This window comes from Oncorhynchus kisutch, linkage group LG14, assembly GCF_002021735.2.
Source record: "Oncorhynchus kisutch isolate 150728-3 linkage group LG14, Okis_V2, whole genome shotgun sequence".
Taxonomy (NCBI): domain Eukaryota; kingdom Metazoa; phylum Chordata; class Actinopteri; order Salmoniformes; family Salmonidae; genus Oncorhynchus; species Oncorhynchus kisutch.
In genome coordinates, this window is record NC_034187.2 from 23,960,802 (window position 1) to 24,100,166 (window position 139,365).

General features: G+C 41.2%; 5 protein-coding genes across 9 annotated transcripts; 4 read left to right on the forward strand and 1 right to left on the reverse strand.

Moving 5' to 3' along the window:
- The first annotated feature begins 17,354 nt into the window (after positions 1–17,354).
- On the forward strand, positions 17,355–24,310 carry LOC109903203 (uncharacterized protein FAM241A-like). The gene is made up of 2 exons (XM_020499849.2): positions 17,355–17,607; positions 19,980–24,310. Exons 1-2 carry the CDS (start codon positions 17,482–17,484, stop codon positions 20,409–20,411), a joined length of 558 nt encoding a protein of 185 aa, XP_020355438.1. The 5' UTR covers positions 17,355–17,481; the 3' UTR covers positions 20,412–24,310.
- Positions 24,311–39,383: 15,073 nt separating this feature from the next.
- metap1 (methionyl aminopeptidase 1) lies at positions 39,384–58,122 on the reverse strand. 3 transcript variants are annotated; one of them, XM_031788043.1, is made up of 12 exons: positions 58,037–58,122; positions 56,449–56,635; positions 55,073–55,124; positions 54,462–54,568; positions 54,137–54,197; positions 45,141–45,232; positions 44,947–45,030; positions 44,678–44,816; positions 43,028–43,159; positions 40,983–41,126; positions 40,754–40,819; positions 39,384–40,615 (listed from the first exon to the last, which is right to left on the reverse strand). In XM_031788043.1, the coding sequence occupies exons 2-12, from the start codon at positions 56,560–56,562 to the stop codon at positions 40,449–40,451; spliced, it is 1,158 nt and encodes a 385-aa protein (XP_031643903.1). In that variant the 5' UTR covers positions 56,563–56,635; positions 58,037–58,122; the 3' UTR covers positions 39,384–40,448. The 3 variants fall into 3 exon arrangements, with proteins under 3 accessions (XP_031643903.1, XP_031643904.1, XP_020356914.1); XM_031788044.1 differs by lacking the exon at positions 58,037–58,122 and adding an exon at positions 57,033–57,137 and having other exon boundaries at positions 39,387–40,615; XM_020501325.2 differs by lacking the exon at positions 58,037–58,122 and adding an exon at positions 56,844–57,008 and having other exon boundaries at positions 39,387–40,615.
- On the forward strand, positions 56,993–75,998 carry LOC109904148 (eukaryotic translation initiation factor 4E-like). Its single transcript, XM_020501326.2, has 7 exons — positions 56,993–57,164; positions 72,833–72,936; positions 73,517–73,612; positions 73,793–73,856; positions 74,027–74,140; positions 74,292–74,431; positions 74,636–75,998. The coding sequence occupies exons 1-7, from the start codon at positions 57,090–57,092 to the stop codon at positions 74,748–74,750; spliced, it is 708 nt and encodes a 235-aa protein (XP_020356915.1). The 5' UTR covers positions 56,993–57,089; the 3' UTR covers positions 74,751–75,998.
- Positions 75,999–81,373: 5,375 nt separating this feature from the next.
- On the forward strand, positions 81,374–110,603 carry LOC109904145 (leucine-rich repeat and immunoglobulin-like domain-containing nogo receptor-interacting protein 2). Its single transcript, XM_020501324.2, has 2 exons — positions 81,374–81,831; positions 107,301–110,603. Exon 2 carries the CDS (start codon positions 107,372–107,374, stop codon positions 109,205–109,207), a length of 1,836 nt encoding a protein of 611 aa, XP_020356913.1. The 5' UTR covers positions 81,374–81,831; positions 107,301–107,371; the 3' UTR covers positions 109,208–110,603.
- Positions 110,604–119,451: 8,848 nt separating this feature from the next.
- On the forward strand, positions 119,452–137,618 carry c9orf72 (C9orf72-SMCR8 complex subunit). 3 transcript variants are annotated; one of them, XM_031788046.1, is made up of 11 exons: positions 119,869–120,218; positions 120,340–120,472; positions 128,803–129,259; positions 129,422–129,517; positions 133,334–133,398; positions 134,142–134,214; positions 134,509–134,625; positions 134,949–135,184; positions 135,379–135,436; positions 135,559–135,668; positions 135,784–137,618. In XM_031788046.1, the coding sequence occupies exons 2-11, from the start codon at positions 120,429–120,431 to the stop codon at positions 135,968–135,970; spliced, it is 1,443 nt and encodes a 480-aa protein (XP_031643906.1). In that variant the 5' UTR covers positions 119,869–120,218; positions 120,340–120,428; the 3' UTR covers positions 135,971–137,618. The 3 variants fall into 3 exon arrangements, with proteins under 3 accessions (XP_020356911.1, XP_031643906.1, XP_031643907.1); XM_020501322.2 differs by lacking the exons at positions 119,869–120,218; positions 120,340–120,472 and adding an exon at positions 119,452–119,827; XM_031788047.1 differs by lacking the exon at positions 120,340–120,472.
- Positions 137,619–139,365: the final 1,747 nt, after the last annotated feature.

Consider the following 139,365-nt stretch of genomic DNA (forward strand, 5'->3'; position numbering starts at 1 on the left):
ATACCGGGCCGCATTCTCAACGCACGCGCAGACTAGCTGGCAAGTGTCTCCACGGACATTTTCAATCTCTCCTTGACACAGTCTGTAATCCCAACATGTTTTAAGCTGCCCACCATTGTTCCTGTTCCCAAGAACTCCAAGGTAACCTGACTAAATGATTCTCCCTGCGATCACTCACATCTGTAATGATGTGCTTTAAAAAAGGCTGGTCATAACACACATCAACACCATCATCCCAGACACCCTGGACCCACTCCAATTCGCATACTGTGCGAGCAGATCCACAGATGATGCAATCTCAATTGCTTTTCAAACTGCCCTCTCCCACCTGGAAAAGAGGGGAAATAACTGTGAGAATGCTGTGCATACACTACAGCTCAGCGTTCAACACCATAGTCCCCTGCAAACTCATCACCAACCTGGGACTGAACACCTCCCTCCGGTACTGGATCCTGGATTTCCTGACGGGAAATCTAAAGCTAACCCTCAACACGGGGGCCCCTCAAGGGTGTGTGCTTAGTACCATCCTGTACTCCCTGTTCACCCACGACTGCGTGGCCACACACACACGACTCCAACACCATCAAGTTTGCTGGCGAAACTATGGCGGTGAGACAACATACAGGGAGGTCAGAAACTTGGCAGTGTGGTGCCATGACAATGACCTCTCCCTCAACGTCAGTAAGACCAAGGAGCTGGACTACAGAGAAAAGAGGGAAGAGCACACCCCCATCCACATAGATGGAGCTGTAGTGGAGCAGGTTGAGGGCTTTAGGTTCCTTGGCGTCCACATCACTAAGGAGTTAACATGGTCCACATACACACCTGCACAGTCGTGAAGGCACGACGGCACCTCTTGCCCCTCAAGAGGCTTGAAAGATTTGGCATGGGCCCTCATATCCTCAAAAGGTCTACAGCTGCACCATCGCGAGCATCTTGACTGACTGCACCACCTCTTGGTATGGCAAATACACCACCCTCGACCGTAAAGCGATACAGAGGGTGGTGCGGACAGCCTAGTGCATCATTGGGGCTGAGCTCCCTGCCATCCAGGACTTCTAAATCAGGCAGTGTCAGAGGAAGGGCCAAACAAATTGCCACAGCCTCCAGCCATAGAGCGTTCACTCTGCTACTTTCCAGCAAACGGTACCAAAGTTTCGGCTCTCAGACCAACAGTCTTTGAGACAGCTTCTGACTCCTAAATAGTTAGTTTGGGTAACCATCAATTATCTGCACTGATCCTAACTTGCACTGACTCTATGCACATTCACAAGAAAACACACAAACACTCTGACGCATTCAACCACTAAATCATTATCTATCCCGATGCCTAGTACCTTAACCCTGCCTTCATGTACATACGGTGCATTCAGAAAGTATTCAGACCCCTTGAATTTTTACACATTTTGTTACGTTACAGCCTTATTCAAAAATAGATTCATGAAATAGTTTCTTTCCCCCTCAATCTACACACAATACCCCATAATGACAAAGCAAACAAAGGTTTAGATTTTTTTTCTAAATGTATTAAAAAAATGAAATAATACATTTAGATAAGCATTCGGACCCTTTACGCAGTACTTTGTTGAAGCACCTTTAGCAGCGATTACAGACTTGAGTCTTCTTGGGTATATGACGATACAAGTTTGGCACACCTGTACTTGGGGAGTTTCTCCCATTCTTCTCTACAGATCATATCAAGCGCTGTCAGGTTGGATGGGGAGCATCACTGCACAAATATTTTCAAATCTCTCCACAGATGTTCAATTAGGTTCAAGTCTGGGGTTTGGCTTGGCCACTCAAGAACAGAGACTTATCCCGAAGCCACTCCTGTGTTGTCTTGGCTGTGTGCTTAGGGTCATTGTCCTGTTGGAAGGTGAACCGTCGCCCCAGTCTGAGGTCCTGAGTGCTCTGGAGCAGGTTTTCATCAAGGATCTCTCTGTACATTGCTCCGTTCATCTTTCCCTCAATCCTGACTAGTATCCCAGTTCCTGCCACTGAAAAACCTCCCCACAGCATGCTGCTGCCACCTCCATGATTCACTGCAGGGATGGTGCCAGGGTTCGTTCAGACGTGACGCTTGGCATTCAGGCCAAAGAGTTCAATCTTGGTTTCATCAGACCAGAGAATCTTGCTTCTCATGGTCTGAGAGTCTTTTAGGTGCCTTTTGGCAAACTCCAAGCGGGCTGACATGTGCCTTTTACTGGGGAGTGGCTTCCGTCTGGCCACGCTACCATAAAGGCCTGATTGGTGGAGTGCTGCAGAGATGGTCGTCTTTCTGGAAGGTTCTCTCATCTCCACAGAGGAACTTTAGAACTCTGACAGAGTGAATATCGTGTTCTTTGTCACCTCCCTGACCAAAGCTCTTCTCCCCCGATTTTCTCTCAGCTCTTCGGACAATTCCTTCAACCTCACGGCTTGTTTATTTCTCTGACATGCACTGTCAACTGTGCGACCTTATAGACAGATGTGCCTTTCCAAATCATGTCCAATCAATTTAATTTACCACAGGTGGAGTCCAATCAAGTTGTAGAAACATCTAAGCTCAATTTCGAGTCTCATGCAAAGGGTCTGAATATTTATGTAAATGTGATATTTCAGTTTGTTTATTTTTAATACATTTGCTAAATATTCTAAAAACCCGTTTTTGCTGTGTCGTGTGGAGATGGAAAAAAAAAGGTAATCAATTTTCGAATAAGGCTGTAACGTAACAAAATGTGGAAAATTTAACAGGTCTGAATACTTTTTGAATGTACTGCATCTCAAATAACTGAAAATTGATCTGGTACTGATACTCCCTGTATATAGCTCCATTGTTGTGTATTTTATTCCTCGTCTTAAAATTATAATAAAAAAAGGTAAAATAGTAACTCTGCATCATTGGGAAGGGCTCGTAAGCAAGCATTTCACAGTTAAGTCTATACCCGTTGTATTTTTGACGAATGTGACAAATAAAATGTGATTCTCTGGCATTTTGTATGAACAGGTTTAAATCTAATCAAACAGCTCACTCCAGCAAACAAACAAAACACATAACAGCTAGGCCTAACTCCAGCAGAAAAACACCAACTGTAGACTAGAGAAATACATGTTCAAGTAGTTTATTTACAGGTATTAAAAGAAATGCAAAAGAAGTTATTCTCATATTTGCTCTCTCACACAGTACATAGATCCATAAATAGAACAATAACAAAATGGCAAGCCACAGCCCCTAATGGAATACTTCAACTTTAGGAACAGTTGGGTAAACATGACCAAAGCTACCCAGCAAACTTGTGAAACTATAACTGTTTGTGTGTAGTAAAACAAAGGTCTTACTGTCTCAAATGGCCACAATTCAATCGGACTGGATAAACAGTGCCGGGACCTCTGAGTTGCCATGAACCCCAGAGGATCCTATGGTCTACTGAGACACACTGGACAATCACAGACCATTCTGAGCTAAGATGTATTAATGGTTTCCTTTGGCTTTAGCTGGAACAAATAGATGTTGGCATGAATTTATACAGTGCCTTCAGAAAGTATTCATACCCCTTGACTTGTTCCACATTTTCTTGTGTTACAGCCTCAATTAAAATGGATTAAGTTGTTCCCACACCCATCTACACACAATATCCCATAATAACAAAGTGAAAACATGGTTAATTTCTTGAAAATGACACACAAAATATTACATTTGCGTAGTGGCATACAGCAGTAGAGTAGAGACACAATAGTAGAGACACACGTGGGGAACGTTTTTTGTTGCCTAGGGTCGGGGGGAAAACGTGTCCTTTTAAAAATGCATTTCATGAAATTCTATGTCATTTTACATGACTGGAGACTGACAGAATCTTTTTTAATAGAGCACAAATTTTTGAAATGGCAGGCTACTTTGACTTACCGAGATCAATTTAAAAAATGACCTTGTCTTAAATCCATCAATAGCCTAGGCTTAGGTGTGTGGAGACACATATTGCAATTATAGTCCTAAAAAGGCTTTCCAGTTTCATTGACTCACCCAATGATGCGCAGCTCCCTCACTGTTGATGGCCGAGGTGCTTGTGCCAAAAGCCTCTCTTTTGCAAAACAATATTTGGAAGTTGATCAAATATTTTGGTAGCCTACTGCATAGTCTTCACTTTTCAACAGTAGCCATTTGCTTTCAAACCTGTGTTTACCCTAGATTTGTATTTGAAATATTGCGAAAGGCCTGTTTCCTCGGCATGCTGTTTTTTCACTGACAGATTTGCCATGTGTAAGCTATTCCCAGTGGTGTAAAGTACTTAAGTAAAAATACTTTAAAATACTACTTAACCTCTCTAGGGTATGTGGGACGATAGCGTCCCACCTGGCCAACATCCAGTGAGATTGCAGAGCGCCAAATTCAAATACAGAAATACTCATTATAAAAATTCAGAAAAGATACAACGATTTTACATAGGTTTAAAGATTAACTTCTTGTGAATCCAACCACGGTGTCAGATTTTTAAAATGCTTTACGGCGAAAGCATACCTTATGATTATTTGAGAACATCGCCCAGCAGACAGACAAATCATTACAAACAGTAACCAGCCAATTAGAAGAGTTACACAAGTCAGAAATAGTGATAAAATGAATCACTTACCTTTGATGATCTTCAAATGGTTGCACTCAGAAGACATCCATTTATTCAATAAATGTTCCTTTTGTTCGATAGTCTCGCTTTATATCTAAAAACCTTTTGTTCACGCGTTTTCTTCAGTAATCCACAGGCTCAAACTCTGTCACAACAGGCAGACAAAAAAATCCAAATTGTATCCGTAAAGTTCATAGAAACATGTCAAACGATGTTCATATTCAATCCTCAGGTTGTTTTTAGCCTAAATAATCGATAATATTTCAACCGGACAATAATGTCGTCAATATAAAAGGTAAACGGCCAGGTCGCAATTGTGAATGAGAACTTCTCAACTTGCCTACCTGGTTAAATAAAGGTGAAATAAACAAGAAAGGCACTCTCGGTCGCTCGCATGAAAAAGCTCTCCGACACTGCAGGGTCCACTCATTCAGACTGCTCTTACTCCCTCATTTTTCAGAATACAAGCCTGAAACCATTTCTAAAGACTGTTGACATTAGTGGAAGGCACAGGAACTGCAAATTGAGTCCTAAGTCAATGGATACTGTAATGGCATCCTACTTCCTGAATGGATTTTTCTCAGGTTTTTGCCTGCCAAATCAGTTCTGTTATACTCAGACACTATTTTAACAGTTTTGGAAACATTAGAGTGTTTTCGATCCAAATCTACCAATTATATGCATATCCTATCTTCTGGGCCTGAGTAGAAGGCAGTTTAATTTGGGCACGCTTTTCATCCAAAATTCCAAATGCTACCCCCTACCATAGAGAAGTTAAGTGGTTTGGAGAGTTTCTGTACTTTACTATATATTTTTTTGAACTTTTACTTCACTACATTCCTAAAGAAAATTATGCTTTTTACTCCATACATTTTACCTGACACCCAAAAGTAGTTACATTTTGAATGCTAAGCAGGACAGGAATATGGTGTAATTCACTCACTTCAAGACAACATCCCGGTCATCCCTACTGCCTCTGATCTGGCAGACTCACTAAACACACGCTTAATATTTGTAAATTATGTCTGTGTCTGAGTGTTGAGGCGTGCCCCTGGCTATACAGAAATTAAACAAAATAAGAAAATGGTGCCGTCTGGTTTGCTTAACAAGGAATTTGAAATGGTTTATACTTTTAATCCTTGTGTATTTTAGCAATTACATTTACTTGTAATACTTAAGTATATTTCAAACCAAATACTTTTACTCAAGAAGGATTTTACTGGGTGACTTTCACTTGAGTCATTTTCTCAACATATTTTTACTTTTACTCAAGTATGACAATTTGGGGACTTTTCCTATTCCTTGTTATTGGGCTACAATCCACAGCTAGGCTATTTTCTAAAAGAAGCTATTGATCCACTGTAGCTAAATTATAGGCCTTCTCAGAGTGTAGTAGGCTATTCTGAATCATTTAAAGGTTTCAAGTTCAAATCCCTGAGCTGACAAGGTACAAAATCTGTCGTTCTGCCCTTGAACAGGCAGTTAACCCACTGTTCCTAGGCCGTCATTGAAAATAAGAATTTGTTCTTAACTGACTTGCCTAGTAAAATAAAAGGTAAAATAAATTTTAAAAAATAATAATAATTTCTGAACAGACAATTTTTCAGGGGTGCTGTAGTTCCTTCAGAACCCTTCACGCGTCTATGCTTCTATAAGAAAATGAATTATGAAGTGCAACGCCATAGAGATGAGTTGCAAGCTCATGTCTATCCGAGCAGAGAGGACGAGAGATCATAGAAAGTAAATCTCATTCTAGTTATGTGAGATACTGGCGCGCATCTCACACAGCCACGGCCAAGCGTTGGTCTCAAACATAGCTTACAATGTTGCACAAAACATAAACCAGGGTAGGTCCAACCCAAATCAACTGTTAGAATATTAGGCCTGGGCTGAGAATCTACTTTTTCACAAAGTTTTTTTGTGGGGGCAGGAGAATTAACCATGAGGCAACTCAAATTAACTTTGATCGCTTTAATTATTTTGCAAAAAGTGACAATTATTTCTCATGCCATGAGAGGTACTGGATCCAGCCAAATACATTTCGGAGAGGTCCCGGCTCAAATTAAGCACTGGTCAATACATGTTAGAGTCATCTTTGGCAGTGATACAAGCTGTGAATCTATCTGGGCAAGTCTAAGAGCTTTGCACACCTGGATTATACAATCTTTGAACATTATTCTTTTAAATTCTTAAAGCTCTGACAAGTTGGTTGTTGATCATTGCTAGACAGACATTTAAGACGATTTAAGTTTAAACTGTAACTCGGCCACTCAGGAACATTCAATGTCGTCTTGGTAAGTGTCTGTTGGAAAGCAGACTGAACCCGATTGTGCTATAGGAGTTTGCCTGTGCTTAGCTCTATTTGGTTTCTTTTTATCCCCCAAAAACTCCCTAGTCCTTGCCGATGACAAGAATACCCATAACATGATGTAGCCACCACCATGCTTGAAAATATGAAGAAGTTCTTATAATCACAGCCAATAAACTCTGTTTGAAAGACACCATTGGCCTCGTGGTGAATCCCTGAGCAGTTTCCTTCCTCTCCGGCAACGAAGTTAGGAAGGATGCCTGTATATTTGTAGTGACTATTGATACACCATCCAAAGTATAATTAATAATGCTCAAAGGGTTATTCAATGTCTGCTTTTTCTTTTTTTTACCCATCTACCAATAGGTGCCCTTTGCGAGGCATTGGATAACCTCCCTGGTCTTTGTGGTTGAACCCGTGTTTGCAATTGACTACGCAACTGAAGGACCTTACAGATAACTGTATCTGTGGGGTACAGAGATTAGGTAGTCAGTCAAAAAAGAATGTTAAACACTTGTGCTCAGAGTGAGTGCATGCAATTTATTATGCAACTGATTTAGCAAATGTTTACTCCTGACCTTGACTACTTATTGATTCAAGACATTTCAGCTTTTCATTTTAATTAATTTTTATTTATTTTTATTTTTAAGTTAAGCATAAATCCACTTTGACATTGAGGTATTGTGTGTAGGCCAGTGACACAATCTCAATGTAATCAATTTAAATTCAGGCTGTAACAACTAAATATGGAAAAAGTCAAAGCAAGGCATTGTACATGAAGTGTTATGAGATTCAAAACGTTCACCTTGTTGGAACATCTGTCCTTCTAATCAGAGCTTTCACAGATAAGTGGGTGATACACATTCACTCACCTTCAATCTCTCTAAAGACGTAAAAAAAAACAGATCTGGAGAAAAAAAAAGAGAAAACATGAAAGAATACATCACACCCCCCATTGTAATCGTTGTCACTCAAAGAGCATTACAGTATCTTACACTACATGTCTCTGGGGCACCTTCTGCTGGCCTATGATCATCTTCTTTTAAAGGGTTGATTGTTGGTGAAGACGATGGAGTGGTAGAGTGGTTTTTGCGTTTGGGTATGTACTTCTGTGGTGAGGAACAATTACTTCTTTTTTTTCAGGGGGGCGGGGACCGAGGACATTTTGACACTCTGGGTCTTGTTTGTTGAAGTGAGGGGTTGTAAACATACTTGAGGTTCAGAAGAGTCATCTTTGGGCTGGAGATTGAAGTAATATTCTGTGGCCGTTTCAGCTTTTGTGGGAGAGGTTTTCTTTTGGATGAGGACCTAGAAATAGATTTGCGGGACTTGTTCTTTACGGAAGGGGGCACAGCCTTCACCCTCACCACCCTAAGTCTAATGGGGACCTCTGCTATTCCCGCCATGTTCCGTGCCTGGCACCGATATTCTCCTGCATCCTTGTACGAAAGTCCATTTAGGCTGATGATGGACCATTGGATTCCAACACGTGGAGATTCCTGCATAATGGCTGGAACGGAATGGTATCAAACACGTGGTTTTTATGTGTTTGATACCACTCCATTCAAGCCATTATGAGCTGTCCTCCCCTCATTTGCTCATTGGCTCCACATTGGCCCCAAGGCAGGTGTTCCCAAGGGCAGCGCTCATGTCGCCTAAATTAAGCCCCCCCTTTTGGGGATCGGCTGCCTGCTACATTGTATCAGAACACCAAAGTTTTTACTATCACTAGCTAGGTTTCCATCCAATTGGCGATAGATTTTCATGTAAATATTCTAAAATCCACAAAGAAAATTAGCATTTCTCCACCAGTGATGTGTTTCCACCAAACTGACTAGTTGTAGTTAAAATTTGTGTGTGATGTAGGGCACACAAAACGTAGTTTTTATATACCTAATAAAATTCTAAAGTTCAATGTGTTGCCAACACATTTTCAACTCTAACACTAAATAGCAAATGTTCCTACTCTGGTCTTGGCACGTGGGCTTAAGCCAACAGCTTGCAGATACAGTACAGGTAGGCTGGTCTACATGAGATTATTATGGATAATATAATATTTGTCAAACGACAATCAACCATCGATCCTCATGTCACCAGATCCTGTGAAGACCATAACTTATTTAATCTATAGCCTAATAAACTGCATGCTTTCCTAAGTCGTAGTGGGAGGACCACACACCATATCATTGCGTGACTCCAAGTTTACTTTGATATGATGGTTATATTAATATTCGGGCATAAAGGCATTTCCACTGCCAATTTATAAAATTGTACCGTCATTTCCTGTTTCCATCAGCCCAGTTGTGACTTTTTTCATGAGTCAGGTAGAAATGGTTAGAAGGAAACCTGGTTATATACATATTATTATGTAACTTAAAATTTGATCTTATGTCACACAGCCTTATCTAATCTAAGTAATTTTACAGACTTCATCATTGGCAAGATAGATTTGTTGATATCACACAACAGGACACTTGAATTACACTAACAATTGCACAAAAATAACTTTAACTTAAAACTAAGGTTCTATCTGAAAAAAGATGATTCCAAGATAACTGGCTTTAAAGTTCTGAATCCTCATTGTTTTGAATGGTGCTACATTTTTTTACATCTTGCATTCTTTTTAGCTTAAGAACATGGGGGCATTTTCAAACCACGCCTCCAAATATTCACATGAGCCACCGCCTCTACATTATAACGTAGCTGAGCTTGGTGTGGGCTGGCCCGTGTTGGGCTCGGTGTGGGCTTGTTGTAGGCTAGACTGTTTTGGGTGTGTTGTGGGCTTGCCCATGTTAGGCTAATACCCACATGGGGCCAGTAGGGTCATGTTTGCTGGGTATTTACCTGTGTTGTATATAGAGGTTCCAGCTGCTTTAGTCCAGGTGGGAAGCGGAGGTGAGAAGAGCATCACGTTGCTGCCCAGTGGGAGGTGACCGGGGTGGCTGAGGGCTGAATAGAGGGCCTCTGGTACGGCAACAGGTCAGCCTCTATGAGGGAAGCCCCCAGCTGGGAGGCAGACCCTCCGCTATGGCTACAGGTCAGGAGCTGGTCCATCAGAACCACAGGGATCCCCTGGGATTTGGAGTGGGCCAACAGCATGGAGATCTGGAAGTCGCACTGCCACACATTGTCATGGAGACAGAGAAAAGCGAGGCCGTTTGGCCTAGTTTTGAAAAGAAGTGAAATGGGGAACATGTCCTATAACACATGCAAGTTTTACTTGAAAGTTTGAGATCTGAGCATTTATCAATTTCGGATGTACAGAACACTAACATTACTATTAGTGAACCATACCCAACACTTTTCTCTGAGTGTGGCCAGCCAGCTTGCCGTGGGGGAGGCAGCCAGAGGTCCAGCAGCTCTGAGGGCAGAGTGGTCAGTTGTTGTTGGACAGGTCAAGGTAGGTGGCGTTGGGAAGAAAGAGGGCAGTGTGGGCATGGAGGCTGACGAGACGGTTATTGTGCAGTCCCAGAGTGCGCAGATGCGGCATGTCCCTAAGCCCCTTACAGGCGAGAAGATTCCCATTCAATCGTAATTCACACAGCGCCATCAGGGAGAGGTGAGCGAAAGATGGTATGAAAACACATTTTTACACTAAGTTATTCTAAGGCTAGTGTTGCAGATAGGGCTGTTACGGTGACCATATTATTGCCACACCGGCGGTCATGAGTCATGACGGCCGTCAAATTCCATGATGACCGTTTAGTCACGGTAATTAGGCTTCTCCCAGCTCTGATGCTGCTGATGGTTATCAGTAGTCTACCAAACTTGCTAACTGCCTGATACTCAGCACTCTATTGTCCCTCTAATCACTCCGACATCAATGCAAGGCTAATCACACACTTCATGAGAGCACATGAGTTTATGTTGCACAACATTTCTATAGGCTATAGGCTATAGGCGTGAGAAAACAGTGACGGCCTTTATTAAAACGAGGATCAATCAGATTTCTATAGCCTAGGCCTACTATATTTATTTATCAACATTCCTAATATTAAGCACATTGCTTATATTGTAGTCATAGCAGATAATATTCAAATTTTTGGTGACTTTAATATTCACATGGAAAAGTCCACAGGCCCACTCCAAAAGGCTTTCGGAGCAATCATCGACTCAAGTGGGTTTTGTCCAACATGTCTCTGGACCTACTCACTGTCAGTCAGTGACAGTAGACTACTAACTCTTCTAAACCTTCTGGACCTAGTTTTGCCCCATGGAATAAATGTTGTGGATCTTAATGTTTTTCCTCATAATCCTGGACTATTGGACCACCATTTTATTACGTTTGCAATTGCAACAAATAATCTGCTCAGACCCCAACCAAGGAGCATCAAAAGTCGTGCTATAAATTCACAGACAACACAAAGATTCCTTGATGCCCTTCCAGGCTCCCTCTGCCTACCCAAGGACGTCAGAGGACAAAAATCAGTTAACCACCTAACTGAGGAACTCAATTTAACCTTGCACAATACCCTAGATGCAGTTGCACCCCTAAAAATTTAAAACATTTCTCATAAGAAATTAGCTCCCCGGTATACAGAAAATACCCGAGCTCTGAAGCAAGTTTCCAGAAAATTGGAACGGAAATGGCGCCACACCAAACTGGAAGTCTTCCGACTAGCTTGGAAAGACAGTACCGTGCAGTATCGAAGAGCCCTTACTGCTGCTCGATCATCCTATTTTTCCAACTTAATTGAGGAAAATTAGAGCAATCCAAAACTTATTTTTAATACTGTCGCAAAGCTAACTAAAAATCAGCATTCCCCAAGTGAGGATGGCTTTCACTTCAGCAGTAATAAATTCATGAACTTCTTTGAGGAAAAGATCATGATTATTAGAAAGCAAATTAAGGACTCCTCTTTAAATCTGCGTATTCCTTCAAAGCTCTGTTGTCCTGAGTCTGCACATCTCTAGCAGGAACAAGAATCAAGAGAGACACAAGTGTTTTAGTACTATATCTCTTGACACAATGATGAAAATAATCATGGCCTCTAAACAATCTGCATACTGGACCCTATTCCAACTAAACTACTGAAAGAGCTGCTTCCTGTGCTTGGGCCTCCTATTTTGAACATAATAAATGGCTCTCTATCCACCGGATGTTTACCAAAATCACTAAAAGTGGCAGTAACAAAGCCTCTTGAAAAAGCCAAACCTTGACCCAGAAAATATAAAAAACTATCGGCCTATATCGAATCTTCCATTCCTCTCAAATATTTTAGAAAAGGCTGTTGCGCAGTAACTCACTGCCTTCCTGAAGAAAAACAATGTATACGAAATGCTTCAGTCTGGTTTTAGACCCCATCATAGCACTGAGACTGCACTTGTGAAGGTGGTAAATTACCTTTTAATGGCATCAGACCGAGGCTCTGCATCTGTCCTCATGCTCCTAGACCTTAGTGCTGCTTTTGATGCCATCGATCCCCACATTCTTTTGGAGAGATTGGAAACCCAAATTGGTCTACACAGACAAGTTCTAACCTGGTTTAGATCTTATCTGTCGGAAAAATATCAGTGTGTCTCTTTGTCCTCTGACAAATCAACTGTACATTTCGGTGTTCCTCAAGGTTCCGTTTTAGGACCACTATTGTTTTCACTATATATTTTACCTCTTGGGGATGTCATTCGAAAACATAATAGTAACTTTCACTGCTATGCGGATGACACACAGCTGTACATTTCAATGAAACATAGTGAAGCCCCAAAATTGCCCTCGCTAGAAATCTGTGTTTCAGACAAAAGGAAGTGGTTGGCTGCAAACGTTCTACTTTTAAACTCGGACAAAACAGAGCTGCTTGTTCTAGGTCCCAAGATCTTCTGTTGAATCTGACAATTAATCTTAATGGTTGTACAGTCGTCTCAAATAAAACTGAAGGACCTCGGCATTACTCTGGACCCTGATCTCTCTTTTGACGAACATATCAAGACCGTTTCAAGGACAGCTTTTTTCCATCTACATAACATTGCAAAAATCAGAAACCTTCTGTCCAAAAATGATGCAGAAAAATGTATCCATGCTTTTGTTACTTCAAGGTTAGACTACTGCAATGCTCTACTTTCTGGCTACCCAGATAAAGCACTAAATAAACTTCAGGTAGTGCTAAATACGGATGCTAGAATCCTGACTAGAACCAAAAAAATTGATCATATTACTCCAGTGCTAGCCTCCCTACACCGGCTTCCTGTTAAGGAAAGGGCTGATTTCAAGGTTTTACTGCTAACCTACAAAGCATTACATGGGCTTGCTCCTACCTATCTCTCTGATTTGGTCCTGCCGTACATACCTTCACATACGCTATGGTCACAAGACGCAGGCCTCCTAATTGTCCCTACAATTTCTAAGCAAACAGCTGGAGGCAGGGCTTTCTTCTATAGAGCTCCATTTCTATTGAATGGTCTGCCTACCCATGTGAGAGACGCAAACTCGGTCTCAACCTTTAAGTCTTTACTGAAGACTCATCTCTTCAGTGGGTCATATGATTGAGTGTAGTCTGGCCCAGGAGTGTGAAGGTGAACGGAAAGGCTCTGGAGCAACGAACCGCCCTTGCTGTCTCTGCCTGGCCGGTTCCCCTTTCCACTGGGGTTCTCTGCCTCTAACCCTATTACAGGGGCTGAGTCACTGGCACCCTTTCATGCCGTCCCTAGGAGGGGTACGTCACTTGAGTGGGTTGAGTCACTTACGTGATCTTCCTGTCTGGGTTGGCGCCCCCCCTTGGGTTGTGCCGTGGCGGAGATCTTTGTGGGCTATACTCTGCCTTGTCTCAGGATGGTAAGTTGGTGGTTGAAGATATCCCTCTAGGGGTGTGGGGGCTGTGCTTTGGCAAAGTGGGTGGGGTTATATCCTTCCTGTTTGGCCCTGTCCGGGGGTCTCATCGGATAGCCTATATGTTTTGATAAGGATTGTATCACAACAAAGTGGCTAAATAACTTAAAATGAAGCACATTAATCTGCTTTACAACAGGTGTAGAGCCTAACTGACATACATACGCAGTGCTTGACGTTTGGGGAAGATAATTTCACCATAAAAATGCACCTTTATAATAGCAATACATGCATAATCCCATTTGTGGTCACTTTTGATAGTGGTGTTTAGCTGTAATTATTATATTACAGCCCAAGGGCACAACGGCCACAAGGGCATGGCTTTTTTTTAGGTGGCATTACGGCCACACAAAGGGGATGCAGCCGGGAAATTAGAGGCAATCACTCTCCTTCTTGGACAAATAGCCCCTGCGCAGCCGGGAGGTGTGTTGGGTCATTGTCCTGTTGAAAAACAAATTAAAATCCCACTAAGCGAAAACCAGATGGAATAGCATATCGCTCCAGAATGCTGTGGTAGCCATGCCGGTTAAGTGTGCCTTGAATTCTAAATAAATCACTGACAGTGCGTTGCTTGTGACACTATCACACCTCCTCCATGATTCACGGTGGGAACCACACATGCGGAGATCATCCATTCACCTACTCTGCGTCTAAAAGACACGGCGGTTGGAACCAAAAATCTCACATTTGGACTCATCAGACCAAAGGACAGATTTCCACCGTGTTACAGATTTCCAACGTGTTACTTGGCCCAAGCAAGTCTCTTCTTCTTATTGTTGGTGTCCTTTAGTAGTGATTGCTTTGCAGCAATTTACCATGAAGGCCTGATTCACGCGGTCTCCTCTGAACAGTTGATATTGAGATGTGTCTGTTACTTGAAATGCGAAGCATTTATTTGGGCTGCAATTTCTGAGGTGCAGTTAACTCTAATGAACTTATCCTCTGCAGCAGAGGTAACTCTGGGTATTCCTTTCCTGTGGCGTTCCTCATGAGAGCCAGTTTCATCATAGTGCTTGATGGTTTTTGCAACTGCACTTGAAGAAACTTTCAATGTTCTGGCTTGACATTCATGGTTTAAAAAGGAATGATGGACTGGTGTTTCTCTTTGCTTATTTGAGCTGATCTTACCATAATATGGACTTGGTCTTTCACCAAATAGGGCTATCTTCTGTTTGCCACCCCTACCTTGTCACAACACAACTGATTGGCTCAAACGGCATTAAGGAAAGAAATTCCACAATTTAACAAGGCACACCTGTTAATTGAAATGCATTCCAGGTGACTACCTCATGAAGCTGGTTGAGAGAATGCCAATAGTGTGCAAAGCTGCCATCAATGCAAAGGGTGGCTACTTTGAAGAATCAAATAATATACTATAATTTGTTTAACACTTCTGTTACTACATGATTCCATGTGTTATTTCCTAGTTTTGATGTCTTCACTTTTATTCTACAATGTAGACAATAGTAAAAATAAGTAGGTGTGTCAACTTTTGATTGGTACTGTATGTTTTGTGATATATATTTGATACACAACTGTGTCATGTTTTTTTCTGTCCTGCAAATGTGTGTTTGTTTTCATAGTCCAGTATTTATTTGGTTACTAACTTTCTTTCATTCAAGCATCTTTATTCCCACACATTTAACACTTGAAATGTGGACACTCTGTCAAATGAGTGGATTCAGCCATTTCAGCCACACCAGTTGCTGATAGATGTATAAAATCGAGCACACTGTCATGCAATCTCCATAGACAAACATTGGCAGTAGAATGGCCTGTACTGAAAAGCTCAGTGACTTTCAACGTGGCACAGTCATAGGATGCAACCTTTCCAACAAGTAAGTTTGTCTGCTCTGGTCAACTGTAAGTGCTTTTATTGTGAGGTGGAAACAGTCTAGGAGCAACAATGGCTCAGCCGCGAAGTGATAGGCCACACAAGATCACAGAACGGCTGCAACACTCACTACGGAGTTCCAAACTACCTCTAGAAGCAAAGTCAGCACAATAACTATTCGCCAGGAGCTTCATGAAATGGGTTTCCATGGTCGAGCAGCCGCACACAAGCCTAAGATTACCATACCCAATGCCAAACGTCGGCTGGAGTGGTGTAACGCTCGCCACCATTGAACTCTGGAGCCGTGGAAATGCGTTCTCTGGAGTGAGGAATCACGCATCACCATCTAGCAGTCCGATGGACAAATCTGGATTTGTCCGATGCCAGGAGAACGCTACCTGCTCGAATGCTTAGTGCCAACTGTAAAATTTGGAGGAAGAATAATGGTCAGGGGCTGTTTATTATGGTTCTGGCTAGGCCCCTCATTGCCAGTGAAGGGAAATCTTAATGCTACAGCATACAATGACATTCCAGATGATTCTGTGCTTCCAACTTTGTGACAACAAAATGCCCTTTCCGGTTACAGCACGACAATGCCCTTTCCGGTTACAGCACGACAATGCCCCAGTGCACAAAGCAAGGTGCATACAGAAATGGTTTGTTGAGATCGGTGTAGAAGAACTTGACTGGCCTGCACAGATCTCTGACCTCAACCCAATTGAACACCTTTGGGATGAATTGGAATGCAAACTGCGGGCCTAATCGCCCAACATCAGTACCCAACCTCACTAATGCTGGCGGCTGAATGGAAGCAAGTCCCAGCAGCTATGTTCCAACATCCGGTGAAAAGCCTTCCCAGAAGAGTAGAGGCTGTTATATCAGCAAAAAGGGTACAAACTCATTAATGCCCATAATTTTGGATGTGTCTACATACTTTTGTCCTTGTAGTGTCTACTGCTTGATACTAATTGAAATGTAAATTGTCGAGCTACTGTAAAAATACATTTCTAAAGAAGCACTACATGCACACAAAATAATACGATTATTGAGGATAGTCAGATTAATATAATAGATATTATTTGCAAAACATGTAAACTAAGGATTACTCTCAACCGGTTTACATGGACATATCTGAAATCAGGCAACAACAAAAAAACAAAAAAAGTTGTACCACAGACCATGCTATTTTTGCGAAGACATAAAATGTGTATGCAGCCTCAGCATGTGAAAACTATTTCTAAAACTCATACTTTCAGTTTTTCCGAACTCACTTCACTCGTGCAAAAGAGGGAGGCTTGTGTGTCATGGGTAGAAGGGATCCAGCTTTTGTCAAATAACGTCAGAGTTGACTTTTCAAAGCAGGTTTGGAGAATTTACGCAGCAGGTTAAGATTATTAACGTAGCAGTTTAGGAAACTCAGGTTTAGGTTAGGAAAATAGTTAGGGTTAGCTAAAACGCAAAAAATATATACAAATCTACTTTTTACGTTAATTTGTCAAACTGGATTCCTTCTAGCAATGACGCTACCGGTGCCAGCACATGCGCAGATCAAATACACCCCTGGAACGCATTCAACTGTTTAGCTTGCTACATGTCCTAATAATTCGAAAGATACCTGCTTTTCTGAGCTGTTTTAATCGGCGTATGCTTACTCCGATTAAGATAAACAGAGTAATATGTTGACAATCGGCTTCTGCTATCAGTTTAATATCGAATAATTGCATGTAAATGTTGTTTGATATATAGACATTTCAGCTATTTGACACTGACAGCTGAAGTTGACACGCCCCTTACCGTGACGTTGATTCTCACACGTGACAACGGGGGGGGGCGGCGGAAGTGTCATTGACAGTCTTGATTGTTTTGTTCTCATTCCTAAACCTCATCGGATAAACATAATCATAACGGCGTGAATAACATGACCACCATATCACCATTTGTGAATGATCAGCCGGTACTGCATCGGCGGGAGTTTGAGGAGCTAGATAGTCGAAGAAGGTGTCAATCTCATCATCCATCCAACACACCAAGGCAAACATTCCAGGTAGCCAGCTAACCTCGTTAGATAGCTAATGCTATCCAGCAGGTGCAGTTAACTAGCTATTGTTGCTAGCAGTGCAATATTTAAATCAAGTGGAACTGTAACTAGTTATATAAAAAAACATCGAACTGGCACGAAGCGAATACATTTCAGGGTTAGCTAATTGGTGACTGACGATTCATATCATGCTTACTAAATTGCTTGGATAATCAGCTAGCAGGCTAAATCCCTTGACGTCATACTGACAAGTAGCTTTGGGACAACATCGGGAGTCTGTATAGTTGTGCATCGTGCTGGCGGGTGGCGACGGAAAATAATCCTACCACAATATAGCCGGCTAAATCCCAACAATTGTTTTTCTCAATAAGAGGATATGTATAATATAAGAACTCTACTTTACCAGACGTAAAGTGAAATGAGTCCATCGCTTTCAAATAAGCGTCTGAATCTAACTTGTCGTCACCATATTCCCTCCGAGTTAAACTGGGGCTGCGATTAGACCACGCACTTCACGTGAAACTTCCTAACACTAAATCTACCACTGTTTACACAAAAGTTGGATTCAGAAGTTTATTTCCCGATGTATTCCAAAACTAGATTACATAAGGCAGCTATTGCCGTTTCAAGACAGCTGGGAACTCGGGAAAAAATAAATAGCTCCAACTGGGAAAAATCGGTTTGAAAGGTCATCCAAATCGGAAACTAGGACATCGTTTAAGTTTGAGCTCCTACTTTGACTTGAAAAAAATCACTGACTCATGATTTGACCCCATTTTTGGCACCTGTATTTTGGGAATTTCTCCCATTCTTCTCTGCAGATCCGCTTACGCTCTGTCAGGTTGGTTTTCTGAGCAATTTTCATGTCTCTCCAGAGATGTTCGTTTGGGTTCATGTCCGGGCTCTGGCTGGGCCATTTAAGGACATTCAGAGACTTGTCCTGAAGCCACTCCTGCGTTGTCTTGGTGGTGTATTTAGGGTTGTTGTCCTGTTGGAGGGTGTACCTTCACCTCCATCTAAGGGTCCTGAACAGGTTTTCATCAAGGATCTCTGTACTTTGCTCCGTTCATCTTTTGCTCGATCCTGACTATTCTCACAGTCCCTGCCACTGAAAAACCTCCCCACAGCATGATGCTGCCACCACCACGCTTCACCGTAGGGAGGGCGCCAGGTTTCCTCCAGACGTGACGCATGGCATTCAGGCCAAATAGTTTAATTTGGTTTCATCAGACCAGAGAATCTTGTTTCTCATGGTGCGAGAGTCCATTAAATGCCTTTTGGCAAACTTCAGGCAGGAAGTCATGTGCCTTTTACTGAGGAGTGGCTTCCATCTGGCTACTTTACCATAAAGGCCTGATTGGTAGAGTGCAGCATAGATGCTTGTCCTTCTGGAAGCTTCTCCCATCTCCATAGAGGAACTCAGAATGACCATCGGGTTCTTGGTCACCTCCCTGACCAAGGCCCTTCTCCCCCTATTGCTCAGTTTGGCCAGGTGGCCAGCTCTTGGAAGAGTCTTGGAGGTTCTAAACTTCTTCCATTTGAAGAATAAGGGAGGCCACTGTGTTCTTTGGGACCATCAATGCTGCAGATATGTTTTGTTACCCGTACCTAGATCTGTGCCTTGACACAATCATGTTTCAGAGATCTACAGACAATTCCTTCAACCTCATGGTCATGCTCTGTCAACTGTGGGATGTTATATAGACAGGTGTGCCTTTCCAAATCATGTCCAATCAATTGAATTTACCACGGGTGGACTTCAATCAAGTTGTAGAAACATCTCACGGATGACCAATGGATGCAATGGATGCACCAGAGCTCAATTTCGTGTCTCATAGCAAAGGGTCTGAGTACTTATGTAAATAAGGTATTTCTGTTTTTTATTTTGAATCCATTTGCAAATATTTCTAAAAACCTGTGTGTAGATTGATGAGGATTGATTTTATTTTATTTAATACATTTTAGAATAAGTCTAACATAACAATGTGGAAAAAGTCAAGGGGTCGGAATACTTTCTGAATGAACTGTAGCTGGCTACTTTTAGTGCATTTATTATGCTTTGGCCAATGTTTCTGTCACCTAGCAACTTGAACAACCAACAGTTACATTTCAAGGCTGGCGGGCAGTCTTATGATTCCAGCATGTATCAGTATAATGCTGATAAGAAGTTATGTGTTGTTGGAATGAGAGACCCATTCATACAGCCTAATGGCATGTCACACAGCCTTATGACACAACCACATGCCTATCCTAGGTATGGTACGTTCCATGTAGTGTACCTCTTTTGACCAGATCCATATGCAACACTGGATAATTGTAGTGCAGCACAATGTATGGGGAATAGGGGTGTCATTTAAAAGCCATACTTGTCTTTTCAGGATGACCCTAGAGTCAGACCACCTGGACCTAGATGGCAAGGCCCTCCCGGTGACCCTGGGACTTGGTGGTCACGCCCCTCTGGTGACCCTGGAACCAGGCCCCGCCCCACCGCTGACCCCAGAGCCAGGCTACGCCCCTCCGGTGACCCAAGGCCCAGACCACGCCCAGCCGGTGACCCCATGGCCAGGTGGCCCCTCATTGACGATCCCACGACAAGACCTCAGGTGGATGACTGCGAGCGGATGGGGACCCTTTTCGGGCAGCTAAACAAGTGCCTGCGCAGCGCGGGCTTCACCCAGATGTACTTTGGGGAGAAGGTTGTGGATCCTGTGATCATCATCTTTTTCTGGGTCCTACTGTGGTTCCTGGGCATCCAAGCTCTTGGGCTGGTGGGGACTCTGTGCATTGTCATCATCTTCATCCAGAAGTAACTCGATCTCCAGCCTGTTTGATTGGCAGTTGGGAGCTCCTGTGTCTACAAATAAAAAGGACTTGAACTCTAAATGAAAGGACTTGAACTCCCTCGCTGTCTGTTCTGTTTGCATTAAAAGGGCAATCAGCAGTTACTTCTTACTTTTTTGGACTTGTATATTAATGATATGTACCCATTGATTCTTGAAGAATATTATGCCTCATGAGCTTAGTTTAACTGTGGTACCCCATCAGAACTCAAAATATAAGCTTGTTTTACCCTAATGTTTGTAAACAAACACTGTATAGCATAGAAAAACCTGGTTAAAACTATAATTTGAATATCATGGATGGCCAGTCCTTGCATCCCTAGCTCTGTCTTTGAATTTGAGAATGGTTAAATTTCTCCAGCCCCATATCGCCACTTTATGCTGAAACAGAGGTGGGGAGCATGCTTTATTTTTCAGCTGCTGATTGACACTTTAAAGCTTCCTAGACTCAGTGAGCATTTGTCAATACTCATCTTCTTAGTGGCCAACTACACTTTATCTGGAGTGAACATTTAGAGTTCTGGCAGGTGAAATGGAGGCCTCTTACTACAGATCTCCTGGTTTCCAGCTTTTAAAACTCAAAATCAGACCACTTTGCTCACTAGCTGCGCCCCAATACTCAAAAGCAATGTCTCATTATCTCCTTACATGTGTGAGTATTGAATTGAAAGAACTGGATCAGTGAAAGCAATATGTCTAATAGCTTAACTAGTTTTGTATCGCATAGTTTAACTGGTAAATGTCATTTTCAAGTGTTATGAAGTTTTTGATCATGAGGGAAAGCAATCAGAACTATTTGGATGCAGCCATTGCTTCAAGTAAACTGAGCAGTTAAATATGCAATCTGTAAGCCTCCCGTGTGGCGCAGCGCCAGCTGTGCCTTCAGAGACTCTGGATTCGCGCCCAGGCTCTGTCGTAACCGGCCGCAACCGGGAGGTCCGTGGGGCGACGCACAATTGGCCTAGCGTCGTCCGGGTTAGGGAGGGCTTGGCCGGTAGGGATGTCCTTGTCTCATCGCGCACCAACGACTCCTGTTGTGGGCCGGGCGCAGTGCGCACTAACCAAGGATGCCAGGTGCACGGTGTCCTCCGACACATTGGTGCGGCTGGCTTCCGGGTTGGATGCGCGCTGTGTTAAGAAGCAGTGCGGCTTGGTTGGGTTGTGTATCGGAGGACGCATGACTTTCAACCGTTGTCTCTCCCGAGCCCGTACGGGAGTTGTAGCGATGAGACAAGATAGTAGCTACTAAAAACAATTGGATACCACGAAATTGGGGAGAAAAAGGGGTAAAAAAAATAAAAATTAATATGCAATCTGTAAAATGATATCTATTGTGTACATGGAATTATATTAGAACCTGTAGCCTAAATCAAGGAGCGGCCCGTCATATTCCAAGGTGCATTCCATGAGATTTGCACATACAAGTAGCACTGTATTTCTATGATACAATTTGTAGTGGTCAAGGAATGACATTCCATGAGAGCAACATTACTTTGCTTCACATTTTACATTATATGCGATTTTGTTAAACAATAGGATTAAGTAAAATATCCTTCATTTTGGGGTTATCAAGAGGTCTGTTTCTGCTGCATTAGTTTTAATGACCATCAGGCCATATGACAGATTGCTTTTTTTAAGGCAAGTTGGGAGCAACATTCTAACACCTGCATGCCTACAAGGACCTGGAATGCATATCACTGACTGGTTTATTAGGTTCTATAGTAACGTGAGTTGTCCCCCTACTTTGAAAATGCATTCAAACATATACCTTTGATATGCATGTACTTCAAAGTAATGTGTGGTTGCTGTGAAGGAGAAAAGTGTGCTCATGACTAGCATGGATGTTTAACTTTTGCACATTTGTAAATGGGAATGGTAGAGAGAGTTATATTATATCAAGCCTATCCTTTTGAATGAAAATGGTACATAAATTGTCAGGAATCCTACTATTTTTAAAGTTGCATGCAATATGTTAAAGTTGCATGCAATATGTAACTTGAAAGCAAGTCTAAGAAGCGGTAGATCTGTTCTGTGCTCTATTTCTATGCTTCCCGTTACTTTCGGTTTTGTTCACCAGCTGAAAATACAATATTTTTTAGATGGACAAATTATTTTCTACACTATACATTGCTTGTTTTGTCACAAACTGAAATTGGGCGAACTATTAGAATTTTTGTAATCAGGAAATGATGACGTGATTTATGCATGTTGCACCTTCAGTGGACGTGTCAAAATACCCATAAAACCTACCGGTCAAACAGGGAAATGTTCCAATCGTGTTTCTTCCATTCATTTTTCCCATAGGGGATTTTATGAAACACTTCAAATAAGGGCTGTGTTTCGTGTAGGCCATTTTGATAACCATGTAAATCTCTCTCGTACAAGGTGACTTTTATCAATATATATATTCGGCTCTGTTTCCTCTCATATTTTTTGAAAATGCTAATTAGCATCAAAGGAGACATCATGCAAAACTACAAATCCCTTCAAGCTCCTGAATCTTCTCTAGCTGACAACTTTGCTAACAGGTATTGTGTCAATTTAAAACGCGCACTAGACGGTTCAAAGAATTGTCCATTTAAAGAAATGTAGCCAATTTATTCATTACTACATTTAGCTAAAATTAGATAGTTAATCCAGAGATTCTTACCTTTGCCTTGATTTGGAATTCTCGTCCAGATAATCATGACATTTGTAGTTCTTTATGAAAGCCACATTAGCAGCTAATTAGTGTTTCATTTTGGGGGTAAATGCAGGCTAATAGATTGATAAAAGTCACCTTGTCCTAGAGAGATTTACACAGTTATCAAAACGTCACACCATGGTAAGTCTACACAAACATTATTTGAAGTGTTTCTAAAATCCCCTATGGGAAAAATAAATGGTTGAAAAACAATTGAAACCATTTCCCTGTTTGACCGCTAGGTTTCATGGGTATTATGACTCGTACTGTGGTACTCTATTGAGAGTATGTCATTCTGAAAATTACTCCAAATGTAATCGGAAGGTAGTGCTGTAAGGCGAACAAGCACTTATCCTTGTGGTTCTTTGTTGTCAATTAATGTAGGAAAGGCTATATCAAATTGCAATGTTGAGATTGACTAGGCCTAAATATATCACTGCTTTTGTGAGAGATACTGCTACTATCATACTGTTTGAAGATTATGATGATGATGACTTTCCGTCATGGGTGTCCAAATATTCAATATTACAGACATCAGAATGTATGATAGACCACCTACTTATACTACTGTAAGCCAGAGGACTGCAAAGCATGCCCAGTGTTCACTGCTTGAGAATAGTTGTTTAACTTGTGGAGTACTACATACACATCACATACACTCCGAGGAAAATATTCAGCAGCACTATTGGTTGAGTGCAAGAGCCAGGGATGTAGCCTAGTAAACACTGATAAATTAACATTGTCCATAAGTGCTGATCTAAAGTAGTTTTTGCTACATAAGGTTTTAGGTTAGGTTAGGATTGGATTAATCGACTTCAGAAAAAAACTGTCATATTATAAGCTTGTGTGGCCAACTAAAATACCCGTAGTCTTTGTGGAATGCTTTTTGGTGTTTGGCATGTTCCAAGTTGATATGCAAGATTTTTTAAAAGTGGAATGTCTATTAATATCTACAAAGTAGGCTTTTAAGAGTGATCGAGCACAAAGCAAAACATATGTGGATCTGCAGAGTGAATTGAAAGGGAATTTGTTGGATTGAATTGATATATCATATTCACTATAGGTATGTCTGTGATCAGTTTGGTAAACATAGATCCCGCATTCCTTTAACAATGAGAATATACAGTAATTTGTGTGTTATAAGAATGTTGAAATTTGGGTAAATTACTTGATGATTTAAAAGCTGGACGATGTGTGAGAAATTTGTAACAAATGTTAATATGGTTTACTCCTTTTTGGCATTAATTGTACACTAATTGAGTGTAAATGCTTTGCTACTGTATGAGTATAAGATGTTGTATGTCAAGTTAAGAGTGAAGCCAAGCGGCCGGTAGCCTAGCGGTTAAGAACGTTGGACCAGTAACTGAAAGATTGCTGGTACAAATCCCTGAGCCGACTAGGTGAAAAATCTGTCTGTGCCCTTGAGCAAGGCACTTAACCCTAATTGTTCCTGTAAGTTGCTCTGGATAAGAGTGTCTACTAAATCAGGGGTACTTTTCACTCAGGCCCCCCTTCCAGCATTGGCAAAAAACCTAGCAAAATATCGTTAGCTGACATGGGTCAGTTGATCTAGACATTTCTGACAAGTTGTAAATAGCTCTCTAAAGTATGTCATGACTGACATGACAAGAGGAAAACTGATGATGCACTCCCCAATTTCGATTTTGCACCTTGTGCATTCTACTATTACACTTTTCAAGAGTAAATTGAAAGCCAGACTGAGTTCCCCCTGCCGACCCCTCGCCCCACAGTTTGGGACCCACTGTGCTACATGACTAAGAATGTAAAATGTAAGTCTTCCACAGAGGAATCTTTCAGGACAGAAAAGGATGGCATAGCATGGATCACTGATTGTGCCGTACTCATACCAATGAATTAATATAATCGTGCTTCATTTTTATTATTGATTTTTAGTTATATTGATTTATTTTAAGATTAAGATTTCTGAGTGATATTCAGATCTTACAATGTTATACATACTTGCAAAATGATTGAACTTGAATTAAAAAAATGTAGATAAAAGTTATGTTTTTAAAAAGTATTCCTTTGTGTCATTTTCTCAACACATGAACATGTGGTTCTGAGAAATACCAACCGCACGACAAGCGGTACGATGCACCAAGTCTGGACAGCTTATACCCCCAAGCCATAAGACTGCTAATGTAAGGACCGACGCTGGAGTAGAGAAGCAGGTACGGGGAGTAGAACATTTAATGGGAACAGACATGGAACAGCGTCAGAACCGGGTAGTACACAGACATAAGACAATTCATGCAGAAGCGGGGAACGGCTCTGGAAAACAGACAGATTTAGGGGAGGTAATAAAACAGGTGATTGAGTCCAGGTGAGTCCAATGAATCACTGACGAGGGGAGGCAGGTGTGCGTAATGATGGTGGCAGGAGTGCGTAATGCAGTGCAGCCTGGCGCCTTCGAGCGCCAGGAACGGAAAGCGGGAGCAGGCATGACAGCTAAATAGTTAGTTAAATAGTTAACCAAATACTCTACAGCAGCTACCTCGACTATCTGCATTGACCCCTTTTTGCACTAACTTTTTTTACTCATCACATACGCTGCTGCTACTGTTTATTATCTGTCACTTTATTGCTAGTTACTGTATATGTACATATCTACCTCAATTACCTTGTACCCCTGCACATCAAATCCAAATCAAATCACATTTTATTTGTCACATACACATGGTTAGCAGATGTTAATGCGAGTGTAGCGAAATGCTTGTGCTTCTAGTTCCGACAATGCAGTAATAACCAACAAGTAATCTAGCTAACAATTCCAAAACTACTACCTTATAGACACAAGTGTAAGGGGATAAAGAACATGTACATAAAGATATATGAGTGAGTGATGGTACAGAGTGGCATAGTCAAGATACAGTAGATGGTATTGAGTGCAGTATATACATATGAGATGAGTATGTAAACAAAGTGGCATAGTTAAAGTGGCTAGTGATACATGTATTACATAAAGATGCAGTAGATGATATAGAGTACAGTATATACATATACATATGAGATGAATAATGTAGGGTATGTAAACATTATATTAGGTAGCATTGTTTAAAGTGGCTAGTGATATATTTTACATCATTTCCCATCAATTCCCATTATTAAAGTGGCTGGAGTTGAGTCAGTGTGTTGGCAGCAGCCACTCAATGTTAGTGGTGGCTGTTTAACAGTCTGATGGCCTTGAGATAGAAGCTGTTTTTCAGTCTCTCGGTCCCAGCTTTGATGCACCTGTACTGACCTCGCCTTCTGGATGATAGCGGGGTGAACAGGCAGTGGCTCGGGTGGTTGTTGTCCTTGATGATCTTTATGGCCTTCCTGTGACATCGGGTGGTGTAGGTGTCCTGGAGGGCAGGTAGTTTGCCCCCGGTGATGCGTTGTGCAGACCTCACTACCCTCTGGAGAGCCTTACGGTTGTGGGCGGAGCAGTTGCCGTACCAGGCGGTGATACAGCCCGACAGGATGCTCTCGATTGTGCATCTGTAGAAGTTTGTGAGTGCTTTTGGTGACAAGCCGAATTTCTTCAGCCTCCTGAGGTTGAAGAGGCGCTGCTGCGCCTTCTTCACGATGCTGTCTGTGTGAGTGGACCAATTCAGTTTGTCTGTGATGTGTACGCCGAGGAACTTAAAACTTACTACCCTCTCCACTACTGTTCCATCACCCCCCTATGTGGATAGGGGGATGTTCCCTCTGCTGTTTCCTGAAGTCCACAATCATCTCCTTAGTTTTGTTGACGTTGAGTGTGAGGTTATTTTCCTGACACCACACTCCGAGGGCCCTCACCTCCTCCCTGTAGGCCGTCTCGTCGTTGTTGGTAATCAAGCCTACCACTGTTGTGTCGTCCGCAAACTTGATGATTGAGTTGGAGGCATGCGTGGCCACGCAGTCGTGGGTGAACAGGGAGTACAGGAGAGGGCTCAGAACGCACCCTTGTGGGGCCCCAGTGTTGAGGATCAGCGGGGTGGAAATGTTGTTGCCTACCCTCACCACCTGGGGGCGGCCCGTCAGGAAGTCCAGTACTCAGTTGCATGGGGCGGGGTCGAGACCCAGGGTCTCGAGCTTGATGACGAGCTTGGAGGGCACTATGGCGTTAAATGCCGAGCTGTAGTCGATGAACAGCATTCTCACATAGGTATTCCTCTTGTCCAGATGGGTTAGGGCAGTGTGCAGTGTGGTTGAGATTGCATCGTCTGTGGACCTATTTGGGCGGTAAGCAAATTGGAGTGGGTCTAGGGTGTCAGGTAGGGTGGAGGTGATATGGTCCTTGACTAGTCTCTCAAAGCACTTCATGATGACGGAAGTGAGTGCTACGGGGCGGTAGTCGTTTAGCTCAGTTACCTTAGCTTTCTTGGGAACAGGAACAATGGTGGCCCTCTTGAAGCATGTGGGAACAACAGACTGGGATAGGGATTGATTGAATATGTCCGTAAACACACCAGCCAGCTGGTCTGCGCATGCTCTGAGGGCGCGGCTGGGGATGCCGTCTGGGCCTGCAGCTTTGCGAGGGTTGACACGTTTAAATGTTTTCCTCACGTCGGCTGCAGTGTTTTCCTCACGTTGGCTGCATTAACTCGGTTAGCCAAGGTATTGTTACTCATTGTGTATTTATTATTACTTTTATTATTGCGTGTTTTACTGTTCTATTATTTATTTTCTTTCTCTGCATTGTTGGGAAGGGCCTGTAAGTAAGAATTACACTGTTAGTCTTCATCTGTTGTTTACGAAGCATGTGACAAAGAAACATTTGATTTAATTTTGATTTGACCAAACTATACTAAACAAAAATATTAACACAAAATGCAACAATTTCAAAGATTTTACTGAGTTACAGTTCATATATGGAAATCACTCAATTGAAATAAATTCATTAGGGCCTAACCTATGGATTTCGCATGACTGGGCATACAGATATGCATCTGTTCATCACAAATACCTTAACAAAGAAGGTAGAGGCATGGATCAGAAACAATTCAGTTTCTGGTGTGACCACCATTTGCCTCTTGCAGTGGAACACATCTTCTTCGCATAGAGATGATCAGGCTGTTGATTGTGGACTGTGGAATGTTGTCTCACTCCTTTTCAAGTATGAAGTTGCTGGATACTGGCGGGAACTGGAATACGCTGTCGTACACATTGATCTAGAGCATCCCAAACTTGATCAATGGGTGACATGTCTGTTGAGTATGCAAGCCATGGAAGAACAGGGACATTTTCAGCTTTCAGGAATTATGTATAGATCCTTGTGACATGCTGAAACATGAGGTTATAGCGGTGGATGAATGGCACAATAATGAGCCTTAGGACCTCATCACGGTATCTCTGTGCATTCAAATTCCCATAGATAAAATTCAATTGTTTTTGTTGTCTATAGCTTATGCCTGCCCATACCATAACCCCACCTCCACCATAGGGCACTCTGTTCACAACATTGACATCAACTGCTTGCCTACACGATACACGCTTTCTGCCATCTGCCCGATACAGTTGAGACCAGGATTCATCAGTGAAGAGCATGGTTCTCCAGCGTGCCAGTAGCTATCAAAGGTGAGCATTTGCCCACTGAAGTTGGTTATGAAGCCGAACTGCAGTCAGGTCAAGACCCTGGTGAGGACAACGAGCACACAGATGAGCTTCCCTGAGACGGTTCTGACAATTTGTGCAGACATTTTTCGGTTGTGCAAACCCACAGTTTCATCAGCTGTCCTGGTAACTGGTCTAAGACGATCTAGCAGGTGAAGTAGCCGGATTTGGAGGTCCTGGGCTAGCATGGTTACACGAGGTCTGCGGTTGTGAGGCCAGTTGGACGTACTGCCAAATTCTCTAAAACAACATTGGAGGCGGCTTATGGTAAAGAAATTAACATTCAATTATCTGACAAAAGCTCTGGTGAACATTCCTGCAGTCAACATGCCAATTGCACACTCCTTCAAAACTTGAGACATCTGTGGCATTGTGTTGTGTGACAAATCTGCACATTTTAGAGTGGCCTTTTATTGTCCCCAGCACAAGGTGCACCTGTGTAATGATCATGCTGTTTAATCAGCTTCTTGATATGCCACACCTGTAAGGTGGGTGGATTATCTTGGCAAAGGGGAAATGCTCACTAACAGGGATGTAACAAATCTGTGCACAACTTTTGAGAGAGTTATGTTTTCTGTGTGTATTGAACATTTTGCGGATCTTTTATTTCAGCTCATGAAACATGGGACCAATACTTTATATGTTGTGTTTATATTTTTTTCAGTGTAAAACATTGTCTAATTCTTCTCTATTGGAAGTGATTGATTTCCATACTAATTTCCACTGTCTCTACAACTCAATAGTTAAAATAATTGTGGTAACATTTGTTGTAGTTTCATTACTTGTTCTGTTAGCCTTAGCCTACAAGTTTCAAATCTACCTGTCATACTGTTGAATTGGGAAGGTGGAAGAAGATGAGAATGAGAGGAAGCCTCCAAACGCCTTAAACCAGAGTCAGGAAATGCACCCACATCCACAACTGCTCTACTAGGCCCAAGGGAACCCAGAACTAGAAGCAGAGATGAGAGCTCAGGCTGAGCACTCCTACCTGGAGACGATGCTGTGGAGGTGGCAGAGGATGCTGGGGGGCCAGAGGGACGAGATGAGGAGGCTGAAGACTGACATGAAGAGGGAGACAGAGAGCTTGCAGACTCTGCTCGCTGGCCTCTTGAAGATCTGGGGGTGGAGGCAGAGAGAAATGAAAATTAAATGCAGGTTAGTTCAAGTGAGTCTTAACTGTCATGCTTCACTCACTTTTACAATTCGTTTTTTAAATGTTTATAATAAAGGGCCTCCGTTTTAGCCTTGTGCTACAAACCCAGTCTATTGTTCTGTTTCAGTTGTCTGAAAATGTAACCCCAGTTTGAGGTGGCGCCGAACCGCTCTGCCAAGTTCCTGAAGGAGAACAACAAGCTGAGCTGCCTGCTTCGCATGGTGGAGTCCTTGGTGGCCGACCTGCAGCCCCTGCTCACCTACCACCAGGTCCTTGTGGAGGACACCATGAAGGACAACTCCATATAACACAAGATGTAAAAATAACTCTGAAGGACTGATAAATAAAAGTTTCTGATTGTGGATCCTATTGTGTTCGCTTACTGTTTCTTTTGGGCTCAAACATTTTATAATGTATGATCTAAATGATCTAACTATTAGTCTTTCCCTGCGCTTTATATGGCCCTAAGTCAATATAACTTTATTGCCCTTTATCTTTACAATAAGAGCTACAATTATCTACTAGACTATACTGAGAACCTATGCTATCTGGGATTCAAAGTTCTCTTTATTTTAGAGGGCGTAACCGCACATAATGCAGACAGTTGCCGATCCAACTTACAAATGTTGCACTTCTCTGATGACCCTTTTATCAGAACAGTAGGGCATAACCTCACAACAGTGACCTGAGAAGCATTAGAAATGGCTTGCATAACCAATAAAATAACAATGACATTTCCATTTGCAATAAACTTTTAAACAAGCTCAAATTAATTTAGTTTATATGTTTTTTTGTATGATGCAAACTGGTATAATACCTGAAAGTAGTTATGTGACAATATGTAGCTGCACTGTGAATACACAATTACTGCCTATGTAACTTCCAATGTAATTACATAGGTATTGGGTATTACATTTATTGTAAAAGGGGTCAAGTACTGCTGGTAAAATGGATATTTGACCTAATCATCTATCCACTAACCATGAGGTAAAGGAGAAGAGCAAACGGGGTCTAATCAGAAAAGTACTGTGACACAGTTCATCAGCACAGACAGCTGACAAATAATTATTTACAGAATATAGCAATTTTTTATCATTTTGTATGTTGTCTGTAACGAGTCCTGAAATCACGTGTATAATTAAGCAATAAGGCACGAGGGGGTGTAGTATATGGCCAATATACCATCGCTAAGGAATGTTCCTATGCACAACACAACGCGGAGTGCCTGGATACCAACGTAATTTGATTTATTTCTAATTAAGTATTTTTTGGGGGTCATACTGTCATACAGGGGTGTCAACATATGGCCCACAGGTGGTTTGAGAATACATTTCTACACAGTGTGACATGCGTCACCTAACTGGTGACGTACGGAGACATACTGTGCCCAGGTATGTCTCGTTATCTGAGGGTGTGGTTTTTCCTATAGAATGACAGTGTTTCCCTGTGCCCAACAGATTGCCATTATTTGCAAAGGTTGGAGTACCTTGGGAGGACAACAGCGGTGAATGTGCCTTAGTCCAAATTCCAGTGTGGCAGCCTGGTAGGCTAATCGTAAGTATGTTGTTGGCAAATGTGTTCCCTTCAGCCATGATCCTCTCTCCTCCTCCCTGTGGCACACTTCCCTCAACAATGGACGGAAATGCTTGTTTCAGTAAGAGGGTCAACCATCCAACTGCACATATTTTTTTGCTGGTCAGCAGAATAAACAGCAAAACTGTCAAATATGGTTTGATAAACCAATCATTCACTATATCACAATAGTTATTAGTAGGGGTGAATACTCAATAGTATGCAGCATACTGTAGGCTTAATGATAGTAACCGTTGTAACAACAATGATAATCGTAAAGTTTTTATTTTGTTTGGTATCCAGGCCTTTTTAATACCCTTTATCAGTGTAATGTCTGTGCTCAAACACATTTTCACACAGAAACATGTTTCAACAACACTGCTTCTCACCAATTCTTTTCCAGGTTATTCTATTGTCATTTAAGTGATTGTGTTTGTCAAGGAGTGACAGAAAGTGACCCAGTTGTTTCTTTCGTTGTTACCGAATCAGACAGTGTAGTCTAGTTAATTAATAATTAATTAATAATTTTAAGTCAGTTATCAGCTTGTTCCTACATTTGATGATATTCTGTAGTCCTATTTATAATTCTCTATGTGACTTGAAACGGGGTACGATTGATTCCGGCATTAAACATTTGTTTAACACATTTCTGCTATCAGACCTGAATAAAAACCACAGAGTGATAAATCAAACTCATACACTGAAGTGACACAAATGACCTGAATCAAACTCACACAGATGAAAAGTTACAGAAGCATCTTGGATCATACACACAGAGATCACAGTGATTACACAGACCGCATGTGATCACAAGCATACTGCAGAGTAACACAGCCAAGATGAAATTGCACACACTAACCCCGTTTCCATCCACATTTATGTGAGGAAAGTCATACCGTATATTAAAAGAAAGCTGTGATGGAAACAGGCAGTTTAGTTACAATTTTATAAATGCCCATTTTTTTTCACTTTTTGGAGTCTTATTTAGCTAAAGGGGTTGTCCCTCCATTTCAGGTAAGTGTTCCTTTTGAGGTACCTATGGAACCCAACAACTTTCTTGGTCCTCTCCTTCTCTAAGTCTTCCAGTATGATGTTGGGGTTGCCCTCAAGTAGAAACCAGGACTGAGCTACATGCAACTCAAAGCAACACCACATACTGTCAACAAAGTTTCTCGACACTATCACAATGATCTTGTGGCTTTTCATAATCCCCAGATTGATAATATTGGACGCAATGGATTCACCTATTTCAAAGTCCCACACATGAAGCCACAGCTGAATGGGAGGGACTCTTTCTCAAGGTTCTCCACCAGTTCCTCCATAACCCAGGACTTGTCCTTGTTGGAGTTGATCACAAAGGCACCGCAACTGTATTCTTGGCATTGAGAGACCTTGTAGTTTCTCAGCTCATCCACCCCAGCTTATCTTGAGGCGCAGTATGGCGCTGACCTTCTGCACCTTCTCCCTCATGCGCTCCTCCATGCCTCCCATGGAGCATCTTGCTGCTGCTTCTGTTTCAACTCCTCTGCCTTCTGCCTCTTCAGAGGCATCGGCAACCATCTAAAAGAGAGAGGGTTACGGTCAATTAACAATAAACAGATACATCAGTATTACCTCATCTTGTTTGCCCTTATCTTGACAAAGGAAAAATGCTCACTGACAGGGATGTAAATGAATTTGTTCACATTTGAGAGATATAAGCTTTTTGTGTGTATGGAACTTTTTGGGGATCTTTTATTTCAGTTATTGAAACATGGGACCAACACTTTACATGTTGCATTTATGTTTGTGTTCAGTATACATTCACTTAAGGGTCTGAGTGTGTGTGTCCCAATAGCCTTACATGGTTTCCTTCCCTTGTATCCTTAACTTTGTAATAAACTATTAGATATGTGAGAGCAATAAGCCCTGGTTAGCATAGGTATCCATCCACTGTATTGTTTTCACCCATTCAGAACTGTTATATCAGTAACCTAAAAGAAAGGAGTTGAGGAGAGGCACTCAGGCACCAGCACCACTGTAGAGAATTGGGACATGGTGAGCATATGACTGCTTGGTTGCTGCATTTTGATTGGTCCCACTGTGGCTGATAAGACCTCTACTTTGCCCTAACATTTTTACCTCTGAATGGGAGGGAAAATGGCAACTGCAGGAAAGGTTAGTGTGTATATTATATTCTCATGTAAATTGCCTTCAGAAAGTATTCACACCTGTAGACTTTTTCAACATTTTGTGGTGTTACAAAGTGGGATTAAAATGGATTTAATTGTCATATTTCTGTCAACGATCTACACAAAATAATTTCAAAGTGGAAGAAAAATTCTTAACATTTGTAAAAAAAAATATATATAATAATATGAAAAATGAAATATATCTTGATTAGGTAAGTATTCAACTGCCTGAGTCAATACATGCTTGAATCACCTTTGGCAGTGATTACAGCTGTGTGTGTTTCTGGGTAAATCTCTAAGAGCATTCCATACCTGAATTGTGCAACATTTGTCCATTATTATTTTATAAATTCTTTAAGCTCTGTCTAATTGGTTGTTGATCATAGCTATACAACCATTTTCAGGTCTTCCCATTGATTTTCAAGTAGATTTAAGTCAAACTGTAACTTGGCCACTCAGGAACAGTCACTGTCTTCTTGGTAAGTTACTCCAGTGAATATTTGGCCTTGTGTTTTAGGTAATTGTCCTGCTGAAAGGTGAATTCATCTCCCAGTGTCTGGTGTAAAGCAGACAACCAGGTTTTCCACTAAGATTTTGCCTGTGCTTAGCTCCATTCCGTATTTTTTAAAATCCTGAACCTCCCCCCCAGTCCCAAGTATACCCATAACATGATGCAGCCACCGCTATGCTTGAAAATGTGAAGGTACTCACTAATGTGTTGTATTGGATTTTCCTCAAACATAAGACTTTGCATTGAGGACAAACAGTTAATTGCTTTGCCACATTTTTTGCAAAATTTCTATAGTGTCTTGTTGCAAACAGGATGCATGTTTTGGAATATTTTTATTCTGTACAGGCATCCTTCTTTTCACTCTGTCGATTAGGATAGGATTGTGGAGTAACTACAATGTTATTGATCCATCCTGAATATTCTCCTATCACAGCCATTACATTCTGGAACTGTTTTAAAGTTACCATTGGCATCATGGTGAAATCTCTGAGCAGTTTCCTTCCTCTCTGGCAACTGAGTTAGGAAGTATGCCTGTAACTTTGTAGTGACTGGGTGTATTGATACACCATCCAAAGTGTAATTAATCCCATGCTCAAAGGGATATTCAATGTCTTCTTATTTATTATTTTACCCATCTACTAATAGGTGCCCTTCTTTGCGAGGCATTGGAAAACCTTCTTGGTCTTTGTTGTTGAATCTGTGTTAACTGCTCAACCTAGGGACATTACAGATAATTGTACTGTATGTGTGGGGCAGGCACAGAGATGAGGTAGTCATTCAAAAATAATGTTAAACCCTATTATTGCACACAGAGTCCATGCACCTTATTATGTGACTTGTTAAGGAAATTGGGGCTAAATAGTTGACTCAAGACATTTTAGCTTTAAATGTTTTATTAACTTGTAAAACATTTCGAAAAACATTATTCTACTTTGACATTATGTGGTATTGTGTGCAGGCCAGCGACAAAATAAAATCTATATTTAACACAACAAAATGTGGAAAAAGTCAAGGGGTGTGAATACTTTCTGAAGGCATTTTAATTGTTCCATATTCTTCTAAAGGTGATATGTCAACAAAACTATCTGTGTCATCCAGCGGTGGCAGCTGAGGGGAGAACGGCTCATAATAATGGCTTTAATGGAGTGGATGGAATGGTATCAAATGCATGGTTTTCATTTCATTCCAGCCATTATTATGAGCTGTCCTCCCCACAGCAGCAGTTCACTGTCACATGGCCAGACAAGATGCAACTCCTTACTCATTTCAATCTACACATTTGATAGAAAGAAACACACATTTGACAAATCAAACCTTGTTCACTTTGTTTAAACTTGGCCACCAATTTCATGCCAAGGAATCATGTTTGGCTTAGCACTCAAAGCGCATACAGCATATTCAATATATTTACAGTAGTTTTTCCTTTGCCACAGATAGTGCAGTCAGACACAAGCAGGGAGACAGATCTTTAGGCTCTCCAGCTCAGCCAGTGTTTATAAGAGGGTGTGCCATTTTGTGTGCTGTATTCTCACTCAGCAGCCATGTCTTCAACCAAAAAACTGTACTATGAGGCCATGTGTTATATTCCAATGTATCAAAGGTCATGTAGAATATTGCTAAACTATAAAGAGTATGATTATTGTTTTTCAAATGAAAATAAAGGCAGAAATCCAGGGCTTGAGCAATCTGTAGTTTTGGGAGAGGAGACAGTCCACTGTTGCAATTATTTCCACACAATCCGTGGCAATGGAAAAACTACTGTTTATAAATTGGATATACTGTATGTGTCTGGGGGGAAATACATCTTTGAGTGCTAAGCCAAACATGATTCCTTGGCATGAAATTAGTGGCCAAGTTTAAACAAAGTAAACAAGGTTTGATTTGTCAAATATGTGTTTCTTTCTATCAAATGTGGAGATTGAAATGAGATGCATCTTGTCTGGCCATGTGACAGTGAACTGCTGTGATCCGATGCCGGGCCGCAGTTGCATGCTAGGCTGGGAAGCCCCTCTCCGTGGAGGAAGTGCGCATCAAGATAAAGGTCACAAGGTCATGTACTATAGCATGGAACCACTGGTGTACCTTATACCTTGGTCACAATAGCACACTTAGTATCATTAACTGCTTTCTTTCAATTACTTTCGATTCAATTGATTTAGCTTGCCATGTTGCAGTGCTAATTACAGTAAGAGATTACCGTGAAGATGGGACAAGTTCTGGGAGGGGGAGAGTTGAGTGGGTGACCAGAAATCATAGGGCAAGTTACCCTTAAATTACTAACATCATTGACATTTATGGGGGGTGGTTTCATGATTGCCCTTGAAAACACTGGTTATTGTAATTACCTAAGTGGACAATGGTAAAATTGAATTATCTCCTAAATTGGCCGAATTAAAATACCCTGAATGTGTTGCAAATTGTTGCCTCTGGGATCTGCCATACAGATTCCTGAACCCTGAGTGACTCAAACCCAGAGTGGGGGTTCCCTGTCGTGAAGGTGCTGGGACGATGGAGAGCGTTGAAGATGGTATCAGAAAATTCAAACCATGTAGTCATACCAGAGAGGTAGCGGCGAAGCGAGAGATTTCACTCTCACCAAAATAAACCCAATAATTTTCTATAGGTTTATTTTGGATCTAAGCTTGTCGCCAGCCTTCCCATTGTTAGGGCGGAGATGTGAGCATCTCATCATTATATACAGATATCTGATCATACTGAGTGAGTCAGAGAAAAATTTAACAAAAGGTTATTGTTACCTCCTATTGCTTACATTCCAAGAGCTTTCAATAATTTTATTTAAATATCTTGATATAATACATACAGGGCTTTCACAAGTTATTTATTGTGTGTGTTTTTAGGGGATACTGTGATTCTCCTGTACCTCCCTGTGTGGAGAGTGCAAGTTCTGTAAAAATCACAAGACTAACCTGGTCAAAAGATCAGGTGAGTGTTCCGGGCACAGCCAACAAAATCAGAGACAACCTCTAGCCACTACATCTGGTTGTCACTAGTTGCCACAGCCACAAAGTCAAAACAGCTACATCATAATAATTCATGAAAACAAAGATGTGGTTTTGGTCTTAATTTAAGGTTAGGCATAAGGTTAGCAGTATGGTTAAGGTTAGGGTTACGGTTAAAATCCGATTTTAAGACAATAAATTGTAGAAATGGGCTGGGTTCATTCAGTCAATTCTCCCGTTAAGGGATAAGTCTGGCCCACTTTCTTTCTCTGAGTACATGGTGGCAGACATCTCGCTGGCCAAGGTGGACGAGAAGGCAGGGATGTGGGATTTCCACAGGCTACAGGGCAGCAATTAACATAGCTAAGGTGTCACTGAATTTCCTGATGGTATTCTCTCCTTCAGGAAAAAACATTTAGAAGTTTTGAAAACAGCATGCCATTTTTAAAAGCAGAATATTTTCTTACGAACACAACTGATTCAACTGATTGTTTATAGCAGGACAAAACTCTCACCTAGTCTCTTTTGGTGATTTGCATGCCTAATGATGTCCTTACAGGTGGAGACGGGCTCAACCTGTGCAGTGTTTGGCCTTGGCGCGTTGGGCCTGGCTGCCGTCAAGGGATGCAAAGCAGCTGAGGCGACCAGGATCATTGGGATTGACATCAACCCAGTTTAAAGTGGCCAAGGAGTTTGGATTATTCCTTCATATGTGTGTGCAACATGGGGATCATGGTGAGGAAGTGGATTCTACCTTTACAGACCACCCTTGAGTGTTTGGGGAATTAATGACCATTTTACTGACAATGTGTAGAAAGAGTGCACAGTGCTTTTCTCAATTTTATGATTAAAAAACAACAATGTCAACAAATGCTCAACTAAGCAGTGATGTAAAGTAATCAAGTAAAAATACTTGAAAGTACTACTTAAGTAGTTTTGGGGGGGTATCTGTACTTTACTACATTCCTAAAGAAAAGTATATCCTTTTTACCATGACACCCAAAAGTACTCGTTACATTTTGAATGCTTAGCAGGACAGGGAAATTATCAAATTCACATACTTATCAAGAGAACATTCCTGGTCATCCCTACTGATCTGACGGACTCACTAAACACATGCTGCATTGTCGGAACTAGAAGCACAAGCATTTCGCTACACTCGCATTAACATCTGCTAACCATGTGTATGTGACAAATAAAATGTGAATTTTATTTTTTGATTTGATTTTAAATTATGTCAGTGTTGGGGCTGGCCCCTGGCTATCCATAAATTAAAATAAACAAGAAAATGATGCTGACTGGTTTGCTTAATATAAGGAATTTGAAATGATTTATACTTTTACTTTAGATACTTAAGTATATTTCAAACCAAATACTTTTAGACTTGTACTCAAGTAGTATTTTACTGGGTGACTTTCACTTCAGTCATTTTCTATTAAGGTACCTTTACTTTTGAAAATTGGGTAAATTTTCCACCACTGCAGCTAAGTGTTGTAATCTCAATTGTAGCATATGTTAATCTATGTTACACCTAATGGCCATAGTGGCACGATAGCAAGGTTACAGCTGTGTAAGTGACTGTTCCAGAGTGCGGCCCTGAAAGCTTGTCAGCAGGCGGGCAAAAGATCTCCATTCACCCATTCCAACTGGTGACAGGATGAACTTGGACAGGAACTGGCGTGGGTCTAGTGTGTTAGACAACTACACAGAGCTTTTGGCTCTCACTATCATTTGATTGAACTGAGGTCATGCTTTGCATTTGCTTTCCATAGGAAATACAAGTGTGGAGGGTGTTCCTAAACTGGTCAGTGAGTACATGAACAATAAGCTGAAGGTGGATGATTGTGACCTACACACCACCCTTCCAACGGATCAGAGGGCTTCAGTATATTGCATGCTGGGAAATTAAGGCATTGCACAAAAATCACAACAAAGCCTGCTTTCCATTTTGTGTTTACTAAATGTAAATCTTTCTCGTTTCCTCGGTCCTGCAGTATTCGTGTTGTCCTGAAATTTTAGATTTCAAGAGGCGGCTCTGAAAACCATAACATCACTCCTTATTTCTCCATTTCAATTGAATACATTAAATCAAAGGATACTCAAAGGATTGTCTTACTGGTCAAATGAATTTGAACCCCGTTGCCAGGATAATTGAGCATAGCATTGGGAGAAAGCATCTAGTGAACGAGTATCATGTCATTTGCAGTGAGATTCTCTTAATGTGCACATCATAGAAGTACAAAACAAGAAACGCTTAACTTTGAGCTAATGCAAAACAATCAATACTTCAATGATTATGTTATTACTATTTTAATAATACAGTACTCTGAAAAAGGGTATTAATTCACAGGTCTGTAGTAAACCCAGACTTCTGCTGCAATAGAGCCTTTGGCATTTATACAGTCCTCACCACACTCAAACACAAAAGCATATACGCACACACACCTACAGAACAGCTGTTTATTACTCCCATCATAGAAGAAATAAAAAGCTGGCAGAGAAACTGGAAAGATTGGATTAAAATGGAGACTCAAGAGTGTTGCTCAACAGTATATCAAGGTAAATATTGATCGACTGGATTGAGGAATAACAGACATGCTGCCTAGACATTATCTGGCATGGTTATTCTTAATTCACACAGATTAAGGCTCAACGCGCTACACCAGGGCAATTCCAATCCAGGCCTTGGGGTACACCGCACTGCAGGCTTTCCTCCCGATTCAAACCAGACCTGGCAAGGAGATTCTGGTCAATCAATGAACCTAAATCAACTAGTTCACTACAAGAGAGAAAAGAAAACTAGCAGTGCTGCAGACCTCAGGACCCAGGTTTGAATAGACCTGCACTACACACTTTAGCAGAACACTGAGCTCAACAGCTCCCCTCTCTGGCCAGTCAATAGGACCCAGCTGCCTTGCTGTCAATTAGGCAACACAGTAACGTGGCACATGTCTAGAGGTCAAGGAGTCAAACTGAAGCATGACCCTTTCCACACCTCTGCAGTAAAATATGTCAACAGAATCAAAGCTCACAATCAAGGTAAAAATTAAACCTGCTACTGCGCATAAATACACTTCTTTATTTTTACTTTTCATCTCCTGGTGAGACATTTATTTTTTAAAACAGCCTCATTAAAACAATCCACACAGTTGATATCAGATGTATTCAAGTACTTCCCGTAAATCTTGGAGAACAACACTAAATTCGTGGAACGGTGAGAGCCAGGCCGCGGCAGGGACAGCCTCCGGGGGGGGGGGCAGGCCTCAGGTTAGAGGCGTGTATGTGTGATATGACATTGGGGATCAAAGTGAGCTGCCCACGAGACAGTCATTTCGTTGCTGTATCCCTCCCTCCATTTAGATTTGGTTGAGGAAGTGGGGACGTCCGTTGTCGTCGAGCCGGCGTGTCAGAATGTCACAGCCCGTCTCCGTCACAAGCAAGGTGTGCTCAAACTGGGCGGAACGCTTCCCATCCCGAGTCACAGCTGTCCAGCCATCAGGCCACGTCTCGTCCTGCCAACCACCTACACAGAACACACAGGTAGCCAGTGTTAAGCACACAAGTACAGTATGAAAACACAAGTATACAATTACCAAACATTACATTAAGCACACAAACAAAATTATACCCCAAATCTGCTGTCATGTCTGAGAACCCTTACCTTCACAGATCATGGGCTCGATGGTGAATACATGGCCAGGTTTCATCACTCCGACCGCTTTGTTTTCTGCAAAGAAAGGAAACCCACCAATTCATACATCTTCCCCCAAAATCCTTTGAGGACTAACGTGTACGTGACCTATAAAATTTGAAGTAGGCTACTGTGTTATCTGAGAAAAGGACGTCAATTTCACAAGCGTATTGGTGGAAGGAGATGGAGGGGTACTCACTGGCATAGTGGGGCACGTTAGGAGCAGTGTGGAACAGTTTGTGGATGCCATGGCCACAGTAGCTCCGCACCACAGAGAAGCCGTTAGCCTGGGCATGTTTCTGGATGATGTTACCAAGCTCCCTGTAGCGGATACCAGGCTTTACTAGAGAAGGAAGAGGGGGACATTGTGATAGTGACCTAATTGAGACTCGTTCCAGGAAACTAGGCATATGTCACGTGTCACTACTTCACAGGAGCGCCATTTGAATGCAAACTTTATTTATTTATCAAAATGCATTTATTTGGTCAGAAATGCCTTCTGAAACATGTGAACTTTCATGTGCCTTAAACTTGTATGCCATCTGTAAATACAAATAAAATTGTTAAATTACGAGCCTAGTTGGTTTAGCCATGGAAAAAAGCCGCAACCTTCCAGCTAGCCATGGTTGGCTGAGACAATGAGCGGGCTGAACAATCCAAGAGATGAGTTTGGATTGGCCTGCCATGTAGCATGCTTCTGTCTATAATATGACCTGGCCAGTATGTGTAGGTAATCCTTTCGAAACGGGGCTTTTGAAAGATATTAGGTAGAACTGCATAACTGTTGCTCCCCACTTTCTGGAGGACCGAGTTTTGCAATCAGTGGAATTAGAGTATGATAGCTAAGGAAATTCTGGCGTTTTGATTGCAAATATGCAGACTGAGTCGAAAAGAGAACACACAGAAGGCTGTTGTATAAAAACACCTGTGTCCGGATTACATCTTCAAACTAAGGGTAACCATGTCATCCGTGACAGAGGGAGAAGCATCCATCCATGTATACAGGTAAGAGAGTCTAGCTAGCTCCATTTTCAGATTTGACAAGTTTCTAATTTTGTCAGAAAGGCATTTTCATGTCAAGTTAAAGTGTACTGTTAGCTAGCTACCTAACGTTACGTGTATGATCTGTGTCGTAATATTATTTGTATCTCAGAGCCATTTGCATTGCTAGTTATAGCCTAATGTTAGCTAGCTAGCTGACATTGAACATAGTTGGTTAGTTACCTGCAGAATCATGCAGGGTATTAACGTTAGGAGTTGGGATTATGGTTAATTGTTTAGCTAGCTAGATGTCTTAACAAGACTCCACTATGCAAGAAACTATTTCAATAGAATGTTTATGATGTCACTGTGACAACTGTCAATAGACGTAGCTGGTAAATTTACTCTCGCTATCTACTCCGATTTCTGAGCACTCTCCCGAGTGTGCCAGAGTGCAGAATAACTGACAAATTTACAAACGCTCAACACCCAACGAATATGTTCGGTGTCAGTAAACTTGGGCAAAAAGTGTAATTAAATAGTTGCCAGCGTCAGTTGCAGTCACCAACACTCTGGATAACCAGCTCTGCTAGGGCGAGTAAAATGGTCAGGGTGAGCTGTTCTCTCATTTGTATCTGAAAGTAGTTAGCCAACGTTAGCCAGTTACCTTGGGTGCTTGACTGCTGTTAGGTCAGAAAGCTCAGATCAACCCAAAGTTTCATCCAGTGTCCAATGTGTGCTCTAAACGCACCGAGAGAGAAATGCTCTCAATTTAGAAACGGTCAATCTGACAACACTGGGTTTCCGAACACCCAGAGCACACTGGCACTCCAGATTAAATTTACCAACACTCCCGTAGCTTCAGCCTTTAGTCTTGAAATCTTTGGTTGTTTAGTACATGGCCTCACATGTGAATCATTAAAGCTTAAAATGTTGTGAACGATTCTGAATGGGTGTAGACAAAGAAGAGCTCTCCAGTAGATGTACCAAAACATTCAAGGGACATTTTCTCAAAAGTGAGGTTACAAGTTTATCAACTTTAAAAAGTACAATTACTTTCCCATTGTTTATCAACTGCAGTATATGACATACCATTTTCTAGTCTCTACTTTTACTCAATGTAAAAAACACAATTTATAATTTTGCTACATAAGACCTATTCGAGCCGGTCATTCATTCATTTATTTTAATATATATATTTATTTATATATATATATATATATATATATACACACAATTATATATTAAAAAAAGAGATCCTACCTGAGTCGATGGCTTGCATAAGGCATTCGAAGGTGGTCTGGACAAGCTTTTTTGCCCCTTCATCTGCCTCTCCGACAAAGAAGGTCTCGTTGAGATCTCCGTGGAATCCATTGTGGTACACAGTAATATCCACTGCACGGGGGGGAATGCTGAACATTAGCAGAAATATATACAGTGCCTATAATAAAATAAATTAATGCTTTATCTTGATTAGATATATATAAAAACACCTTTGGCTGACATTACAGCTGTTGACTCTTTTCTGATAAGTATTTAAAAACTTTGCACACCTGGATTGCGCAATATTTTCCCATTATTCTTTACAAAATTCTTCAAGTTCTGTCAAGTTGGATGCAGGATAACTGCTAAATGGTCATTTTCAAGACTTGCCATAGATTTTCAAGCAAGTTTAAGTCAAAACTAACTAGGCTACATGGAAACATGATGTCTCTTTGGTAAGCAACTCAGTATATATTAGGCCTCCTGTTTTGGGTTATTGTCCTGCTGAAAGGTGAAGTCTCTCCCAGTGTCTGGTGTACTGTGTAGCAGAGCACGAGGAAATGGCTCCGTTTCAAAATGGTAGTGATTCATTTAGTGATACCCGAGCCCTGCCCATACCCTAGTTATTGATGAAAAAAAAACAGGCCCTATGTATAATGTCGGGTCATGCAAGGCTTGGGTTGGGTTAGGAAGGACAACCATCTTTGTAGTGTCTGGGTCGTTTCATTCAACATCCACAGATTAAGTGCTAACTTGAGCCTACTTAAAGGGATATTCAGTGTCTGCTTTTTATGTTTTACCCACCTACCAATCTATGAGGCGAGGCACTGGAAAAGCTCCCTAGTTTTATAGATTAAATCTGTGCTGGAAATTCAAAACACAACTTAGGGACCTTACAGATGCTTTATAAATGGGGTACAGGGGAAGTCATTAAAAAAACATGTTTACCCTTATTATTTCACACAGAGTGAGTCCAACTTGTTACTTCTTAACTAATTTAGGGTTGCCATAACAAAGGGGGTGAATACTTGTACAACCAAGATATTGAAGTTGTTCATTTTTATTAATTTGTTAGCATTCATTTAATTTAATTTTCACTTTGACACTGACATTTTCACTTTGAAATATTTGTGTAGTCAAGAGAAAAAAATTAAAAATCAATTAAATCAATTTCAGTCACACTTTGTAACAGAGGGATAAATACTTGGGCACTATCATGCTCACGAGACCACTTGTCTTGTCAAACCATGCTGTAAGTCAGTTTTTTTGGCAGTGTCTCATGGGATCTTTCTCTTGAGAATAGTCCCATTAGCAGACATATATAGGACACAGGCTACATTTTGGCTGAAGTCCTATAGACTCTTGCTGAATACTAATAAAAACCATTTCTCTTGTCAAACCATGATGTCAGCAAGAGCTCTTTGGCAGTCTGTCTAATGGGAACTAGCCCGTTCTCTATGTGCATCTCAATTGTCTAAAGTCTCACTCACCTATTTAAACCACATCATACTCAATGATCTGAAAACACATTAGGTGAAAGAATATGGAGGATGCCAACTGGGGATTTACATTTCACCTGTCCAGTCAATTCAAGTAAGTAATGGTAAAGGGAGAGATGGGGAAGCCACTTTTTGCCCTTGGGAAACCTACCGTTGAGGATATCCCCATCCACCAGACGTCTCCTGTCTGGGATGCCGTGGCAGATGACCTCATTGACTGACGTGCAGCAGGACTTGGGAAAGTTGTAGTAGTTGAGAGGGGAGGGATAACAGTTTCTGGCTGTGCAGGCCTGGAGGAAGGAAGTACTTACACGTCAACGTTCAAGACGAGGGAGAGAGGAGGAAAGAGTGAAAAAGGAAGAGAGCGACAGGAGAAAGTGAGTGGATGGGAAAGAGGGAAAAGGAGGCTAGTGTCTTTACCAGGTGCACAGTGTGGTCAATCTCTTCCGTGGTCATGCCAGGTTTCACCATCAGGGCGGCAATGTCAAGCACCTCTCGGGCCAGCTACAAAAGACAGAAATAGACTTTGCATTTCAAAACCACTGTTTTTAAAACTGTTTGAATATGTTATTAACTGCAACAGCGAAAGATTAAAAAACAATTGAATAATTTACCGTAGACACAACTCTCATGCCTTCAATGTCTTCGGCAGGAAGAATCTTGATCTGTGAAGTGCCCTTCAAAGACTGCTCCGACTCAGACATGCCTTAAAAAAAAAAAAACAAGCGAAAAGAATAGGCATACTGGCCTCATTTTAACGTCACTATTCTATCCATACACCAACTCACCCTGATCAGCTTTCCATTAAACGGAGTCAACGAACATCACTCAGCCCAGTCTGACTTTCACTCAAAACGGACTACCAGTCTACTGACTCAACCACTTCATGAATCTGCTCAAAAAAGTAGTTATGCTACTGGAAAGAGCTTAAAGGGATACTTCGGTAAATGAGGCCCTTTGTCTGCTTCCCCATAGTCCGATGAACTAGTGGATATCATTTGTGTCTCTGTCTCCAGTATGAAGGAAGTTCGAGGTAGTTTGCAAGCCAATGTTAACTAGCGTTAGCGCAGCGACTGGAAGTCTATGGTATCTACTAGCATAGACTTACAATAAAAGATCAGAATTGGGCTGCCTATGTAAAACGCAACTTTTGAAGCCCACATCCTCACAGAATAGATTCACTGCATTAAATTAAAGTAGACACCAAACATCCTCACCTAACCTGGCTTATGAAAGAAAAATAATACACTATATCACAGCACGTCACAAGGATGCAGTTCTACACAAGTTGACCAAGGGGCATGATAATATTGATCTGCAGACCTCCTGAAGCCTCCTCAATTCTGCGGCGCTCCAAATCAACCTCTGCCCCTTACACTAAAAACCCGTAGAGCTGAAAGGATCCTTATCCGGCTGGGTGGAATTCTCTATATTGTTTACTCCTATGGAAATATTTCAGAGCTACATAATTCTATGGCATGGGGGCCTTTTTATTGACATAGGCATACAGTTATTCTGGTTGAGCCACATGGTTAGACTATTTTCATTGAAAAGGCCCATGTCATTCTTCTTGTACAGTTTTTTATCTGGTTATCAGATCACAACACCAAACAATGTTTACATACAATGTATAGACCACAGCACTGACATGAGCGTCATAATCGGTGTAGGCAACATCACTGAAGCATGAGCCACAACCACATCAGTATGTTTATCAACCACTTAGCAGAGACAACACAATTACTATACAAAACCCCCATCACTATGATAAAATACAGACCATAGCTCTAATGCAGCAGCAAAAGATGAATGAAAACAATGCCATGCAGAAACACAATATCTTTGACCATGGTTCCGTTTCCTGCCTGGTGATCGCAGATGGAGACATACAAAAGAAACATACAACAAAAGGAGCGACAGTGTGTGGTTATGTGCTGCACAGATGGGGGAGATAAGGGATTGTTGTGGGTGGGGTAGGACGTACCTGCCATAAGACCCACTTCTGCTGCTGAAGTGATGAGTAGAAAAGAGCTTCAGACACCAGCCTCTCCCACTCAAACATGCGAGCACACATACACCCCCTCTTAAACTCACACAAACACTCAAAAGCACTTGCATACATAGCCAGACACAAGTGGGAATGACCATGGGATCGACCAAGACGCTTTTTTCAGAAGGTAGCAAATGTATAAAGGAATGCCATTGTTTAAGCTAGTTTGTCTACAGATTAAGCAGAGGTAAAACGTTATTATAGGGTAAAGTTCTCATTTAATGGATTGAGTAGGAGAATTGAACAGGACAGAGTTCAAGTGCTGTAGACCCAAAACCTTGCTAAGAAGCTAGCAAAAAGACAAAAGGCACCTGCTACAACAGCCATCTACTGTAACATACACAAAGGAATTCATCCCGTTTACTTGTTTGCTGAGATTAAATATTAATGTGCATGTGTACAATACTGAGTTGCAGTGCAACAATGGGTTGTTTGTACTCTGAACCGACAGAGAAAGCCTAGGGGTAGATTAATTATGCCACCTCACTAGCCAGGGTCACACTGTGTAGACTAGACTCAGGATGACAGGAAGCGATTTGATGCCATTAACAATGAACAGCACTGTGGCAGACTCAAATCAAATTGTATTGCTCTCATACACATATTTAGCAGGTGTAGCAATATGCTTCTGTTCCTAGCTCCAACAGACTGTCTGGCGATTCATTCTGGGAAAGAACAGCAAAGCAAATCGACAGTTGTGCTACTTATGGTTATATTTAACCCAGCCAAGCTGTATGAGGTCTAGATTTTTAAATTTCGAAGTGCCCAGAAATCTAGGTTACATTCTAATTTTGAGAACACTGCAATGCAGAGATCATCAGAATTGGGAAGTGACTGATGTGAAATGGGTTATGAGAGAAAGTTATTAATTCACGAAAACACGCACGCTTGGTGCTGGCTAACTGAATGGTCAAATATATGTTATGCAGTAGTTGGCCGGAGTCAACATTCCAATCAGATTCCATACATATTCATTTCTATTTATGGAAGTTTGCATGGTTGCCTAGCAACATGGGGTTTTGCCAGGATCATTTGGCTATGGAGGAAAATGTTCAAGCCCCTTGCCATCCAGAGAAACTGAACTGGAATTCACTGTGCACTAGCTACTACTTACTTACTCACTCTCAGACTTCGCTGCTTCAGTAGAGAAATACATAAACTATCATTCCAAAGTTTGGGGTCACTTAGAAATGCCCTTGTTTTTGAAAGAAAAGCAAAAAAAATTTGTCCATTAAAATATCAATTTGATCAGAAACAGTTTAGACATTGTTAATGTTGTAAATGACTATTGTAGCTGGAACCAGCTGATTTTTTAATGGAATATCTACATAGGCGTACAGAGGCCCATTATCAGCAACCTTCACTCCTGTGTTCCAATGGCATGTTGTTAGCTAATCCAAGTTTATCATTATAAATGGCTAATTGATCATTATAAAACCATTTTGCAATTTTGTTAGAATAGTTGAAAACTGTTGTACTGACTAAAGAAGCAATAAAACTGGCCTTCTTTAGACTAGTTGTGTATCTGGAGCAAAAGTAATTTACAACATTAACAATGTCTACACTGTACATCTGATCAATTTGATGTTATTTTAATGGACAACATTTCTTACTATTCTTTCAAAAACAAGGACATTTCTAAGTGATGCCAAACTTTTGAACGGTAGTGTAGGTATTGTAACATAAGACGAAATTAGAGTACTTGTTGCATCTTTAGAAAGGTTGTGGGATCATAGCTAAATTAATGCATGGAGTTCCCATCATATCATGTTCCAACATTGAAATCGTCAGCAAAATGGAGCTCTTTTGGCTGGCCTTACACAAGATGTGGCTAGGGTTGCAAAGGTTCGGAAACTTTCTGGTAAATTTCAGGAATTTTGAGTACATTTTCCATGAGAAGTTGGAATGCACTGTGCATGCAGGAATTTTGCTTAAATTCATCAAAAACGTTAGCTTATAACAGTGAACCTTTAGTGTGGGATACACAAGGCAATTCTAGGTCGTGTAATTTTGTTTAAACTATCCCCAATTCAATGGAATTGCAACCCTATGCATGCACAGTGCATTCTTCTATCACAGCTGATTCTCAAGATCTTGCACACCAATGAGATGCTATTACACCCACACTACTACACTGTCTGAGTCAAGGACTACATGCTTTCTGGTAAGTTTTGATTACAATACTGGGTGGGGTGAATATATTTTATGACATACATGATTTTTTGTTAACTAGTAAATAGTAGCCTACAGCAAAGTGTGTTTAAATCATTTCTAACAATTCCTGCTAGTTAGTTTTTGCTACCATGTGGATTTTAGCTTGCTTGAGCCTGCTAACTGAGTGTTAATTCACCTGTTTCCATACATGTTCCATTTTAAAACATTTATCTTACAAAGGAGTTTAATCTAACTACTTAACTATTTATCTGTACACAGAATTTTATTTTTATTTTTTTAACTCATTTTCTTCAAATCTTTACAGGAAAATGCCACGGGCACAATCTGATGTGTGGAGACATTTCACTGCAGCTAATGTAGAAGGAAAAGCTGTGTACCTTTGCAAATACTGTGCCAAATCATATGTGAAGAATGCAACAAAGATGCAGAATCATTTGGCCAAGTGTATAAAGTTCGCTCAGCGCTCACAACAAGCAACCTCTGACAAAAGTCCCTCTACTTCTATTTGAGGTGAAGACGATGAATCAGACACCTTATCGATAACAACAGCTCCTGAAATCAGACGTTTTTTTGACTCAATGGAAGAACATGGTCAGAGAAAGGTAGATTGCTGCAAATAGATTACCAAGAGATAGCCTACGTGTGTGGTTCTGACTGTGTCTGTCTGTCTGCCTGCCTGCCCCCCTCCTTTGCTCCTCTTTCTCTTCGCTATGAAAAACGCTAGTGTGTGTTCGGGCTGTTGCATGTAGTATAGCTCAGCCAACTCATTGATAGCCCCTACTTTAGTAAACTTGCCCGAGGCATTGCAAGCCAAGAAATTGTGAACTAAAGCATTGTGATAGACTACATCTTCTGATCACCAATGCACAGTTCTGACTGCCTAGTTGCCGACATGCCTACCCGTGCATGGCTGTGCCTACCCGTGCATGGCTGTGCCTACCCGTGCATGGCTGTGCCTACCCGTGCATGGCTGTGCCTACCCGTGCATGGCTGTGCCTACCCGTGCATGGCTGTGCCTACCCGTGCATGGCTGTGCCTACCCATGGCCCCCCAATCACTCTCCCTCTGTAGCTCACTCTTTGTTGTGAAAGATGTGAGAATTTGTGTTTTCGAAGTAAACTGTGGAAAACTTTGTCTACCGTCGCAAAAATACTGAATCTTATGAGTTAATTCCCAGTGGAATCGAAGTTTGACACCCAGGCTGCGGTCCAAACACTTAAGACACACCCTATCCCCTCAAATTAAGTGGACACTTGATGACATATCATGACGTCTGACGAGGACACACTTGCAGGGCCTACTGTATGATAGCCAGTAAATTAATTAGCTAACTAACGTTAGCCTGCCTAGCTGGAACTTCTGAAGGAACTTGTTTTATTTCTACAAATTCCAAAAGATAACCAAACAAAAACATATTTACTATTTAAGAGACGTGTTTGTGCCATCATGTGCATTAGAAGCACAATTCCAAATGTATTTGCATTGGTTTTAACTTACACTTGTATGTTGACTTCTCTATTGATGTTGTTTAGGTTTTCGCAGACTTTTCTTAGCGGGTGTACAATCGTTGCAAATTGAATTATGGGGAGTTTCAGGCCCCGGAGTGAACATAATTGTACACTCGCAAAGCCAACTAAAAACAAGGACTGAGGGGCTTACGTTGCAAATTTCCCTTGCTTGGCTAATCATTTTGATCACCGTCCAAGATGGCGACGGGGATTCCCCTAAGGGCATAATGCTAGGGTGTGTCTTAAGTATTTGGACCGCATCCCCAGAAATGGGAGTCAAGGAATCTATTATTTTGGAGTCGAATCCACACCCCGAATCAGCAGTCAGATGGTGCGTTCTTAAAATTAACTCTGATTTCAGAGCACTCGTGTTTGAGTGTAGAATAGTTTATGAATTTACGAACGCGCAACACCCATTGTTGATTGGTGTCAGTAAAGGTCCGCAAAAAAAAACATTGTTTCCAGCAGCACAGTTAGTCACCAACACTCTAGATAACATTAAAACAGCCTAATCAGCTCTGCTAGAGCGAGTAAAATGGTCAAAGTGATGTGGGAACCTCAGCCTAGAGGTTCCCATGGTTACAACATGAATAACCAGCTTTGGCGGAATCTAGGGCTGGGGCAGTAACCCATTTTCTATGACTGATACTGTATGTCAGGTGAGATGTTAGAAACATCAATACTTTTCTGGGAAGCGTTGTTCCAGTCTTTTTTGATACTAGATCATGAAAAACGGTTTGGCACTAGATTTGTCTTTACTTTGGGCACTTCTGTCAAATGTGTCTCACGGATCAAGTCTGTTAATCAGCGCAGCCGACCTCTTATTATAGTGCGCACTGTGCTTTCTCCACTTACTCTTTGCTAGCCTGCACTGGGAGTCTAGGCTGCATCATGTTAGCTCCCCACTCATGCTGCACTGAAGTTAACACACTTGAATAATGCAACACTGCATGTAGAAATGTTATAACTGTTAATTACTGTTCGCAAAACAATGTTCATACAAGCTTGAACACTTTACAACACAAGAAGATATCAGTAGCTTCCAGCTTTATAGGCAGACTTTCCTTGCTAGATGACAGCTAAAGCTAACATAAATTCACTATCCTAGTACTTAGTTATAATGTGCATATCACAATGCAAAATTTGCTGATTTGAAAACCGATTGTCACCAAAACTATTCATTCACTTATTTGGTCTCTTGTTCACATCTCTCCCAAAGATGATCTATTGCCTCCGCAAATTGACTGTGTTCTTGCCTCATGAATGAAGTCATTGCTGGTTAATGAGACAGCGCACATTTTTATAAAAGAAGCTACTTCAAGGGCCTCCCGGGTGGCGCAGTGGTTAAGGGCGCTGTAGCGCCAGCTGTGCCATCAGAGACTCTGGGTTCGTGCCCAGGCTCTCCGGGTTAGGGAGGGTTTGGCAGGTAGGGATGTCCTTGTCTCATCGCACACCAGCGACTCCTGTGGCGGGCCGGGCCCAGTGCGCACTAACAAAGGTTGCCAGGTGCACTGTGTTTCCTCCGACACATTGGTGCGGCTGGCTTCCGGGTTGGATGCGCGTTGTGTAAAGAAGCAGTGGGTTGGTTGGGTATCGGAGGATGCATGACTTTCAACCTTCGTCTCTCCCGAGCCCGTACGGGAGTTGTAGCGATGAGACAAGATAGTAGCTACTAAAAACAATTGGATACCACGAAATTGGGGAGAAAAAGGGGTAAAATAAAAAAAATTGAAAATAAGAAAAAATAAGTCACAAATCGAAGGGAAACAGATTGTCACCTGTAACCCCATGTAATAAGCCAGCACAAGCTCAATAACGCAATGCATGCACACAGTCCTATTGAATATGCATTCACCTGTATTGTGGATAGGCATAGGCTACATACATCTTGATAAGAGATATACCATCTTGTTAGATTGGTAAAAACAAGGTACAATTAATTGTATGAACGTATAATTGTTCCATGGCTGTCTGAAAAATGTTGACGTAAAAAAAACATTGAATGTAATGATATTGGGGCAGCAGGTAGCCTAGTGGTTAGAGCGTTGGGCCAGTAACCCGAAAGATTGCTGGATCGAATCCCTGAGTTGACAAGGTAAAAATCGGTCGTTCTGCCCCTGAACAAGGCAGCGAACCCACTGTTCCCCGGTAGGTCACCCATGGCATCATTTTTTGTTTAGAGTATTGTGATGGTATTGAGTATTGTGATACAAAACCTGGTATCGAAGTCAAAATGATGGTTTCACGACAACACTATTTCTAGGTATAGTACTGGTTATTGACTAGAGGTCGACCGATTAATCGGCATGGCCGGTTAATTAGGGACGATTTCAAGTTTTCATAACAATCGGCAATCAGCATTTTTGGATGCCGATTATGGCAGATTACATTGCATTCCACGAGGAAACTGCGTGGCAGGCTGACAATCTGTTACGCGAGTGCAGCAAGGAGCCACGGTAGGTTGCTAGCTAGCATTAAAATTATCTTATAAAAACAATCAATCTTAACAGAATCACTAGTTAACTACACATAGTTGATATTACTAGGTTAACTAGCTTGTCCTGCGTTGCATATTATCAATGCGGTGCCTGTTAATTTATCATTGAATCACAGCCTACTTCGCCAAACGGGGGATGATTTAACAAAGGCACATTCACAAAAAAAGCACAATCATTGCGTGAATGTACCCAACCATAAACATCTTTTGCCTTTCTTAAAATCAATACACAGAAGTATAGTTTTTTAAACCTGCATATTTAGTTAAGAAATTCATGTTAGGGGGCAATATTAACTAGGGAAATTGCGTCACTTCTCTTGCGTTTATTGTACGCAGAGTCAGGGTATATGCAACAGTTTGGGCCGCCTGGCTCGTTACTAACTAAATTGCCAGAATTTTACAGAATTATGACATAACATTGAAGGTTGTGCAATGTAACAGCAATATTTAGACTTCGGGTTGACACCCGTTTAACAAAGCACGGAACGGTTCCGTATTTCACTGAAAGAATACTAGTTTTCTTTTCTAAATTATAGTTTCCGGATTTGACCATATTAATGACCAAAGGCTTGTATTTCTGTTTTCATTATAATTAACTATGATTTGATATTTGATAGAGCAGTCTGACTGAGCGGTGGTAGGAAGCAGCAGGCTCGATATGTTTGAATGAATGCTTACTGTGTTTGCCAGCAGCTCTTAGCAATGCTTGATCACAGCTCTGTTTATGACTTCAAGCCTATCAACTCCTGAGATTAGGCTGGCAATACTAAAGTGCCTATTAGAACATCCAATAGTCAAAGGTATATGAAATACAAATGGTAGAGAGAAATAGTTGACACGTCATAATTCCTATAATAAGAGCAGCCTAATATTTCTTTACTGGGAATATTGAACCACCAGCTTTCATATGTTCTGAGCAAGGAACTTAAACGTTAGCTTTTTTTACGTTGCACATATTGATTGCACTTTTACTTTCTTCTCCAACACTGTTTTTGAAATATTTCAACCAAATTGAGCATGTTTCATTATTTTTTTGAGACTAAATTGATTATATGTATTATATGGTGTTAAAATAAATGTGTTCATTGTTCATTCAGTATTGTTGTAATTGTCATTATTTCTAATATATATATATAATATACCGATTAATTGGTATCGGCATATTTGGTCCTCCAATAAATCGGTATAGGCGTTGAAAAATCATAATCGGCTGACCTCTAGTACTGACAGTGTAAATTTTCCTTGGATAAAGTGTAATGTTTCAATATCAACACAACAAATAATACTAGCTTTGGGAAGATTTTCCAAATAGACACCAAAGGATTTCATAATAATTAAAAGCAACTGGAGGCTGTTACAGTCTAAGAGGAGTAGCGTTACCTAGTGGATGATCAGCATAGTCAGGTCTTTGGATGTCACTGGGGACAGTCCTCATCGGAGTCTACATGGGGGAACCAATGACAACAGAGATTGATTATATGGAGCTCACAGAAGCAACCAACAAGAAGAGCGATTACAGACATGATTACACAGCTCCCGGGGGCTAATGAGTAAACTTACACAAAGCTTGTGTGGTTTACATCTATTAATCATGTTATGTGGACATTAGATGAACTACTATGTAGCCAAGAAAAAAATATCCTACATAAAAGCTCATATCGGCACATTAGCACAATTTAGAAATGTACCAGAAAGGTGTTCTTACGAGTGGGTAGTGAGGGCGTAGTCTGCCCGTGTAGCGGTAGCCAGGCCATGGGTCTGTGTTGGTGTCGGTCTCCACGCAGTTCTTTGCCTCATCCTGGTTATCCTCCTCTGCAAAAACAATGTAATTTAGGTCATCTGATTTGGCACCATTGTGAAAGATCACAGTTAGTCTTGTGTGTATACGTGAACATCTAAGGCAGGGGTGGGCACGCTTAGCCTACGAGGGCCAAGTGTGGGTACACGTTTTTGTTCCAGCCAAGCAGTAAAATGCCCAAATCTACTAACAAAATAAATAATTGCTTTTAATGGTGACATTGTTTAGTTGAATCAGTTGTGTTGCTGCCCTCTCAGGTTGTCCGCCCCTGCTCTAATGGCTTGTACTGATTGCAGTGTATCATCCATTTTGAATGGCTACACCATTGCTCTATTCCACCATAAAAAATAGAGGATGGAAAAGCTTGGGCAATTATGTGGGCTTTCACCTACTCTATGCTTTCAGATAGGTAAGAATGGGAACAATGACAAACGCCATGAAGGGACATTTTGGTCTATTTGAAAAATGATTTGGAAGGGAGTAAGCCTATGTGATAGAATATTGCTGAGGATACATACTTGCTTTTTTGTGCAGCTGCTTGTGAGTGGCCCAGCTCCCTTTGAAGCACTCCTGAATGAGAGGACATGGGGAGAGAAATACATGACTCAGTACACCAGGGGTGTACAGGTGTTAATGGCAGCAGTGTCTGCTGATGGTTGGTTTTTCACTGGCCCTAATTGCGGAATCAATTCCTCATCAATTCCTCTAATTAACTGGGAGTTGTGCATCCCTGCTCAATATTAAAGGCAGATGGAGTGAAACCAATGAGCTCGGAATTTCACACGTTACATAAACCACTTTAGTTTCCAACAGTGTCATTGAGGAACGCTGCCATTTAGGCTAGTCGAACTGGTAATAAGACATACAAGGCTAAGATATAACTTTCTTTCAGAACTAGGTCAATGGCCATTTGACCATGACTAATCTCTTGGTTGTTCAATTAATGGATTTTTTTTTAATGGCCAATAGAATGAGGAGAGAGTAGTGGGGTTAAAATATCCCTTGGAATGCAACTAGCCTCATGGCTCTCGGTGGGATAGAGGCTCTGACAGAACTACCTGTGTGGAACGTCGCAGCAGATCCACCTACCCATCTGTATCAGACAAAAATGTATCTAGGCCTACACTGCCAGAGAAGTTTAAGCTTTAAACGAATTACACTGCCTTTTATCCTTATCTCTAGTGGTACACATCTAAACTGCCACTTGGCCCCTGCATCCTTGACAATTTCAATGATCGTATCCCATTCTAACATACTCTTAGTTACACATTGGTAATGGAATGCATTCGTTTAACAACGTTCAAAGTTGCTCAACATTTCACACAAGCAAGCCACAGGTGGTTTACAGCCAGGCCAGGGGCAGATAAATCAAATGAATGAATATAGCTAGTTAACGTCAAAACAGCGTGTTGAACGCATGCCTCAGTTAGCCTAACTTGCTCAATGACATTGTTTGTTAAAATGAATGAAATGGTTAAATAGCCAAACAAGGAAGAGCTATCTAGCCAGCTAACGTTAATTTGCTAGACTTCGCAAACTTGATGCTCAGATGAACTAACATAGACTTAACGTTAGCTAGTAGCTAGCTAGCAACTAACTTACTAGTAAACCGACAAAGAAAACTTTAACAAGCATTTTTCATACATGATTATAACATTAGTTGTTGACCTCCTAGATAATCTATTTACAAACCGTTACTTTTTAGCTAACGTTTTAGGGTTTTATGCAGAAAATTGCTTGTAAGTTAGCTTCATGTGCTAGGCTAGCTAAAGGGGTGTGTGAGGAAACTCAATCAGGGCCGTTATGTTACCTCGTGATGAATTATGTATTGCTGGGCCGCTGTGTATCATGTCAGACCCCTCTCTAACTGAATGAATTAGAAAATATATGTTACCTGAGAGCAGAAGTATGAGCCTTGGATCCCGAGCTTGATGCAGGTTGGACATTGAAGTTTGGCCTTGCTGCTACAGCCTTCAGTTTCGCATTCCCGAGCCTCGATAGCCGCCATGCCTGCAGTCTGGAGGGGTGGAGACTGGGGAGTGGACTGGACGATCTGTCAGCTGGAGAGAACCTCGCGAGCGCTGCGTGTGTACATAATTATGAGAAATTCAACATGTAGTTCTGACCTTGGCTGGCTATTTTATATGCTGAAATAAAGTATATTTGTGTGGTCACCATAAAAATAGTTAGCGTTTACAATACGATTGTGTATTGACTGCGCTCGAGTAATACAATATCTGATTAGTTTACACAATACAATTATATTTATATATTTTTTTAATTATTCACCTCTTGTATGACTATTATTACGTGTGTAATTGAAAATTACACTAATAAAATGTAGGCAAATAATACTTAAATTACTTATTTCAATATATTTTTTTAACCTATGCCCAAAGAGGACCTGTCACGTTGAACAGGGGTGGATTCACTAGGAACCAAATAGAACCAAACGGAACGAAACCGGGAGGGAACTACCTGAATTTATTCAAAAGAAACGAACGCTTTCGTTGCAAAACGAAACTGTTTGGACTAATGATTACACCCCAAGTCAGTCCAATGAATGTCAACGTTTACTCGAAGAATCATAAGATGGCGACCGCGGAACCGGTGAGTACCTTTACCGGCCAAAATATTTAATAAAGTTTATCGGAATTCGTTTCCCAAAAATATACACTATTACTCAAAATATGGTATTAGTAGCTGAAATCTAATAACTTAGAATGAAATGCATGTTTATGGTCATATTTTCGGTTGTAGAAACTTTTTCTGCCACGACCCAAGCAGCATGGCAAAGTGAGAGGGGAATGTTCGCTAGGTTATGTGAATAGCCTTAATAATAGCTAGTATCTGGCTTGCTACCAAACTCGGTAAACGGTGTGACAGCTGTTAAATATGCTCGGTCATAAATATTTTAATAAAATAAATAGTGCACTATACATGGTATAACTCGCTAGGTATTTGTCAGCTTGTGCTTTCTTGGGAATTTGTATCCCACTTCAGGCTAGCTATCTCTAGCTGGTTTCCTAATAAAATCACACTGCGTTATACAGGTAATATACAACGGGTGGGTCTAATCCTGAATGCTGATTGATTAAAAACGCATTCCAGCCGGTGTCTATTCCACAAGTTACCACCGGCTAAATCTATGACCTTAAAATGCCTTTTTACTCTGATCCATCTGACTGGGCAATTCACTGTCTCGTCAGCCCAGTCAGGAAAATTATAAACTTGATATCCACTATAAAAAGCATCTTGACATTCTCACATTGCTTTTAGACTAACATTTAGTTTAACAGCAGAGATTTGTATAAACCTTGCTGTCTGTCTCTCCGACATTTGCAACATTGTTTCAATAGTCAAATTAGATCTCCAATTGCCCCATCGTAGGCTATACACATGACATTTTTAACAATGTTTTTTTTTGTTGATTAAAAGCTTTTTCATTGCATCCGCCGTGGAGCCCAGTTTAATAATATTACCATATGTCCCAGCTGCTTGCGGTAGTTTAAGTAATCACGAAAAAACAGGCCTTATTTTAGGGCATTTTAGCCTTCCGAACGTTCTATTCCCTGCCTTTTGTTCTACGTCACAATGTGCGCGTTGCCATTTTTGGCAATGAGACCTGTCCAGTGATGCCAGTTTAGCAATTTTCATACTACCCTGGCAACTTTTTTTTCATTCAGCACCTAGCAACAAATTTAGCTACTTTTAAAAATGTATTTGCAACTTTTGAAAAGTGACTCAAACGCTAAAATGCACGCATTTCCCCTCTAAATGACAAACGACTTTCTGTCACAACACACGTGCCTGGCTGCAAAAGTGTATTGTGAGTGACGTCAGTAGCAGGCGCTCAGCTCGTGCACAGGCAGCAGCAGACAGCAGCAATTTCTACAAATTGCAAATCTTTGTTGGCTGCAGTGATGCCAATTTAGCAACTTTTCAGACTACGCTGGCAACTACTTTTAAAAAGGGATTTTGAACTTTGACCAACTTTTGAAAAGTGACTCAAACGCTAAAATGCATGCATTTTCCTTCTTAAATGACACAAAAACGATTTTCTCTGTCACAACACATGTGCCATGCTGCAAAAGTGCATTGTGAGTGAGGTCAGCAGCAGGCGCTCAGTTCGTGCACGGGCAGCAGCAGGCCAGCAGCAAATTGCAAATCATGACAGGCCAAACCCAATTAATATAGTTGGTCACGAATGTTTGATCTTGAACAGAACTTACAACATCAATCAACAAGTTTCAATCAAAATTGTACAGAAAAAAGTGGGAGTCTGTACCTGAACAAATGTCAAATCATATTTTTTGCTGAGATGGCCAGTCAATTTGAGTAACGTTATTGTGTATTCTACGTAATGACGCAGTTTAAGTTATCACGCAATGACATCACAACGTCATTTAGCAACTTTTAGCAACAAATCAACCTGCCTCTAGCAACTTACCCTGAAAATTAGTTGGCAACACTAGTTGGCTGACTGCAGCAGCAGTAGTATGCGTTAGACGAGACAAACCCAATGAATATAGTTGGTCACAAATGTTTGATCTTGAACAGAACTTACAACATCAATAATGTCTCAATCAAAATTGTACAGCCAGAAGTATAGAAGAGTGGGAGTCTGTACCTGAATTTAAAGGGTGGCTGAAGCCAGTAATTGGGGATGATTGTCGAGCATACTGTGCGTACTGCAAATCAGATATGCTTGCAAAAATGTATGACATCAATAAACATTGTGCTACTGCAAAGCATATAAATAAATCAAAACCGTACAACCCCACAACGCAGTCTACATTACCACAGTTGGTTAAGAAAGTGGATAACTGCAAAAGCGTAGAAGCTACTATGGCAACGGCCATTGCGGAGCATCGTTCCCTGCTAGCATGCGACCATTTAGGTATGGCTTGCAAAGCTGCCTTTTCAGATTCTATGGCAGCAACAAACTTCCAAATGCACCGCAGCAAGTGCACAGAAATTATTAACATCCGATTTGGGGGATGAGAAGTTCAGTCTTCTTTTGGATGAGTACACTGATGTCAGTGTCTCAAAATACCTGGGTGTGGTGATTTGGTATTTCAGAGCTAAAGAAATAACCATTGTGTCCACATTTTTCGGGTTGGTTGATTTGGAGGGGGTGAAGCCAGATCAATAGCAAAGGCAGTAGTTGAGTTTCTTGAGAAGTGTAACCTTAAAAAAGAGAATCTTCAGGGTATTGGCACTGACAATGCATCCTTGATGACTGGGGTGCACAACGGGGTTCACAAGATTTAAAGGAAGAATGTGCATTGCCCAATTTGGTACTCATTCGCTGTGTGTGCCAGTCTTTACAATTGGCTGTCAGTTCAGCATCCAAAGAAACCACCCCTAGGAGTGTTGAGTACTTAATCAGGGAAACCTACAACTGGTTTTCGATTTCCCCAAAATGGTGCGAGGCATACAAAGCAGCGTGTGCCACCATTTAATTGTGGCCAGAAACACCTGCAGAGCACCAAAGTGTGTGCCACACATTGGCTATCGATTGTGCCTGTGGTAACTCGTATATTGAGCCAGTGGGAAGAACTGAAACTCCACTTTGAGTTGACCAAGGCCAGTGAGCATTACTACATGGCGTATGTGCTCCACCTCATGTACATGGACAAGACCAACTATGTCTACCTGACATTCTTGAAATCAATCCTGTCCGAAGTACAGGTTGCAGTGAAGTCAGTTGAGGGAGAGCAAACAGATCCTGTCAAGCTTTTGGACAGTCTGGTACACCTCTTAACATCAATTTTCAGCAGAGTAGTCAACCCTATGGCAAAAATGGAGGTCCTGAAGGATGCCATTGATGGACATCTCAGTCCATCACCATACCTTGGGTACCTTTTCGAGAGCACGGTGTACCAACTCAGTCTTGCGCCAGAGGACGAAAAGGTCATTCGGAGACAGTGCATCAACTACATTGTTGCTTTAAGCAAGGAGCTGCAAGCAAGGCTCCCAGACAACCAGACTTTGTTTTAGCTTTTTCTGATTTATTCGCCATAATTGAAACTCCTATGCGTAACACTTGTGGCTCTGTCAAGTAGGATTTGCAATGGCGAATGAACCTCTTTTACGCCAGAGTTTACGACAAAGGCTGCTCTTCGAACGTATAACCATTACATATCGCCGTTTACCTCAGCTCATGGGCTATCTTCAAAGCTAGATTTCAAGATGATCATTGGGCCAAAATACAGTCAATCAACGATAGACCGGTCCTACCATTGGTGCGGGAAAAGAACCATCACGTATGGTTGTGTTAGTAACAACCAGAGGATTGCAATGAAACCATTTGTTTAGTGTGTGTAATTACCACGAACGCTTCGTCCATAGTTGAATGAGACGGAAATCATGACGCAAGCGGTTTACAAATGTTTCGACTTAGGCTATATAAATGGATGTTATCAAACAAAACGAACATTCACTGTGTAGTTCACTGTGTAGTCAGGACACTTGGCTTTGCCACTAGAGGAAGATCTTTAAAGGTAAGCAATTTATTTTATTGTTATTTCTGACTTTCGTGACACTAATGCTTGGTTGGAAAATGCTAGTAATACTTTTGTGTGCGGGGAGCTGTCCTCAGAAAATCGCATGGTTTGCTTTCGCAGTAAAGCATTTTTGAAATCTGACACAGCGGCTGGATTAAGATGTTCATCTTTTAAATGATGTAAGATACATGTATTTACAAGAATGTTTACTATAACAAATGGTGGGCTCTGCAGTTTCACCGGATGTTGGCCTGGTGGGACGTTAGCATCTCACCTACCCTAGAGAGGTTAAGGAGAAGTTTATCTTTAAATGTATGTTACACACTTGTATATTAGATCAATGTTTATGATGAGTATTTCTGTAATTTGTTGTGGCTCTGCACTTTCACCGGATGTTTGTTTGAGACCATGCATTTCTGAACAAAACGTGCCAATGTAAACTGAGATTCTTTGATATAAATATGAACTTTATCGAACAAAACACACATGTATTGTGTAACATGAAGTCCTATGAGTGGCATCTGATGAAGATCATCAAAGGTTAGTGATGAATTGAATTGCTATTTCTGACTTTTGTGAGCCCTCTACTTGGCTGGAAAATGGCTTTATGGTTTTCTGTGACTAGGTGCTGACCTAACAATCTCATGGTGTGCTTTCTGCGTAAAGCCTTTTTGAAATCGGACACTGGTTGGATTTACAAGAAGTTTATCTTTAAAATAGTGTATAATACCTGTATGTTTGAGGAATTTAATTATGGGATTTCTGTTGTTTTGAATTTGGCGCCCTCAATTTCACTGTCTGTTGTCGAGGTTGTACCAGAGAGGTTTTAACTGCCTTGTTCAGGGGCAACACAACAGATTTTTACCTTGTCAGCTCTGGGATTTGATCTTGCAACCTTTCACCACTAGGCTACCAGCCACCCCAATGGAGAAACATTAATCTGTTTAGGTGGGACTCAACTGAAAATACAGTCAAGTTTTGGAGTGAAGTGAAGAACTACACAGACTCTTCCGGGTCAAATCCATTTGAAGGACTGTGCAAAGCTGCACTCGCTGCCCTTTCCTTGCCACACTCAAATGTGGAGGTTGAACGGCTGTTCAGCCAAATGTGTGGTCAAGTCAAAGTTAAGACTGCACACTCTCACTGCACACTCTCAACTCCATACTCCTGGTGCAGTATTGACTGAAGCTGGATGGTGATACCTGTTACCAGCATAAACTACCAAGTGAAGTTCTGCAGCAGTTTGGCACCACAGCAGCATACAGCTTTAAGGCCACTCCATCCTCTTCTGGTGGTTCCAGCTCCGTTACAATACAGTTGGACAGTGAAGATGAAGAGGATTTCCTTGCCAATCTATGATTCATCATATTTACAATACGTATGCAAGGAGTGGACTTCCTGGAACTGGCGTAGACACACAACTGCAGTGTGTGCGAGGACAGTGGTAATATCTGGAGGAAACCGTTGAGCAGCTAGCCAGCCAAGCAGCAAAACAACCTGGAGAGAGATGCCTAGCGCACACATGATTATTTGAGTTAAGCTGCTTGTTCAATAAGATAGCATATGTACCTTGTTATTAGCTTGTACCTATAATTGTTGATCAGTTAGGTAGCATGTTAACTAACTACCAATACACTGCTTAACTATAATTGTTCAGAATGTGTAGGTTTACTAGTTAAAAAGAAAATAAATATAATGTAATTTGTTCAATAAAGTGTAATTGTTCAATAATTCATTGTATTTAAAAAAAAAAATCTGGAAAGGTGTTTATTACTTTTACTAATAAAAATGTGATAATCAACAAACAAATCTAAACCTAACAAATTTCAAATTTTATTTTTTCTGAGATGGCCAGTCAATTTGAGAAACGTTATTGTGTGTTCTACGTAATGACGCAGTTTTACGTTACTACGTAATAACGTCATCGCGCAATGACATCACAACGTCATTTTAGCAACTTTTAGCAACAAATTGACCTGCCTCTAACAACTTCACCTGAAAATTTGTTGGTAACACTGGACCTGCCCACGTTGCTAGTAGTTAAAATGTAAACAAAACATTACTCATGGAGGTCAGCCCCATTGTTTCCTGTAGGGAAATATAGGCATGTCTGTCTATTTTGCCAAATATCTCGCAATGTGTATATTTAGATTTTTTTCAAATTGGACACCATTTTAAACATGACCATCTCCTCTTTCTAATTATGTAAGACTGGGCAGTGTACTCCGTTGTCAAACGCTAGCCCCGAAATACCTTTTGCCCTTGGAACGCTGAGCTCCCCACATTGTTTTCCAATGGAGGGCATGCTGGTATATTTCGGCAAATATCTCACACACACACACACACACACACCGTAGTTAGCTGGCTAGCAAGCAGCCAGCCAACTAGCAAGCAGCCAGTCTGGAAATGGAACATTTTAGAACGAACGACAGGGTCTCGTCCATAGATGCAGAACAAAAAGACTGAACGACGGGGTTGGGTCTCTGACAACCAAACCAATAGAACGAATGTCCAGCCGAATACGTTGGTAACCCGTCGTATAAAAGTGACAATGCCTTCGAAGCCGTCATTTGGAGGATATATTGGCACGGTTTGCCTGCATTATCGCTGAACTGGAAACCGGTAAATGAGGGATACATAGGGAGAATCAGTTAATATACAATTGAATGGTCACTGAATGGTTTGAGCATGAAAACGACCATATGCTATGTCTGTCTGTCTCAACCCAATTGAACACTTTTTGGAGATTCTGGAGCGGGGCTTGAGACAGTGTTTTCCAGCACCATCAAACAAATTATGGAATTTCTCTGCATCTAAGTGCTAGAGGCGTCACTGCAGACACCCTGGTTCGAATCCAAGCTGTATCACAACCGGCCGTGATTAGGAGTCCCATAGGGCGGCGCACAATTGGCCCGGCATCGTCCGGGTTTGGCCGGTGTAGGCCGGCATTGTAAATAATAATTTGTTCTTAACTGACATGCCTACTTAAATAAAGGTTACATAAAAAAATAAATACAGTTCCAGACTCTTGTCGAATCAATGTCAAGGTGCATTGAAGCTGTTCTGGCTCGTGGTCGCCCTACGCCTATTAAGAAACTTTGTTGGTGTTTACTTTATTTTGGCAGTTACCTGTACATTCTTGGTATACAGTCGGAAACAAAGCACTGCAAAAACATGGAAAGTTCCTTTACAAGCCAGAATGTTGAATAAAATTACATTTGAACTTACTCTGGTTGGTCCTTCTGCTGGTTGAAATTTGAGACAAAATATCCACAGGAAAGTATTATTTACCAGACTTTTTAGAGTGCCAGTATAGCCTTTGAAATTTATATCACCTGGCATATATATGCAAAACCATGTAAACACATGCGAGACTTTCGTTGGCATGAATCGTGGGCATGTACTTCCGTCTTGTGCACGTGCCCAGAACATTATGAATGGGGTGGCCAAGGTGGGGCAGAGACTCAGTTTAGGGGGGCCATAACATTTTGAACCTTAAATCGCTGCAATTTTTTTCAATGTAATTATGATGGTTCAACTCTTTTAAATGCTTCAGCTCAGGTTTGGTATGTTTCCCTGTTCAAATAAATCAATTACAAAAGTCGTGTTTGCGTTCAAGGTCAGGATGTTATGTAAGGGTATTAACACACAGCAGTAAATTCACTTAAGCGTCATCCAGAGTCTGAATTATACTGTGACAGTCTTATCGGATCTATATTATTTTTTATGGGCTTTATATTAAAGATAGTTTAAAAACCCCTAGAGTCAATGTCCACACAGAAATATAATTAGCATAATACAACAATCCCCATAGAAATGTCTGTTTAAGCTAGATGTTGTTTTTTTTTGTCTCAATCCACCACATCCGCCATTGTCAGACTTTCACATCAGCGGTGGAGGGTGGCGGAGTTACAGTGGTGTTTGTCAGACCAGGAGACATCCCTAAAATCGGTGTTCTCACAAACGTCTAGTGTCCGAACAATTTGGCAAACAAACTATTAACGACCCCTCTATGGAACGATGAGACTCATGAATATGATAGTGTTCTCTGTTTGGCTCTACGACCCCCACAAGCTTCTAAAGTCGGTTCAGCCGATCTGCCAACTTCTGTCTGTAGCATCCGAGCAGTTTGGGCTATACACTAATATGACCCCTTCATGGAAAGGAGTTTTGCTCTAGGACACCCACAATTCTCAAGACTCGTCTGAAGGTAGCCCAGTACCAGTAAAAAAATCAATAATGAATGGAAGTATGTAGGCTATGGAAGTAGTTTAGTGACAAAAGAAAGGGAGATCAGTCCTGATCTTTCATATCTCTCAAAACAACTTCCTTTTGATTTGTTTTGACTCTGTTTTTCCATTATACAGTGCATTCGGAAAGTATTCAGACCCCTTCATTTTGCCCACATTTTGTTACGTTAGTCTTATTCTGAAATTGATTATCATCTTTCCCTCGATCTTGGCTAGTCTCACAATCCCTGCCGCTTGAAAAACATCCCCACAGCATGATGCTACCACCACCATGATTCAACTTAGGGATGCTGTTGGCCAGGTGATGAGCGGTGCCTGGTTTCTTCCAGACGTGATGCTTGTCATTCAGTTCAAAGAGTTCAATCTTGGTTTCATCAGACAAGATAATCTTGTTTTTCATGGTCTGAAAGTCCTTTGGGTGCCTTTTTGCAAACTCCAAGCGGGCTGTCATGTGCCTTTTACTGAGGAGTGGCTTCCGTCTGGCCACTCTACCATAAAGGCCTGATTGGTGGAGTGCTTCTGGAAGGCTTAACCATCTCCACAGTGGAGCTCTGTCAGAGTGACCATTGGGTTCTTGGTCACCTCCCTGACCAAGGCCCTTCTCCCCGAATTGCTCAGTTTGGCCGGGTGGCCAGCTCTAGGAAAAGTCTTAGTTGTTCCACACTTCTTCTATTTAAGAATGATGGAGGCCACTGTCTTCTTGGGGACCTTCAATGCTGCAGACATTTTTTTTGGTACCCCTTCCCATGATCTGTGTCTAGGAGCTCTTACGGACATTTCCTTCGACCTCATGGCTTGGTTTTTGCATTGACATGCACTGTCAACTATTGGACCTTATATAGACAGGTGTGTGCCTTTCCAAATCATGTCCAATCAATAAAATGCTCCACAGGTGGACTTCTATCAAGTTGTAAAAACATCCTAAGGATGATCAATGGAGACAGGATGCACCTGAGCTCAATTTCGAGTCTCATAGCAAAGGGTCTGAATATTTATGTGAATTTTTTTTTTTTTAATTGAGCAAAAAATTCTTAACCTGTTTTTGCTTTGTCTTTATGGGGCATTGTGTGTAGATTTAGGGGGGGAAATATTGAATCCATTTTAGAATACGGCTGTAACGTAACAAAATGGGGAAAGGATCTGAATACTTTCCGAATGCACTGTAATTGTTTGACGGTATGTGAGGGCAGGAGGTCCTGTATAAACACAAACTCACTTCCATGACAACTTCTTTCATAACAGCAAAAAGTATGTTTGCTCTGACTTCTGCGGAGTACGCATTGCAGTAAATGCTGTACGGCCACTGCAGACGTCAGATTGACCATGCAGAGCCTTTAAGAGTTAAACCTCTAGAGCAGGAGTATTTAACTTTGGAAATGTATTACCTTTTAATGTGTCATGAACACAACCAGTCATGATGTTTTCATCTGATTGTCAAACAAATCACTTCAAAAAGTATGTTACCTGCGCACGTTCATCTTATGTGTATAGTTTTTCTTCTCAAATTTCGACCAGCTGAAGGACCAAACCCACGGACAATTGGCAGAGTAAGTTCAAATATATTTTATTTACCATTAGTGACAGACAAGGAACGTTTGTTGTAAATGTGCGTGGCTGTGCCCTACACAATGGAAAGCATTGCCACACTCGGGTCGATCTATCTGCTAGCCCATTCTTAGATTAATGTTAAACATATACTGTCAATTTAATAACCTGTCTGCCGCCTCAGGAAAATGCACCGACGCTCCCCCGCAGTCCCCAAGCTTTGTCTAAACGTCAATACGCCTCGCTTGCGATACGATTTTGGAAACTTCATTTTCACATTAGCAAAAACAAAAGATAAAATGACTAAACACTTTTTTTATAGGGTTAGGGTTCCCACATGGCCATATTTTCATGTTACATCGCTTGTTTACGGAGACTGAGGCAACCACCTGTTCTAATTAGCTATCGAAATTAGAGGTCTGCCGATTTATGATTTTTCAACACCGGTATTGGAGGACCAAAAAAAGTCAATGGCGATTAATCGGCCGTTTTCTTTTATTATTGATTTATTTATTTGTAATAATGACAATTACAACAATACTGAATGAACACTTTTATTTAAATTTAATATAATACATCAATAAAATCAATTTAGCCTCAAATAAATAATGAAACATGTTCAATTTGGTTTAAATAATGCAAAACAAAGTGTTGGAGAAGAAAGTAAAAGTGCAATATGTGCCATGTAAAAAAGCTAACGTTTAAGTTCCTTGCTCAGAACATGAGAACATATGAAAGCTGGTGGTTCCTTTTAACATGAGTCTTCAATATTCCCAGGAAAGAAGTTTTAGGTTGTAGTTATAGGAATTATAGGACAATTTCTCTCCATACGATTTATATTTCATATACTTTTGACTATTGGATGTTGTTAAAGGCACTTTAGTATTGCCAGTGTAACAGTATAGCTTCCATCCTGCTCCTTGCCCCTACCTGGGCTCGAACCAGGAACACATCGATAATAGCCACCCTCGAGGCATTGTTACCCATCGCTCCACAAAAGCCGCGGCAACTACTTCAAGGTCTCAGAGCGAGTGACGTCACCGATTGAAACGCTATTAGCGCGCACCCCGCTAACTAGCTAGCCATTTCACATCGGTTACACCAGCCCAATCTCGGGAGTTGATAGGTTTGAAGTCATACACAGCTCAACGCTTGAAGCACAGCGAAGAGCTGCTGGTAAACGCACAAAAGTGCTGTTTGAATGAATGCTTACGAGCCTGCTGCTGCCTACCACCGCTCAGTCAGACTGCTCTATCAAATATCAAATCATAGACTTAATTATAGCATAATAACACACAGAAATATGAGCCTTAGGTCGTTAATATGGTCAAATCCGGAAACTATTATTTTCTTTCAGTGAAATACGTAACCGTTCCGTATTTTATCTAACGGGTGGCATCCATAAGTCTAAATATTCCTGTTAAATTGCACAACCTTCAATGTTATGTCATAATTACGTAAAATTCTGGCAAATTAGTTCGCAATGAACCAGGCAGCCCAAACTGTTGCATACAGTGGGGCAAAAAAGTATTTAGTCAACCACCAATTGTGCAAGTTCTCCCACTTAAAAAGATGAGGCCTGTAATTTTCATCATAGGTACACTTCAACTATGACAGACAAAATGAGAAGAAAAAAAATCCAGAAAGTCACATTGTAGGAGTTTTAATGAATTTATTTGCAAATTATGGTGGAAAATAAGTATTTGGTCAATAACAAAAGTTTATCTCAATACTTTGTTATATACCCTTTGTTGGCAATGACAGAGGTCAAACGTTTTCTGTTCAGTCTTCACAAGGTTTTCACACACTGTTGCTGGTATTTTGGCCCATTCCTCCATGCAGATCTCCTCTAGAGCAGTGATGTTTTGGGGCTGTTGCTGGGCAACACAGACTTTCAACTCCCTCCAAAGATTTTCTATGGGGTTGAGATCTGGAGACTGGCTAGGCCACTCCAGGACCTTGAAATGCTTCTTACGAAGCCACTCCTTCGTTGTCCGGGCGGTGTGTTTAGGATCATTATCAAGCTGAAAGACCCAGCCACGTTTCATATTCAATGCCCTTGCTGATGGAAGGAGGTTTTCACTCAAAATCTCACAATACATGGCCCCATTCATTCTTTCCTTTACACGGATCAGTCGTCCTGGTCCCTTTGCAGAAAAACAGCCCAAAAGCATGATGTTTCCACCCCCATGCTTCACAGTAGGTATGGTGTTCTTTGGATGCAACTCAGCATTCTTTGTCCTCCAAACACGACGAGTTGAGTTTTTACCAAAAAGTTCTATTTTGGTTTCATCTGACCATATGACATTCTCCCAATCTTCTTCTGGATCATCCAAATGCTCTCTAGCAAACTTCAGACGGGCCTGGACATGTACTGGCTTAAGCAGGGGGACACGTCTGGCACTGCAGGATTTGAGTCCCTGGCGGCGTAGTGTGTTACTGATGGTAGGCTTTGTTACTTTGGTCCCAGCTCTCTGCAGGTCCTTCACTAGGTCCCCCCGTGTGGTTCTGGGATTTTTGCTCACCGTTCTTGTGATCATTTTGACCCCACGGGGTGAGATCTTGCGTGGAGCCCCAGATCGAGGGAGATTATCAGTGGTATGTCTTCCATTTCCTAATAATTGCTCCCATAGTTGATTTCTTCAAACCAAGCTGCTTACCTATTGCAGATTCAGTCTTCCCAGCCTGGTGCAGGTCTACAATTTTGTTTCTGGTGTCCTTTGACAGCTCTTTGGTCTTAGCCATAGTGGAGTTTGGAGCGTGACTGTTTGAAGTTGTGGACAGGTGTCTTTTATACTGATAACAAGTTCAAACAGATGCCATTAATACAGGTAACGAGTGGAGGACACAGGAGCCTCTGAAAGAAGAAGTTACAGGTCTGTGAGAGCCAGAAATCTTGCTTGTTTCTAGGTGACCAAATACTTATTTTCCACCATAATTTGCAAATAAATTCATTAAAATCCACAATGTGATTTTCTAGATTTTTTTTTCATTTTGCCTGTCATAGTTGAAGTGCCTATGATGAAAATTACAGGCCTCATCTTTTTAAGTGGGAGAACTTGCACAATTGGTGGCTGACTAAATACTTTTTTGCCCTACTGTATACCCTGACTCTGCGTGCAATGAATGCTAGAGAAGTGACACAATTTCCCTAGTTTAATATTGCCTGCTAACCTGGATTTTTTTTCACTAAATATGCAGGTTTAAAAAAATATATACTTCTGTGTATTGATTTTAAGAAAGGTATTGATGTTTATGGTTAGGTACATTCGTTCAACGATTGTGCTTTTGTTAAATCATCCCCCATTTGGCGAAGTTGGCTGTTAGGAAGAAATAGTCTTCACACACTTCGCAACAAGCCAGGCGGCCCAAGCTGCATATACCCTGACTCTGTTGCACAGAACGCAAGAGAAGTTAATCAATTTTCCTAGTTAAAAGAAATTCATTTTAGCAGGCAATATTAACTAAATATGCAGGTTTAAAAATATATAGTTGTGTATTGATTTTAAGAAAGGCGTTGATGTTTATGGTTAGGTACACATTGGTGCAACAACAGTTCTTTTTTCACGAATGCGCTTGTTAAATGGCCCGTTTGGCGAAGTAGGCTATGATTCAATGACAAATCAACAGGCACCGCATCGATCATATACAACGCAGGACAAGCTAGATATCTTCTTATGGCTGGGGGGCAGTATTGAGTAGCTTGGATGAATAAGGTGCCCAGAGTAAACTGCCTGCTACTCAGGCCCAGAAGCTAAGATATGCGAGTTTCTAAAACGGTTTGAATGATGTCTGTGAGTAAAACAGAACTCATATGGCAGGCAAAAACCTGAGAATTAATCCAACCAGGAAGTGGGAAATCTGAGGTTTGTGGTTTTTCAACTCTTTGCCTATCCAAGATAGTGTAAATTTTGTCCGATTGCACTTCCTAAGGCTTCCACTAGATGTCAACAGTCTTTAGGACCTTGTTCAGGCTTCTTCTGTGAAGGAGGAGAAGATGAGAGCTGTTTCAACCAGAGGTCCATGAGCTCAGTCTCACGCGCACCTGTGAGAGTTAGCTGCGTTCCCTTGCATTTCTAAAGACAAAGGAATTCTCCGGTTGAAACATTATTGAAGATTTATGTTAAAAACATCCTAAAGATTGATTCTATACATCATTTGACATTTTTTTACCACTGTAATGGAACTTTTTTACTTTTCGTCTGGACCTAGTGCTCGCACCTCATGAATTTGGATTTGTGAACTAAACTCGCGAACAAAAAGGAGGTATTTGGACATAAATTATGGACTTTATTGAACAAAACAAACATTTATTGTGGAACTGGGATTCCTGGGAGTGCATTATGATGAAGATCATCAAATGTAAGTGAATATTTAATGCTATTTCTGACTTCTGTTGACTTCACAACATGGCGGGTATCTGTATGGCTTGTTTTGGTCTCTGAGCGCTGTACTCAGAATATTGCATGTTGTGCTTTTTCCGTAATTAAAAAACTAAATCTGACACAGCGGTTGCATTAAGGAGAAATGGATCTATAATTCCATGCATAACACTTGTATCTTTTATCTATGTTTATGATGGGTATTTCTGGAAATTGATGTGGCTCTGCAAAATCACTGGATGTTTTGGAAGCAAAACATTACTGAACATAACGCTCCAATGTAAACTGAGATTTCTGGATATAAATATGAACTTTATCAAACAAAACATACATGCATTGTGTAACATGAAGTCCTATGAGTGTCATCTGATGAAGATCATCAAAGGTTAGTGATTAATTTTAATCTCTTTCTGCTTTTTGTGACTCCTCTTTGAAAAATGGCTGTGTTTTTCTGTGACTAGGTGCTGACCTAACATAATCGTTTGGTGTGCTTTTGTCGTGAAGCCTTTTTGAAATCTGACACTGTTGTGGGATTAACAATACGTTTATCTTTAAAATGGTGTAAAATACTTGTATGTTTGAGGAAATTTAATTATGAGATTTCTGTTGTTTGAATTTGGCGCCCTGCACTTTCACTGGCTGTTGTCATATCAATCCCGTTAGCGGGATTTCAGCTGTAAGAAGATAAACTAATAATATCATCAACCATGTGTAGTTCACTAGTGATTATGTTAAGATTGTTTTTTATAAGATACGTTTATTGCTAGCACCATACCGTGGCTCCTTGCTGCACTCGCATAACAGGTAGTCAGCCTGCCACGCAGTCTCCTCGTGGAGTGCAATGTAATCGGCCATGATCGGTGTCCAAAAATGCCGATTACCGATTGTTATGAAAACTTGAAGTCGGCCCTATTTAATCGGTCAAGCTCTAATTGAAATGTCTTTGAACACTTGTGTAACGGAAGAACGATGCCAGAAAAATACTGTCAGCTTCAACTATGTTAAAACCGGTGAGGTGTGTATTTTCTAGTTGTGAAATTATTTTGGTGTGATGTGAAAGTTAAGGGCTGTATGTTTCCAAATTTGTATCGCAAGTGAGCATTATAACGTTTCTAAACATTAAAACAGAGGGTCGGGATTGTAGTTCACGTGGAGCCAGCTGTGGTCCATACCTTCAGCTAAGAACCCAAGAGGGGAAGCTTTAAGCCCCCTTTTGTTGTCCAGATCTAGATGATAGACAGTTCACTAACTTGCCCAATCATTATGGCTGGTGCAAAAGTTTATGCTTGTCCATATTTCCACCCTAGCAAAAACAAACGGTTTATTTAATTGATTTGAAATAATGTTGGACCATCTATGTGATTAGTGTCTATATAAAGTTTTTTTTTTAAAATTACAATATGTTGCAAAAAAAACTTCCATCCGAGGTCATGAGGAAAAGCTTTCAAACATCACGTTTCATTGATTGTTACCTATACTCACTATCAACCCAGCTTTGTATAAAATAAACAACAAAAAACATGACAATGACCCAAGGCATGACAGTCCTGCAAGATCACGCTTTTTACTTCTTTCAAATTGTTTTCCACTAGGAGAACAATTTAAATCCCCAACATGCTGAAGGAGGAGAAGAAGCAGAGACTGGTCAGGAGATAGTGAACCCTGAGAGCTATATCAAACACCCCCTCCAGAACAAGTAAGCTGACCCAGGCTACTGCTCTTTAAAAACCCTTGTTCATTACAGGCTGCTGCTCCGTGGTAAGGAAACTTTTCCTGCAAAAGGCCTCCGGGGAGTTGTTTTCTGTAAGAGTGGTGGGTATTCATCTGATGTAAAGTATCACATAGATCCCACCCGTTTGCAGTGTTGCACAGCTGCCAATGCAAAGCACCAATTCAATCTTGTGTATTACCACTTTGAGTTTGCGCCCCCCCAGGTCTCAGGCATGGTGAATTCACATTGGTAGTATCATGACCCAAACCTAAAGAGGTGACTTTGGCTTATGAGTTTATTATACCACCACAAGCTGAGGCTGTCTGTGTGTGATTACCAACCATGCATTGCCCTTTCTTATTGCAGTTAAGCGCAGTTGAACTGCCTAAGGATTTTACATTGAATGAATGTCACAAAGCAATGAACTGTGTCAATATTTTCCCCATCATCCATAAGGTCCTAATTTGCTTTGAGGCTTATGGGCTATTGATTACATTTGTTTAGCATGCGTTTCATTAGCCAGTGTTTACCTTATGTAAATCCCATTTCTGTTTTGGCCCAACAGATGGTCTCTTTGGTTCTTCAAGAATGATAAGACCAAAACATGGCAGGCGAACCTCTGCCTCATCTCCACGTTTGACACTGTTGAAGATTTCTGGGCGTAAGAATCAATAAGACTAAAGTTGATCTTGTTTTGTGATGACAAGGGTTGAATTAATATGAAAAGGATGATTTGAGATTATACCAAAATTGGTCTTCATTCGTCATCTTGATAGCATTCAGTTGTCAATAATACACTGCAATTGTGTATTGTACTTACGAAATTATCTTGTAATTTCAGTCTCTATAATCATATTCAGTTGTCAAGCAATCTAATATCTGGATGCGACTACTCCCTCTTTAAGGTAGGTTTGTTGCATTTCAAAAAGCAGACAAGGAACACATTTTTATTCCATGTTACTACATAGTATCTTTGCAACTTAATTAAGAATTGTACCTGGAAGAAAGTTGTTTAGGACTGTTCAGCCATGGCCTTGTTAATGCAAGTAAAGCTGTGTCTCCTCTGGTGTGACAGGATGGCATTGAGCCCATGTGGGAGGATGAGCGGAACAAGCGCGGAGGGCGCTGGCTGATCACTCTCAGCAAGCATCAGAGGAGACAAGACCTAGACCGCTTCTGGCTAGAAACCGTGAGTTTGTGTGTGTGTGTGGGCGTGCAGACAATTTGGAATGAAATGCAACCTTGACCTTCTCCCTGTGTGGCTGGATTAAGGAATTCTGTGATGCCACTGAAATGTTAATGTGTGGATCCATATTTTTCCTGACACTTCACCTGTCCAGCTTCTCTGCCTTGTTGGGGAGACTTTTGATGACTATAGTGACGAAGTGTGCGGAGCAGTAGTCAATATTCGCTCGAAAGGAGACAAAATCGCCATCTGGACGGCAGACTTTGACAACAGGGAAGCCATAACACACATCGGGTAAGTTAGATCAATGTGAAGTCAATGTTTGTTAGTTATCACTCCAACTTTGATCAGGACTCAGGAAAATGTGCTGACTTACAAAAAAGTGTATAGTCTTAGTATTTGTAAATTATTTTGGGCTTGGTTAAATTACTAAGATCCAATACCAAAAAGTTTGTTGCTACCACCTCCCTTCAAATATGGCCATCTGTGTGACAACAGGAGAGTGTATAAGGAGCGCTTGGGAATCCCCATGAAGATGACCATTGGCTACCAGTCACACTCTGACACCTCCACCAAGAGCGGCTCGACCACCAAAAACAAGTTTGTGGTCTGAAAATGCACCAGGTGCCTTGTCTATTACATTTTTTGGGGTCTACTATATTTCTTTGTGGGTGCATTTATTTACATAGCTACAATGACTGCGTGACACAATCTTGGAAAAACTCACGACTATATACCAAAACTTCTACAGAACCATCCTGGCCCTAAAATCAGGAAACACTTTCACAACACGAACACACTACTTTCTCTGGAAACCCCCATACACACACACAAAGACACCTGCCATAGCCACACAGGTGAACATGCAAACCTCAAAACGCAAATGAATACCTTTCATAGAAATGTAAGATGTTCAGAGTGCTCTTATAAAGAAAATGATTTTGTTGATTTATTTAATGGCAGGGAATTAATTTGACATTTAAAAAGTCAATTTCTCTGCCCTTATACAGCATTGTAATTGCTGTTATCCTTAATTATGTTACGCCGTTTTAATTTATTATACCAATTCGCTTTTTAGCTATTTTTAGAGTTGTTCTGTGCTATGGCCCTAAACTTCAAGTGGATGTAATCAAGACTTTCTGACCATGTCATGAATCAATTAGTCTGTGTTAACATGATTAAAACTTTGCGTTTGCAATTCAATAGAATCTGTTTTTATATTGTGGAGTACTTTTTGCAACTTGTTATTTGTACATTTCTTGTTAGAAATGGTCTTACATTTGACTTACAAGTGATGCTTTTTTTGCAAAGTATACATTTATTAGTGATTTGTTTTGATCTTCTGCCTGCAATGGAAACAGCACTAATGATTCCTTTAAAGTTATTCTGTGACTTTGGATGATTTTTTTATAATATTATATATAGTATGATATAATATATGCCATTTCAACCCCAGGAACCAACAGGAAATAATCTCTTTCTATGCCACTTGTAATTGCCATAGCTCTTTGGCCCCATCCATAAACAACCATCCTGTAGCCCCTAGGGACTTCATGTAGAGCTGAATCATGTATAAAGCCATAAGAAATATTATAGTAGCTACACCTACAGTACCTACAGTATATCACCGGTTGCAGCATATCATGACAGCCTACAACAATGGCAACCTATAACATTGTCATGTCACCAAATCAGAGCTTTCAAATACTTTCCATTTCATAAAAGTATGAGTTGCCATTATTTCAGGCATGTTTCATTCTTATTACTTACTTTTCATAACCGCTCTTCAACATTCATACAATATTTTATGAATTTGTTTATTTTATTTGCAATGCATTAATAAACAGAGTTTTACACTTGAGTTTGAAGTATTATCCAATTGCTTTACAGTGAGGGTCAGTGATTTACTCATTGGAAGTTTCATCTCTTCCCTCTTGAGGGTGCTGTGACCCCATTTTGAAGCGCAGGCAGTCATTGGAATAGGTGCTTATTTGACCAGCCGGTATGGGACCTTGATTGTCAGTTCTCCACAGACCAAAATCCACAACATAAAACTAGACCTAAAAAATTTATACCAGGTCCAGTGATGCCAGAAAGCCTAAAAGTCAATTGCCAAGGTTACTAATCACAAATGGGCATGGCTACAATTTAGAACATTGTTCCCACAGTGGGTATCTTGTCCAGAGGTGTTATTTTGACATGGAGACTTATTTGACTCACATACATTACAAAGGCCAACAAAAACAAACCCACACTTTATTTCAAGGGTACCTACATAAGGAGGACTTCAAAACCCATTAGTAAACCATATACTTCATTCCAAAGCAGTACATAAACATTTCATTAATCCTAGTACTTTGGCATTACTGTCAGTACTGCGGATATTAGCATACATGCACAAGAAAAATTTCCTTTTAAAGAGTTGAAGTATTCTATTCCATTCTGTACTTGTATTGTAGGCTATAGTGGTGAGGATGACAGCTGATCATTTTAGAGGGTCTGGTTGGAGCTTTCATTTCACTCCCACTAGTGTGAAGATCAATGGCAAGATTTGTTATATGAGATTATGGGAATAGAAAGGGTAATCAGAGACGCACTTAAGGATTTAGTATAATGCCTTTGACTTAGACATACACATGAAACATATGGGAGATCTAATGAGCTGAAATCATCTGAGAAAATGGTTAACACATACACCGCCTACTAGTGGAATACAGGTAACTGCCAAAATAAAGGAAACCCCAACATAGAGTGTCTTAATAGGGCGTTTGGTCACCACGAGCTGCCAGAACAGCTTCAATGCGCTTTGGCATACTGTAGATTCTACAAGTGTCTGGAACTCTCTTGGAGGGATGCGATGCGACACCACCATTCTTCCACGAGAAATTCCATAATTTAGTGTTTTGTTGATGGTGGTAAAAAACCGCTGTCTGAGACGCCGCTCCAGAATCTCTGCTGACTGACACACTCACTTTAAACCCCCTATGCTCCTTTGAGACCCCTCTTTCAAATTCACTGAGATCTCTTCTTCTAGCCATGATAAGCAAAATAATGGGCAACTGGACATGTTTACCCATGACCCTAATTCCTTAATTAACTCACCTGCTTTCAATATACTTTATCCCTCATTTACTTGTTTCCTTTGGCAGTTACCTGACGCCATAGGTAATGACTTTATAGACTCACCACATACAGTGCAATCAGAAAGTATTCAGACCTCTGGACTTTTTCCACATTTATTCTATGTTACAGCCTTCTTCATAAGTTGTTTTTTCCCCTCATCAATCTACATACAGTGCGCCATAATGACAAAGCAAAACGTTATACGTTATATTTAAATAAAAAAACTGAGATCAGATTTACATAAGTAATCAAACCCTTTACTCAATACTTTGTTGAAACACCTTTGGCAGCAATTACAGCCTCGAGCAGGTTTTTATCAAGGATCTCTCTCTGTACTTTGTTCCGTTTATCTTTCCCTCGATCCTGACTAGTCTCCCAGTCCTTGCTGCTGAAAAACATCCCCACAGCATGATGCTGCCACCACCATTCTTCACCATGGGGATGGTGCTAGGTTTCCTCCAGATGTGATATTTGGCATTCAGTCTAAATAATTCATTATTGGTTTCATCAGACCAGAGAATCTTGTTTCTCATGCTCTGAGAGTCCATTAGATGCCTTTTTGGCAAACTCTAAGCGGGCTTTCATGTGCCTTTTACTGAGGAGTGGCTTCCATCTGGCCGCTCTACCATAAAGGCCTGATTGGTGGAGTGCTGCAGAGATGGTTGTCCTTCTGGAAGGTTCCCCCATCTCCACAGAAGAACTCTGGAGCTCTGTCAGAGTGACCATTGGGTTCTTGGTTACCTCCCTGACCAAGGCCCTTCTCCCCAAATTGCTCAGTTTGGCCGGGCGGCCAGCTCTAGGAAGAGTCTTGGTGGTTCCAAACTTCTTCCATTTAAGAATGATGGAGGCCACTGTTTTCTTGGGTACCGTTTCCCAGAGCTGTGAATCGATACAATCTTAGCGCTCTACGGACAATTCCTTCCACCTCATGGCTTGGTTTTTGCTCTGACATGCACTGTCAACTGTGGGACCTTGTATAGACAGGTGTGTGCCTTTCCAAATCATGTCCAATCAATTGAATTTACTACAGGTGGACTCCAATCAAGTTGTAGAAACATCTCAAGGATGATCAATGGAGACAGGATGCACCTCAGCTCAATATCTAGTCTCATAGCAAAGGGTCTGAATTGTTATGTAAATAAGGTATTTTATTTGTTTTTGCAAAAAATTCTAAAAACCTGTTTTCACTTTGTAATTTATGGGGTATTGTGGGTAGATTTATGATGGGGGAAAAATAATTGTATCAATTTTAGAATAAGGCTGTAACGATGTGGAAAAAAGTTGAGAGGTCTGAACACTTTCCAAATGCCCTGTACATGTGTGCATACAGAGCTCCTAGCCTATCCTCCACAAGACCACGATTCCTCAAAGGAAGGAAATGACTGACACACAACCCCAGAGATAGGTCTATACATTTCTTTATTTTTGTATTGATCCACACAGTTTTCAATTCACCAGGCTACTAAATAACAGACTGATTTAACAGTTTCCATTTAATCTTTCATGCCAACTGGCAGCACAATGGGCAGACAGGTGACAATGGAAATATACTATATCCAATTGGTAGAGGAAGGTGTATGGCTCTGGGTAGAGGGTGCTGAGCCAAAAGAGTAGAAGTGTGGGGGAGAATACCTAACATCTGCAAAGCAATTACATCTTAATGGGGACCATCGGGATTAGAGCCCACCATTTAGGTTTATTAGAATAATTACTAGACTGCAACACTAGTTCACTGTGGGTAATACCAGAACTGTGATAGCTCAGTTGGTTTGAGCATGGGGCTGGCAACACCAGGGCAGTGTTCAGTAATGTAATTGTATGGATGATTTGTGCTCTGACTTGATTAAAGCTGGATATAATTATATTGCTTATTATGTTGTGGCATGAATGTTATTTTATGGAACTGTACATTGTTGTTGAACTGCTAATTGAAGACCTGCATTGTTATTGTATGCTATGTATAAAATTGCAAATCAGTAGGGATAAAATGTTTACCTGATTAAAAAAATATATATTTAAATGTAATTACTGAACAGAATTTAGGTTATACACTACTTATAGAAAATCATGCATGCCATGCATTTTCCTGAATTATAGAATAGCTTAGATGGTGTATTTTTTTTAATGCTTCCTTCACAAGGCAGCATGGATGTCATGTCATAGTTCTGCCATTTCCTTAAGTCTAGGGCAGTGGGGTGTTGCATCTATTTTGGTCTCCCTTTTCAACCCTCTGTATCAGCTGGCTCAGAGGGAGGCAGCGAAGGCAGTCTGTCACCTCAGGGAGAAGCAGAGAGCTAGTTACAGTAAGGTAGCTAACCCACAGAGAAGCTCAAGCCACATGTACAGTTGAAGTCGGAAGTTGACATACACTTAGGTTGGAGCCATTAAAAGTTGTTTTTCAACCACTCCACAAATGTCTTGTTAACAAATTATAGTTTTGGCAAGTCTGTTGTGTCATGCACAAAGTAGATGTCCTAAATGATTTTGCCAACAATTGTTTACAGACAGATTATTTTGCTTATAATTCACTGTATCTCAATTCCAGTGGGTCAGATGTTTACATACACTAAGTTGACTGCCTTTAAACAGCTTGGAAAATTCCAGAAAATTATGTCATGGCTTTAGAAGCTTCTGATAGGCTAATTGACATCATTTGAGTCAATTGGAGTTGTACCTGTGGATGTATTTCAAGGCCTACCTTCAAACTCTGTGCCTCTTTGTTTGACATCATGGGAAAATCAAAAGAAATCAGCCAAGACCTCAGAAAAATAAATGTAGACTTGTGGAGGTCTACATTTATTTTTCTGAGGTCTTGGCTGATTTCTTTTGATTTTCCCAAGGTTCATCCTTGGGAGCAAATTTCCAAATTCCTGAAGGTACCACGTTCATCTGTACAACAATAGTACGCAAGTATAAACACCATGGGACCACGCAGCCATCATACCGGTCAGGAAGGAGACGCGTTCTGTCTCCTAGAGATGAACGCACTTTGGTGCGAAAAGTGCAAATCAATCCCAGAACAACAGCAAAGGACCTTGTGAAGATGCTGGAGGAAACCGGTACAAAAGTATCTATATCCACAGTAAAACGAGTCCTATATCGACATAACCTGAAAGACCGCTCAGCAAGGAAGAAGCCACTGCTCCAAAACCACCATAAAAAAAGCCAGACTACGGTTTGCAACTGCACATCATTATGTTTGGAGGAAAAAGGGGGAGGCTTGCAAGCCGAAGAACACCATCCCAACCGTGATGCACGGGGATGGCAGCATCATGTTCTGGGGGTGCTTTGCTGCAGGAGGTACTGTTGCGCTTCACAAAATAGATGGCATTATGAGGATGGAAACTGATGTGGCTATGTTGAAGCACCATCTCAAGTTAAAGCTTGGTCTCAAATGGGTCTTCCAAATGTACAATGACCCCAAGCATACTTCCAAAGTTGTGTCAAAATGGCTTAAGGACAACAAAATCAAGGTATTGTAGTGGCCATCACAAAGCCCTGACCTCAATTCTATAGATCATTTGTGGGCAGAACTTAAAAGCGTGTGCGAGCAAGGAGGCCTACAAACCTGACTCAGTTACAGAAATAAAATAAAAAAGGAATAAAAGCTTAAACAAGTCATTCTCACTTCTATTATTCTGACATTTCACATTCTTAAAATAAAATGGTGATCCCAACTGACCTAAGACAGGGAATTTGTACTAGGATTAAATGTCAGGAATTGTGAAAAACTGAGTTTAAATGTTTTTGGCTAAGGTGTATTTAAACTTCCGACTTCAACTGTACATGCTAATGAAGCAAACTGAATCAATAGCACACCCCACTCTTACCTACTCCCTCTATTACCACAGCAATCATGACTCCTCTTTGTACTGCGAACATACCAGTCAAATGTCCCCAGAGATATAGTTAGAGGAGGGTGTCAGAGAAAGTAGAAAATAACGAGAAATTGAATGGAAGAGCGCATGATGGGAAGGGGTGAAAGGGATAGCCAGGGAGAGGAGTAAAAAACCTGTTTGAGCAGATGTCAGAGAGAAGCTAAGAGAGAGTGAGGCTATGTAAGAGGGAGGGGAGGAGTAAAAGCCCTACTGTAGGTTTTTATTCACCCATTCAGAGCGCAAAGGTAAGGCTGCTCACAGGTGATGTGCAAGAGTAGAGTGAAGAGGGGGGAGGATCAGTAGAGCGAGGGGGATAACTGAACCGCTGCCACTTTTCAACAAAGGAGCTCACACTAGTGAAGAGCCTCTCTCAGCCTCATCTCAGTTCATCTCCCCAGATTCGCCTGCCTGGTCCAGTGTCATACAGGGCTTTCGAGATGCTTCGTTAGAACAGTGGGAGGCAGGAGTGCGAATGTGGGGATGAAATGCGCAGTAATCAAAGAGAGAGGGAGATAAAAGGATATTGTTTCAATGAAGGGCAGATTGGAAGGGACACACAGAGGATTGAGCGGGCACTCCGAGGCAGTGTGTGTGCGTTAGATTGTGTGTGCGTGTAAGTGTCAGCTTGGCTGCATGCCCCATCTGTGAGCTAATCTGGAATATGGATTTTGAAATGAGGAGCAGCACTTTAAGGTAAGAATCGAGACACCTCAAACTATAGCTGTCACTGAGAATATGCTATATTATTAAGGAAATGTATTTTTTTCCAGAGGGGAGAAATCTTACCAACTGCACTTGTTTCAAATCTGTAACTGACATTTCTAACATAGGGAAGATTTCACTGGCATGACCCTTCAAAGTCTGTTTTCTCTTGCGCATACTGTATAGGCAGTAGTAGAGAGTAGTAGATTTCATCATTCTCTTGTTTGAAAAACCCCTGAAAAGGCGTAGTCTTATTCTGTTGTGGATGGGGAATGTGGATGAGTAATATAGGGGGAAGAGGAAACTGGGTGAATTGAAATTAGTCGATGAGGTGGAGGTTGTGTGAGATTATCAGTGGGTGAGGAGTGTGGATGAGGTTGAACGAGCGGATAGCTCTGTGGATGAGGTGAGTTTTGTGGTAGTGTATGTATATGTGCGTGTGATAGTGGGGGATACAATTGAAAATTAAATGAATGGATAAAGTGTGCATAAGGTTGACGACATGACTGAGGTCTGTGGATGAGATGAACTGGATGGGATGAATGGAACTGGGATGCCTTATGTAGATGTGTACTGCATTGTTGAGAAACATGATGAAACACGTCATGGATGAGAACTGCAGAAGAGGTGAACTGAATGGATGAGACTTATAGATCAGGGACTTGTCGTTTATCTATTGAGCTGTACTGACAAGGTGAGCTGAGGGTATGTATTTCTTCCAAGTGGATGAGCACACTTTTGTAGGCTTGTGGATAAGGTAAGATATTGTGGACGTAGCCCTGCGGATGAGTGCTCGGGAAACCAATAACTTTATACATATCTCCCCTGACCTTCAACATGAGGTGTCCATCTGAATTATAAATGCACTATGCTACTGAAGAGGTCTCCAGCCTGGACCTGCTATCTGTCTATTCTGTCTGTCTGCTGGAGCTGCTAATGGAGGGGGAGAGGAGCCCAGTTTCCCGTAAAGAGGCAGTGCGCGCGCATGGATGTGAGAGTGTATGTGAGGCGTTACCACAGCAACCTGTCGGGTGTGTTTGTTCCCCTGAGACGGAGGGGAGCAGAGAGGAGCAAAGAACTATCTCTTGTGAGGGGGGATGGGGGGTCCATATTGTTCTCTCATTGTTTTCATGCTCCTCTCTTTGGAGCCATTTATTCAAGAGATGCAGTTTGCAAAAGATTTCTTTTGAGAAAGGTCTACAGCCACATCAGAGAAAGGATATGACCTGTATTCAAGGGAGTAGCAGATTGATGAGAATAATGATAACTGTCAACACACTTAAGCATTTCCCTCTCTCGTACAGTGAATATGGATGGCATGCTACGTGGCACAGTTTTCTGGAGCAGTTGTGCCACTCACCTTCCTCTGCGGCAAGCTGAGGTGTTTGGATGTTATTGGCGACTGGGTTTGTAGTTCTGACAGGGAGACTAGGCTTCTCTGTAGTGTCTTTAGTCTGGGATAATTAGAATTGCAGATGTAGTCTTCTGTAGGCGTTCTTTAAAAAAAACTCAAGGTTCTCCTGTCTGCGGTAAATAGTTTGACTCAGAAACACTTTTGTGCGGATGATTTACAAGAGCAAGGCCATACTCGTACGCACGAAGGGCCTATTTTGTCTCTCACCGGCAGGTACGCTACCCATAGTGCCACTGACATCAGTTGGACTGCCATGAAACCTGAATTGGTACAGAATACACACACAACTGAATATGGAAGATACTTTCCAGTGAGCTAAATCTTCTGCCTTGAGCGGACCAGAGCAGATCGCTCACAGACTAAGATTTCTTATTTCAAGTTGATACTTTCCGCCCAATTTTCGATCTTGTCTCATCGCTGCAACTCCCCAATAGCCTCAGGAGAGGCGAAGGTGGAGTCATGTGTCCTCTGAAACATGACCCACCTAACCGCGCTCCTTACCACCTGCCAGCTTAACCTGGAAGCCAGCCACACCAATGTGTCAGAGGAAACACCGTTCAACTGGCTACCGGGGTCAGCCTGCAGGCACCCGGTCCGCCACAAGGGCCCAGTAAAGTCGGCCAAACCCTTCCCTAACCCCGATGACTCGCCGGGCCAATTGTACGCTGTCCTATGGGACTCCCTGCCAACAACCGTTTGTGGCACAACCCGGGAATGAAACCCGGGTCTGTAGTAATGCCTTTAGCACTGCGATGCAGTGCCTTAGACTGCTGCGCCACTCGGGAGGCCAACTCTTATTTCATTTTTAATAACCCATCTAGGATGGTGTTGCTGTAACCCCACTGCTAGATGCTCAATATGTTAATATTTCCCACCATATGGATCATTCATCAGGGACTTGGCAGATTGTGTTTGCATCCGTTTGTATTAAAAGTCAGATGTACCAACGTGTGTTTCAGTGGAGGCTCCTCATTTTTCATGAAAAATGTAAATGGTGAAACATTTAAAAAGTTATTATTTTTAGATAAAACTATACTTAATATAATCACATCACTAAAATAATTTATTAAAACACAGTGTTTTGCAATGAAGGTCTACAGTAGCCTCAACAGCACTCTGTCGGGTAACACCATCGTGTAGCAGGAAGACCGCTAGCTTCAATCTTCTTCTGGGTACATTGACTTCAATACAAAACCTAGAAAGCTTATCGTTCTCACCTCCTTCAATAGACTTACACAGTAATTATGACAACTTCCAGAGGACATCCTCCAACCTATCAGAGCTCTTGCAGCATGAACTGACATGTTGTGTCCACCCAATCAAAGGATCAGAGAATTAATCTCGCACTGAAAGCATGAGCTAGAGCTAACTAGCACTGCAGTGTATAACATGTGGTGAGTTGTTGACTCAAATAGCAAGAAAGACAGTAATAGTCTTGAATTAATTAATTTCTTCCAAAATTAAGAAGCAAGAAAGGAATAGAGGCATATTTAGTCTTTTTTTTCTCTTCCAATTTCAGTTTCACTTCCATAAAACTTCAAATTATTAGAATAGTACACAACGCAAAACAGAACTCCCAGGTTAAGGGTCAGTGGCTCAGGCCCGTGAACAGGAATGACAGAAGGGGGAGTCAGATCACTTTGATCGCCAGGTACTTTCATTTTGGTTTTCTATTTTCATTTGTTGCGCTACAAGTACTGCCTGTTAATGTTAAGGAGGCAGCTACAGTAGCTAGATGATATTAACATCTTCAGTTTTTATTTCATTGCATTTATTTGATTTAATCTGGATGCTTACATAACCTACTAACACCCTGGTACTACCTGTAGCTCCCGTCTCCTCAGTCTGAGAACACTGAGAGAGAAAGGTGTGTGTCGCATTACTCCTGTGTAGAAGTCCAAAACATTAAATAAATAAAGCATCCTAAGGTTAATGCTATAGGTATTGTTATAAGGAAGTGAGACTATTGAAACATGAAACTTTCAGCATGTCCTTATGTGATGCAGATGGTTAGCTGAGCTGCGACTTATACTAGTGTTACTTTATGGGAGATGTAGTTTTAGCTCTCTAAGGTCTGAATGGGATAAATGTGTTTTCACGTTGTAGCTTGTTTGTATTAGTGTTTTTGTACATGAGTTGTTCTATTTTAATACTGTCAACACTGGAATCACCTAGCAATGTATTGGAGATGTGAGACAGGATATGTGTTTTACTTTTCTTCATGCTCCTCTATAGAACAACTTGCCATTGTTATGGTATAAGAGCTCAAGATTCCGTCTCTCACAGTTGAAGTGTACCTATGATAAAAATGACAGACCTCTACATGATTTGTAAGTAGGAAAACCTGCAAAATCGGCAGTGTATCAAATACTTGTTCTCCCCACTGTATATACAGACAGATTAATTCACTAATACAGTGCCTTGCGAAAGTATTCGGCCCCCTTGAACTTTGCGACCTTTTGCCACATTTCAGGCTTCAAACATAAAAGATATAAAACTGTATTTTTTTGTGAAGAAGCAACAACAAGTGGGACACAATCATGAAGTGGAACGACATTTATTGGATATTTCAAACTTTTTTAACAAATCAAAAACTGAAAAATTGGGCGTGCAAAATTATTCAGCCCCTTTACTTTCAGTGCAGCAAACTCTCTCCAGAAGTTCAGTGAGGATCTCTGAATGATCCAATGTTGACCTAAATGACTAATGATGATAAATACAATCCACCTGTGTGTAATCAAGTCTCCGTATAAATGCACCTGCACTGTGAAAAAAGTTACTTATTCAAAGGTTTTTCTTTTCTTTTTACTATTTTCTACATTGTAGAATAATAGTGAAGACATCAAGATGGCACTGACAGAGATGGTCGCCTCACTTTGTCCTTAGGAAACTATGCAGTATCCTTTGTTTTTTCCTGTATTATTTCTTACATTGTTAGCTCAGAAAATCTTACGTGTTGGTACATACAGCCGGGAAGAACTGTTGGATATAAGAGCGACGTCAACTTACCAAACTTACGATGAGGAATACGACTTTCCCGAAGCAGATCCTTTGTTCGGACCACCACCAAGGACATTGGATCGAATCTCAGAAGCCGACCCAAAACAACGTCACTGCAGAAGAGGTAGACTGTTCGGCCTCCTGGTCGGACTTCAAAGGCCTGCACACCACCCACCGCTTCTGAGTATATGAAGACCGCCACAGGAAAGGAAGACCCAGAGCTACCTCTGCTGCAGCGGATAAGTTCATTAGAGTTACCAGCCTCAGAAATGTCTGCCTAAATAAATGCTTCACAGAGTTCAAGTAACACACATCTCAACATAAGCTGTTCAGAGGAGACTACATAAATCAGGCCTTCATGGTCGAATTGCTGCAAAGAAACCACTACTGAAGGAAAAGCATTCCTGATAAAGCTTGTTGAGAGAATGCCAAGAGTGTGCAAAGCTGTTATCAAGGCAAAGGGTGGCTACTTCAAAGAACCTAAAATAGATTTTGATTTGTTTAACACTTTTTTGGTTACTACATGATTCCATAATGTAATTTTTTTTGTTTTGATGTCTTCACTATTATTCTACAATGTAGAAAATAGTAAAACATTTATAAAAACTCCTGAATGAGTAGGTGTCCAAACTTTTAGCTGGTACTGTATCTTTATTAGATAATTATTCAACCCTAAGCCAAAACTGTAACTCGGCCACTCAGGAACATTCACTGTCTTCTTGGAAAGCAACTCCAGTGTAGATTTGGCCTTGTGTTTTAGGTTATTGTCCTGCTGAAAGGTGAATTCATCTCCCAGTGCCTGTTGGAAAGCAGACTGAACCAGGTTTTCCTCTAGGATTTTTCCATTACGATAATCTTTTATCCTGAAAATCTCCCCAGTCCTTAATGATTACAAACATGACCATAACATGATGCAGCCGGGCACCTTGCTTGAAAATATGGAGAGTTGTACTTAATGTGTTATATAGGTTGTGTCAAATCCAAATACAACACTTTGTATTCAGAACAAAAAGTGTATTACTTTGCCACATTTTTGCAGTATTACTTTAGTGCCTTGTTGCAAATAGGATGCATGTTTTGGAATATTGTTATACTTATTTAGGCTTGCCCTATCAAAGGGGTTGAATACTTAATGACTGAAGACATTGCAGCTTTTCATTTTTAATTAATTTGTAAACATTTCAAAAAACATAATTCTACTTTGATGTTATGGGATATTGTGTGTAGGCCAGATACAAAACATCTCAAGGAGTGTAAATACTTTCTGAAGGCACTGTACGTTCTGGAGGGTGCTTCCAGAGGTCATGATTTCCCAGGTTCTAGATTTTTCTCATAAACTTTATAGCATGGTGGTCCAAATCTGTTTGGGCTTTGGCGAAGTCCTCCCAGCCATATTTGTTCACTGTCACGCCTAAGTAACATGCATGGCTTGGCAAGGAAAGACCTAGTTAGCTATACAGGCAGTGTTCTGTAGGTTGTTATTCAACTTCATATTGAAGCAAATTATGTAAGTTGTTGGTTACTCAACCGACAACATTAAGTTCCCGAGGCAGGAAGCTAACTGCAGTGCCAACATAATTTACCTGCTGTGCTGTGGTGGTAGCACACATACCAAGTGCTTGTTTGGCAACAGTATGACAGGCATTATGTCATTCATGACAGCTCTACAGGCAATAACCTACATTTCAAATCAAGATTTGACCTTCATAGCTCGCGAGTTTTACTCAACAGCATTTGATGAGCGAACTCACTGGCCTGGCCTGACATAAAGTCCAAGAGCACAGTCCTTGCCATGGGCTGTGTGGGTGGATGACAGGCAAATCTGCAGCTTCTGTGTTAAAAAAAAAAAAGAATGACGACACTAGTCTGTTCCAGAGACTTTTCATGCCCTAAAATCCCTGTGACCTATTTCATTTTACTTGCTGTTTATTTGATCCGAGGGCCATAGCAGGAAATAACGTTTCTTTGAACCACCTGCATGTAACGATGAATACATTATAAACCAACCCTTGAAATCCCATTGTTGACTTGTTGTTGATATAAAAATTAGACAAACTCCACGTAAATTCACTGAACTAGCTACGTTGATGTAATGCAATTAGGTTGATAAAGTAAGTTGTAATAACACGGAAACAAATTTGACTCGCCACTTTTTGCCCAGAGGCAAGTTCCCTGTTGCACATCACCACCGTTTACTGTTATATAGGTGCTGCCCGAGAGAGGTTTACCCCCCCAAACTCTCTGCAAACAGAATAAATATTCAATGTTATTTTTCCAAGCTGATTAATCTGAGGTAAAATTTGGATCCAAGGAATACTGGAGAGAGATTTGAGGAAAAAAATAATGAGAAAATAAAATATTTGGAGTGTTGACTGAATTCAGAGTTACTGTTGGAGAGAGAATGAGCTTTGGGGACAGTGGGGTAGAGTAAATCTGTGGAAAGTAGGTATTTGACAAGCAAGAACAGGGAGAATGCTTTGAGAGAGAGTTTTGGCAGAACACATTTATGAGCATTGCATTGCAATAATGAGCAAGTGAGCTGGAAGCTACTGTTGAGACAGTGAGAATTTGAAGAGGGAGTGTTGCAAGTGTGTTACTTTTCCCTATTCTTGTGAAATGTGTTAGCATTCCTTGTCACTTGGTTTGCAGCTGCTTTGGGGATTAATTAGCATACCAGCATCTGATATGTATCCACTGCAGTGTTGTGTGACTTTTCCCCAATCTAAAGGTTTATAGTGCCCAGCACACCCTTAAAGGGATAGTTCACTTTAGTTGTAAATTATACTTAACTTGGGGCTGGTAGTGGTTTAGAAAGAAAGACAGGGAAAAACAAACGCTTTATTTTTATGTATCAAAACACTATTGGTGGGTCATAAAGCCCACATAACACTGTCATAATAATTACATAATAGATGACAGATGATGGTCGTGGCAGCTGGTGTCGTATAACAACTGTGCCTGTCACGTCTCAATTCATTTTTTTTTTCACACCTCACCATTTTCAATAGCTCATTCTTGGATCATTCGCATTAAACACAATTCTGGGGAGAGAGAGAGAGATGACTGAGTCATTGCAAAAGAAGACCAACGTGATTGAACTCATAACGGACCCTAGCCAACTTTTTGAATAATCATCTACATGACTTAATTTACCATCTTCCAAAAGTTAATCAGGAGGAACTAATTAAGCTGCTAGATTACTTTATAAAATGACTACAAATACTGTACATGGCGAACGAGATGGCTACCACAGTTAATGCGTATTATATTTTTAGGAATCCTATTTACCATGCAAATCTACATCTTGTGAATACCAGATATATTTGACAAGCAACAAGTAATTTGATCATATTACAGTAAATGAAACAGACAGCGCACTCACTGTAAAGCAAACAGTTATTTTTCAGGCACAGTGAAACAAGTCTTGTTTTCTGGCTTGCTGGTGGAAATCTGGATCTGTGGTAATTGGTGTTTTTTCTTTATCTTAAGACACACATTTACAGTGACAGTCAGATGCAGTAATAGTTTATGAAACCATACGAGAAAGGACAATATGAAAAGAACAGATCTGAGCCAGAACTGTTACGATTCAGGTTGGCACAATAGGTTGAAAAGGGCAGAGTTGGGTAGGTTACTTTCTAAATGTTATCTGTTAGTTACAGGTTACCTGTCCAAAATTGAAAAATCAGAAGCGTAACTTTGGATTACCCAAATTCCGTAATTTCTTTCCCCTTAAGAGGCATTAGAAGAAGACAAAAATGTATGTTACCAATTAAACAACATCTAGTACAGGATAAATCAATGTTAAAGTTTACATAGCTGGCCATATATGGATGTTAAATTTTACTTTATGGTTTGATTATGTAGGCTTCTTCTAACCCATAGCTTTCTACTACATATAATAATATGATTAAATTAAATTGTTACATCGAAAACCAAAGTCTAATAGAATTCCAGTAATTCCAATAAATGTTATGCCCCTTGATCTTCAAGAATAGGACTTGGAAATATGGAAGTATAGATTAGCCAAATTGTTTTACCTGCGCATAACCCCAAAACTAAGGACTTATTAGCCAGCCCTACTCTGTTGTTTATGATTTTGTTGTCATGGAGGACTGATAGGGCTCATTGATTCGAGTTGAAAAATAAATGCTGCGCTCATGAAATTGCATGCTTTGAGCACGACTGAGAAGTCCTATTTACAGGTGAAAAATGAATGCCATATGCTGCATTTGCTATAGGCCTATTGTTTACCTTTTTGTTAGTGACACTTTGACATCTTGATAATATGCAGCTGTTTAAAGGGCAAATCCACAGATGAAACAATAACAAAAGTGGGCACCCCGCCTCTGTTTTGGTAAAAAGCTGAGGGATGTGCCTGGAGAAATGAAACCACTCTCATATTAATATATAGCTATGGATGCAAGGACTGACCATCCAAGATATCAAAATTATTTTAACCATGTTCTTTATTTTTACTATTTCTACATTGTAGAATCATAGTGAAGACAACAACGTTAAAAAATGACACATGGAATCATGTAGTAACAAAAAAAATAGTGATGCAAGTCAAAATATATTTTATATTTGAGATTATTCAAAGTAGTCACCCTTTGCTTTGACAGTTTTGCACATTCTTGGCATTCTCTCAATTAGTTTCTTGAGGTAGTCACCTGGAATGCAACAGGTGTGCCTTGTTAATTTGTGGAATTTATTTCCTTCGTTTGAGCCAATTGGTTGTGTTGTGACAAGGTAGGGGTGGTATACAGAAGATAACGCTATTTAGTAAAAGACCAAGTCCATATTATGGCAAGAAAAAAGCTCAAATAACCAAAGAGAAATGACAGTCCATCATTACTTTAAGGCATTCTCTCAACCAGCTTCACCTGGAATGCTTTTTCAACAGTCTTGAAGGTGTTCCCACATATGCTGATCACTTGTTGACTGTTTTTCCTTCACTCTCCGGTCCAACTCATCCCAAACCATCTCAATTTGGTTGAGGTCAGGTTATAGTGGAGGCCAGGTCATCTGATGCAGCACCATCACTCCCCTTCTTGGTCAAATAGCCCTTACACAGCCCGGAGGTGTGTTTTCGGGTCATTGTCCTTTAGAAAAACAAATGATATTATATGCAAACGGGATGGCATATCGCTGCTGAATGATGTGGTAGCCATGCTGGTTAAGAGTGCCTAGAATTCAAAATAAATCACTCACAGTGTCACCAGCAAAGCATCATCACACCGCCTCCTCCATGCTTCACGGTGGGAACCACACATGTAGAGATAATCCATTCACCTACTCTGTGTCTCACAAAGACACGGCGGTTGGAACCAAAAATCGCACATTTGAACTCAGACCAAAGGACAGATTTCCACCGGTCTAATGTCAAGGTGCTCGTGTTTCTTGGCCCAAGCAGTCTCTTCTTATTATTGGTGTCCTTTAGTAGTGGTTTCTTTGCAGCAATTCAACAATGAAGTCCTGTTTCACACAGTCTCCTCTGAACAGTTGATGTTGAGATGTGTCTGTTCCTTAAACTCTGTGAAGCATTTATTTGGGCTGCGATCTGAGGTGCAGTCAACTCTAATGAACTTATCTTCAGCAGCAGAGGTAACAATTGGTCTTCCTTTCCTGTGGTGGTCTCATTAGAGCCAGTTTCATCATAGAGCTTGATGGTTTTTGCGACTTTACTTGAAGAAAATGAATACATTTCTTTGCAGCGATTTGACAATGAAGGCCTGATTCACCCATTCTCCTATGAACAGTTGATGTTGAATGACCTTCATGTCTTGAAGTAATGATGGATTGTCATTTCTCTTTGCTTATTTGAGCTGATCTTGCCAAAGTATGGACTTGGTCTTTTACAAAATAGGGCTATCTTCTGTATACCAACCCTACCTTGTCACAACACAAGTGATTGGCTCATACACATTTAGGGAAAGAAATTCCACAAATTAACTTTTAACAATGCACACCTGTTAACCTCTTACTTCGACCCGAGACGCAATCGTCTCATCTAGCCATCAGCAAATGCAAATGCGCTACGCCAAATGCTAATAGCACTCGTTAAAACTCAAACGTTCATTAAAACACACATGCAGTGTAGTGAATTAACCTCTGCCTTAACCGGTGCCTTTGTTTCTTGGTCAAACATACTAGAGAGATCACTTTCCATCCGGTCTCCGACTGGAAGGTTTGGAAGAGAGATTTTGGAAGATGATTTGAAATCTTGGAGCTATTGAATACACATCGCCCGTGATCATTTTGATAGATTATTAACGTTTACTGTTACCTAAAGTTGGATTACAAAAGTATTTCGAAGTGTTTTGTGAAAGTTTATCGTCGACTTTTTTAATTTAAAAAAATGACGTAGCGTTTTCAAACTGTGTTTTTTTCTGAATCACACAGTTTCCATAGATGGCTATTTTGGGTATATATGGACCGATTTAATCGAAAAAAAGACACAATAGTGATGTTTATGGGACATATAGGAGTGCCAACAAAGAAGCTCGTCAAAGGTAATGAAAGTTTTATATTTTATTTCTGCTATTTGTGTAGCGCCGGCTACGCGAAATCTTTTGTTTACGTCGCATTCAGGTATTTCGGGGTGTTGCATGCTATCAGATAATAGCTTCTCATGCTTTTGCCGAAAAGCATTTTAATAATCTGACTTGTTGGCTAGATTCACAACGAGTGTAGCTTTAATTGAAATGCATTCCAACCTCATGAAGCTGGTTGAGAGAATGCCAAGCGTGTGCAAAGCTGTCATCAAAGCAAAGGGTGGCTACTTTGAAGAATCACAGATCTACAATATATTTTGATTTGATTAACACTTTTTTGGTTACTACATGATTCCATATGTGTTATTTTATAGTTTTGATGTCTCCACTATTATTCTACAATGTAGAAAATAGTTTTTTTTAAATGAAGAAAAAGCCTGGAGTGAATAGCTGTGTCCAAACTTTTAACGGGTACTATATTTATAATTTATTCGTCCAAAAATGGATGTAGCAACTACAGATTGCCGCTTTTAAGTCCATCAAAAGTGTGTGAGTTTTAGCATGTCTCCATTAGGCCTATGGATTTTTTTTAATGAGCATTAATTAGATTCATAAAAGCCCCACTTTTATTCCATAGGTTGGCATCCGCACTATGCAGCTGTTGCAAGAGTGCATTTTTCACTGGCTGTCCACTGGTTTCAAAAACAATGATTGATAGACAGCTTAAACTTCTTGAATTCAACCATTATTGGGCTCAAATACATATTTAGATGTGTGGACAGCCATCCACAACAACCGCAAATAGCTAAATGAGAGAGCAGCAGTGTGATTCACATCAATGCGCTATGTAGATATCAATAATAAGTGATAGCCGTATCGCCGTAGACTACACACACCACTGTCATCCTAAACTTCAAGTGTTTATTCAAGTTCAGTAATCTTTGGATGCTGACAGCAGTCGCACCATTGGAAGACATAGCTTGGACTGGAGCCTACAAAAGCTATTTTCCCGCGATCCATCAAACACATTTGGTGTGTCATCATAGTGGTATCTGACTTGTGGTCAGACTTGCTCAGGTGGACAAATCTAAACTTGCGCCTTGTTTTCAATGCTGATTTGAATATCATTGAGAACAGAGAAGTGTCTTTTTCAGCAAATTTTAAACTAATCATCGAAGTAATCAAGTTTTTCAAAAGTATCTGTTATCTGATTACAGTATTTTTGTGGGTAATTAGAGTTCATGTTTTTTTTGTAATCCCTTACATGTATTCCGTTACTCCCCAACCCTGGAAAAGAGTTTAGGGATTTTCCATTCTTTATTTAAACGTCTTGCTTCAGTTTTACATCAGTTACACCTGTAGGCCAATAACATACAGTAGGGCTAAATCCTTGTGCCAAATTACATAACAGCTTTACAGGTCATACAACAGAATATTGTGGGCATTCATCCACTTCAAGTGAAGTGGAACTGAAACATTTATCTTAAAGTTGTGTATTACCTTGCCAAGCAGTGACAGAGAAATGACAGAAGTGGTGGTCTTTCTCCACTCAATGTGGTTTTCACACAGAGAATAATGGAAGCCAGTCAGGACAAATTCTGTGACTAACAGTATAAACTGCTAATCCCTTGGTATGATTTGATGACGGGAGAGTGTTAATCCTTTGATATGATTCAGTGCCAGTGAGGACTGCTTAATCCCTTGGCATGAGTCTGATGGAAGAGGAAGGGATGCTAACGGGCTCTTCAGGAATAAAACAAGAGCATGCCGGGAAGCAGGGCCAGTCGCTCCAAAGGACTTCCTGTTGTTATCTGGTAGCCATTGTGACAATTCAAGGAGGGTCGTTAGCATCTTCTGTAGTTCTTTCAGGTGAAAACTAATGCTTGAATGGCCCAGTGCAGTCAAAAATGGGATTCTCCTGTGTTTTTATACATATTTCCACACTGAGTTTGGAATAATACTGTGAAAATGATGATAATGCCCTTGGAGATGTTTGAAAAGACCGCCTGAAATATCAGCCTGTTTTGTTAGGATGGTTTTGGCCTGCCTGGTGTCATCACCAGGCGGTAAATTAGTTAATAGACCAATAAGAAAGAGAGTTCCAAACCTTTCTGCCATTAACAGCTACTTTTCAGTTTTCCACTCCCCACTCAGACCACTCCCAGACATTCTCTTTATTTTTGACCATTTTGATTTAAAATAATCACAGTAGGGTACTTCCTTGTTACCCAGAAATGATTTAATATTGAGATAAAAACAGCTGCATTGGAACTTCAATGAATCTCAATCCAACATTTTGATCAAAAGATGAATATCCATGGATTTTACATGAATGACGTGCTATAATTGCTTTTTCAAGCCTTCGTGACAATGAAATAGACTACATGGAATAATGCATTTAATGGATGTAATTATTTATTCATTCCAGATTCATTAAATCTACATTCACCATCAGAGAGTCATATTTTGATCAACAAATATAACTTGGTTTGTGGAATCACTGCACTCAAGACATTCACTGCTAGGCATTTTACATTTATGACGAGTTGGAAACTCGAAAGGCACTTGCACATCTGAGCTATCTTTTTTGCAGATGCATGGTAACATGAATAACATTTGATAAAAAAAGGAACCCGGATGAGGATTTGGAACAATGAATATTGGATGAACAAGCCATGACATATTTCCCGCTGTTTTACGGCTCCGGCAAGCTTCCCTTGTTCTCATTTAGTCTGAAATCCACTGTTGAATCTCACAACCCAGAACTTGGGTGGTCAATATTTTGGATCAATATGGTATATGGCACCACATAACTGCAACACCCTTCCACGTGGGCATATACAAATGTTTCCCCAGAGCTTTGTGGGAACCATAAAATGTTTACAACAAGGAGAGAGTGCACTTTAAGTAGTTGTTTTATTTGTTATAGCCTCTGGATAGAGGCTGATACTTAACATTTGAAATGGTCCCTTTCTGACACCTTTCTGTGTCAGTTTATGTTGACAGTTGCTGACACAAAGCCTTTAAGAAGGCAAAATATTACCACATTTCACTGCTGTTTCAGGCTGCAAATGGCAATATTCATAAAAGCAAACCATCATGTTAGGACTTTTACATCCTTTATAGTGCTGTTTAATGCAACATAGCTCTGTTAACAGTGTATGAATCAATACTCTGTGTTTTATATAGAAAGGTGAAAGGTGGAAAAACTTTTGGTGTGACAGTCTTTTTTAAGAGCCTCAAGTGGGTTAGAAAGAAAGTGGGCTCTATGAAACAGTGGCGGTATACATCATGAAAAATGGATGAGTTCTACCTCCTGAGACTAAAATTAGAGCGAAACCTAATACGCAGTGTCCTTCAAGTCACACTTGATTTACAAACAAGGAAATAAATCTGCCGTTCAACAGAACATCCGGACAAGATCGGTCGGAAAAATGGAATGCCAGTCAACACGCCATGGAAAATGTTTTATTTTCCTGTTGCTGGAACCTAAGAAAAAACACAATCTTTCCAACCATACATTATACACAGCCTGGTTTATTTTATAATTATCGTAATCGCTCTCTGGAGAGAATACAAATAGCAAAACTATCATGCAAGCTCCCTGTATGATCTACTGCATGACATAATTACTTGCATCAGGTAATACAGGTGGTTTTGTCACAGTATACCCCATGTCAACATGTGTTGGTAGACTAAGCATCCCTGAGCACTTTTGCAGTGCTTATGTCTGTTTAATGCATTGCATGCTTTTGAGCATGAAGTTCCCTTTTAAGGAAATTTTCTCAAAACCCTTATTCACCCATCCACTCGAGAAAACAACAACAGACAAATATTTGCTTTGTGTTTTTGAATAAAAAAACTAGGATCATTGTAAGCCGTCTGCAACAGACCTTGTATAATCTACAGGGCTGTAGGAGAGAGAGAGTGGCTGTTGAGTTGATTGTTCTACAACATAATGCTTGAGAGCAGGCAGGCCCAGTGTTGCAGAAAGGAGCTGTTTAATTGTTGCGAATGCTTAAGCACTAATTAGCACAGAAGCGTAGTAATTAACTATAAAATCTCAGCAGCGCTATGATAACCAGGATGATGTTTGGTATTTATTAGGATCCCCATTAGCCGCTACAAAAGCATCAGCTTCTCTTCCTGGGGTCCACATCAAACATAATCTGCTATTCTTGGATACCGGAAAGACCTTTGCCTCTCTCCATGTCTTCTAGGCTTAAATTGAAGATGTGGCAAACAGGAGTCACAATATATTCCACTACCAACCTCAGCAATTTACCATCCAGGTTGTCAGTACCAGGTGGTTTGTCCTTATTTATAGATAGCAAAAATAAATTCACCTCTTCCACACCCACTTTGTGGAACTCAAAACTATAGTGCTTGTCTTTCATTATTTGATTCATTATGCATGAATATGAACTCTCAACATTTTGTTTTCTGTATGTCATACCTAAATTTGCTAATCTTGTCAACAAAAAAAGTGATTAAAGTGGTTGGCAATATCAAAGTGTTTTGTTATGAACAAGGCATCTGCCTCAATGAAAGATGGAGCCGAGTTTGCTTTCTTGCCTAGAATTTATTTAAAGTACTCCAGAGCTTTTTTACTATCATTCTTTATATAATTTCTTTGTTCCATAGTATAGTTTTTTATTTTTGTTTAGTTACGTGATTGTGCACTCTGCAGGACATTTAAATTGATGTTTGCAATTTCCGAAGCAAAAATTACAGTATGCCTATGTGGTCTCATATGTACACAAGCAAAGTGTATATATATATATATATATGTATATATACAACTGTATATACACTGCTCAAAAAAATAAAGGGAACACTAAAATAACACATCCTAGATCTGAATGAATGAAATATTCTTATTAAATACTTTTTTCTTTACATAGTTGAATGTGCTGACAACAAAATCACACAAAAATGATCAATGGAAATCAAATTTATCAACCCATGGAGGTCTGGATTTGGAGTCACACTCAAAATTAAAAAGTGGAAAACCACACTACAGGCTGATCCAACTTTGATGTAATGTCCTTAAAACAAGTCTCAGTAGTGTGTGTGGCCTCCACGTGCCTGTATGACCTCCCTACCACGCCTGGGCATGCTACTGATGAGGTGGCGGATGGTCTCCTGAGGGATCTCCTCCCAGACCTGGACTAAAGCATCCGTCAAATCCTGGACAGTCTGTGGTGCAATCTGGCGTTGGTGGATGGAGTGAGACATGATGTCCCAGATGTGCTCAATTGGATTCAGGTCTGTGGAACGGGCGGGCCAGTCCATAGCATCAATGCCTTCCTCTTGCAGGAACTGCTGACACACTCCAGCCACATGAGGTCTAGCATTGTCTTGCATTAGGAGGAACCCAGGGCCAACCGCACCAGCATATGGTCTCACAAGGGGTCTGAGGATCTCATCTCGGTACCTAATGGCAGTCAGGCTACCTCTGGCGAGCACATGGAGGGCTGTGCGGCCCCCCAAAGAAATGCCACCCCACACCATGACTGACCCACCGCCAAACCGGTCATGCTGGAGGATGTTGCAGGCAGCAGAACGTTCTCCACGGCGTCTCCAGACTCTGTCACGTCTGCCACGTGCTCAGTGTGAACCTGCTTTCATCTGTGAAGAGCACAGGGCGCCAGTGGCCAATTTGCCAATCTTGGTGTTTTCTGGCAAATGCCAAACGTCCTGCACGGTGTTGGGCTGTAAGCACAACCCCCAACTGTGGACGTCGGGCCCTCATACCACCCTCATGGAGTCTATTTCTGACCGTTTGAGCAGACACATGCACATTTGTGGCCTGCTGGAGGTCATTTTGCAGGGCTATGGCAGTGCTTCTCCTGCTCCTTGCACAAAGGCGGAGGTAGCGGTCCTACTGCTGGGTTGTTGCCCTCCTACGGCCTCCTCCACGTCTCCTGATGTACTGGCCTGTCTCCATGCTCTGGACACTACGCTGACAGACACAGCAAACCTTCTTGCCACAGTTCGCATTGATGTTCCATCCTGGATGAGCTGCACTACCTGAGCCACATGTGTGGGTTGTAGACTCCGTCTCATGCTACCACTAGAGTGAAAGCACCGCCAGCATTCAAAAGTGACCAAAACATCAGCCAGGAAGCATAGGAACTGAGAAGTGGTCTGTGGTCACCACCTGCAGAACCACTCCTTTTATTGAGGGTGTCTTGCTAATTGCCTATAATTTCCACCTGTTGTCTACTCCATTTGCACAACAGCATGTGAAATGTATTGTCAATCAGTGTTGCTTCCTAAGTGGACAGTTTGATTCACAGAAGTGTGATTGACTTGGAGTTACATTACGTTGTTTAAGTGTTCCCTTTATTTTTTTGAGCAGTGTGTATATGTGTATATATATATATATATGTTGTTTTCAGTTGTGGCAAAATGGCATAAGGACAACAAGGTCAAGGTATTGGAGTGGCCATCACAAAGCCCTGACCTCAATCCCATGGAGAGTTTGTGTGCAGAACTGAAAAAGTGTGTGCGAGCAAGGAGGCCTACAAACCTGACTCAGTTACACTAGCTCTGTCAGGAGGAATGGGCCAAAATTCACCCAACTTATTGTGGGAAGCTTGTGGAAGGTTACCTGAAACGTTTGACCCAAGTTAAACAATTTAAAGGCAATGCTATCAAATACTAATTGACTGTATGTACACTTCTAACCCACTGGGAATGTGATGAAAAAATAAAAGCTGAAATAAATCATTCTCTCTACTTTTATTCTGACATTTCACATTCTTAAATTAAAGTGGTGATCCTACCTGACCTAAGACAGGGAATTTTTACTAGGATTAAATGTCAGGAATTGTGAAAAACTGAGTTTAAATGTATTTGGCTAAGGCGTATATAAACTTCCGACTATATATATATACCAACTGTGTGTGTGTGTCTGTGTCTGTGTGTATATATGTATATGTATATATATATATATATATATATATTCTTATATTTATAACTGTGTAAGTCAGGGTTTTTTATGCTTGTCAGGGTTTTTTATGCATTGTCTCTGCAGAATATACACTGAGTATACCAAACATTAGGACCCCCCCTTTTGCCCTTAGAACTGCCTCGATTCTTCAAGCATGGACTCTACAAGGTGTCGACTGCATTCCACAGGGATGCTGCCCCATGTTGACTCCAATGCTTCCCACAGTTGTGTCATGTTAGCTGGATGTCCTTTGGGTGGTGGACCATTCTTGATACACGCTGAAAACTGTTGAGTTTGAAAAACCCAGCATTGTTGCAGTTCTTGACACAAACGGGTGCGCCTGGCACCCACTAGCATACCCCATTCAAAGGCATTTAAATCATTTGTCTGGCCCATTCACCCAATGAATTGTACATATACACAATCCATGTTTCAATTGTCTCAAGGCTTAAAAATCCTTCTTTAACCTGTCTCCTCCCCCAAAAGTCGAGCAATTATTATGTCTAACCCAATGATGTCTCACTCCAAGTCAGCCAGGCGAATGTGTGTTATCATGCAGAACATGTTATGGGTTGTGCTCACGTCGCTGTGCTAAAATGCATACATGTGAACTCACTCATGTGCAATAATCTCATTATACATGCCACAATTATGGTAGGAAATTAACTAAACGGAACCATTGGGCTTAACTTAACATTAAGAGACAGTACTGTTGTATAAATATTGTGTGCTCTGCAGTACATGGCCACAATAATTGTTTAAGGCAAATACATTTTATTTAAAAAAATGATAGCAAAAGCCAGGGTTAACCAAATAAGAAAGCTGTTCATAGCTACAGTTGAGACTAGAGCTATATATTGGACCTCAGTTTTACTGAGTCAAAGATAGACTTAGCGATATGACATCATTCATGGGATCAGTGGATTAAAGTACTTAAATAAAAATACTTGAAAGTACTAATTAAGTCATTTTTTTTGGGTATCTTTACTTAACTATGTATATTTTTATTTCACTACATTCCTAAAGAACATTATGTACTTTTACTCCATACATTTTCCCTGAAACCCAAAAGTACGCGTTACATTTTGAATGCTTAGCAGCACAGGAAAATGGTCCAATTCACATACTTATCAAGAGAACATCCTGGTCATCCCTACTGCCTCTGATCTGGCGGACTCACTAAACACATGCTTTGTTTGTAAATTAGTGTTGGAGCGTGTCCCTGTAAAATAAACATAACAAGAAAATGGTGCTGTCTAGTTTGCTTAATATAAGGAATTTGAAATTATTTATACTTTTACTTTAAGTTTTGATACGTAAGTATATTTAAAGCCAAATACTTTTAGACTTTTACTCAAGTTGGATTTTACTGGGTGACTTTCCCTTTTACTTGAGTAATTTCTATTAAGGTATCTTTACTTTTACTCAAGTATGACAATTGGGTACTTTTTCCACCACTGAATGGGATGAGCAACAATAACAAACTTCAAATCTGCCAAGATGGTTGCTATTGGCTTCTCCAGATTTGCACCCTCTCTTGAGGCATGTCCAACATGGGAAGAGCTAACAGTGCCAGTCTTATCAGATTTAAATTGTATTATTGTAAGCAGGAAGTCACCCCACTGTGTTTGATGATACCACATTGCTGCATATCTTTGAGGCCAGAACTGTAGCTACACGCAAGGCAGAACATGGGTCTAATAAATACCCTCCAGCAAGTCCCAGGCACATCAATAAAATGAATAATAATCTCCAAAATAATTACTTGTAAATCAATAATTAAGCATGGCTGGTGAACATTCATTCTAATGAACTAATTGGGTCTCCCTGTGCTATCATGCATTGTGCACTTGTGTCAGAAAAAGAAAAAACAACAACACTAATTGGCTGGTCATATAACTGATCTGGAATTGAGTGGAAATTGATTGTTGACTTCGAAAATGGAGATGAAGTTCTGAGAGTATGTCGTATACTGCTTGTATGAACATTGAAACAAATAATTGTGATCAAAAATTTAAAATTGAACTACACTACCGGTCAAAAGTTTTAGAACACCTACTCATTCAAGATTTTTCATTATTTTTACTATTTTCTACATTGTATAATAATAGTGAAGACATCAAAACTATGAAATAAATAACACATATGGAATCATGTAGTAACCAAAAAAAGTGTTAAACAAATCAAAATATATTTTATATTTGAGATTCTTCAAATAGCCACCCTTGGCTGAATGGAAGCAAGTCCCCGCCGCAATGTTCCAAAGCCTTCCCAGAAGAGTCGAGGCTGTTGTGGCAGCAAATAGGAGGCCGACTCCATATTAATGCCCATGATTTTGGAATGAGATAATCAGGTGTCCAAATACTTTTGATAATGTAGATTGTATGAGTGCACACTGAGATTCTGAGATTCTTCAAATAGCCACCCTTTGCCTTGATGACAGCTTTGCACACACTTGGCATTCTCTCAAACAGCTTCATGAGGTAGTCACCCGGAATGCATTTAAATGAACAGGTGTGCATTGTTAAAAGTTAATTTGTGGAATTTGTTTCCTTTAATGTGTTTTGAGCCAATCAGTTGTGTTGTGACAAGGTAGGGTTGGTACACAGAAGATAGCCCTATTTGGTAAAACACCAAGTCCATATTATGGCAAGATCAGCTCAAATAAGCAAAGAGAAACGACAGTCCATCATTACTTTAAGACATGAAGATCATTCAATACGGAACATTTCAAAAACTTAGAAAGTTTCTTCAAGTGCAGTTGCAAAAACCATCAAGCGCTATGATGAAACTGGCTCTCATGAGGACCACCACAGGAATGGAAGATCCAGAGTAACCTCTGCTGCAGAGGATAAGTTCATTAGAGTTACCAGCCTCAGAAATTGCAGCCCAAACAAATGCTTCACAGAGTTCCAGTAACACACTTCTCAACATCAACTGTTCAGAGGAGACTGTGTGAATCAGGCCTTCATGGTCGATTGCTGCAAAGAAACCACTACTAAAGGACACCAATAAGAAGACGAGACTTGCTTGGGCCAGGAAACACGAGCAATGGACATTAGAATGGTGGAAATTAGTCCTTTTGTCTGGAGTCCAAATGTGAGATTTTTGGTTCCTGCTGCTGTGTCTTTGTGAGATGTGGTGTGGGTGAACGGATGATCTCCGCATGTGTATTTCCCACCGTAAAGCATGCAGGGGGTGGTGTTATGGTGTGGGGTGCTTTGCTGGTGACACTGTCTGTGATTAATTTAGAATTCAAGGCACACTTAACCAGCATGACTACCACAGCATTCTGCAGCGATACGCCATCCCATCTGGTTTGCGCTTAGTAGAACTATCATTTGTTTTTCAACAGGACAATGACCCAACAGGCTGTGTAAGGGCTATTTGACCAATAAGGAGAGTGGTGGAGTGCTGCATCAGATGACCTGGCCCGACCTCAACCAAATTGAGATGGTTTGGGATGAGTTGGACTGCAGAGTGAAGGAAAAGCAGCCAACAAGTGCTCAGCATATGTGGGAACTCCTTCAAGACTGTTAGAAAAGCATTCCAGGTGAAGCTGGTTGAGAGAATGCCAAGCGTGTGCAAAGCTGTCATCAAGGCAAAGTGTGGCTATTTGAAGAATCTCAAATATAAAATATATTTTGATTTGTTTAACACTTTTTTTGGTTACTACATGATTCCATATGTGTTATTTCATAGTTTTGATGTCTTCACTATTATTCTACAAAATAGAAAAAAGTACAAAGTAAAGATAAAAACTTTTGACCGGTAGTGTAAGTGGGCATGATTTGTCTCTGTACAATAACACCGTCAGTGAGTGTGCACTCATATAATCTACATGAACAAAAATACGTGGACACCTGCTTGTCGAACATTTCATTCCAAATTCGGCCTCCTATTTGCTGCTATAACAGCCACTACTCTTCTAGGAAGGCTTTCAACTAGATGTTGGAACATTGCAGTGGGGACTTGCTTCCATTTAGCCAAGAGCATTAGTGAGGTCGGACATTGATGTATGGCGATTAGGCCTGGCTCGCAGTTGGCGTTCCAATTCATCCCAAATGTGTCCAATGGGGTTGAGGTCAGGGATCTGTGCAGGCCAGTCAAGTTCTTCCACACCAATCTCGACAAACCATTTCTGCATGGACCTTGTTTTGTGCACTGGGGCATTGTCATGCTTCCCCAAACTGTTACCTCCAAGTTGGAAGCACAGAATAGTCTAGAATGTCATTGTATGCTGTAGCATTAAGATTTCCCTTCACTGGAACTAGGGTGCCTAGCCCGAACCATGAAAAACCGTGATTCAAACCCATTTCATGAATCTCTCGATGAACAGTTATTGTGCTGACGTTGCTTTCAGAGTCAGTTTGGAACTCGTTAGTGAGTGTTGCAACCGAGGACAGATCATTTTTACGTACTTCAACACTCCGGGGTGCTCTTCTGTTAGCTTGTGTGGCCTACTACTTCGCGGTTGAGCCGTTGTTTCTCCTAGATGTTTCAACTTCACAATAACAGCCCTTACAGTTGACCGGGGCAGCTCTAGCAGGGCAGAAATTTGATGAACTGACTTGTTGGAAAGGTGGCACAGTGCCACGTTGAAAGTCACTGAGCTCTTCAGTAAGGCCATTCTACTGCCAATGTTTGTCTATAGAGATAGCATGACTGTGTGCTCGATGTTATACACCTGTCAGCAACGGGTTAGGCTATGATAGCTAAATCCCTCAATTTGAAGGGGTGTCCACATACCTTTGTGTGATATATATACATATATATAGTGTAATATAATTCAGAATCTAGAAGTATCTGCAGGTTCCTATAAAATTCATTACACTTGTGTTGCTGGAATGAATCACATTATAAAACTCCAATGAACTCAGCAAGCAAATTAAGCTTTCATCCAATCTACCACAGGCTTTGCTCTGCCTCCATTTCTTTACATATTTCCTGTTATCTTTGTCTGCATTTCTCTCTCTCTCTCTCTCTCCTCTCTCTCTCCCACCGTGACTCAGGCTTCTCCCCTAGGCTCTCATTCGCCTGTCACATTTTCTACAGTTTCACTGCGTCTCTAATCCAATTCTAAACATAATCCCAAAAAGCTCTATACCCTGTGTGTCTGCCCTACTGAATGACTCCTTACCCTTCTCTTCTTACCCTGCCTTCTCAGGTATGTTTTCCACTGTCCAACAAGTCTGGTGGTCCAAAGGGCTCTAAAAGTATGGCACAGCTCCAAGGGAGTCAGGATGTGCCAGACCAGACCAAGCACACTGGCATCCTGTTAGAAAGACTGACTAATTGACAAGACTTTCTGTACAGACCAATAGATACACCAGCAGTGAAATGTATAGACTGGTAACTTGATAGACTGATAGAGACAGGTAGATGGACAGATCCAGAGACAGACTTAGACTCACTGACAGATTGTCGGAAATACTAATTGGCACACAGACATACACACACACACATACACAGTCTCAAGAGAGACAGACAGACTTGAAGAAAGGTAGATAGATACCCAGAGACCAGCAGAGGGATAGGCAATCAGACAGCTCGACAAATAGCCAGGCAGGCTGACAGTTGAGAGACTGTAAACTTGATGCTTGCAAGTTAATGAAGCAACTATTTTAAATATATTCAAATCATGTTTTTTCCTTTATTCTTTTTCGTTAATTTGATTGGCAGACTACAAAGAGGGGATGGGAGGGAGGGTTTGTGGTTGCTATGGCAACAGCCTGCTCTTTGTTAAAAGGATACATTCCTGGCATCTGATCTGTGTCACGATCGATAAAACACAGCCTGCGGGGAATGGAAAATGGAGAGTATGGGGCTTCTCCCAGGCAATGACGACGAGCAATGACGACGAGAGAGAGAAAGAGAAAAAAGGAGGGAGGAAGGGGTGTGAAAAATTAGGACCAGAAGATGAGAGAACAGTAGAGAAGCAGCAGCAGATATATAGTGTGGGAAAGGGAGAAGGATGGAAGGGAAGACACCAGAGTGCAGCTGTTCAGAGTCGGGGAGTGGGGTGAGTGCTGTGTGTATGACGTATGTATGTATGTACTCGGCCCATCTATTTAGTGATTGGGCGGCAGGGTATTCTAGTGGTTAGAGCGTTGGACTAGTAACTGGAAGGTTGCAAGTTCAAATCCCCGAGCTGACAAGGTACAAATCTGTCGTTCTGCCCCTGAACAGGCAGTTAACCCACTGTTCCTAGGCCGTCATTGAAAATAAGAATTTGTTCTTCTTGCCTAGTTAAATAAAATTGTTACTCACCTCAGCAGCAGCATATACACATATATCTGTATTTATGCTTACCAATTGCTCACCTCTGCAGTGTTTTGTGCTTGTTTGCAATGATTTGACAATGTGTGCTGCTACCAATCCTAAACTGCGTTACAGTGTTTTGCTATATAGCCTATGCTTTATTCTTTAAAAAATGTATAACAGGACAGAATAGCCAGAGTATGATCCATAATAGGCAAGGTTAACAGAATACAAAACAGATGCATTCAGGTAAAAGTCTCAGACCATCTGCTATTCCAACAACCTGTTGTCTATAGGAGGGGTTTTCCCATCCTTCTCTATTTAAAAGTGCGGCTCCTGGGGGAACAGAATTGCCCCTGGGTCAACTCCCGTCACCCACCTCCTTGCATTCAATAGGGTTTCTGCCTAGTCTTTATGATGTGACCAGGGTCAATCTAGGCCACAAGCCTTAGAACAACTTGCTCCTTGTTTTTTTAACACACTAGATACCCTTCAACCTTTTGCTTACACATTGATTAGTATTTACATTTTGCATCAGCTGTCCCACTTTTTTATTAATTTTTTTATTTCACCTTTATTTAACCAGGTAGGCAAGTTGAGAACAAGTTCTCATTTACAATTGCGACCTGGCCAAGATAAAGCAAAGCAGTTTGACACATACAGCAACACAGAGTTACACATGGAGTAAAACAAACATACAGTCAATAATACAGTAGAAACAAGTCTATATACGATGTAAGCAAATGAGGTGAGATAAAAAAAAAAAGGCCATGGTGGCAAAGTAAATACAATATAGCAAGTAAAACACTGGAATGGTAGATTTGCAGTGGAATAATGTGCTAAGTAGAAATAAAAATAATGGGGTGCAAAGGAGCAAAATAAATAAATAAAATATATACAGTAGGGAAAGAGGTAGTTGTTTGGGCTAAATTATAGATGGGCTATGTACAGGTGCAGTAATCTGTGAGCTGCTCTGACAGCTGGTGCAGCTCAATGTTATTGCCCATTTTCCGTAAAGTGTATTGGTGTTTTAATGCACTTTAAATTAAGTTTGATTTGATTTAAATTTAAGTTTAATTCCTTTTGGCAGAAAAAAATACTGCTGATAAAAGAAGAAAAGTGTGGATAGTGTGATGGGAAAGAAAGGGTGAGAAAGGACGGAGAGAGAGCAAGAAATGGAAAACAGAGTGATGCATGGTGGGGGAAAGATAGCATCAGGGTAAAGCTTTGTTGGCAGTAAAGCTTTGTATAACTAACAGTGCTATTTTGCAGGATAATTCATGTTAGGTATTCTAATGCACTCCTCCCTGTGTGTGTTTTTGTGTTGCAGGGCTATACAGTGATGGTGGTCTGCATGGATACGAAGCTGTGTCGTAACAGAGGGCAGCGTGGGTAAAAGTTATGCGGCGCTCCGCCCTGTACCACTGCCACCCTCTTCTGGGTGGGGCTCTGCTGCTACTGCTGGCTAGCTGCGCCATGGGCTGCCCTGCCCGCTGCGATTGCTCCGCCCAGACCAAGTCAGTCAGCTGCCATCGCAAGCGCCTGCCCACCATCCCTGAGGGCATCCCCATCGAGACCCGGCTTCTGGACCTGAGCAAGAACAAGCTGCGGAGCATCACCCCAGACAACTTCTCCTCCTTCCTACAACTGGAGAATCTGGACCTCAGCGATAACCTGATTGGCGTGGTCGAACCGGGCTCCTTCAAATTCCAGCTCTCCCTGCGCTCGCTGAACTTCCACAGCAACCTCCTCCAGCTGGTCCCTGCCGGCGTACTCTCCGGCCTGGCCAACCTCACAAGTCTGGACCTCAGCCACAACAGGCTGGTGGTGCTGCTGGACCATGGCTTCCAGGACCTTCGGAGGCTGATGTCCCTTGAGGTAGGCGACAATGAGCTGGTGTTCATCTCCCAGAGGGCCTTCACGGGCCTGCTGGGCCTACAGAGCCTCACCCTGGAGCGCTGCAACCTGACTGTGGTGCCCACCGACGCCCTGGGTCACCTGCACAGCCTGGTGGAGCTCCACCTGCGCCACTTGGGCATCAGCACACTGAAGCCCTATTCCTTCAAGAGACTTCCCCGTCTTCGCCACCTGGAGATCGACTACTGGCCCTGGTTGGAAGTCTTACCCGCTCTGTCACTACACAGCCTCAACCTCACCACGCTCTCTGTCACCAATACCAACTTGTCTTCCTTCCCCGGCCATGCTCTACGCAACCTGCCCTACCTCACGCACCTCAACCTGTCCTTCTGCCACATCCAGCACATCCAGCAAGGGGTGCTAGACCAGCTTCCGCGACTGCAGGAGTTGCACCTGCGAGGAGCTCAACTGGTTTACATTGAACCCCTGGCCTTCCTGGGCCTCCCAGCACTTCATATGTTGGACGTGTCCCACAACCAGCTGGACTCAGTGGAGCGAGCTGTGTTCAAGTCCCCTGACAGCCTGCAGACGCTGCTCATGGGGGGGAACCCACTGGTGTGCGACTGCCGGCTCCTATGGCTGCTGAGTGGCCGGAAGCCACCCTTTCTGCAGCTCCCTGACCCCCAGCCCGAGTGCAGTGCCCCTGAGCGCCTCCGTGGGAAACCCCTGCTGGACCTAAAGGAGCCACTGGTGACACGGTACGTGATCTGCACCAAGCCCCGGATTGGGCCCAACACCACCCAGCTGCTGCTGGCAGATGAGGGGAAGCCTGTTCGGCTCAACTGCATTGCAGACGGGGCTCCTCGGCCCTCCATGGCCTGGGTGACGCCACACAGACAGTATGTCACAGTGAAAAGCACCGGTAGAGTGACGGTCCATACCGACGGCACCCTGGAGATCAAGGCTGCAGAGCTGCACGATAGTGGCGTGTACCTGTGTGTGGCCAGCAATGCGGCGGGCAACGCCAGCCTGTCGGCCTCGCTGGCGGTGAAGAGCCTGGGCATCAGCGACACATCGCTCTACGCCAACAAGATTGGACTCCTGGCAGACTCCAACGGGACCTGGGCCAACGGGACCGTCCTGTACAATATGACAAACCCCATAGACCTGAAGACCATCATCATCTCCACAGCAATGGGCTGCCTGTCCTTCCTGGGCGTGGTCATTTTCTGTTTCCTGCTCCTGTTTGCATGGAGTCGTGGGAAGGGAAGGCACAAGAGCAACTTTGACATGGAGTACGTTCCCCGCAAATCGAACGGGACAGCAGCTGAGGCAACTGAGACAAGCGGGCCCAGACGAGTCAACATGAAAATGATTTAATTTAACAAACGGACCAACTCATATGATAGTAACAAACAAAATACAGTGCATCTCATTTGCAAATATTTCTTTGATACAGTGGAGTCGTGAAAATGGAAGTGATGTACCGATGTAGTGGTGTTGATATGAAGATGATCTAGTGATTCAGTGGACATGTTGATAGAAAAGTTATCAATGATACTGTGGACGTGTTTATATTAAATGATGTAATCATACAATACACTGGATATAATACTATATAATTCACATATCGATATGACAGTGATGCAGTGATACACCGCTTGGCATGTGCTAGATGGTGATGTAATGACTAATGATGTTGTAGACTCGCGTGACACCAAGGTGAGAAAGGAAGTCTCTTGGAGCGACGGGAGAAGTTGAGATGACAGTGGAGCTATCATTGTTCTGCCATGTCTGGAGTAAATTGTGTCTAATAACCATCTGAGCTGCAGGTGTGAGTGTGTGTGCGCGTGCGTGTATGTGTACTGCCTTTGTTGTGTGACAGGGTAATCATCAAGGATAATAGGGTCCAAAGTTGTTAGACCTGCCTTTGTATTTGTTAATTCATTGTAACAACAGTATTGTCACTGTTCAGTAAAATAACGTATGTTTGTATGCACATGCAAATCCCTCCAAACATTATCCAGGAGACCTGTTGCATATATTTTCAACTAGGTCATTGTTTCCCTTTGTACCACCTCAAGATAGGCATAGAGGGATTTTAGCAAATCAACCTTCAACTCAAGGAACATTTATACACACGATATTTACAACTTTAAGTGGGATTTCAGCTCAAATCACTAGAAAAACACAAGACAACGTCTTGCTGAAGAAATAGTAGCAGCTGAAAATGTTGGTTATTGCTTGGAAAAAGACCACAGGTGATAACATTTGTATGTTAAATCCCCTTTTATTACCTTGTAAATCAATGGCAGATTTTCCTGTCAGCAAATTCCCCTGATGTAACATAAAAAAACGGTCAGTGACAAGACTAGACACAATGGCAAAGATTTACTGACCAATGTCCCCCTTGGAACAGGACAAATCTCAGCCCCGTTGAGTTATGGGTTGTATTGTATCCCCTCTTAATTTCTTTATCCCAATGCTTCAAGCTGGCATGTCCTGAGGCCTCCCATGGGCTAAAAGGGGTTTCTGGGTATTTAATTGATGACATTTGAAGGTTGTGGTGTTTTTGTTGATATGTTTTAACTGTCAAAAAAATAAATATATATATATATATATATATATATTAAAGGATGTATTAAGGGCAAATCTTTGTAAATGCAGGGATGTGCGTGTCAACATGTGTGATACAATGTTAAAGGTTGTATAAATGTTTTCATATGATAAATTTAAGGGTATATTTTCAAACGGAAATAAATCGTAATCATAAGGCTTTATGTGGTAATTTTGTCATTTCCAATGTCATATCAGTACTTTTTACTTACATTTTTACAATTTTACTTGATGTCTCAAACATTTGTAATAGCAAACCACAGATGTGCAGACTCCTTAGAGAAATGTGAACTAGAAACCAACATGGTGTGTTGTAGCAAGGATATAGATTGGTTGTAGCCTATGACGCAGGCCAAGGAAAGGTGACAAATGGGAATATTTTCATTTCCCACCAGATGTTTAATTCAACACTTCTTAAACCACACCTACTATACCCGACGAGCCTGAATCTCTCCTGAAAATCTGATAAATGTAGCTGCTCCTGATGTCTTCATTCAGCACCCTTCTCTTTACAGAGATCTGTGAAGGGTGCACTTGATGCTATCACGTTAATGGCTAAAAGTAGTTCTATCTTTGGAGTCGGCACAGGGAATATTCAAGAAGACAAGATCAAAGTCCCACCGATGGGCTTTTATCACTTTTGTTACAGTGGTTTCTCCACAACTTGGGAATGAAAGAGGGCTCCAGTAAACAATGGGGAGAAAGAAATACCACATGGATAATATTACTCTAATTTCCGTAGGCCATTTCTCTAGATGAAGAGGATTTGGTAATCAGTGCTTTAATGATTGGTGCTAAGCGTGCTTTGCTATCTGGGGAGGAAACATTGTTATTAGCTTTATTTTATGCCTATGATTAAACTTGGTGTCTACATGGATTATAGCGAGCATATTGTGCCTGCAGTGAAATTTTATGGAAAATAATGCAGGGAAACATTCAAAACCACTTCTTAAAGCTTTTTTAAAAAGAGACAGACCAAATAATATCACCTACAACACGAATGGCATCCATGCTGTTATTAAACCTCTTAGATTTTGAGCATTTTTGGACCGGTTCTGATTGACATTTGTGTGTACAAAAGCGCACTGTGAATGCCATAGGGTCCTGTGCCTTCCCTCTCACTCTCCTACTGGAGCTGTATGGAAAGTGTCAGGTTTCACAGCCTACATTTGCATAGGGAGTGATTCAATCAATTCATGATTTTTGTTTTTGTTGCTTTTTGGACTTAAATTAAGGTTTGGGGTAGGCATTTTAAGAAGATACATTGTAGAAATTTGCGGGGTTGATGGCTGTGATAACTAGTAAAGACTGAGTGAGGCCAGCCTGTGAGACAGTATATGAACGGTGAACAGTCTAGCGGATCCAGCCACTGTGATATTCTCAACCGGGTTTAGAGCTCTCAACATGAAAAAAAATAAAAAAATAGATTTAATAGAATGGAAACAATAACACTTTCTCTTGATCATAGACGGAAGAAATCACTTAGTCCTTAAAGCTGAAGTTGTAATGAGTCTGCACACATTTGAATGGTGTCTCTGTGCCCCTCAAATAGTGCCAATATTGGCAATACTGTCACTATGTATTTATTTATTTACAGTTGTAAGAAATCTGAAATCTTACAGTAAGTGTTTTATAATTTCATTGTTACTATACAGTACTTGTTAAAAGTTTGGACACACCTACTCATTTAAGAGTTTTTCTTTATTTTTTACTATTTTCTACATTGAAGAATAATAGTGAAGACATCAAAACTACGAAATAATACATGTAGTAACCAAAAACGTGTTGATTTTAGATTCTTCAAAGTAGCCACCCTTTGCTTGATGACAGCTTTGCACACTCTTGGCATTCTCTCAACCAGCTTCATGAGGTAGTCACCTGGAATGAATTTCAATTAACAGGTATGCCTTGTTAAAAGTTAATTTGTGGAATTTCTTTCCTTCTTAATGTGTTTGAGCCAATCAGTTGTGCTTTAACAAGGTAGGGGTGGTATACAGAAGATAGTCCTACTTGGAAAAAGACCAAGTCCATATTATGGCAAGAACAGCTCCAATAAGCAAAGAGAAATGACAGTCCATCATTATTTTAAGACATGAAGGTAAGTCAATCTGGAAATTTCCAAGAACTTTGAAAGTTTCTTCAAGTGCAGTCGCAAAAACCATCAAGTGCTATGATGAAACTGGCTCTCATGAGGACGGCCACAGGAAAGGAAGACCCAGAGTTACCTCCTTTGCAGAGGATAAGTTCAGGATAAGTACCAGCCACAGAAATTGCAGCCCAAATAAATGCTTCACAGAGTTTAAGGAACAGACACATCAACATTAACTGGTCAGAGGAGACTGTGTAAATCAGGCCTTCAGGGTCGAATTTCTGCAAAGAAACCACTACTAAAGGACACCAATAAGAGGACGAGACTTGCTTGGGCCAAGAAACATGAGCAATGAACATTAGACTGGTGGAAATCTGTCCTTTGGTCTGATGAGTCCAAATGTGAGATTTTTGGTTCCAACCGAGTAGGTGAATGGATTATCTCTGCATATGTGGTTCCCACCGTGAAGCATGGAGGAGGCGGTGTGGGGGTGCTTTGCTGGTGACACAATCTGTGATTTATTTAGAATTCAAGGTACACTTGGCTACCACAGCATTCTGCAGCAATACGCCATCCCATCTGGTTTGCACTTAGTGGGACTATCATTTGTTTCTCAACAAGACAATGACCCCAAAACACACCTCCAGGCTGTGTAAGGGCTTTTTGACCATAGAGAGTAATGGAATGCTGCATCAGATGACTTGGCCTACACAATCACCCAACCTCAACCGAATTGAGATGGTTTGGGATGTGTTTGACCGCAGTGAAGGAAAAGGATTCAACAAGTGCTCAGCATATGTGTGAACTGTTGGAAAAGCATTCCATGTGAAGCTGGTTGAGAGAATGCCAAGAGTGTGCAAAGCTGTCATCAAGGCAAAGGGTGGCTACTTTGAAGAATCTCAAATATAAAATATATTTTGATTTGTTAACACTTTGTTGGTTACTACATGATTCCATATGTGTTTTTTCATAGTTTTGATGTCTTCACTATTATTAGTAAAAATAGTATAAAATAAAGAAAAACCCTTGAATGATTAGGTGTGTCCAAGCTTTTGACTTGTATTGTATTTAGAAAGTATTTCAGTCATTTCAAGACCTAGCTATTGTCCCACTTTTGTTGAATAGGAAAGAAATCATAAAAAATAATTATGTTTGGTTATGTCTATTTAGGCAGAAATCTTTTATATGTCCTATCATTCAACTGGTTTAATAGCATGCAGCCTGGCAGAATTACGTCCTCAGCTCTACTTAGAATGAGACCCCAAGCACGCCATTAGCTTGAGCTTCCTGCTTAACCCCACAAAGGGTCTAGATCACAAACCTCACTGCTTCCCTGTGCAATTCCCCATTAAAACAAGGCTTGTGGCAAGTGTCAGTAAGATGCATACTGTGAAAGATGAGAACAATAAAAGGATCGAAGAGCATCGCATCATACATTGATGTTGTTTATCAGAATGTGGATTTACACACAAGGAAAGCATTGGAGGGAGAGTCCACTATGATGTCATATCAAGCCCTGGTTCTTACTCCTTAAGAATATTAAAATCAGGATGATTCCCCCTCACTAATTACTTTGGTCTCCAAGAGTATAGGACCCCCCTGAGCATTACACACACACGCACACACACACACACACACACACACACACATATATATATATATATATATATATATAGAGAGAGAGAGAGAGAGAGAGAGAGAGAGAGAGAGAGAGAGAGAGAGCGCCTGAGGCTAGGGATGTGATTTGTGCTCGATTGCAGAGGACTACAATCACATTAGGGATGTCCTCTGGGCTTGGATACGAACATGCCCTGGCTGTGTGATAACATAACCCTATAGGCAACTGAACAATGGGTGCATATTTAGATACGCATCACAGTGTGACAGCTTTTAGAACACTAGGATATATCTTACTTAAAAGGACAAAGGGCGAGAGAGAGACTGGAGATGAGTACGAAATTAACATAATTATGAAATTAATATCAATGTATTATGAAATCATTTAAAGCTGTGCTGCAGTTCGTCTCCAAGTTTTAATGTATGAATGATTAATTAGCGAGTGTGACTTTCTGACCCCTTCTCCTACTGCAGATATTAAATCATAGAGGAAGAAAATCACAATACAAGGTTCTGATTAATTAAAGCTTTAATTCTCCTTAGATCTATCTTGAAAGTATGCTTTAAATAGGCCCATTGATCTATTGATGTTTGTTTGAGCTGGTATAGCCTTTTCTTTACATGATTCCTCTTGCTAAAACACAGATGTGTTCAGTTTTATGAAATAAGTATATTTTGGTTGCAATAAGAGGGCCAATAACTTTGAGGATAGGTTGAAGAAACAAAACAGCTAGACCTTTATTTTGGTAAGTGGTTGCTTGTCAGTCCAGGCAGTGAGGTCGATGTCAAGCCCTTTAGCTGATGGAGAGGTCATAGAGGCACTTAAAAGGTGTCATGAAGGCTAATTAGCGAGAAGTAATGCTTATGGCCTTTAGGTCGAAACACAATTACTGACTAAATTAAAAAGTATGCAAGAGGAGATAAGGCACCAGTTATCAGCAATGGAAGGTTTTACCTTTAAACTCCTAATATTACCTCAAGTCAAAGACAAATATTAGCATTTAAATTGTTTATCTGTGTGGGATGAGGTTTTCATTGAATACAACCATTCCACTCATGTCCATGCATCCCACAGCTGAAGCTAAAGCAGGGCTGGGCCTAGTTGGTGCTTGAATGGGAGACCCCCTGGCTAAATCAGACAGATGCTGGGATCAGCGGCCCAGGCTAGTGATGGAGACACGGCCCTGTGAAATATTCTGTCGTTCAGGAGCGACCAAACTCAAGCCCTCATTATAAAGATCCCATGACATGTATTGCAGGAATAGTGGTGTTACTGTTAACCCTCAACATGATTCCCAATCTAGCCCCACGTTCAGTGCTTCAATGGCCATTCAATTATCATGTACCTAAAATGCACTCTTCCAATTATCCTGCACTTAAAATTGACAGAATTCGCAGTTCATCTCTCCCCTGTGATACCCGACATACTGGTACATACTGTAATGGCTGCTATGCATCGCCTATGTGAGTGCTTGACTGTACATTGGTAGCGGAAGAAGTACATTTTCCAATATTAAATACATTGAGACATTGAGAAACACAGAATAAATGCCATCCACTCATCACCCGTCTATTCATGGGTGTTGTTATTGGTCTTTCAAATACTCTAACCCAAGATGATGCCTGAGAGATGGCCTGCTGTGTGTCACTGATCTTTGTTTCTCTGATAGTCTTATCTAAAATCCAGTTTATTGGCTTGTTTGTTTTTCCAGTATGGCGTCGAAGTGCAGCTGTCGAAAAGGGATTCAGTTCAGCTGAGACGGGACTCTTTTGAAGTTCTCTTTTTCCAACCACTACAGAAATACTTGTGCGTGCCTCATTTGGAATCATAATGAGAAGGGCTCTGGGTTATAATTGTGCCTACGACCCACAGTTCCTCCTTTGAAATGTGGCAGTTGAGCCCTCTTGAAAAGTCTGAGCAAAGTTGCCTATCATCACTTAAAGGAAAAAGTGTTGATGTGATTTGTGCAGCCTGCCTCATTTTAGACTTTCATCTGTCAACTTGCGACATAATCAAGGATACCATGAGATTGTTTTAACTAATCCAATCACAATCATTTGAAGTGAAAGTGTTGATGGTCTACAGTCCAGTGTAGTTAGTTTTACGAGAAAGAGGGTGGTAAAGAGGGCATGGGCAGAGGAGTGGATGAATTGTTCCCCTAGACACTCAGTAATACAATGTCAGTTGCACATTTCCACCCCTAATGGATTGGGGAGGGTAAGATTATCCTACATTGTTAAAAGGGATTTATAATGTAATTTTAAATGGCCCTGGCTGGAGGCATAATTAAATGACCTTTGTTCAAAACAAACTCATCGCTGCCTCACTCAATGCAACCCTAATTCCTGCTGCTCATAGATGCAGTAGAGGTCAATAAAACTCAGCCAAGACCAAAACAATGGGGCTCCCGAGAGGCACAGCAGTCTAAGGCACTGCATCACAGTGCTAGAGGTGTCACTACAGACCCTGGTTTCGATTCCGGGCTGTGTCCCAACCGGCCATGATCGGGAGTCCCATAGGGCAGCGCACAATTGGCCCAGCGTTGTCGTGGTTAGGGTTTGGCCGGTGTAGGCCGTCATTGTAAATAAGAATTAGTTCTTAACTGACTTGCTTTGTTAAATAAAGGTTAAATAAAAACATACAACAATAAAATGGAATTGCCATGGGAAAGGTTCGTGGGGAAAGATCCCAAGTCTCCTCATTGTCCCACAGCAAAATTAACCTCCATTTAGGCCATTGTTTATACGTGTATTTCACACTATGCTGAGGTAAAAATCTGAGTATAATGCTTGCATGGATGTCAACCGTAATATGTGTTTATGTCATCATTACCAATCAACTGCATTAGTACAGTTAAAAATGACTGACTAGCACCACCGATGTATGTATGCTAGCTATGCTAACTAGCTTATATGAACGGGAGTTAGCATTTAAGCAGTCAGTTCTAAACCTTAAAAGGGGCCACTTCTACATGTTATGCAGCAAAAACAACCAAATATATCAAAATTGGACTTAAGCAACCACATTGTGAGCATGTCATAATACATAAATCATGATGGATTTGACAGATATCCACTTTGTTTGATCAGATATGTTTAATGTGCGCCAACTCCTTTACCTCATCTATGCAGTGATTATTTTCATATCAGGTGCAAGTCGAGTCAAAAGTATCAAATCAAATTTTATTGGTCATATGCCCCAAATACAACAGGTGTAGACCTTACAGTGAAATGCTTACTTACAAGCCCTTAATCAACAATGCTGTTTCAAGAAAAATACCAACAAAAAAATAAAGTAAAAGTAACAAAGAATTAAAGAGCAGCAGTCAAATAACAATAGCGAGGCTATATACAGGGGGTACTGGTACAGAGTCAATATGCGGGGGCACCGGTTAGTCGAAGTAATTGATGTGATATGTACATGTAGGTAGAGTTATTAAAGTGACTATGCATAGATAATAAACAGAGTAGCAGTAGTGTAAAAGAGGGGGGGGGGGGGGGGGGGGGAGCAATGCAAATAGTCTGGGTAGCCATTTGATTAGATGTTCAGGAGTCTTAAGAAAATATTTAAGTAACATTTTTTTTAATAAAAAGTAACACACTAGGCAGGTTAGCCTAGTGGTTAGAGTGTTGGACTAGTAACCGAAAGGTTGCAAGTTTGAATCCCTGAGCTGACAAGGTACAAATCTGTTGTTCTGCCCCTGAACAGGCAGTTAACCCACTGTTCCTAGGCTGTCATTGAAAATAAGAATTTGTTCTTAACTGACTTGCCTAGTAAAATAAAGGTTAAAAAAATAAATAATAATAAATAATGAGGATATATACAGGGGGTACTGAGTCAGTGTGCAGTGTACAGGTTAGTTGAGATAATTTGTACATCTAGGTAAGGGTGAAGTGACTATCAATAGATAATAAACAGCGAGTAGCAGCAGTGTACAAAACAAATGGAGGGGGTAGGGTTAATGTAATAGTCCGGTGGCCATTTGATTAATTGTTCAGCAGTCTTATGGCTTGGGGGTAGATGCTGTTAAGGAGCCTTTTGGTCCTAAACTTGGCGCTCTGGTACCACTGGCCGTGCGGTAGCAGAGAAAACAGTCTATGACTTGGGTGACTGGGGTCTCTGACAATTTTACAGGCTTTCCTCTGACACCACCTATTATATAGGTCCTGGATTTCAGGAAGCTTGGTCCCAGTGATGAACTGGGCCATATGCACCACCCTCTGTAGCGCCTTACGGCAGATGCCGAGCAGTTGCCATACCAGGCGGTGATGCAACCAGTCAGGATGCTCTAGATGGTGCAGCTGTAGAACTTTTTGAGGATCTGGGGAACCATGCCAAATCTTTTCAGTCTCCTGAGGGGGAAAAGGTTTTGTCGTGCCCTCTTCACGACTGTCGTAGTGTGTTTGGACCATTATAGTTCGTTGGTGATGTAGACACCAAGGAACTTGAAACTCTCGATCTGCTCCACTACAGCCCCATTGATGTTAATGGGGGCCTGTTGGGCCCGCCTTTTCCTGTAGTCCACGATCAGCTCCTTTGTCTTACTCACATTGAGGGAGAGGTTGTTGTCCTAGCACCACACTGCCAGTTCTCTGACCTCCTCCCGATGTCTCATCGTTGTTGGTGATCAGACCTACCACTGTTGTGTCGTCAGCAAACTTAATGATGGTGTTGGAGTCGTGTTTGGCCACGCAGTCGTGGGTGAACAGGGAGTACAGGAGAGGACTAAATACACACCCCTGAGGGGCCCCAGTGTTGAGGATCAGCGTGACAGACGTGTTGTTGCCTAGCCTTACCACCTGGGGGCGGCCTGTCAGGATCCAGTTGCAGAGGGAGGTGTTAAGTCCCAGGTTCCTTAGCTTAGTGATGAGCTTTGTGGGCACTATGGTGTTGAACGCTGAGCTGTAGTCAATGCACAGCATTCTCACATAGGTGTTCCTTTGGTCCAGGTGGGAAAGGGAAGTGTAGAGTGCGATTGAGAATGCATCATCTTCAGATGAGAATGGGCAGGACAAAAGATTTATGTGCCTTTGAATGAGGTATGGTAGTAGGAGCCAGGCGCACCAGTTAGTGTTAAGAACTGCAACGCTACTGGGGTTTTCAAGCTCAACAGTTTCCCACGAGTATCAATAATGATCCACCAAAGAACATCAAGACAATTTTACATAACTATGGGTAAGATTGGAGTAAACATGGGCCAGCATCCCTGTAGAACGCTTTCGACACCTTGTGGAGTCCATGCCCTGAGGGAGGGGGGTGCAACTCAATATTAGGAAGGTGTTCCTAATGTTTGGTTTTCTCAGTGTATGAATCAACCTTCAATATTATTTATTTGTTTTACATCATCTATCTTAGATACCCGTAATATTTCGCTAGACGGCAGTGTGCCTTCACGACATATAATGTAGTGTTGACGAATGAGGAAGTGATTCTATTTCTCCGTGTTTTTCTGTTAAAGCAAATAGTATGGATATACTGACAAGATACATGTCTCTCCGCCCTAACAATGGGAGGGAGAAAGATTTTCCGCTGAATTGGGCCTTTCTCTTCCTCTCTGCTTAACGTTCCCCCGTTTGCACCCCCGCACAGTAGGTGGCAGAGTGCACTTTTAACATATGTTTGTGCCGTCATACCACACTATTTATGCGAGCTACAAACCAAATATATTGAGACTTTGGTGAGTATAGCCTCTCTTTTAAATGCAGATATAATTGGAAATGTTTTCGGACATGTCAGTTTCTATTTACAGCACGTTTACCAACATTATATGTACTAACGTTACAGCTTCGCTAGCTAGCTACTGCTTGTAATGCATACATACGCCTAACTAACTAGTAATGAGTCAGCTACTGGCTCTGTATTAAGATGTGTAGTTCTCCTTTTATGTTTCACATTATTTAAACCCCAGAAAACATTAACCTTGACCACTTGTAGACAGTAACCGAGCCTTTGACCATGACTCTCAGTTCCATTAAACATAGCTAATTGGACGAAGACGTCTTATGTGGGAGTTTGGTTAAGAGCCGCGACACTCAATCTGAACATTAACAGACGTAGTTTACGCCACGGTAAGGTTTTGGATGTATAAGGACCTTATCTTTCATATCAGCAAGAAGAAAACAAAGGTTACATTGATACACACCTTGATATGGTTCATGTTCCCACTAAGGCTATATATCCATGTTACAGCGCTTGTTTACAGAAAATAGACAAGTCAAGAGGTGACCACTTGTGCTAGTTAGCCATCTAGCATGCACCTGGCTGTGTAGTTTTGTTGGATGGAGGCACTCATAGCTGTATGGATCTGTACAAAACTGCTACAGTAAGTGTATCTCTTTTATTTGAAGGATTCATTCTCGTGGATGTAGGTTAAGGGCCATATGTTTCGAAAGCCGTATCGCAAGCAATGATCATTGACGTTTCTAAACGTTAAAACACTGCGTCGGGATTGTAGTTCACACGAGCCAGTCGTGGGCGAAGCTAATGGCTGAAAACTAGGGAGAAGGCAGATTTATTTGGTATTATTTCACCTTTATTTAACCAGGTAGGCCAGTTGAGAACAAGTTTTCATTTACAACTGTGACCTAGCCAGGATGAAGCAAAGCAGTGCGACAAAAACACAGAGTTACACATGGGATAAACAAACGTACAGTCAATTACAGAATAGAAAAATCTGTATACAGTATGTGCAAATGAAGTAAGGAGGTAAGGCAATAAATAGGCCAATAGTGACGAAGTAATTACAATGTAGCAATTTACACTGGAGTGATAGATGTGCAGATGAGGATGTGCTAGTATAAATACTGGTGTGCAAAAGAGCAGAAAAACAAATATGGGGATGAGGTAGGTAGTTGGTTGGATGGGCTATTTACAGATGGGCTGTGTACAGCTGCAGCATCGGTAAGCTGCTCTGACAGCTGACGCTTAAAGTTAGTAAGGGAGATAAGTCTCCAACTTAAGTGATTTTTGCAATTAGTTCCAGTCATTAGCAGCAGAGAACTGGAAGGAAAGGCGGCCAAAGGGGTGTTGGCTTTGGGGATGACCAGTGAAATATACCTGCAGGAGCGCAGTGGGTGTTGCTATGGTGACCAGTGAGCTGAGATAAGGTGGAGCTTTACCTAGCAAAGACTTATAGATGACCTGCAGCCAGTGTAGAGCTGTTGGCCGGGGTTGGGGTAGCTAGGTGGAAAGCATGGCCAGCCTTAGAGAAATGCTTATTGAAATTCTCAATTTATCATGGATTTATCAGTGGTGACAGTGTTTCCAAGTCTCATTGCTGTGGGCAGCTGGGAGGAGGTGTTCTTATTCTCCATGGACTTTAGTGTCCCAAAACTTTTTGGAATTAGTGCTGAATAACGCCTAGTGATGACAGCTGTCAAAATGTCATTTTATTGAACCTTTATTTTATCAGGGAGTCATACTAAAACTATGGTCTCTTTCACAGATGAGCCCTGAATTACAGAAAATATTTGTGTTGTAAAGTCTGGTCTCGAGACCAGTCTCGGTATTGTCTCTGTGTCAGATACATTTGTACTCGTCTCAGACAGTGAGGATGTAATTTCTTCCCGAGTCCCATTGTCGGCTAATAAAACTGCTTCATTTTATTTTCTACATTGTAGAATAGTGAAGACATCAAAACTATTAAATAACACATGGAATCATGTAGTAACTTTTTTTTTTAAACAAAACAAAATATAATTTATATTTGAGATTCTTCAAAGTAGCCACACTTTGCACACTCTTGGTATTCTCTCAACCAGCTTCACCTGGAATGCTTGGAGTTCCCACATGCTGAGCACTTGTTGGCTGCTTTTCCTTTACTCTGCGGTCCAACTCATCCCAAACCATCTCAATTGGGTTGAGGTCGGGAGATTGTGGAAGCCAGGTTTTATTTATTTATTTTTACTTAATCTTATTTAACTAGGTCATCTGATGCAGCACTCATCACTCTCATTCTTGGTCAAATAGCCCTTACACAGCCTGGAGGTGTTTTGGGTAATTTTCCTGTTGAAAAACAAATGATAGTCCCATTAAGCGCAAACCAAATGGGATAGCGTATTGCTGCAGGATGCTGTGGTAGTCATGCTGGGTAAGTGTGCCTTGAATTATAAATCAATCACCAACTGTGTCACCAGCAAAGCACCCGCCATACCATCACACCACCTACATGCATCATGAGAACCACACATGCGGTTCTTGAATGAGTAAGTGTGCCAACTTTTTTGACTGGTACTGTATATATTCCTTTCTTGAAACATGAATATCTTAACAAATCTTAATGTTTGCGCAGTAGTGAACCAATAGTCCTTCAGAGTGTGACAGGTTCGTGATTTTGAAAATACAGTCAACATTGCTTATACACACTACTTAGTACCTACTGATGCGTATGAAAGGAATGTAGTGGCGGTATAGGGCATATCAATTATGTATTACAATAGAGAAATCATGCACAAAGTAGCCTTCGCAATCCATGTGAAATATATTAACATGCGCGCCGCACACACAGCCTACTTTCAGCGGAATAAATCAAATCACATTTTATCAGTCACATGCGCCCCTAATCAACAATGCAGTTAAAAGAAATAAAAATAACAAGTAATTAAAGAGCAGCAGTAAAATAACAATAGCGAGACTATATACAAGGGGAAACCGGTACAGAGTCAATGTGCTGGGACAGTGGATAGTCGAGGTAATATGTACATTAGGTAGTTATTAAAGTGACTATGCATAGATAATAAACAGAGTAGCAGTGGTGTAAAAGAGGGGGGGGGGGCAATGCAAATAGCCTGGGGAGCCATTTGATTAAATGTTCAGGAGTCTTATGGGTTGGGGGTAGAAGCTGTTTAGAAGCCTCTTGGACCTAGACATGGTGCTCCGGTACCGCTTGTGTTGCGGTAGCAGAGAGAACAGTCTATGACTAGGGTGGCTGGAGTCTTTGACAATTTTTAGGGCCTTCCTTTGACACCATATCATTTAGTTTACTTGATAGCTACCTACACAAATAGCTAGCTAGAATAAAGTGTTAATAACAAGAACTTAACTTTGGTAAGACCGCTTTAAGTTTCCCTGCATTAAAGTCCCCGGCCACTAGGTGCGCCAACTCTGCGTGAGCGTTTTCCTGTTTGCTTATGGTGGAATACAGCTCATTGAGTGCGGTCTTCGTGCCAGACTCAGTCTGTGGTGGTATGTAGACAGCTATAAAAAGTACAGATGTAAACTCTCTAGGTAGATAGTGTGGTCTACAGCTTATCATGAAATACTCTATCTCAGGTGAGCAAAACCTTGGGACTTTCTTAGATATCCTGCACCAGCTGTTAATTACAAAAATACATAGTCTGCCGCCCCTTGTCTTACCAGACGCCACTGTTCTACCCTGCTGATACAGCGTATAACCAGCCAGCTGTATGTTGATAATGTCGTCGTTCAGCCACGACTCTGTGAAATAATCTATTACAGTTTTGAATGTCCCTTTAGTAGTTTAATCTTCCGTGTAGGTTATCCATTTTATTTTCCAAAGTTTGCACGTTTGCTAGCAGAATGGAAGGCAGTGGGGGTTTATTTGATCGCCCACAAATTCTCAGAAGCCTACCCCCAGGTCCCCTTTTCTCAGCCTTCTCTTCATGCAAATGACGGGGATCTGGGCCTGTTCCCGGGAAAGCAGTATGTCATTCTCGGCAGACTCGTTAACGGGGGGCGGGGGGGGAAGGATTCTGCCAGTTCGTGGTGAGTAATCGCAGTTCTGATGTCCAGAAGTTAATTTCGGTCATAAGAGACGGTGGAAGCATTATGTACAAAATAAGTTAAAGAAACAAACAAAAAATACATTGGATAGGAGCATGTAAAACGTCAGCCGCCTTCTCCGGCGCAATCTTATTTACACTTTAGGCATTTATCAGACGCTCTATCCAGAGCGACTTACAGTGGTGAGTGCATATATTTTTGTACTGGTCCCCACCACCCTGGCATTATAAGCGCCATGCTCTACCAACTGATCCAAATGGGGCATCTGCAGGCATCAGCAGTGCTCAACAGTTTTTTTTTGCATGGAGCAGCTCACAGAAGAATGACATCGGTAGCTGGTAGGGTAGGAAATATGTTTAAATTTATATCTACCAGTAAATGCTAACTAAGACAACAATGGGTATGCAAATCAGGTATTGAAAAAGTTTAGTCTGAAGTGTTGGTTAGGCTATTTGTGATGCTCAATTGTCATCATGCTGTTTGCATCAGGGGCATAGACATCAATGAATCAAATGTATTTAGGAAGCCCTTTTTACATCAGCTGATGTCAGTGCTATTTTCTTTTTTTATTTCACCTTTTATATAACCAGGTAGGCAAGTTGAGAACAAGTTCTCATTTACAATTTTGACCTGGCCAAGATGAAGCAAAGCAGTTCGACACATACGACACAGAGTTACACATGGAGTAAAACAAACACACAGTCAATAATACAGTAGAAACAAGTCTATATATGATGTAAGCAAATGAGGTGAGATAAGGGAGGTAAAGGCAAAAAAAGGCTATGTAAATACCTTTATTTAACCAGGCAAGTCAGTTAAGAACAAATTCTTATTTTCAATGACGGCCTAGGAACAGTGGGTTAACTGCCTGTTCAGGGGCAGAACGACAGATTTGTACCTCGTCAGCTCGGGGGTTTGAACTTGCAACCTTCCGGTTACTAGTCCAACGCTCTAACCACTAGGCTACCCAATATAGCAAGTAAACCACTGGAATGGTAGATTTGCAGTGGATGAATGTGCAAAGTAGAAATAAAAAATAATGGGGTGCAAAGGAGCTAAATAAATAAATAAAATAAATACAGTAGGGAAAGAGGTAGTTGTTTGGGCTAAATTATAGGTGGGCTATGTACAGGTGCAGTAATCTGTGAGCTGCTCTGACAGTTGGTGCTTAAAGCTAGTGAGGGAGATAAGTGTTTCCAGTTTCAGAGATTTTTGTAGTTCGTTCCAGTCATTGGCAGCAGAGAACTGGAAGGAGAGGCGGCCAAAGGAGGAATTAGCTTTGGGGGTGACCAGAGAGATATACCTGCTGGAGCGCGTGCTACAGGTGGGTGATGCTATGGTGACCAGCGAGCTGAGATAAGGGGGGACTTTACCTAGCAGGGTCTTGTAGATGACATGGAGCCAGTGGGTTTGGCGACTAGTATGAAGCGAGGGCCAGCCAACGAGAGTGAACAGGTCACAATGGTGGGTAGTATATGGGGCTTTGGTGACAAAACGGATTGCACTGTGATAGACTGCATCCAATTTGTTGAGTAGGATTGGTAGGATGGTCAGTTTTACAAGGGTATGTTTGGCAGCATGAGTGAAGGATGCTTTGTTGCGAAATAGGAAGCCAATTCTAGATTTAACTTTGGATTGGAGATGTTTTGATGTGGGTCTGGAAGGAGAGTTTACAGTCTAACCAGACACCTAGGTATTTGTAGTTGTCCACGTATTCTAAGTCAGAGCTGTCCAGAGTAGTGATGTTGGACAGGCGGGCAGGTGCTGGCAGCGATCGGTTGAAGAGCATGCATTTAGTTTTACTTGTATTTAAGAGCAATTGGAGGCCACGGAAGGAGAGTTGTATGGCGTTGAAGCTTGCCTGGAGGGTTGTTAACACGGTGTCCAAAGAAGGGCCAGAAGTATACAGAATGGTAGAGGTGGATCAGAGACTCACCAGCAGCAAGAGCGACATCATTGATGTATACAGAGAAGAGAGTCGGTCCAAGAATTTAACCCTGTGGCACCCCCAGAGACTTCCAGAGGTCCGGACAGCAGACCCTCAGAGTTCAGTGTGTCAAATCGATCAGAGAAGTAGTTGATGAACCAGGAGAGGCAATCATTTGAGAAACCAAGGCTGTCGAGTCTGCCGATGAGGATGTGGTGATTGACAGAGTTGAAAGCCTTGGTCAGATCAATGAATACGGCTGCACAGTAATGTTTCTTATCGATGGCGGGTTAAGATATCGTTTAGGACCTTGAGCGTGGCTGAGGTGCACCCATGACCAGCTCTGAAACCAGATTGCATAGCAGAGAAGGTATGGTGAGATTCGAAATGGTCGGTAATCTTTTTGTTGACTTGGCTTTCGAAGACCTTAGAAAGGCAGGTTAGGATAGAAATAGGCCTGTAGCAGTTTGGGTCAAGAGTGTCCCCCCCCTTTGAAGAGGGGGATGACCGCAGCTGCTTTCCAATTTTTGGGAATCTCAGACGACACGAAAGAGAGGTTGAACAGGCTAGTAATAGGGGTGGCAACAATTTCGGCAGTTAATTTTAGAAAGAAAGGGTCCAGATTGTCTAGCCCGGCTGATTTGTAGGGGTCCAGATTTTGCAGCTCTTTCAGAACATCAGCTGACTGGATTTGGGAGAAGGAGAAATGGGGAAGGCTTGGGGAAGTTGCTGTGGGGGGTGCAGTGCTGTTGACCGGGGTAGGAGTAGCCAGGTGGAAAGCATGGCCAGCCGTAGAAAAATGCTTATTGAAATTCTCAATTATAGTGGATTTATCAGTGGTGACAGTGTTTCCTATCTTCAGTGCAGTGGGCAGCTGGGAGGAGGTGTACTTATTCTTCATGGCCTTTACAGTGTCCCAGAACTTTTTTGAGTTAGTGTTGCAGGAAGCAAATTTCTGCTTGAAACCTGTCTACTTCGATTACGGAGCACTCTCGTCTGTGTGCCAGAGCGCAGAACTGATGAATTTACGAACGCGGAACACCTGCTGAATATGACCGATATCAGTAAACGTAGGGGGGGGAGGGGTTATAGTTAGTCAAGAACGCTGTAGATGACATGTAAGCAGCCTAACCAGCTCTACTGCGCCGAGTAAAATGGTCAGAGGTGAGGTGTTCTCATTTGTGTCTGGGAGTAGCAAGCTAGCCAACTTTAGCCAGTTAGCTTGGGTGGTTGTTTGGGACAAGCATGCATTGGCAGGCAAGCTACAGAAGGAAGAGTAGGTTACAATTTCCTATGGTTTATCGTTGCAATTTTGACGGCCAACTAGACGAAAAAGTTTGAGAGTGTTTATCTAATGTTCCTTAATTAGATTTGAGCTTATCTTGCTCTGGCTTGCTCATAACAGAGGGACAGAGTACCTTTTCATGGTTGTTTGGTCAATAGGACTGTAAAGTTCCAAAATGTAAGAGGACTCCTGTGGTGTTTTACATATTTGCAGAAATCCATTCGGGTGTATTTTGTGGCTTTTGGCGAATGCGTTCTAATGATTTAAAGTCGCGCTGTTCAACTGCCTGTAAACACACAGTTCAGTTCAAAGTGAATGAAGGCAGCCGCGGGTGGCACATGGCTTGTTTGTAATGGTCTACTGTCACTCTGATTGGCTACAGCGCACCGGTCTGAGTGTTTTTATTCGGTATTATTTGCTGCAGTGTCTTAATTGTCCAAATGCACGGCCACTTTCCCACTCTATATTGCTATAGAATTTTCACAAATGCCTTCCCAAACATTCTAGGAATTTATGAAAATGACTAAGTGGTCGCTTGTCAGACCATTTTAAAGTGTCCTTCTTTCTGGGGGTGTATATGAACAGATTTGAGTAAGGTTTCATATTGCTAAAATGCTGTCCGTTCCACTTCAACTGCAACAATGTTTCACATGCACACAAGGTATTTTCAAATAGATGTCTAACTGCAAGCATGCTGCAGTAAAAAAAATCCAGTTCCACTCACCAGATGATGATCATTTGAAACTTAGCTTTCAAAAAGAAATTAACAAATTAGCAACAACATCCTCTTTGATAACACCTGCTGCAGCCGCTGCAAACTAGCTAGCTAGACCTTGTAAAAACTGATGCTCGCTATTGCCCAATGACCTATTGGCCTTCAAGAAGGCAGAAGTTTCTGTATGTTTTTGTAAAAACGGTCCCACTTATTAAGTCAAAATGTGATTGGTTGATTCCACTGTCACTCCCAAAAAAATTAGCTAATACAGTTGAGCATTTCACTTAAGGTCTACACCTGTTGTATTTGGCATATGTGACAAAAGATTTGATTTGAATGGCAGATGCCTTTTATCTAGCTTCTGATGGCTTAGCCAATGGCTGACTTGGATAGCTAGATGTATCTCCCCAGAGACCAGCACAGAAAAATCCTTATTGGATATGTTTTTTTCTCTTTAGTGTTAAACCTTTCCAACAAAACTAAAGAGATTAAATCAGAACATCATTGAAAGTAATTATAATTATTGTTCCCTGCTGTGTTTGGGTTAATAATAATTCATAGAGTGGCTCTATTTTCCCTCAGCATGCATTGTTTCACTATATAGAATCCATATGAACACAGAAATACTGGACATTTTGAACTCTTATTATGGTGATTTGACAATTACAATCATGGTCTTGACTCCGACTCGATTTGCTCCCGAACACAACACTGGAAAATACAGACCAATTTGTTTAATATTTTAGATAGTTAAAAGGTATTATGTCTTGTGTGGACTTATACGCTATGAGACTAAACTTGCTGGATGGAGATTTGTATTTATGAAGGTGCAAGAGTTCAATATTGTTAGTTTGTGGGATGGATTCTTTGTATGACATCTATTTTCTCTTCCTATAAGATAGCTTGAACAATAAATAGATGTATAATTCTACCAGCCAGGCGTGATCTACGTTCCACCTTTCTGGTCTTCCAACCCACCCCCAGGTACAGTAACAACATGTCTTCTGGCCCACCTCAGTCGCCCGCAGTGGCTAAGACAGAGGTGACTGTCGAAGGAGAATGCCCTCTCCTCGCCGCCACCTTTGCCTACTGGGACAACATCCTAGGCCCGCGAGTGCGCCACATCTGGGCTCCCAGGTGTGAGCAGCCGCTGTTGCTGAGTGACGGTGAAGTCACCTTCCTGGCCAATCACACGCTGAACGGGGAGATTCTGCGCAGCGCCGAGTGTGGAGCGGTGGACGTCAAGTTCTTTGTCCTAGCTGAGAAGGGCGTCATCATTGTCTCGCTGATCTTTGACGGCGAGCTGAAGGGTGACAAGAACACGTGTGCCCTGTCCATTATTCTTCCACAGACAGAGCTGGCCTTCTACCTGCCCCTGCACACTGTCTGTGTGGAGAGGCTCAAACACATAATCCGCAAGGGACGCATCTGGATGCAGAAAGTAAGTGTTCAGATTTAAGTTCCAAGTCTATCCCCTACTAGGCCACCCCCTTAAGGCAGTGTTTCTCAATCCATCACTAGGGAAATTGATTTATCATTATAGCCCAGTACTATCACCTGAATCACCTAGCCTGCCATGCCGGTATTTGTCATTGACATACAGGGCTACAACATAATTTCTGTGCTGACATCAGAGATTGTCCCCATCATGGAGCTGCTGTCCTCCATGAAGACACACAGTGTCCCAGAGGACATAGATGTGAGTATCAGAAGCCATCGTGCATATTTGGCAACACTTTCATCGTGCAAAAAATATAGTAAAGCTCATTATACTCTGCAGACCCATTTATGTTGCAACTTTGCTTTTAACAGTTAGTGGGGTCTGAAATTGACAACATTGATGAAGATTAGCAAAAATTACTGAATAAAATGAATAATTCAAATACTGTATACTATATTGTATGCTCAAAAAAAAGGGAAATATTTTTTTTACTAATACAATTTCTGAGATTTTGAACTATTGACACCCCTGTCTTCAATACCTCACCTTACAAGGATAACGGCACTGAGCCTTTTTATAAAATGCTTTGAGTTGGAGAACACATTCACATCCACATAGCCTGGTTCCTCTCTAGGTTTCTTCCTAGGTATTGGCCTTTCTAGGGAGTTTTTCCTAGCCACCGTGCTTCTACACCTGCATTGCTTGCTGTTTGGGGTTTTAGGCTGGGTTTCTGTACAGCACTTTGAGATATCAGCTGATGTACGAAGGGCTATATAAATAAATTTGATTTGATTTGGATGGATCTTAGACTATTTCTCCTTCCAGATCCTTGATATCCTACATCTGGGTTAATGGACTGGACTGTCCTCTTCAACAGGTTTTCAATCAGACCTGGGCAGGGGGGCTGGCTAACAACTGATGAGTGTGAAATAACACAAGCGTAGACCAAAATTGACCTTTCTCCAGGGAAATGACCCAGGACTTTTATTCAGGGAACGAAACAACAGAATGCGTCAATAGCGCTGGGTAGCAATTACAACCAAACCAAAACCTAGCTCGTCTTTGAGCCTTTCTACACAGGTCTTCCGGCCCCTATCTGCTACTGGACATCTAAGCTGTTTACCGGCGTATCCAACAAAAGACAACAGAAATCCAACAGTATTGTCCTTACTTGGGTCAGGTCTACAGCCAAGTAACATCCGGTAGGTTCCTGTCCAGTGTGGGTTTGATATCCTTCCCAGTGTTGGAGGGCCCTGCATGTCAGCTTTTTTTACATTTCTTTTTTTACCTTTATTTAACTAGGCAAGTCAGTTAAGAACAAATTCTTATTTTCAATGACTGCCTAGGAACAGTGGGTTAACTGCCTTGTTCAGGGGCAGAACGACAGACATACCTCGTCAACTCGGGGATTCGATCCAGCAACTTTTCGGTTACTGGCCCAACACTCTAACCACTACGCTCCGGCAGCTCTTGCCATTACGGCAGCTCTTGCCGCTCCAGACCTAAAAACTGATCTGGCCAAAGCCAGATTAAAACAGCCACCACCCAATCTCCAAGTAGTTATATCAAGTAGTAGTTTTCTCAATCTGTATTCAAATAGTTTAAAAAAGTAATACTTTCTGAGATGCATATTCAAATAGTTTTAAAAAGTAGTTATTTTTTGGGATCTATAATCAAGTAGTTGTTCCCCTGGAAAAAGTTACTTTCCACAAAGCATAGTTAACTATAGTTATCTCAGGTCTTGAAAACCCCATGTTTTTAATTGAAGAAGGTAGTTCATACGCATGGACGAAGGATATTAAGGATCTGGAAGAATTCTGTATGGAGGAATGGTCTAAGATCCCTCACAATTGTGTTCTCCAACTCATAAAACATTTTAGAAAAAGGCTCCATGCTGTTATCCTCGCAAGGTGAGGTATTGAAAACGGGTGTCAATCATTTTTACCCCTACCTTTTTGAAAAAGATTATTACTTGTAAAACAAAATCTCTTCTCTGAGCAATTATGTTAGTATAATATACACTGCTCAAAAAAATAAAGGGAACACTTAAAACAACACAATGTAACTCCAAGTCAATCACACTTCTGTGAAATCAAACTGTCCACTTAGGAAGCAACACTGATTGACAATTAATTTCACATGCTGTTGTGCAAATGGGATAGACAACAGGTGTAAATTATAGGCAATTAGCAAGACACCCCCAATAAAGGAGTGGTTCTGCAGGTGGTGACTACAGACCACTTCTCAGGTCCTATGATTCCTGGCTGATGTTTTGGTCACTTTTGAATGCTGGCGGTGCTTTCACTCTAGTGGTAGCATGAGACGGAGTCTACAACCCACACAAGTGGCTCAGGTAGTGCAGCTCATCCAGGATGGAACATCAATGCGAGCTGTGGCAAGAAGGTTTGCTGTGTCTGTCAGCGTAGTGTCCAGAGCATGGCGGCGCTACCAGGAGACAGGCCAGTACATCAGGAGATGTGGAGGAGGCTGTAGGAGGGCAACAACCCAGCAGCAGGACCGCTACCTCCGCCATTGTACAAGGAGGAGCAGGAGGAGCACTGCCAGAGCCCTGCAAAATGACCTCCAGCAGGCCACAAATGTGCATGTGTTTGCTCAAACGGTCAGAAACAGACTCCATGAGGGTGGTATGATGGCCCGACGTCCACAGGTGGGGGTTGTGCTTACAGCCCAACACCGTGCAGGACGTTTGGCATTTTCCAGAGAACACCAAGATTAGCAAATTTGCCACTGGTGCCCTGTGCTCTTCACAGATGAAAGCAGGTTCACACTGAGCACATGTGACAGTCTGGAGACGCCGTGGAGAACGTTCTGCTGCCTGCAACATCCTCCAGCATGACCGGTTTGGCGGTGGGTCAGTCATGGTGTGGGGTGGCATTTCTTTGGGGGGCTGCACAGCCCTCCATGTGCTCGCCAGAGGTAGCCTGACTGCCATTAGGTACCGGGATGAGATCCTCAGACCCCTTATGAGACCATATGCTGGTGCGGTTGGCCCTGGGTTCCTCCCAATGCAAGACCATGCTAGACCTCATGTGGCTGGAGTGTGTCAGCAGTTCCTGCAAGAGGAAGGCATTGATGCTATGGACTGGCCCGCCCGTTCCACAGACCTGAATCCAATTGAGCACATCTGGAACATCATGTCTCGCTCCATCCACCACAGACTGTCCAGGAGTTGGCGGATGCTTTAGTCCAGGTCTGGGAGGAGATCCCTCAGTAGACCATCCGCCACCTCATCAGGAGCATGCCCAGGCGTTGTAGGGAGGTCATACAGGCACGTGGAGACCACACACACTACTGAGCCTCATTTTGACTTGTTTTAAGGACATTACATCAAAGTTGGATCAGCCTTTAGTGTGGTTTTCCACTTTAATTTTGTGTGACTCCAAATCCAGACCTCCATGGGTTGATAAATTTGATTTATATTGATCATTTTTGTGATTTTTTTTTTTTTTTGTCAGCACATTCAACTATGTAAAGAAAAAAGTATTTAATAAAAATATTGAATTCATTCAGATCTTATTGTTCCCTTTGTTTATTTTTGAGCAGTGTAATTGCCCCCCCTTTTTTTGAGCATAATTTTTTTAATAGTCATTTTTGCTCATCTTTATCAAAGCTGTCAATAATTTCTGCCCCCACTGTATGTCCATGAGAAGGAGACTATTAGGCCTGCAGTTCACTGTCACATTATCACATGGGTATCCAAGAATGATATCCAACTAGTTTCACTGATATGTTAAGTCTTGCACAGCTTTCATTACCAGGCAAAAACCCCAGTTGAAAATGAAACTAAAACTTCAAAGCCTTTCTGTGGAAAAGAAAGCTGAAGGTTCTAACCAATGAGGCTCCACTGAAGCTTTAATTATCTTTTTGATGTTCATCAATGAGATGTGCAAAGTCACACACAATTCCACAATAATTTGAGGATTAGACTACTCAAATTCGGGCAATAACTACTCTCTGTCTCACCACATTTACAGTAGGCAAACATTTTTTATCTTGTCGTTCATATTGAGGACTATTTCACCAAAGAACTCTTGTTTGTTCCAACTGTGTTAGATCAAGGACACCATCCTAAATGATGACGACATTGGAGACAGCTGCCATGAAGATTTCCTGCATAAGTAAGCACTTTTATTGCAGGTTTATCTGCTTCATTCTGAAAATTGGAAGCATCTGCCTGTAAGTTGTCTACCTGTTTTTTAATATTATTATATATTTTTTTTTACAGTACCCAGAACCATTCTGTGACTATTTAACCATAGGAAAAGTATAAATACTGCAATGCAGTGTTGACTAAATTGAGCTCTGAGACTGATAAGTAATCTCTATTAACTAATGTTGCCAACAAGTGGAAAACCCTGCACATTCTCAAGAAACAACCTTGAGTGCCCCTGCTTTTCTTTTTGTGGGATAGTCACAGGGTTTAAAAAAAATGTTTTACTCTCCTTCAGGTTAACAGCTTTTCTCTCCTTTTTTATCCAAACTGGGCAGGTCCATTAGGTACACATTGCTTACCTTGCACACTATATTTGTGATGAGATTGTAGTTATCAGCGGAATGCAGTTATGCACCCCTTGACAAATCTGTCTAAACATCATTATCTTAACTGCCTGTGGAGATGACAAATACACTGCAAGTCATAATTTCTTTACTCAGCTTTTAAGTGTTCTTGCAGTAGTCAGGAAACACTTATGTCACTTTAGAGACTTATATTAAAGTAATGTTTTTATGACAAACACGTGGACACATTTTAATACATTTTAATGTTGCTCATGTTCTCATTATGCTAAATTAATATCAAGTGACTATTCCTTGTCATTAATTTTAAAAAATACACACAAATGAAATTGCCTCCGTCTCTCAGGGCCATCAGTTCTCATCTCCAAACGTGTGGCTGCTCCATGGTGGTCGGAAGCAACCCAGACAAAGTCAACAAGGTACTGACAGGCTGCCAATACTCTGTGCTTAACACATACAGTAGCCAATGTATGCATGTATCAGCATATGCATTCACACTCATGCACACAGTAGTTGTATAACATTTTTATATACACAGGCATGTCTGCATATGTTATTGTGTATCTACAAAAAAATTGCAGCATACAAAATCTGACATTACAGGTTAACACGCGCACACACCCACACTCCCATCCAAATCCTTTCTCCCTCACTAAAATGCGGATGTGTTGTGAGGTATTCCACATTGATATTTGTGTTTTCTTGTGCTCTAGATAGTGCGAACACTGAGCCTTTTCCTCACCCCTGCTGAGAGGAAGTGCTCTCGGCTCTGTAAAGCTGACTCCTCTTTCAAGTACGACACAGGACTGTTTGTACAAGGCCTCCTCAAGGTACCACGCCACTCTAAATTACAGTTCTCTAATGCTGGTCCTGGAGAGCCAGTGGATGTGCAGGCAATTGTTGTATATATTTTTTTTAGCACTAACGCACTAAAAACAATCTTCGGTCCAATGTGTTCAATGAGGGTTACTTAATTTTGTTTTCTCACATCTTGATTATCCCATTGTAAGTGCATGAAAATTAATAGTCATGCAAAGTAAGTATTTTATTTCAAACCAAGGCCTCAAATGAACAAAAGGCCATAGCTTAACAGACTGCCAGTTTGGCATTGTGATCCCCCTCATTACTCTCCCCCTCCTTTCTCCAAACCAAGGACTCCACGGGCAGCTTTGTCTTGCCCTTCCGCCAGGTGCTGTACTCGCCCTACCCGACCACGCACATCGACGTGGACATCAACACGGTGAAGCAGATGCCACCCTGCCATGAGCACACGTACAACCAGCGCCTCTACATGCGCTCGGAGCTCAGCACACTCTGGAAGGCAGCCAGCGAGGATGACATCGCCCCCGACGCTGTCATTCACAATGATGAGTCCTTCACCCCCAATCTGTATGCTTTCTTCTCTCCTGGTCTGTTATTCCAATTAAATTGGAATTGCCTGTGTTTATTTAGATGCCTTAACAACATTGATTGATTTATTTCATATGTATCAAATTTGTATGTCTTGTTTACATTAACGTTCATGAAAGATGTGGATGTTAATTCTGTTTTTGTGACCACTAAAAGCTCCACTCTTTTCTCAGAAATATTTTTCAGGATGTTATGCATAAAGACACTCTGGTGAAGTTATTTATAGATGAGGTAAGACACCAGAAATAAGGAAGCAACAATATTTGTGGTGCTGAAAAATGGTCTCCTCATGTCGCCCTTTTGTTGGCTTATCAGGGCCAACAATAATAATTGATTCTCGGTGTTGTTCCCAGGTGTTCATGCTGAAGCCAGGCCTCAATCTGCGAAGTACTTACTTAGCCCAGTTCTTGCTGATCCTTCACAGGAAGGCTCTCGCGCTACTCAAATATATTGAAGATGAAACGTAAGTTACCTCCTGCTATGGAAGCAGATGTAATTGGTTTCAATAGGACTTTTGTCTCAGCACAGCAGGACACCGTGTAATACAACTTTTTTATGTTTGAATTCCCCACCCTCAGGCAAAAGGGAAAGAAGCCTTTCCGCTCCTTGCGCAGCTTGAAGACAGACCTCGACCTGATGGTGGAAGGCGACCTGAATATTGTCATGGCTTTTGCTGAGAAGCTGAGGGCTGGACTACACTCCTTTGTATTTGGGAAGCCATTCTACACCAGTGTACAGGAGCGAGACGTGCTCATGAGTTTTTGACTCTTTTACTCTTATCCTCATGACTTATGTTTGTTTCTTATCTTTAATTATTTCTTATTATTGTAGCATTGTCAATAAGGAACCTGCAAGTAAGCATTTCATTGGACGGTGTATACCAAGGTTATTATAGTAAACTAAAATAAAACCTAAAATTGTAAAAACAATATAGTAAACAAATAATAACATATGCTGAAACGTATAATTTACTGCAAAACGAACTAAAATGGAAGCCATCATAAATTATTTGTTTATTTCCCCTTCTAAACAAATCTAATACGATGTAACCTTTTTTTCTAATGGGGTTTTTGAGCTTCTGAATATGGTGGTTAAGTACTGCCAGTAAATGCTGACGTTTCAAATCGGCTTAGTTTGTGCATTGCTATCACTAGCTAACAGGGAAGAAATCTGAGGGCAAGCGCAGAGCCGGACTGGGCTAAGCTAGAACAGCTTGTAAAGTTGGAGCCGTTCACAATCTACAACGACAAACTTCAGACTGGGAGCCAGTTGCTGTCTGATGTGGTGCTGTGCCTTCTCACTTGCAATCTACTACTACTGGGGGAGAGAGTGAGAAAGTCACCTCTAGCAAGGATGGCTGTTTATCCTAAGCTGTGGCACTGGATCTGGTTGTTGCCCCTGCATCCCAAGAGTTCGTGGAGAGAATATTCTTTGTCCGTGGGCAACTGTCATCAGGCTTGAGAAACCGAACGACCACCTCTCTGGAACGCAGTCTTCTTGAAGATGAACCAGAATCTTGTTTGGTGGAGCAGAAACACACACAAGCTGGCTGGCTTTGAACTGATAGATTTGTGAATGTGTTGCTTATGTTTTTGCTGTTGCAGCCATTTTTATTAACCTATTTGAAGGGCTTAGTCAGTGATACATGTTTAATATTACATAAACATAACATGTCAAATGTGCCATGACTTCATTTGTTTTTTCCTTTCTGTCAGGTAAAGGTACTTGATTCTTATATCTGCTACTAAATTTAAAAAAGCATTGGATTTGTGTTAACATGGGCAAGAGTTTCCTTCCACCATAATTCTTGCACCAGTCTTGGTGTTTATCCTTTTAAATCCAAGTCACATTAGGATTGATTTATAATTTAAACCTAACCAAACCTATCTCCTGGACATGGAGTTGTATGGAGTCCTCTAGTGTAGGGTTTCCAAATCTCAGTCCTGGGCCATAGACTTGATCCCTCTTGATGAACCGGTTGGAGTCATGATAGCCGGGTCATCGGGTGGGATCAGCCAATTAAGTTTACTTGTTAAGAAGAAAATGTACTATTTCAATATGGAGAAGTGACACCCCCCCCCCCCCCAACTAACTATAGACCCACAACACAAATGGCTCCTGTTTTTATCAAACAAACTAAAGAAAAACTAGTAAACCAAGTCTGATCTAACAAACTGAATTTCAAATGAAAAACAATAGAAATAACATTAAATTCCAAAACTATAATAACCTTGACGTATACCATGCGTATCCTGTACATACAACTAATAAAACTTACCCATTTCAAGATGTGATAGTTAAGACATTTACATGTGATTTGTCCAAAAGCTGCCTTTTATTAGGGAGAGATTTTCTGTCCACTAAACAGTGTTTGAAATGTGCAAAAACAATACAGAATTTCCAAAGGTCCACATTTCAGATGTTGAATTTTTGGAGGATCTCTGTCCCATTTAAAAGTCCAAACACTCAATGTCTTATTGAAAGCGTGAGTCTGGTGTCTTCAGTGTCTGTGTGGTACAACGAGCACTTGGCGGGACTTCTTTATTTATGAAACTTGAATGTTTGGATACCTTTCATATCAATGTTAGCACACTGATTGTACAACATGTTTAATTATATGTAGGAAATCTAGAGTTAATGTAGTCTTTCTGTTGACTGACAGACTAGAACAGCCATGTCTAGGTTAAGAACCATAATTGCCCTTTTCAGTGCCAATACTTCACGCTTACATGGTAGCCAATTGTAGAGCTTTAGGTTGGCAAAATGATAATTACAAGAGGGACAACTTCATCTGATGCACGTATGGTCAACACACCCTCTGGTTTTGTTATAATGAACCATTTGCATGGGATATGGTCTGTAGTCTTGAATTTGAGCACATTGCAATTATGGATATGTACTGTAGGTCTGAGCATGCATGCTGATTGTTGACAAGAGACAGGTTATTTTTAGTAATTGTTTTTCACATGTACGTCTTGATGTGTATAGAATGAATTATTAACTTAACTTATGAGGTATATTGTGATACACCAGATCATATCGGTATCATGTCTAACCATACTTGTTATCATATAGTTGCCATTTGATGACATGATTCTAAATGCATCTTAATGTTTTATCGTATAGCATCTTTGACTCATCAACTTTGACTCAGGTGGCCTTAACTTATTTTCTCACAAACATTCATTGGCAGATGTGGTTTATGGTGTATGCCAATGAAACCTTAATATTGTTCACCCCACTGGCCTTCATGCTGATGCAGTGTTCAAATGTTATTCTAACATTTGTCAATGCATCCATGATGATGATAAATAAATGTGTCAATACAAAATGGTATGCATATTTACTAAAATTAGTTTACACATTTACTGGTCTTACAGAATGTGCATAGAAACGATGTCTAAATGATTTTACTTATGTAAATAAGGCATCCTTTTTATTTTTAATACATTTGCAAAAATGTTTAACCTGTTTCACTTATTAGGGGGTATTGTGTGTAGATTGAGGAAAAACATTAATTTAATCAAATTTTAGAACAAGGCTATAATTTAACAAAATGTGAAAAAGGTCAAGGGGTCTGAATACTTTCCAAATGTGCTGTAAACAGTACATTACATAAGACAATGTAAAAAGACATTGATTGTAAGATCAAACATTTCATACATAATCGTATTAGATCAGGGTTCATCAACTAGATTCAGCCGCGGGACAATTTTTTCTTGATCAGATAGCTGGGGGGCCAGATTGACCGCAAGAAGCCTAAACATATGTAATATTTGACTAAAACAACCATTTCAAACTTTGATTACATTTGAGGACATTGCCTTGCTTAGGGTGCCGTCTTTCAGATGGGACGTTAAAACAGGTGTCCTGACTGTGGTCATTCAAAATCCCATGGCACTTATTGTAAGAGTAGGGGTGCCTGGAGAAGTGGGTAAAGTTCAAAGTTCATACATAAACGCATTAGATCAGGGATCATCAACTAGATTCAAAATAGCCTATAGCCAAAATCCCACCATAGAAACGTGGAGGAAATTATTGTTTTGCGTTCCCCTGTTCTATTGGTTTAATTTCAACTTTATTTCATTGTCTAGCAGCCAAAGGCATTATCCTAATCATATTAGCAACCCATGATAGTTGTTGCATCTTTAAATCCCCCC

Coding starts and splice junctions, on each gene's coding strand:
- LOC109904148 (XM_020501326.2), top strand. CDS start 57,090: ATGATTACACCCCAAGTCAGTCCAATGAATGTCAACGTTTACTCGAAG. Junction 72,937..73,516: donor AAACACCCCCTCCAGAACAA/GTAAGCTGACCC, acceptor TTGGCCCAACAG/ATGGTCTCTTTGGTTCTTCA. Junction 73,857..74,026: donor GCGACTACTCCCTCTTTAAG/GTAGGTTTGTTG, acceptor CTGGTGTGACAG/GATGGCATTGAGCCCATGTG.
- LOC109903203 (XM_020499849.2), top strand. CDS start 17,482: ATGACCACCATATCACCATTTGTGAATGATCAGCCGGTACTGCATCGG. Junction 17,608..19,979: donor CACCAAGGCAAACATTCCAG/GTAGCCAGCTAA, acceptor TTGTCTTTTCAG/GATGACCCTAGAGTCAGACC.
- LOC109904145 (XM_020501324.2), top strand. CDS start 107,372: ATGCGGCGCTCCGCCCTGTACCACTGCCACCCTCTTCTGGGTGGGGCT.
- metap1 (XM_031788043.1), bottom strand. CDS start 56,562: ATGGCGGCTATCGAGGCTCGGGAATGCGAAACTGAAGGCTGTAGCAGC. Junction 45,233..54,136: donor CTATGCTGATCATCCACTAG/GTAACGCTACTC, acceptor TTTTTTTTTAAG/GCATGTCTGAGTCGGAGCAG. Junction 45,031..45,140: donor GCATGAGAGTTGTGTCTACG/GTAAATTATTCA, acceptor TGTCTTTTGTAG/CTGGCCCGAGAGGTGCTTGA.
- c9orf72 (XM_020501322.2), top strand. CDS start 119,766: ATGTTTGTGCCGTCATACCACACTATTTATGCGAGCTACAAACCAAAT. Junction 129,260..129,421: donor GACGCATCTGGATGCAGAAA/GTAAGTGTTCAG, acceptor ATTGACATACAG/GGCTACAACATAATTTCTGT. Junction 133,399..134,141: donor CATGAAGATTTCCTGCATAA/GTAAGCACTTTT, acceptor TCCGTCTCTCAG/GGCCATCAGTTCTCATCTCC.